Source organism: Gymnodraco acuticeps, unplaced genomic scaffold (assembly GCF_902827175.1).
Source record: "Gymnodraco acuticeps unplaced genomic scaffold, fGymAcu1.1, whole genome shotgun sequence".
Lineage (NCBI taxonomy): Eukaryota > Metazoa > Chordata > Actinopteri > Perciformes > Bathydraconidae > Gymnodraco > Gymnodraco acuticeps.
The window spans coordinates 1751170-1895348 of record NW_022989974.1 but is presented as its reverse complement, the minus strand read 5'-3'; the positions used below and the strand labels follow the sequence as shown (position 1 = coordinate 1895348).

Genomic DNA, 144179 nt, shown 5'->3' with positions numbered 1-144179 from the left:
AAACAGGCGTGGAACCAGCGGTGTTCAAGATATTTGCAAAGAAAAGCAAAGAAACGCAGACAGCATGCGAGATCAAAGAAGAGTTTGCACCGCTGCCCCTCAAGGTGGAGGAAGAAGAAGGAGATATTTCCCCGCCGCCAGAAGTGAGAAGAGTCCTGACAAGCACCGTCTGGGAAACTAAAAGCGGACCATCGGGGCGATGGTATTACCGCGCAAGCCGTATGGTGACGCTGGGGAAGGACCCCTCTGATGATTTTGTTTTGGAGTATTTCAACTCTACATGCGGGGTTTTTCAGACATCCTTGCGGGTGCCTCTGACTGCTTGGCTGAAAATGATTGATGGAAAAGCTACAAAGCTTAAAGAACTTTTTAAACAGAGTCAGACATCGATCGACATTATACTGGTGAAAAAGACTCTCACTTTTGCAGAGGACTCCGCCTCCCAATCAACATAACAAGTCACACCCTCCTCACCAGATCATTTAAAACTATGGACCCCCTCAAAGAAAAGCAGTGTGTTACCAATGTAAAAAGAGCGTCAGGGGTTGTCTTACGAAAATGTGTTATCTCTGTATCAAGATGATGTGTTTAAAAATGAATTTTGTGAAAAATACCAACGGTGTGAGAGACGTCATAAAGACACTCATTTTAACCACAGTGTTTGTTCTCTACAAATGTTTAAAGATTGTTACAAAATGTAAAAAATAAAAATAAAAGGTCTGGAGACTAAATGAATTCAGGTGTCTCTGTCTTTATTAGGAAAACAAAAATATAATACAAATGGTTTAGGGGGTAAATGTAACCATCTTGGACTTAATAGTCTAACAAAATACTTTATCTGAATACATTTTTTCTTTTTTAAGCGCACTTTTTGAAATTATTTATTTGTTATTTCAGTGGAACAGTCCAGTTTTTGTTAACATCAATGCTTGCGCTATGACTGACATTGATATGGCTGACATTGATATGTATCAACCTCCATCTACTCCATCCGAGTCTCCAGGGGAATCAACAACTTGGCGTTCATTCGGTTCAATACGGACATTCGGGACGCTCTACAACCGGGGCCTCATACGTCACATATGGTGACATAAGATATTTGCAGTAAAAAGCAAAGAAAACGCAGACAGCATGCGAGATCAAAGAATTAGACAACAAAGGCTATACATTGTGTTACTAAGATACTTTTAGACACACTTTGGCGTATGCAACACTTGTTCAGTTAAACAAGGTTTTTTCTTTTCTGATAACCTTACATATTTTAGTTATTTTCTGCTACCAAGATACTTTAAGATACACCTTGATGTACGCAACATTTAACAAAAGGGTATAATATGAAGTACTTGGTAAGGAAGGGGTTTTTCTTTAAGGGTTGCAAAAACTTTAGAACAGGGTAAAATATTTATTAATTTGTAATGAATTGAGTTTTCTTTCTTTTGATTTTCAACATACTATTTGTACACAATGACTTTTCCATATTTCTGACAAACTATACTTTTTTTGACTTTGTCCGTAAAATCTTGACAAACTATTACTTATTCTTAAATGTTGACCTATTGCTGCTTGGTTGGAGATGATAGATGAAAAAGCTACAATGCTTAAAGAACTTTTTTTTTTTTTTTTTAATTCTCAATTCTATAAATGACTCCCCCCATTCAACGCAATAAACCCCACCCTCCACTCAGCAAATCATCTAAAACGAAGGACCCCACTAAGACGACCGTTGTAAACTAGACATGGAGCTGAGAAAAACCAAGACTCCCCCCGCGATTTGCAGCCAGGAACAGACTCCTGGACTACCATCATCACCACCATTTTGGACACCCGCATCTTGCAATACTACTGCTGCTGATTTTGCTCCTTGGGCCAAAACGTCTCTGTTTATGGACACAGTGAAATCGGTGTTGGTTGATATTGTGGAGAGGGTGATACATCGGTACAGAGAAGAAATATGCAATGGGTGCCGAGTCAGTCACCCCGGCCAGAGGCAACACGATTTCCTGAATGACATGTCCGATTTTTACTTCAGAAACAATTACAACGCGTTAATGAAAAGACTCTGGCTCACCGACTTCATTACTGAGATCGACCAGACTCTTATTGATAAAGACATTTTCACGGATGATTGGAGGATCCAAGGCACTTCGGAGGCTTTTCTTCACAATCTCAAAAATTGCAGACGCCTCAAGGAGAGACTTGAAAAGATCCATGCCGAGTTGGAGGGAGAAGAAGAAAACTAATAACCAGCAGTTGACTGAAGCCAGGGACTTGTTCGATACATTGACTTTTTTCTTTAAAGTAAAATAAAAATGGGAAACTACTATGCAAAACGCTCTGTATATATTGATCAGAATGTAGTCAATACCCTTTTAATAAGTGTGGTGATGAGGACGATTGAAAACAGAACGAGTAGTGACCCCTGTGTAAACAGAATGGCTGAAGTTTGTAAACTGGAAGACATTTTGGATATCGTTCGTTCTGGCAGTACTATTCCGGGTCATTGGGAAACGATTGTAAACGAAACATTTAAAGTGGTCCTGGAATCTTCATTTTCCGAAACATTCTGTAACATTATCTCAGAAATGAAACAAACATCGAAAGTGTATCATGTGCTCTCATTGTATGCTCTGTTTGTAGATGTAATGCATCTTTGTGCAGAAAGCAGCATACACATGAATATTCTGACTGAAGTGAAAAAACTCCATCACGATATCTCCAGTCATATGGGGAATTCTAAGCTGGAGACGGTCCTGCGGATGTTGCAATCAGTATAACTATTTGATTTTTGTGTGTGAAAAAATTAAAAAGTGTTTTTTTACATTTAAAAACTGTTGTCTTCATTATAGCAAGGGGGACGTGTCTCATACATGTGTATTACAGTTCTTCTTTTTTGTGTTTTTCAGTGTTTTTCTGTGTGTCTGTACACACAAAACACAAATAATTTAAAACAAACCCTGAATCAAATTTAGAGAGGACCATTAAGAGTCAGAATCTTAACGAAATCTACGGACACAAAGTACTTCATTATCTACTTTTCAGCTTTTATACACAAAAGTGTATCTTTCAGTAACTTTCTCAGAGAATTTAAGCATAAATCTGTCAAATGTTCAAAACAGCCTTGCTTCACTGAAATAGCCTCAAAATCACAAACTGCCATTAAGAGTCAGATTCTTGACGAAATCTAATAAAACAGAGTATACTTTCATGGTAGTGGTCAGCTTTTTTTAAAAGAAAAGTGTATCTTTCGGTAACCTTTTTGAGAGAATTAAGCATAAATCTGTCAAATGTTCAAAACAGCCTTGTTTCACTGAAATAGCCTCAAAAATCACAAACTGCCATTAAGAGTCAGATGCTTTACGAAATCTAATAAAACAGAGTATTTTCTACAGATGACTCCTCCCACTCAGCAAATCATATGAAACTAAGGACCCCCACTAAGACGACCGTTGAAAAGTAGCCATGGATATGAGAAAAACCAAGTCTGATGTAGCCTCCCCTTATTATCACCAGGATAACGGATATGGGCTTAATGACTGGATGTTACAAAGTAGGGGAGAGGATGTACCCGAAGAAGAGCTCTCCTCTATATCATATCCATGTAAGGTCTTTAGGACAAAAGAGGACCATGATTACATGACATATGAAGAATATCTTTCTTTAAAAGATGGTATTATAGATAACCTTTATAGAAACAGTATATCTCATACCACTCGCCAAGATCGCAAACGACAATTAGCAGAAAAGAAAAGAAAAAGTAAAGAAAAACGAAGAAAAAGACAAATGAAAAGGAGAAGAACAATGAAAAGCAAACGCAGAATGCGAATGAAAAGAAAAGGGGCCATAGGACGGAAAACGAAAAAGACAAAACGAAGGAAGGTGAAAAGAAAAAGGAACAAAGTGAAGAAATTTAAACTAGAGGATGCTCATGGTGTTGTTGTTGAGTCATTACCGGATCATAATAATCTTATAGATCATCTACCGCTAACCGACTGCTGCGAATGTGTTGAACAAATACCAAAAGCAATGGCAGAGCTTTGCTTCAATATAATGAGAGAAAAAGCATGATACTATGGAATTGCCCAAATTGGTGACAGTGCCAGAACATGCATTAAAAGACTGTTGGAGGATCTCTATTCTAGTATCGGTTGTCATTACATCGAAGGATACGCCAAAACGTGTGACGACATAGACAAAGCTTTTGAAGACAATTATATGGTACCTGTCCTTACAGCTAAACAAATCCTACGCCAGGTATTCAACAAACCACAAGAAGCACAAGAAGCCCCAGAAAGGATTACATTCAGAGCTAATAATGGTGAAACCGAAGAAGAAGCAAAGCAGATTATAATCGTTGCGGGTGAAAGGATAGAGAATTTGCATGTGATGTTAATGCATTTATCTGATATAAAAAATGCATTCGTTTACTTCCAAGAGACCCCTAAACATCTACTTGGGCAATGTGATTTGAACGATAAACCGATCACTGTAGATGAAACGCGGAGAGAAGCAGCAGTGCAAATCGTTAAGTCTATTACCTTGTATGCACTACGACATTAACTTGGTAAAATGTAATGTGTTTTTATGAAAGTGTGTTGAATGTTGTGTTTTCAATTAAACAACCATTACAAAATGAAAATGTGTTTTATTTTTTTGCTTTCATATATAGTAATAGTATTGTAAACGAAACATTTAAAGTGTATCATATGCTCTCATTGTATGCTCTGTTGAGACCCCTAAACATCTACTTGGGCAATGTGAATTGAACGATAAACCGATCACTGTAAATGAAACGCGGAGAGAAGCAGCAGTGCAAATCGTTAAGTCTATTACCTTGTATGCACTACGACATTAACTTGGTAAAATGTAATGTGTTTTTTTTATGAAAATGTGTTGAATGTTGTGTTTTCAATTAAACAACCATTACAAAATGAAAATGTGTTTTATTTTTTGCTTTCATATATAGTAATAGTATTGTAAACGAAACATTTATAATAAATCTGTTGGTGTCTTCGACAGGCTGCCACACAGCCTGCAGTCCGTCACCCCGACCCTCAGTATGTGCACTAAAGAATGGGCAAAGATTACGGCTTTTTTCGGTTTTCTAACCTCCATTATGTGTCTAAAAAGAGTTGGTTTTACTGAGGCACCATTTTTGCACGTATTGGATGTCCTGTGGTGCTGGTCAGTCAGAGTGGAATAGGCCTGCGTCATGGGTTCACACTGTAGGTATGTAGGCCTTGAGACCTTTTGTTGGAAAGTGAGCCTGTTTGGTTTCCTGCTGGCCAGCGTTGCGTCGCCCAATGAGATGACCTGAAAAGATGACCAGCTGACCTAACCCTAACCCCTCCTTCTTGCTCTGGTATATCTCCGGTGGATCCCTGGCATTCGGTCTCTCTTCACATGCTGCCCCGAGCGAAAGGATCTCCGCAGCACGCGAACCAGGGCAGGAGTAAGCCGGCATTACTCCTTAACCATTACAATATAATTGTAATATATTATGTTGTATTGTAATGATTGTATTGCATTGTCATATTGCCATTAAAGTAGATTATTGTTAACGGTTACTTTGTAGATATGGATTCCTTCCTGTATTATAACCAGCTTGATAGGGACGCGCGGAGATTTGAAAAGCGGGCCAGTTTGCCCTCTAAATCTCTAACAAGTGGTGACCCAGACGTGTCAGATATAACGAAGCTGAGGAAGAATTCAGACGACCAGAATGGGTCGGGACCAGACGCTTTCAAACATCTCAGACAATCGGCAGGACCCTGCAACTCTGCAAATAAGGTACGCAGACGCCTGTTATGAAAACCGACTGTCTGTAATTGGATACGCTAAAACTTTAGGATTGTCTGTAGGCGTTTCACAGTGTTTTTAAAGTTTAAATGGAATATACAATGCATATTTTACTATGTTAGGAAAGTTATATACAAAACGTAAACGTTGATCGCCAGGTAAACGGAAAGTCCTGCGTGACGTAAATAGAGCAGTTTGGCGCGGATCTGCAGGTAGTTTATTCCTGAGTGGCGTGGAGACAGTGCAGTTTAGTTGGTTGCGAGGTTTGATTCCTGCACGACAAAAACCTGGAAACACGATATTTTAGATCGGGTCGCCGTTTATAACTGGGGTTAAATAACAGACCAAGGCTGAAAGCTAAAAGCCAGAGGTCTGTTATATGTTAAATCGAGGGAGAGCGTTTCCCTTTGTCTGTGAACTTCTGCTGCTGCCATCTAGTGGCTGAAAGGGGGTATCACACCCTTGAAACTTCTGCTGCTGCCATCTAGTGGCTGAAAGGGGGTATCACACCCTTGACATTTTTCGTTACATTGCTGGCCGGTATTGAATAGTAACAATGACAATAGCCCAGTATATTAATATTAATTAAGTCAGAGAAATAAAAGCAAAGTTAAAAAAGGAACATGTTGGCACCTTCTTACACATTGTGTAGCCGTACCGCCACCTTTCCAGAAACGGCACGGCAGTTAGAACTGATTTTGTAAAACTGGTACAAAACAATAAGGAATTGAACATTTTTTACAACGACAGCACCAAGAGATGAGTAAACTCAAGAATCTGTAGAGTGTAAATACATTGTGAAAAACACATTTTACACTCGAACTGTTTGCACATCATAGACAAGGAATTTAGACAATATAAATAAATGTTCAGAAAGTAGACATAGGCCTACACTTGATTCAAATTTCATTACTGTGATCCGATTGGTGTGCTCTGCAGGTTTACTATTGTTCGAAGTAACAGTGGGATTTAAAATGAGAGAAAATATGGGGATGTTTTTTTTCGTAGTGTGTGGAATATGTGATGCTGGAAACATGTAAGTATTTCAGAGTTGTGTTGGGTAAATATGTAACAATGGATGAAACAATTTTTGGAGTGAGTTTTTGTAATATCATTAGTAGACATTAATTATGTTGTTTAGATGGCATTTAACAACTAAGACAGATAGTATGATTAGAAAGAGACAGAGTGGAAAGGGTTGGATTTATTTAACATCAGTGTGCTAGACTTCTTATACTGTAGGTAAGGTGTCCCGAGACCTGGACTCCCCCTCTGAGTTAGAAAGGCTTCGATCCCGACCCTCCAAGCAGACAAAAGACCTAACCCAACAGGAGACTCCTCCTTCTCCATCGTACAGACAGAGAACCAGAGCTGAACCAACAACAACAACAAGACTACATCAAGACTGCAGCCAGAACTATCTCCACCTGTGGCATCCAGAACCAAACAGCATGCTGACATACAGAGAGATACTCTCATCAGCCCCTCAGACAGGACATGAGAGCAGAATCCGCCCTCCATAAAAACAGCAGAGAGACTGTGAAGGAGGAGTGCAACAACAGTGGCATGATGGGGCTGCAGAGGTAACTGGGCCAATGGCTGCCTAAAAAAGTTACAGCGGATGGATTCAACAGCTGATGGACTGAAGAGAAGACAGAATCAGAGGAGTTGGCATGGTCGATTAGAAGTGAGGAGGCCGGGGTCACGGCTTGAGAAAACCAGGGGAGGAGAAAAGGAGAACGGGAATGAGTGAGTTTACACATAAACACACTTATTCACAAAACGCACATTTAAATAACTTGAATTAACTTCATAAATACGTAAAGACAGAAAGATTTATTAATCAATTGGTAAATTAAAAATAGCAGTAAAGAGGAAACTATTAAAGTAAAATGATAATCATCCTAAAACACACTGACAGAGTAGAACCATATTCTTCAATATTTTCATCATGTTAACAAATCATTCTTTAAGAGATTTTTATTCACGTGTGAATAAAGTAGCGATCTCATTGGTTACAATATTGATCACCATTAAAAGGATAGTTTTAGGAACCACTCTATAGGACAAATCTTTATTTGTATTAATAATGTTAAAGGGAGAGCTGGTGCCAAGCCACATATAAAATTCCAATCTAAAGTGTTGATTTCACCATTGTGGCATAGTTATTACCATAGGTTTAAATCCTTGATAAAGGAGGGAGTAATTGTTGCATGTTCGGACACCCAAGGTTCCACACACTGCTAAAGAGTTTAACATTGTTTTTTAAGTAGACCAGAATTAAAGATAAATGAGTATGATGAGCTATGAAATGCAGAGCGACACAGATCCTAGTAATGTTTTGACTCAAGATAATAGTTATGTACACAAGTTTCTGAAATAGATCATTAGACATTTTAATACTAATTAGGTGTAAATGGATTGCAGTAGTAGTACTCGAAGGAAGTGAGTTTTGTACCAAGTTTCAGGAAAAGTGGGAGGCAGAAGGCCCAATGACAAGTGAGAAGCATCTTGAAAATCATAGTTGAAATCGTGACATATTTTTGTAGACAAAGGATACTGGCCTATGCTGAAATGTCAAAGTCTCTGCAGAGCACGACACATGGCCAAAAAAGACGGAGACCAACTGACCTTTGACCCTGACCGACAGTGTAACTTGACAAGGCACTGTGGATGACTGACTCTGGGGTGAAGCTGACCAAACTTGACATGACAACCAGACAGTGTGAGTGTGGATGAATGCCGGCATGTGATCAGTGTAACTGCATGATTCTAAAACAATAACTAACCAAGCATGTTTTTGGACTAACATATTATTTTGGAGCTCCAAGGGAAACGAGAGGTTTCCTAAAAATTCCACAAAAAGGGGCAACCGCACATGTGATATTTTCCTCTCACATGAGTTGGCGGTTTGCAAATGTAAAACTAAAATCTGAAGATTCTGTTTCTTTTAGGCCTGAAGGACGGAGAGGAACACTTCTTTTCACTGAAGTGTTTACTGTGGAAATAATGATAATGGATGTCAAATTGTATATAATGTTCGTTATGTCCCTAACCAATTACCTGACAGTTTTTGTTCCCCTCCCATTACAGGCTTTTGTTACACATTATTTCATGTGTAAAAGGGGGGAGTGAGTATAATGTATAAATGTCAACATGGCTGTAAAATTCACAATTTAAATTTTTCTTTTAAGGATTGACAGAAACTTTCCGCCCCAACCCAGATGTTCAAACTGAGCATTGAATGTAATTAACCTGCTCCATATCTGGGGATAAGATACTGTTTGATGAATGTTGAGATGTTTCTAAATATTGATTTGAATTATAACAGGTAACAAAGAAGCAGTGGCCAAGGGGCTACTGTGAAACCGAAGAAGTTGACCTGTGATAATGAAACAATTTTGTAATATTTTAACAGACATTAGAGCAACTGAGGTTTGAAATGTAGAAAGAACATATTACAGTTAAAGCTAAAACATAGTAGTGTATTGAGACATAATTTAATTTAGACAACATCATGTAACTAGCCTGGTAAAGAAGTAAAAGCCATAGACTTTATTGTTTAGGTCATTATGGGGATATACATTTCATCTAAATTTAGAATAGAAAGACATTTGATGACAGTTTGTTGGAATTCTGTATTCATTTTTTCAGCGTGATAATATCTAAGCACTGACAGGTAGAAGCAGTATCACCAGGAAATCATTCACTTTGTTAGCATCGTGATTTTGGTTGTTTTTGAATCCATAACATTAGTGTGTTTCTTTACCAGAAACATTAGCAGTTCATATTATATTTCGATTTTAAATAGGATTTCATTTAAAAATAAACACGGATGCTTGTCAGAAATTCAGAGCTATTGAAATATGTTATTTAGTTTACCTAAAGATGTGGGGGTTCTTATTTAGTTGGCACAATCCAAGTATTAAGATTCTGAAGCTGCACTGGCAGATAGGAGGTCTACAATTAATTTAGAAAACCTGTTCACAGACGGCTGTTGTTTCAAGACACCCCACCAACAGGCTCCAAGTGGGTCAAAACAGCTGAGCGTAGGCTTGAGGGAGTTGTATCAGATTTCTCCACACAGGTTGCTGGCGCCAAAAGGGGGACCCGAGAAGCACGAGGCCGACACAGCAGAGTTCGTCTGGCTGAAAGTCATCAGGACAAAGTGGCTCAACCCCAGGCTCTCCGACCCCGACCGAGTGACCCAGCGGACCTCTTATGCCGTCTGCCTGGGAGAAAAGGGGGACAGCTCGTACCACGGGAGCCAGTGTGCGGCGGGGAAACCACCTGCTAGGACCAGGGGACGACATCAGGACGGACGTGGCCCTGGCAGACGTGGACTACTCAGAAGCAGCGGACTGGAGAAGGAGGATCGGGAAGAGATCTCTACAGCATCGACCCGGAAGCCGCCATCAGCGGGCCGGAGGACGAGGAGGAGGAAGACATCTCTCTAGCAGGCAGCCCAGAAGCTGCTGTCAGCGGATCGGGGGGACAAAGACACGGCAAGCCAGGACGGCACAGGGGACTTGTCGAGGCAGCAGAGGAGTCTACTTCTCTGATCAGTTCCACCCGTGAAGGGGAAGCCGCATCTCCCCCTCCCTATTAGCTGTCCTTGTGGGCTATTCCTCCGAGGGGGGGGGGCTGATGATTCTAGCACTCAGCTGTGCCCCTTCATGGTTCCTTCACTGCCATGGAAAGTGGTGTTCTGTCTCCATGAAGGTTTCAAGTACTCTAAATACCAGCTTCGGATGGATTTATACAATGTTTGGGGGACGGAAACAGTAGAAAAGAATGACAGTGGGTATCTTTCAAAATGCCTTGTCTGAGTTTATCTCTGGAGAAGGAGATAAAAAGGGGGATTTGTAGTGTAATATTTGTATGTATTCATATTAGCAAACTATGGATAAGCTTAAAATGGGAATAATTTGGGTAAAACTGTGAGCTGGATATGGGGCCTGTTGACATGTGTTTTTGAGGACAAAGGAAGATGGGGGAAGGTGAGAGCATGTCTTGATTTGCATTCAACTTAGATCTAGCTAGAGTGTTTGTGATATTAAGAGAGGTCCCTTGGGTTTCTCTGGTGGTTATCAATAGTAGCAGTTAAGTGAATACTGTTCAAACAATACCTGTGTCTGTGTTTTATATTGATTTCTCTGTTTTATCCTTTCATAAATGTAAGGACTAAAAATGGCTATAAACATTCTGGGCTGGTTGGAGTAAACAGGGTTTTATTGCTCTGTGGGGGAGGTGTAGGTATGTAGGCCTTGAGACCTTTTGTTGGAAAGTGAGCCTGTTTGGTTTCCTGCTGGCCAGCGTTACGTCGCCCAATGAGATGACCTGAAAAGATGACCAGCTGACCTAACCCCTAACCCCTCCTTCTTGCTCTGGTATATCTCCGGTGGATCCCTGGCGTTCGGTCTCTCTTCACATGCTGCCCCGAGCGAAAGGATCTCTGCAGCACGCGAACCAGGGCAGGAGTGAGCCGGCATTACTCCTTAACCATTACAATATAATTGTAATATATTATGTTGTATTGTAATGATTGTATTGCATTGTCATATTGCCATTAAAGTAGATTATTGTTAACGGTTACTTTGTAGATATGGATTCCTTCCTGTATTATAACCAGCTTGATAGGGACGCGCAGAGATTTGAAAAGCGGGCCAGTTTGCCCTCTAAATCTCTAACAACACCAAAGCCATAAAGGAGTCTTTGTCACTGATGAGCGAGGTCATCTCTCTCCTCCACTGGCCAATAAACTTTCACATTCTCCACTTTTTTATGATTTTGTTTAGCTCACGGACCCCAAACAAAAGTGCAAAGAATTGAATTATTCACAGGGAAATGAATAAAGGATTAATTTGCATTGATTTTGCTCCACCACAAAAGGAGTCATTTTCTTGACCATAAGGACTTGAGAGCAAACCAACAAATTGAACAAAAAGATCAATGGTATCTTTTAATATGGCTATCAAGAAAGAAATCTCCAAATTGACGCTTTGTGTTTAAATAGTTTGAGAGATTTTCCACTTGGTCTGTTGGAATAGACTGACTGGGACTTTTGTGTGAAATTACGCTTTTGGTCACAAATTGAGAAAACATCAGTCTAAATTTGAATAATTTGGCCTGTGAAGTTTTGGAGAGGTTCTTTATAAACCGGAGGAGCCAGGCATAGGGGGAGGTGGCAGAGACAGTGGGTGAAACTGGTAGGTTTTCACCTGTTTGGGGAGTTTATATCCAGTGTACTTCGTTTGAATGGACAGCTAGCAAGCATAGACAGTATATTTAGCCAGCATGGAAGTAGCATGAATGCTTTGCTTTGTATGTCCGGGGCGGGACATTCATGTGATTGGTTGTTGGTCGCGTTGCTCGGGTTGACTCCCCAAGCTCAAGACACGCCCACCGCCAAGCGGCAACGCACGCCGCCGTGTGTAGGCGTGGACGCGCTCGCGCACGTTTGGCCTCCGGTCCTTCTGTACGCGTTCCCACCCCTGGCTCTGATACCCCCAACTCTGATCAGAGTGAGAGAACACCGCCACACACTGATCCTAATAGCTCCACACTGGCCTGCAATGTACTGGCTGGCGGAGATATATCAGCTGCTGTGCGGGCAGCCGTGGCAGCTCCCACTACGCAGGGACATACTGTCTCAGGCGGGGGGGACGATTTTTCACCCACACCCAGAGCGCTTGGCACTCTGGGCCTGGCCCGTGAGTGGTATAACCTGAATACAGTGGGACCAGGGGCGGATCTAGACAAATATTCATGGGGTGGCAAGAGGGTGGCAGGAGATTTTGAGGGGTGGCATCCCCTGACAGAAGTATATGCTGATTTAAATCGCAATCATATCAATCAATTAGGGGTGTAACGGTACTGTTATGGAAATCTAAAACCCCAATACTGTAGAGTACAAGTCAGAAAACAAATAAATGGTGAATCCAACAGAGTTGTCTTTCTGGTGATGTTTATTCGAGGCCTCAAACAAACATCAGATACAATAAAATATAGACACAGGTCTCACAGAGTATAGGATAGTCTGTGCGAGTGTGCGCAGTTGAATAATAGCAAAGCAATATAAAGGGAGAGTAAAAAGGTGGGGAGGAGAAGAAATCTTCACACGGTCACATTGTTATTAGACACCTGGCCTTGATCTGTAGAAGTTCTCGTGTGACTTTGTGTGAGTCAACTCAGTAGCCAAAACAGCTCTGTGGCCTTGAAGTAGAGAAGATAGAGGAAAACAGCACAGTAACCTAATGAGAAGCATTTGGTTACTTTGAACATATCAGGATATAATAAAATGTCCACTACATTCCCCACTTTTGATCATACTTGATCAATAAAAACAAATGACAGGATAGACTGATATAACACATCAATGAATACACTCCATCACTGGTTTAAGTAAACACATCACAAATATATCATAGAAAACTGGCTGTTTGTGTGGAGGACAGACTCCAATATAATGTAAGCATAAGAGGAGAGTACACTCGATTCACATGATTATATTGATTATATTGTAGTGTCGGAATCAGACTCTTCTGATAAGAGCTGGTCTATCTCACTGTGGCGCAAAGGATTGTCTTGTAATGGAATAGCAGTACACTGAACGAAAGCTGAGGATCCCATGCTGGAAACGCACTTCTTCAGTATTGGGATAATCAAACAGACATATAATATGACACAGGTCAAGAGCAAATTGGTGCTGCATGAGGATATTCTAGAGGCTATTATGAATGGGGCATGACCTGGAAGCCTTGCGTCGTCTCGTAAGTGAGGTTCTCTAGCCGAACGTGTAAGGTATCTATGTTATGGGCATTGTTTACTGTACCCCACCATGGAAACAAGCCACCAAAGAATTTAGCTCCAGTGGACGTCAGCTCTCTTTTTACCTTGTGGTGGTCCGGGTGTTGGAACTCTGGGTAATGATGTGTCGTGTACATTAAGGACATGAGGACTATGACTGCTGGATTCAAATCCACTAGAGTGCATGTACCTATCTAAAGGGGAGCCAGAACTTGATAGAGCTTGTCGCCGCACAACCAAACGTAATCTTGTGGCGAGCTAAACCCAGCATCACTGGGCCAGGCCAGTTGGAGGGAAATATGGTTAACATCAGGGAATGCTACGTTAGAAAGGATTCTTCCAGGGACACTGAATATGCAATACGAGATATTGTAAACATCGTAACTGCACTGTGCTATCTTCCCCATCCCTTAGAGTAATGTTACCAATCCCTGTCTTGACCAGCCCCTCTGCCCATGTGGTTCGCCCTGCTCTCCCCATGTACCTCTTAGATATCTCGATTTCGGCTGACATGCTGTGTGCTGACCATGGATACATAAAATATAGGACTAGTCCCAACACAACTATCATGGCAAATATGCAGAGGAACCATTTTATGATTGTCCAGGCTCTCCAGTTGTATTGCTCACGGTTGCGTTGTCGTTTTCCCAGGCGAGCCGTCATCACGAGGTGGGAATGCTCCATGGGGTGTGTGTGTATTCCCTCGGTCGATGTTGTGACACGGACAGTCAGACTCCGCACACCGGTAACACAAACGAGGAACTTGTTGTCATCTACTTTTGTTGGTGACTAGGACACGTCACTTGTTGTCTTCTGCTTCTACCGTTTCTCCTTTCCTGTGACTACGACCTTGCAGTGGCTGGCGTGGACCCACGTAGCTCTCTCTCGGCGACCTTGACCGCTGTCTGGTTGACCAGACGCAGGTAGGGGCCAACGATTGGATTTCCAGCTCTTTCTCCGGAAATCCTTGACCAGCACGAAGTCGCCGGGTTGGAGATGGTTAAGTGGACCAGTGGCAGTCGCTAAAGTGGATGACAGGTTAACATACAACATAGCAACATAGCATCCTCACACAAAGTTGTGGAGGGAAGAGGACATCCTGGAGCCTTGAGTCCAATCTGTGGAGGAGCCCCAAAAAGGATTTCAAATGGCTGAGTTGGCTCCATGTTCGTTCCCACATCCTCATGTACATCAGCACAATGGACAGAGCTTGTGTCCATGACAGACCTGTGTCTGCACAGCATTTTGATAGTTTGTTTTTGATTGTGCCGTTCTCTCTTTAGCAAAATGTGAACCGTTGTTCTAATTTAAGATGTTCTCTGATGGGCTAAACTCAATGAAATCCAGCATTAGGTGCTCAAATGAATTTTGCATAATGCAACTTAGGCATGCTTCACCCCCCTTGTGAACCACTCCTGATGTATAGCCTCTAACATCCCCCCTTTTTACACATTGTCCAACCCATGTGTCAAAAACAGCCCCAACAGCCTTCCACCGAGCCTTCTCAACTGGTGTAGCTAGCTGCTGAAGTCACGACATGTTGTCAGTGAAGGAGGAGACAGGCATTCTAACAAATGAGTGTAAGGTGCGTGAGGTGCGAGAGAAATCAGACTCTTCCTTTGCGGCTGAGTCAGCAGGTAAATTAGCAGACCCAATTTCTTAGGGAAACTGGGTCTGTACTGCTTGCAGAAATTGTCTACACTTCCAAATAGCCACAAAATCGTGCACTACCCCAAAAACATAGCGTGAGTCAGTGTAAATAGTCACGGTTTTGCCTTCTGCAAACGTGCAGGCTTCAGTTAGTGCGATGAGCTCTGCTGCTTGTGCTGAGACATGGGATTGGTCCGGAACGGAGTACAGCAGAATCTGAAACAACAGAAAAACACCCCACCCGATTAGTGCCCCCTTGGTCGCGAGAGGCAGACCCATCAACATACAAAATGAGGTCAGCGTTGGTCAGAGGAACGTCTTTTAAGTCCGGTCTAGGTGTGCACACAGTCGTGTTCGTCACCTTCAGGCAAAGGTCAATAAGAGGGTTCTTACACCTTTTCCAAAATCAAATTCAAGCACTTTTCAAGCATCTTACAGCTGTTGTAAATTACATATTTATATGCACATGAGTATTTCCCTACCTCACATTAACTCAGATGTTCTTTATGCTATAAACACCAAATGTGTGTTTCGTGATAGCATTCTACACGAGGATGAAAAATTGAAGAAAAGAAAACTAAGTTTAATATTAATATCAAAATGAGTGATCTGTACATCTAAAAACCCAATTCAAGCGACCTTTCACCTCCACTTAATTAAATGCACTGGTTGCAAGATAAAAATGTGAATTAATTGATTTTAGATAAACAGTTTAAGTTGCAACTTAATTGTGTCATTTGAACTCTGATTTCTGCGTTAATTGACTTCACCCTAAATTCAAGTTGAGGTATTGTAATGCAATTGTCTTGATAACTTAATTGTTCTACACCTTGAGTTAAGGATTTCAAGTCCACTCCCACTTAAGATGCCTGGACAAGTTTCCACAGTTAAGACAAATAGAAATATACAAAGGACATTTTAAGGTGAGCGTCATCTTTTGTCATTCAAATACAACTTGAAATTCAAACTCTCCTGATTGAAACATCATGTGTTGAAATAAACAACTGCAGTTCAAAAATAAAAAGTGAATTGCCTAATATTTTTGTTGTGGAATCAATTAATTTCTTTCTTTAAAGGCAAAACATGAACAAGCTAAGAGAAAAAAACTATTGAATACAATATTATTTGGAGCAACTTAATTTACAAATGGCTGTCCACTTAAAAACATCTGTTCATGTTCAACATGTGGTAATTAAGTATACACAACTTAAGATTACATTTAAATCATACGGTAAACCAAGTTGGAACGTTTGGAGTAATCAACTTAAAAACTTGTGTTTATGCTACCAATTATTAAGTAAGTGGTAATTGAAAACACCTGATTGTAGAGGAAACGCCTTTTCCCCTAACTCAAATAACTTTGTTGCTCTAACAAAATGTCATTAGAAGTTGTCTTAACTCAATAACCATCGATGCAACCTATTGCCTTGATTCTCTTTGTTAAGCCAAGCATTTGTTTTTAGAGTGTACGTAGACTGGGCCTCCCATATAACCTGGCTGAGCTGATATACAACAATCAGCCAAATAACTTTTCAATACATCATTGATTACTATTTTTTTTAAAAATACTTTTAGGTTGGCAGTGAACATAAGTCAGAGGTACACGGTGTACTTTTCCTTCACTTAATTATTTAATACCTTTAGTTACTTCACAGATGTGGATGAATGATGTGAAATATAATCAAGTGTTGAATCAGACTTTAGTTCCACCTGGAGTAAATCCACCAGCTACCCTGCAGTATACAAAGTCATTCAAACTAGCTGCACCTTTACCAGCTTTGAGAACACTTTCATGATCAATCATTATAAAACATACCATATATATTATTCTGAAATGGACCAATCTGCACAATGAATACTTTTACTGTCGCTACTTTCACTATATTTTGATAAGAATACTTTTCTACTTTTACTTGAGGAACATTTTGAATGCAGGACTTTTACTGTACCACTCTGGTACTTCTACTTTTATTCAAGTACAATATCTGAGTACTTTAGTCTGAATTTCTAGCTACAAAATCACGCAGCGCTGCATAAAAATAATCTCACAATGGTAATAAGTGGAAAATAATATTTACAAATGTGTACAATGATTTGTAGGTAATTTTGACTACTCAAAACACCTGACTTATACAAAGGAAGACTGTGTTCATTCTACAATTACATGGGATTAAAGTAACATGTAGTTTTACTTGTATAATATTTTCATTTTGTATAAAAGACCGTTCGTTTTCATCTGTTTTAGAATAAACAAAGTATTGGCTTCAGAATACCAACCTTGTTTCGGCAAATTCAGATGATAAATACAACTTTGAAGCTTGTAACGGCATAATTACAAGCAGAGAACGGACTAATGTAACATCACAACAAGCATAACAACAGCCGTGTGTTATGAACACTGCTGTGGGTGCGCAAATCATGAGGTCATCAAACTGGCCTTGTATGAGAGTGATGCCTTTAGAAACTTGGAGAGAGACCAACCTTGTACACAATGCCTGGTTGTACACAGTAGCCTTGACACAAACGTGTGAATCTGTAAGGTTTACCCTTATATTCAAATGTGAACAAAATTGACTGTCTTTGTGTACAGGAACATGGAAAAATGCATTTGAGAGATCTTATTACAGTAAAAAAATGCTGCAGAGGCTGGAACTTAGGAAGAAATCAGATAAGGACTTGGGACGAGCGTGCATAGCTGCATAGCATTTACAGCTGTAAATCCTGGACAAATCGCCACTCGTCAGGAGGTTTTGTCTCTGATCTTTTTGACAGGAAACACTGGAGTGCGTACCGGAATCGTTACACGGAATAATGACCCCTTGTTTAAACAGAGAGGTAAACACTGACCGAATGCCATCAACAACTTCACGTTTCAATGGGTACGGGGGGTTGATTTGTACGGAACGTGGATATTAAACATACGTCATATCTGTGAGCTGCCCAGAGTGAGTATGGCCCATCTGAAAGCGCGGCAGGAAGCTCAGAGATATGAGAATTACCCCATCATCCTCAACCAACAGCAATGTGCGTAGAACGGCTACGTTTGTGCACATTTTCATCTTATACATGTCACCTGACATATAGTACATAACATATTCTGTGTGTGTAGATGTCCAATCAGTGACTGACTCCAAATCTTTAACGATTGGATCCAAATCCCTCTATCTATCAGTGGGCCCCCTGGCTAGTGAAATGTGTGGACCGTCCCTGGGATTTGACACAGTTTGTATTGTGTGGGTGTGAGTGCAACAGGAACCAGCGCTACGCAGCCAAGCATAGTTTTAAGCATGAGCTCCTCATTCACACATTCTAACAGAAAACTCTCATCATTCCCGGGAACCACATTTACACAGATTAACAATATTAACAGTACAATGCAAATGAGAAGCCTCCATGAACACAGCAGGTGGAAAAACACGTTGATCAGTCAAACGCAACAACGCCTGAGAATCAGGATATGTCAGCAGCCATTTAATACACATTCACACAGTCTTTATCATCAAAATTTTTTGAACCATCGTAGGAGATGGCTGCCGGACTTTAAACCCCTCATTTGTGGAATAAATGAGGCCTAAGCCGAACCGGAGTTTCAGATCTCTGCCCAGTAAATGTATTAGGCAGACGGAGGATAAAAGAAACTGTTTTTTTACTGATGTGGGAAATGGATGACTATCATCACCGTTATCTCCACTCTGAAGTGATACAAAAACTTCTCCTTTACAGTCACCCCAGCCGCTCCCATTGAGTGCATTAGTTAATGAGTGCATACATCTACCACTAAATTTGCAATCAGGCAAATCTGCCCTTTTTACTATAGAACATCAACACCCATGATAGCTAAAGTTAGTGTGGGACATTTCTCAAATGCTGTTTCACTGTCATATTTCAAATATGTACCCTCTTTAACCACAGGCATGTCTTCTACATTTTCCAATTTTCAAAAGCATGATGTGTGTGTATGTATTCACTTCCCTGGTTCGATGATGCTGGCTGAATTTCCATCTCGCTCGATCGGGTCCCCTCCTCCCCATCTGGTGTAGGTCAGTCTGATTGTGAATGGCCCCGTCCTTGCTGTCACCCTCTCTGCCTCCACTCGCCAGTGTTCTGTGAGCAGTCCCATAATCCAATGTTCAACACTGCCACACTTGAAACATCTTTCTCAAATGAAGGTCTTGCTTCTCGTCTTCTGCCTCGGAAAACCTCTTCTGCCTCTCCCTCGGTATTGTGACCGGCCAGCATTCTGCGTAGCTTGCGCTGTGTCTGTGAGTCCGTTGAGAAAGGCATTACTGAGGTGTGTTACCCAAACACCTGCTTGGGCTTGGGTTTGTTTATCCCGCTGTTGTCCCCATCTACTTGGGGCTGATGGGGGTGGCGAGCTTGGAGTTGACGGACTGCATGGCTGGGGCTTGTGGTGGCGGTGGAGGTGGTTGAGGTGGTGGAGGTGGGCCAGCCGGATTGCCAGGGTTGTACCCCGGGGGAGGGAAAGGATACCCAGTCGAGGAGAGGTCATTCAGGCCTGCAATGGAAGAACACAGAGATGTCTGGGGTTTACATGGTTTTGGAAATAATTTATTTTCCTTCTTTTCTTCACATTCATCTTCAACCTTAATATTTTCTTTAATGCCCAATGCCAACTGCCTTCTTTCACGGCATTCTGCTTAATCCTCCCAGTATTTATTATAAACACTTTCTGTGAGTGTCCAGTTTTCTATATAAGTCTTTTACTTTAACTTTATTTGTATTTCTACTTCTTCTTGAAGAATAAATGTATTCTTTAGTTTCTTGATTTTTAATTTACTCAAAAACCTCCCTTTGGAAATCCGAACATTTCCGTCCATATATTTAATTTAGACAGACTGTTTTCACCATATTTTACTCTCATGACGTCTACAATCGGGCCCTCAGGAGGGTGTACAAGCCCCCTACTTTGCCTTGCTCCCATGACAAAATCACCATTTGTTTCACAGTACAAATCGTGCAAAAAACTAATCGTAAACCCACTTTCTACGACGGGATAAACCCTATGTGATGTTTGTTTCACAGTACAACTCACGTAAAAAACTAATCGTAAACCCACTATCTACGACGGGATAACCCCTATGTGATGTTTGTTTCACAGTACAACTCACGTAAAAAACTAATCGTAAACCCACTTTCTACGACGGGATAAACCCCTATGTGATGTTTGTTTCACAGTACAACTCACGTAAAAAACTAATCGTAAACCCACTTTCTACGACGGGATAAACCCTATGTGATGTTTGTTTCACAGTACAACTCACGTAAAAAACTAATCGTAAACCCACTATCTACGACGGGATAACCCCTTCTTCGAGCAGCCCCTTTCATAAACGTCATGGAGTTTTAATTACGTTTAACTTTAAACAATTTAGACATTGTACATCTCACCCAGTATTGGAAAGCCTTTCTAAGTCCGTTTGGTCTCGTGAAGTCAATCAGTTCCACCCCCGCCGCTGGTCCTCTCGTCCCGTACTGTTTTTGTCGCGGGGTAGAGGGAATCCGAGGATCATGTAGCTACCAACCAGCGTCCGGAGGTGTTCCCAATCGAACTTGCAGAGACCCTGCTCGCAGCGCCAATTGTTATGGAAATCTAAAAACCCCAATACTGTAGAGTACAAGTCAGAAAACAAATAAATGGTGAATCCAACAGAGTTGTTTTTCTGGTGATGTTTATTCGAGGCCTCAAACAAACATCAGATACAATAAAATATAGACACAGGTCTCACAGAGTATAGGATAGTCTGCGCGAGTGTGCGCAGTTGAATAATAGCAAAGCAATATAAAGGGAGAGTAAAAAGGTGGGGAGGAGAAGAAATCTTCACACGGTCACATTGTTATTAGACACCTGGCCTTGAGCTGTAGAAGTTCTCGTGTGACTTTGTGTGAGTCAACTCAGTAGTCAAAACAGCTCTGTGGCCTTGAAGTAGAGAAGATAGAGGAAAACAGCACAGTAACCTAATGAGAAGCATTTGGTTACTTTGAACATATCAGGATATAATAAAATGTCCACTACAGTACACGTACAGAAATTATTCGGTACGGGCCCTTCGGTTCGGTACACGTGTGTACCGAACGAATATAGCGTTAAACGTAAAAAATTGAGAACATGAACAACTTTCTGGAAGTCATCTATATCATAGAGCGACCAAGTCATTTCATTGGACGAGAGGCATACTATGAGAGCTGGTCACAGGGATGCGTTCAAATGTAGTCAGTCATTTGAGGAACTGGCGAAATGGCGAACGCAGATAAAGTTGAGCTGAAAATCCTCCAGCATCATTGAAGTCTCCGGTTTGGGAACATTTTGATTTCGCAGTTACGTACAAGGATGAAGGACAAAGACAGGTGGACCGAACCAAAGCTGTTTGTCGGCATTGTTCAACTAACATTGGTTACGCGGCTGGCAATACATCACACTCATTTGAAAAGGCATCACCCGAATGTGAATATCACCGTTACCAAAAGAAAAAAGACTGAAGTGCAAACCCAACTCCCACTAGCATTTAAGCCACCACTCGCAAAGAGTTCAGACCGAGCCAAAGCTATTACAAACGCCAAATATCCTTATGTTGCCATGTTAGCAAAGCGCTACCTGGCTGTGCTGCCACTGTCCCTAGAGAGGGTGTTCTCCACAGCAGGAGACATTGTTAGTGCCAGCAGATCTGCCCTTTCAGCAAGCAATGTGGACAAGTTCATCTTTCTTAAAACAACATGAAAATACAATGACAAGCAAGTCCTAATGTCAAACTGGCTGCTTAGGTACAGTACAGTTCAAATACAGATTATTTCAGTTCATCGAAATGCTGCACCTTAATGTTTATTTTACTATATTTTGTATTTATTTGAATACATTAGTCACAGTTTAATAATAATTTAAAAAATTGTTTTAATGTTTTGTGATAATTTTTTCTGCTGTACCGAAAACGTACCGAACCGAACCGTGACCTAAAAACTGAGGTACGTACCGAACCAAAATGTTTGTGAACCATTACACCCCTACAATCAATGTTAACTTGGATAGCCACAATATTAATATTTTAACTCAATCACATAGGTGATATTATTGTGGCACATCAGTAAAGCCTTACAAGGTGGCAGACGTAATTTAATGAATTTTAACTGAACAATAACTGAATGAGTTTGTTTCACTCTTAGACCAGCAGGGGTACCAAATAGATGCAGACTGCTGCAATAAGTACATTAATTAACTGTCTCATCGATGTTTGTCTGAATGAATATGATACTATTAACAATCATATTATTCCTATCAGCTGTCAATCACTGTTAATAAATAATAATACATTTAATTTGTTAGTGTTTTTACAGGTGCTCAAAGACGCTTTACAGATATAGTGAACAACTGTTATGATTCACATATTCATTTATTATTGAATAAACTATATTTTTTGGAGGAGTTAATGATGAATGTTCATCAAGATGCTTGCTCACCCTCCTTCAAATTTGAAAAACAAGTAATTATATCATTATTGATATACAGTTACAACCTTGACTTTACATCAGAAAGAACAAACATTAAAGAAGTGACTAACTGCATCAGTTAGGGTTAAACGTGTATTCAGCTAAAACATCGCTGCAGTTATGATCCAGTAGAAGGTCCTTACCTACTGGCCTAGTTAAATCAAAGTGGTTACTTTCTTTTGGCTGGGCAGTGTAGTTTTACACACCGTCTTATTTTACTTTCTCAGGACTTAAAACTGTTTTTTGGGGGCAGACCCCCTCAAAGAAAAACATATATACACGCATACAAGGTCATCATCTTAACAGTTTGTTATTCTCATCGACTCATCCGTGAGCAGAGCATCAAGTTGGCATGTCTATTACAGCTGAATGCGGCGATTACTATTTTGTTCAGCAAAACGCCTCACAAACTTATTAAGATCAACAGCTGTAGTGCGTTTTGATTCAATGCTGAGTACAGCCAAACTTGACATTCTCTTCTCTGTCATTGTAGACCGCAAATACCTCATTCCTTCTGTGCTTGGGTCCGAATGCTTCTCGTTTTGCGCCGTCCCCCCGTTCAAGTGAATTCGCCACCAATCATATTTCCACTCTCGCGCCAGGACCGGGGGAGGGGTTACATGACGTGCATATTGTGCTGCATTCACTTGCACAAAAGTACCACGGCACTGAATTCCTCTGTGAGGAAGTGGCAGATTTTCTCCGGTTGTATATTTTCAAATTCTAGCGATCTCGAGCCGGTTTCTCAAACTTACCTACCCCACCTTTAATACGCCAAAAATAGAAAACACAATGATTGTTCACGAGTCCCAAAACACGTGTCCGAAGACTTTTGAGCAGGACTCCAAGTCAAGTCTGAAGTCTCTGTGTGTGCGACTTAAGTGCGACTCGAGTCCGAGTCACAAACTCGAGTCCCCATCTCTGGCTGACAGACATGAAAACAGGGAAAAGAGACCAGACAATATACAGGGAGGAAACATGACAAGGAGAACGGAAAAACACCCACACCTAGACATAGAAACGTGACATGACAACATAATAGTGACAGAACCCCCCCCTCAAGAAGTGACTTCAGAGGGAACTCGAGAGGTGACTCGAGAGGGAACTCGAGAGGGGACCCGAGAGGAAACTCGAGAGGGAACTCGAGAGGGGACTCGGGTAGGAACTTGAGGAGACTGGACTTGAGAGGGAACTCGAGAGAGGGCTTGAGAAAGGAACTGGAGAGGAGACTTGAGAGGGAACTTGAGAGAGAGGGCTTGAGAGGAAACTGGAGAGGGGACTGGAGAGGGGACTGGAGAGGGGACCTGAGAGGGAACTCGAGAGGGGACCTGAGAGGGAACTCGAGAGGGAACTCGTGTCGGTCGGTACGTCGACAGGACACGGGGAGATGGCGTTGGCTGGAGAGCCAACAAGAGACGAGGTGCTGGAGTCGGCCGGTATGCCGACAGGACTCGGGGAGCTGGTGTTGGCTGGAGAGCCAACAGGAGACGAGGTGCTGGAGTCGGCCGGTACGCCGACAAGACTCGGGGAGCTGGCGTCGGCCGATGAGTCAACAGGTGACGAGGAGCTGGAGTCGGGACCATGACTGCTGGAGCCGGTACTTGAGCCGGAACCATGGCTGGAACTGGGGCCGGAACCATGGCTGCTGGGCCCGGTACTTGAGCCGGAATCATGGCTGGAACTGGGGCCGGAACCATGGCTGTATGGGCCAGCTCTGGTGCAGGGACCATGGCTGTAAGATCCAGTTCTGGAGCCGGAAACATGGCTGTAAGGTCCGGAGCTGAAGCCTGGATCATGGCTGTGTGGGCCGGTTTTGGAGCCGGAAACATGGCTGTAAGGTCCGGTTCTGGAGCAAGGACCATGGCTGCTGGGGCCGGCACTGGAGCCGGAATCATGGCTCTTGGGGCTCGGGCTGCTAGCCTGGACTTGCGACTCCTTCTCTTAGAAGACGCCTGAAGGCTCCGTGGACCTCCAAAAGCCAGACGAGTTCCAGAAAACGACTCCTGGACAGGAGCAGGAACTTGGGCAGAAGCATGGGTTGACCCCAGACAGAACACACCGAGACGTCTGCAGTCAGCAGGCTGGAAATCACACATCCAGAGGAAGTTCAACATCCAGCCAGGTACGAATTTCACCAAGTCTGGTTTCTCCATAGCCAACCGGTGCGCCTCTACCAGAACGGCCTCCCTCTGCCGAACACTGGACGCTCCACTCCACCAATCACAGCAGCAAGCCAAACAAAAGGAAAAATGCTGTAGCTCCACCTCAAATGGATCATCTGCTGGGTCCATTTCTGGTCAGTTCGTTCTATTACGATCTCAGGCACTTAGGATGTTGGACCCAATTGCAGACAGGGAGACCGAGGTAAAGTATTGGTAAGATACTTTATTTTTTCAAAAAAAACGATGAACAAAAAAAAGTCACTAACTAATCTCAGGATGAGATGACAAAAAATGAGACCAAAAGGAAAATCGCTCACGTAGTGAGGAACAAAACTATTCTTGAGCACAAAAGAGCATAGACCTGACCATGGCAAGAGACAATACGAACTGACACTGAACACTGGGAGACAGGGGAATTTAAACACAGGGTAACTAGACACAGGTGGGAACAATCAGGGGCGGGGCTGACACTGATGAGCACAGGAGACACACAAGGAGTGACAGGTGAAAACAATCAGGAAATTAGACACACCAGGGAAACTAACGACAGACATGAAAACACAGGGAAAAGAGACCAGACAATATACAGGGAGGAAACATGACAAGGAGAATGGAAAAACACCCACACCTAGACATAGAAACGTGACATGACAAAATAATCCTGACATGTACCCCCATTGACATTGAGGCATTTCCTCCGCCACTGTGTTCCTCTGAGGAACAGCGGCCGAATTTGCTGTGCCCAGTCCGTGCTTTACGCACCTATATGGACAGGTCAAAAATAGTTTTGATGCAATGACCAACTCTTTGTATCCTGGGCTAACCCTCATAAGGGCAAGCCCGTTACCAGGCAACAGCTCTCCCACTGGATTGTGGAATCGATTGCTCTGGCTTATACGAGTCAGGGTTTGCAGGCACCAACGGGCCTGCGTGCTCATTCTACTCGTGGACTGGCTACATCCTGGGCTTTGTTCAAGGGTGTTTCCATCCAAGACATTTGTGCAGCAGCGAGCTGGTCCTCACCGCTCACTTTTGTCCGCTTTTACAGGCTAGATGTCTCTGCTCCAAATGTGGCCCGCGTAGTGCTGGGTCCCGTGTTGAGACAGAGTTCTACCTGTTAAGTTCTGGTTGTTTTGGTGATTTTCGAGATAAGCATGTCTAGCAATACGGGAGTTTCAATATCCCATAGTGAGACATCGAACGGAGTGTTATTAATGAGAACTATAGGTTACTTACGTAACCCCAGTTCTCAGAGTAACATGAAGTGAGATGTCTCACCAGACGGCCTTGCTTGCTAAGGCGAAGCGAGAAGAGGTGCTTATTTTGAATGACGCTGCGACGTAGCGCAAGCTACTTAAAGGGTGGGTGGATTCCCTGACGTAGACGTCAAGATCACCAGCCAATCAGGATTGGCGTAATGAGATTGATGCTTCTGTTTGCATACGCGTTGAGGCGCATCCCATAGTGAGACATCTCACTTCATGTTACTCTGAGAACTGGGGTTACGTAAGTAACCTATAGTTTTCTTTCTGTACAGAAATGCCTGTTAAAGTTCAGCCGAAGCTAATAAGAGCCTTCTGCTGTCAGATCAAGTGATTACAACGGTCGAATAAGCACAGAGTTGTCTCTTTGTGTCAATATCTCTGCTGAAACAAAAGCAAACTCTGTCTATCTAAATCTATTATAGCCTAAAGACAAAGAGGGAATTTTTGTGACTCACACAAACTGCTATTTCCATTTTATGCAACTCCAGTACACAACATATTGTACTTCTATAACATTTGTTGGACAGCTTCAGTTACTTTCTTAGATTTTGCAAATAATACTAATACTTTAACTTGAGTAAGGTTTTTAAAGCAGCGCTTTAACTTGTACATTGTTGTTGTGTTTTCAATGCAGTAAATGATTTCATCCAACTCTGGATATAAATCGGACAACACAAATGTATTAAATGTTATTTATGTTTATTTGTTCCTCTTAGATATTCATTTGTTCCTCTTCATCATTATGGGAGCATCAGTGAGAGCAGGGGGGGAGTCATAATCAAGTCAGCGGTTTTATAAATGGCGTGTCAAAATGGTAAATGATAACACATCATGACCATGCAAAAATTGCACATTGTGTGTGTGATTAAGGAAATGTTGAAACTGATTTCACCAAGCTTTTGCAAACAAGACCACTCAGTCAACCGAGCTTTTAACAGCTTTACATTGAAACACTTCAACTAAAGGTTCCTCTTATCATTTAAAATACACTTTTAAAAGCTTACTTGGCTAAGCTTAAACTTATTTTTTGCACATACCTTTTTGTTTTCATTTAATGAGTTAGTTGAATGCCTTATCATTTTAAGCAAAGTTACTTTCACTGCTAAAAAAAAACTATATTATGAGTCAATCTATGAAGACATTTCCTCTTTTCAGTGTTTTCCTTCTTCCTCATACTGGTCAGGTGGAGTAAAAAAGCAACAACCTTCCATCCATTCTGAAAGCTTTTATAGCTGTTTCATCAAGCTTACTAATTTCTTCACTTTGTAAACCATATTTTCTGTCCGATTTAAAAAAATTAAATGATTTTCATAAAAAATCATTGTTTTCAACTATTTTTAAACATATAGGTTACAGTGGTTCATTGTCTGTCCCTTGCATGTTTGGCACTGTTGCAGATAATGCATCCTCTTAGATATTCTGTTGTTCTTAGAATACATTCTTTACCTTGTTTTGTTATGTATGTCATTACCTGGTTTTATTGTGCAGTATTTGTACTTATTTTGATTTGCCTTTTGTAATGTATTCTCTAGTTTCTTTACTCACCCACTACTGCTGTGAAATGTCATTATTAAGATTATTATTACCATTATTATTATTAATGTATTATTATCATTGTTGATGTTATTATTATAATTTGTTTGCAACAATTGTTATTATTGTTATTGGTATTACTGTAAATGAACACATAACTGAAATATTGAATTAAAAAAAAGTCTTACTTTGTGCCCTCATATTCACCCACAAGATTGAACTGCATGCTATGGAGCTAATTTCCTGCCATAACTCCACAAACAACATAAACAAGTTTTACACATGCCTTATTCACTAACAAACACAGTGTGGTTAGCAAATACAAAACACCATCTACAAACTAATGCATTTAGTTTTGCAAATAAAAAACGTATCAAACCAACACATTACATTTTTCTAATAAATCATGTTTCAGACACAAATTCAGCATAGGTTTTACAAGTACAACACTTTTTCTTCTAAAGTCACGGAACATTACTGCCAAGTCACGTGAGTCACGTGACTTTTTGGCAGTAATGTTCAGCCGTGGTTGTGCTCAGGATTTTTTTCACAAATGTACACATTTGTAAAACTTGTTTAATTTGTTTGTGGAGTTATGGCAGGAAATTAGCTCCATACATTTCCTCCTGTCAGAATATCATAATGGGGCAGTGTGTGCGTGAGGGTGCGTGTCATGTTAAGCCACGCCCACCGGCAGAGCCGACGACGTCACTGGATCCGACAGTGATGGGAACTCGAGCGAGCGCTGGTGAGTTTCACCCAAACCAATAAAAATCTTCAGTTTCCTCTTTGTCACTTCAACAGGGAAGTAGGCAGGACAAATGCGCTGCACAAAACACAGCCTCCTCGACTGTTGGTCGCCCTGACTGTGTGAGTGTATAAAGCCCTGCCTGTCGAAGGGTTTGGTTCAGAGTCTTAACGGCCAGGTTATCATCTCGTTAACGGACTTGTGAGTAGCAGTGGTTTACATTCTGTTGAGCTAACTTAGCCCTTGGTTACCGTGGCATGTGCTGTAAGCTAGGTGCTGTTTGCTAGCTTCAGTTTGGATCACTTGTGGAGGCATGTTGGCAGCACGTAAAGCTAAGGGCTGATGACAGGGCGGTTTGCACAGTATTAGTTAGCCCAGCAGCTTGTAAACAGCAATATAAAGCTATTATGTTAAAAAGCGACATATTCTGAGCTGTAGTGTTTAGCTGCTAACTTCCTGTCAGCCCTTGTTATCTTGATGTGTTAGCCAAAAGTATCCAGCTGTATCACTGTGTGCTGCTTTAACGTTTAGCCTTTTAAATACGGGATTTTGTGGAAGATTGACTAATATCATTATAGTTTTTTGTGTGTCAGGCCAAGTAGAGCCAGTGACCATCTGACAGAAATACACATGCTGTCCTTCTGAGTGTTGTTTAATGTAAGATGATATGCATGCCATGTATTATTATATACTTTCATGACTGTTGTTATGTTTGTTAATTTAGCTTCTATGAAATACGTTGCAGATTTGTATTGAAGCTTATTTCTGCCTGTAGGGAAAAAAAAATGAAATTTGACCCTTGCAATGAAAAGATAAATGATGCAAGTCATTATAATGAAACACTTGTTTGAAATACTGGCACAAAGGATTTTGTATCGTAAAATAATTATAAACTCTCTCTCCGTAATTAACTATCTGTTTTAAAATAATGAACTAGTATCCTTACATAATGGTTTAGTAACATAAAACACATGTCTTATAATAATGACATAGCATATCAAAAGGACGAGAAGCTTATTAAGAGATGCACTGTCATTATTTAGATATTCTCATAATGACTTGCACTTTCTTTTCATTGGCTGAGATGGGATTCTATATGTTTGTAACCATCACTGCAGCCTGCAGGTGTAGATGAGGGTGAGAATAAAGAGGTCAGTGATGAAGTTACTGAACAAAAATAAGTACAACTTAAAATCAGTCAAAAGGAATTCAAAGTTTCTTACTTCCTGGTTTTTGAATTGTGGATAATTAAGGAAGTAAAGGGCCAGTGCTGCCAGTGAGTCCATTTGATTAAAATCCAATATATTTGACCTCACAGCTGACTATTTTATTTATTTGTTTATTCCACACATTTAAAACAAAACATGTACACTTTACAAAACATGTACACTCATACTAGTTGTTTATTTTATTTTTTTATAGAGCATGGTGGAAAGGACCAGGGAGAAGAAAATCTTATTTTACCTGCCTCTCCTTTTTTTTCAAAACATATATCATTTATTTTCTGCTGTTTTAGGCGCTTATTGGTTTTCTATTGGAGGTCGGTTTGGGGATCGGCCAACATCTATTGTTTGCCTATCATTTTATTTGAGTTTTCTCCATTTAATTAGTATTTTAGTTTTTTACTCTTTTAAGGACAATTTTCTTTGTTGAATGTGTGTTTAACACCCTCTTTTTTAAAATTTGATTAACAACACAAGCTGCAGGACATCAAGACAGCATGACGAGCCAAGCAACAAGTCAACGAAACCGTGAGTAACGCTAATAACTTGAGAGATGCATGGGAATTGTCTGTATACTAGGTATTAAATAGGTTAATACAGCAGATAGCAAGAGAATGAAGCTGTGACAGTAGGGTGGCAATGAACACATATTGTTGTATTGATTTAACTGCCGATTAATTTCTTGAAAATAGCTGTGTACTCTCTAAAATGTAGGAAAAATATTAAAAGTATCAGTTTTCCCGAGCCAGGATTATGTATTCATTTATATTCCTCCCAACCCCGAATACATCAAACCGTCTGAGTTTAAGGAAATGTATTGTTCTCAATTGTTCCAGCATCATTTTGTTTGCAACACAGTAGCACCACCACCTAATGTTTCGTCGTTCTTGTGGCTTTATACGTACTCTATTTTATACATGGGTACAGTCGTTGGTTCATTTTTATTTACTGATTTTATCTTTGTTGACTTTTTAGAGAAAATTACCAAGATCCCCCTCTCTCGCTCCGAGGTGTTCGGGGAGCTGAGGAAGGAGCTGCATGAAGATGAAGAGTTCCACCAGTCTGACGCTCACATCTTCATCATCATGGGAGCATCGGTGAGAGCAGGGGAGGGGGGGGGTTATAATCAAATCAGTGGTTTTATAAATAGCATGCCAGAATGGGAAGTGATATGAAATGAATAGTCTGGATCACACAAATGTAGGCTACTGTGTGTCAAATTGTTGACCACACATTGTGTGTGTGTGATTTAAGGAAATGTTGAAACTGATTTCACCAAGCTTATGCAAACAAGACCACTCAGTCCACCAAGCTTTTAACAGCCTTACATTGAGACACTTCAACTCATGTTCCTCTTATCATTTAAAATACACTTTTAAAATAGCATAAACCTATTTCTTGCCTTTTTGTTTTCATTTAATTCTTCTCATACAAAGCAAAGTTACTTTTACTGCTAAAAAACCCCCTCAATTATGAGTCGATCTATGAAGACATTGCCTCTTTTCAGTGTTTTCCTTCTTCCTCATACTGGTCTAGGAAAAAAAAAAAGTAATGCATTCTGAAACCTTTTATACCTGTTTCCTCATGATTTCTTCACTGTGTAAACCATATGTTCTGTTAGAATTCTTTCAACAATCTTTTACATATACATTTTCTTGTTACAGAATCATTGTTTTTTCAGTTTTGTTTAACATATAGTCAGGTTACAGCAGTTCATTGTCTGTCCCTTGCATTGTTTGCCTTTGGGAAGGTGGCGCTGTTGCATATTTTTGCATTGTCACTGACTGTCAGCGTTTTCTTTCAATGTGAAACACAGACAGGTCAGGGGTTGGGCACACTCTGGTTGTACTTGTTTAACTGATATGTGTGTTGCTGAGTGTTTTTGTTACTGTGGCTTTACTGCAGGGAACCTTTTCATGTTTGCCACAAAGTGATAACATACAGTCACACCAGATTTATAATTATATACTTACTGATACCCATTCAATAATTGAGGACATGAAAGTTTTTTTTAAACAGGTTTGTTCTTTCCTTGTCTTGAAGCAAATGATACGTGTTAGTTCACAGAATTCTTAGCCTGAGTGTGACATTAAAAACATATCTCACGTTATGTCATCTCCTCTACAGTATTCTTAAACAAAGAAGCAGTGTTGCAAGATGAGTTGGTTTTCCAGCTGAGTGTTTTAGGAGAAGTCAGATTGTTATCTAGGCCAGCAGTATACTGTTATGCGAATAACTTTGACTAATTAAGTTGAATGTCCTGTCTTGTCATTGTATTGTTGTTCGCTTGAAAAGCAGGATATTCATTTTTTTCTTTTAATATTTAATATTTTCATAAGAACATCAGATTGATAAAAAAGAAGAGATGTCAAGAGAGCCGAAGAGCGAACAGGCTTGCACATTAGAACTTCCTTTAACTTAAGGAGAAAAATAAGCAATAACAAATCAAGCTAAACTTTTTAGAAAAATACAACTAAAATATAAATGACACAATAAGCACAGAACAAAAGGCTGATGTAGAAGAATTCAACAAAAATAAAGAAATACATAAAACAATTCTGGGTGGTAAAGAAGAAGAAAAAACAGTATAATATAAACATGTCAAATCAAGTGTAATAAACACGTCTGCTTGCTCTCTGTGGGATTACCAAAGTTGCACAATTCCTAAATAAGCCAAAGCAGCCTACTTACCTGTCGCCAGATGGTTTAAGCTGTTGTGCTGCTGCAGCATCTTGAGACTTTTGTGTCATGGAAAATAATTACCGCTCTGGCAAAGTGCACTTCTTAAATAAGCTGCATGCTGACTCCAAAGCACAGCATTACCACCTAATGACTGTTCGTGACCTACAAATCCTATTTCTGATTGTTTGTTTGCACCTGCAGGGGGATCTGGCTAAGAAGAAAATCTACCCAACTCTATGGTGAGTGAACCTCCATTGACCCCAGGGAAATACTTAGTAGAACTGCAACGTCTAAGGAAAGATAATATGAGGTATCTTCTGAAGTTGTGAGCATAATGTTCTCTGCTCTCTCCCAGGTGGCTGTTCAGAGACGGCCTCCTCCCTGAGCAGACATATTTCGTGGGCTTTGCTCGCTCGGACTTGACCGTTGATGCCATTCGAGCTTCTTGCCTGCAGTACCTGAAGGTAAACTAAACCTTCGAGATGCAACTCTTTGAAGTCTATTCATAGTTTACTGCAGACCTTAACCTTAGACCTCAGATCTACTTCATATAGTAAACAAATCTCTTCAGTCAGGTATTTTTCCACAGGCCCTGAAAACTGCAGTCATTAAACCGCTCTTAAAAAAGAATAATCTAGATGCTTCAGTAATGAACAATTACAGGCCCATATCAAACCTCCCATTTCTAGGTAAAATCATTGAAAAAGTTGTTTTTCAACAGTTGAGTAATTTCTTGCATTTAAATAACTGTTTCGATGTGTTCCAGTCAGGCTTTCGTCCAAACCACAGCACTGAGACTGCTCTTGTAAAGGTCTTTAATGACATCCACTTAAACACAGACAGTGGCAGAACTTCAGTGTTCGTATTATTAGATCTCAGTGCTGCGTTTGACACTGTTGACCACAGCATATTACTAGACCGACTGGAAAACTGGGTAGGACTTTCGGAAACAGTTCTGAATTGGTTTGAATCCTACTTAAAGGACAGAAACAACTTTGTTTCTATAGGTAAATACACATCTGAGTTGACAAATATGACATGTGGGGTACCTCAAGGCTCCATCTTGGGGCCTCTTCTCTTTAACGTCTACATACTACCACTGGCTCAGATAATAAAACAAAATAAGTTACCATAGCTATGCAGATGACACACAAATCTACGTAACAATTTCACCAGGAGACTATGCTCCAATTCAAACACTGAGTAAGTGCATTGAACAAATCAATGACTGGATGTGTCAGAACTTTCTCCAATTAAACATTGCCTTGCCTTGCCTTGCCTAAAGAACATATCTAGGATTAAAAGACTAATGTCACAGCAGGATTTGGAAAAACTTGTCCATGCTTTTATCTTCAGTAGACTGGACTACTGCAATGGTGTCTTCACAGGTCTCACTAAAAAATCTATTAGAAAGCTGCAGCTGATTCAGAACGCCGCTGCTCGAGTCCTCACTAACACTAAGAAAGTGGATCACATCACTCCTGTTCTGAAGTCTTTACACTGGCTTCCTGTGTGTCAAAGAATAGATTTCAAAATACTGCTGCTGGTTTATAAAGCACTGAATGGTTTAGGCCCAAAATACATTTCTGACCTCCTGCTAAATTATGAACCATCCAGATCTCTCAAGTTTTCAGGGACTGGTCAGCTTTCTGTCCCCAGAGTCAGAACTAAACATGGTAAAGCAGCGTTCAGTTATTATGCTCCAAATATCTGGAACAAACTCCCAGAAACCTGCAGGTCCGCTGCAACTCTGACTACTTTTAAATCCAGGCTGAAGACTTTTCTTTTTGTCGCTGCTTTTAATTGAACTATTCATATCTTAAACTGCACTGTAACCTTTATCCATGTATTTTTTCTTTTAATGTTTATTTTATTATCTTTTCTTTTTAATGACTGATTTTAAATGCCATTTTCTCAATGTTTTTCATTTTTTGTGTTGAAAGGTGCTATATAAATAAACTTGCCTTGCCTTAACGAAACCACAAATACTACCTAACTAAAAACCTTCTTTAGGGAAAGCAGATACTGTGTTCAGAGTTGCAGTCGAATAGTCCAAAAATCAGCTCCTAACGTCTAACCCTATCTCCTATTCCTTAACCTCTGAGTGAAACGTTAAGGGATAGTGGATAGGAGAATGCAAAAGGACTTAGGAGAAGAGACTGCGGTACTTTAGAGAATCCGACTGCACTTTCACTATCCGACGTGTTTATGATGTGCCAGCGTCTGCTGCTGTGGGGAAACTATGGAAACTACAGTTTTCTATACAGCGGACTACAACATGGATGTTTAATAAGAACCACGGACTACTGTAAACTCATCTAGAGACTCTGCACCGTGCTCTGATGCTGTTGTTTTATGCTTTATGAACGTGGACAACAGAGAAACATATTCTTCAGGACCAAAGTTGGAATTGAAATAAAAAAGGAAAGTGAAACTTCTGCTCGTCACCCTCTCCCTCCGGTCCACATTAATACAAATGATCCCAATACGTATGATTGTATGAAAAGATCTTAAAATCAATACAAATGTATTTATTATAAACGTAAGTCCTTAACATCTATCAGTGTGTATATCACCATTCAAACATCTTTTTAAAAGTTGAACAAACCCCACACAGCTCAGTAAAGACTGTGAAATGTTGACTTTATTTGATCATTTCAGTAAAAACTAACGTTCATATTTCTCTTTGATTATAATACTGATGAACGTTCAAAACAAAGCACTTTGGCAACTTACCACATACGTTTTAAAATGCTTAATAAGCACCGCAACTTTCATGACATAATTTCTCGGTCATAATCGGTTGTTTCCGTGAACGGCCGACTGTTGTGTGACGGCAAACGCTGCGGCTGCAAGGCATTGTGGGGCAGCATTTTCTCCTCCTTTCGTCAAGGGAGGTCCAGTGGTTCCTAAGCTAAAGGAGGTTATAAAGGAAGTTTGAAACCTCCTTTCCTATCATCTAGACTAGAGAATTCGAACGACACTCATGGCTGCCACTGAGGGACTTCCGGGTCATTTGACTCCGTTAGGAAGGTTCCTAAGCTAAATGGACTATTCGACTGCAACCCCGGTCTTCTATCCCTCCCTCCACTCTTCCTTCCTCATTTGGCTTGATCGTTAAAGCGATAATGAACCTGTAGAGAATTATCAACTTAAGCTGCAGCTCCTCTCGGCTTTACAGAGATTTATAGGGAGTTTCAGCTCCTTGTTTAGCTGCCCGGCTCGACACTTCACTGATTTGGTCGGCTCCCAGTAGTGAAATATAAACAGTCCATTTATACTACAAGTATATTCAGAAACAGAATAAAACGCTTTCACTGTAAGTTCTTGATGCCTCCTTTTTTTTTTTTTTTTGCACAACTACAATTTTAAACATTCTTCCAAAAGGAATACTTCACCAACAAATAATAATTTGTATATCATCCTGCTCACATAGCATTTTTTATTTAAAACCATTCCCCATAAACTGTTTTCAAGAATTCTGTGTTACACAGGATATGTTATAGATATACAAGTGGTCATTTTGTGAATGAATTATTTCTTATAATCTATTCATGTGTAAATGTCCCCCCCTCCTCCCAGGTGACGGATAAAGACACAGAGCGGTTGTCAGCCTTCTTCAGCAGGAACACATACATCAGTGGGAAATATGCCGATGAGGATTCCTTCTCCAAACTCGACACACACATCCAGTCTCTGCCCGGAGGAACCGAGGCCAACCGGCTCTTCTACCTGGCGCTGCCCCCCACCGTCTACCACGACGTCAGCAAGAACATCAGGACCTGCTGTATGAGCACAAAGTCAGTTCACTTCTCCTGCCAGCTGCTGCTCTGTCACACTGTTAACTCGTTTCACAGATCGATGCACAGTCTCCCAAACCCTCGCCCTTTGTCATGTCCGTTAAAGTTGTTTTACTGCATTTAAGATTTCCCTCCAACAAAATGTGATTTATAGATTTGACATTACATAAGCAGCACTAGTACCATAGTTCAGAGGTGTCTGAAGATAACTTTAAGTGCTGAGTGTTACATGGGTGCAGCCATCCAATTAGTTCCTATTATTTAGTCCATCCTCCATAATAATCATACAGTTGAATCCACACTACTTTAAAATAGTTTAAACAAAAACTGAACACTATAAAGATCTAAGTGTATCTAATGTATCTTGGCAACTGAGTGTGAAGCCTGAGAGAATTAAACGTTTCCTTCATTAGTAGGTCTGAGGCGATTTGATTCTAAATAGCTTCCATCATTAATTATCTTTGCCTCACTTACTGATACTTTAGATTTAAGTTGAAACACAGTTTAAACCCAATGGTGCCTGAGTAAGCTATCATTTTGGTGACGATCACAGTATTAATCGTGTGTGTGTGTGTGTGTGTGTGTGTGTGTGTGTGTGTGTGTGTGTGTGTGTGTGTGTGTGGTGTGTGTGTGTGTGTGTGTGTGTGTGTGTGTGTGTGTGTGTGTGTGTGTGTGTGTGTGTGTGTGTGTGTGTTGTGTGTGTGTGTGTGTGTGTGTTGTGTGTGTTGTGTGTTGTGTGTGTGTGTGTGTGTGTCGCCGAACCAACACTTTGGAGTATCAATGTGGCTAATATAACTCAAATTTGAAAAGACCCCTGTAGTGAAAATATAATGGCATTGTGTGTGTAGGGGCTGGAACAGGGTGATCGTGGAGAAGCCGTTTGGACACGACCTGCAGAGCTCTGAGGAGCTGTCCGCTCACCTCTCCTCCCTCTTCACTGAAGATCAAATCTACCGTATCGATCACTACCTGGGCAAAGAGATGGTGCAGAACCTCATGGTGCTCAGGTAGGAGAACATATTTGCACTGAGGAGCTTTTCACGTGCATCTATTTGTTTAATTGGACATATTCAAATGCAGTAAACTGGAAAAAGGTTGGCTGGTGTACACTATATTTTAAATCATTTTACCACTTTACCTTGCAGTCAGACAACTCTTTCCAACAGGGACTAACTGTTTGTCAATGGAGTCTGGTTGCTTTAAAGGGGACCTATCATGCAAAATGCACTTTTGTACGTCTTTTTTACATGAATATGTGTCCCCGGTGTGTCGGGGAACTCACCAAGTGTCAGAAAATACAACCCTCTCTCTTTTCCTCCATACCCAAATCTCTAAAAACGGGGCTGCAACGGAGCTGATACAGATTTGAATTTTTCTGACGTCAGAAAAGGGGTGCTCCGCCTATATGGGCAACTCTCCACCTATCAGGGGAATGAGAGACCGCTCGAAAGCGTAGTACATATACCAGGCCTGTAAGGGGCGCTGTAGTCTGCCACAAATGCAGAATCAGCCCTTGCAAAAACAGGGCTGGAAAAGAGCAAATAGAGCGAAATGAGGCATGGCTAAAATGCATGATCTGTTTGGTATTTTGAAAAAAAAACTTCACAGACATGTTTTATATAGGTATGGCCCTACAATATATGTTTCAAATATAGCATGATAGGTCCACTTTAAAGAGAGCAAAGATACAGATCCAGTTATTAATGATGTACCCTTAATGGTTCGGACAGGTCTAGTTATTGGGATTTTGTTTTGTTTTTTGGGAGGTAGTAGTACATAAACCTTATACAAACAAATATATCACTGATATATCCCTATTGCACCCTAATGATTTTCAAACTGAAAATATAGATTACTACCAGCGTATCTCTCTTCTTAGAGTTGAGTATGTCAAATTACATTTCTCCCTGAGCTTTGTTTCTTTTTAGATTTTAAGGTAACTTAAATTATGCAACACCTCAGTTTCAGCTGGCTTGTAGTTAAGAAAAGCCTTTCTGACTATCAAAGAAAACATACATTGGCCCCTGACCAAGAACACCGTAGAAGAAAATTGTTTATTCATGTTGTCAAAAACAGTCTCTTCACGCTGTGTGCGTGTGTGTCTGTCTGACTGACTGTCTGTCTGTCTGTCTGTCTGACGATAATTTGATGCTCATTGCAGGTTTGGAAACCGAATCTTCGGGCCGATCTGGAACAGGGACAGCATAGCCTGTGTTGTTCTCAGCTTTAAAGAACCGTTTGGCACTCAGGGACGAGGAGGCTACTTTGATGATTTTGGCATCATCCGGTGAGTAGAGTGGTAAATATTATAAACTCCTAAAGTTTGTCTTTGCTTTATAATGTTAAAGTGTAACGTTTTGTACAAAGGTCGGGTGTAAAGATATATACCTCCTTGGGCAGCAAGCAGTGAAAGTAGCTCCTATATTTAAAGAAATGAACACATGCATGCAGTTTTAGTACTTTCTTTGCAAACACACCCTCAAAGGGGGGAAAATTACAAAATGCTATATTGGAGAAGACATGAAACTGGCGATAGAGATCGTAAATGAATCAGGAAAATGTTGAAAACAAGTATGAAGCTGGGAGAACTTCAGATTTCTGGTCTGTTTTTCAAGCCGTGGAGTTGAAAATATTAGAGGGAATTCAAGTTTAAGGCACTTTCACATTGGTTTGAGTCAGGGGGTGTTTCTCAATGTCGAGGAAGGCTGCTCCAGAGCATACTACGTCATCGAGTGCCGCCGAAGGACTGTTCCAATGTCCAGCGGTCTTAAAATCCCTACAATGCTTTGCGCACGGACCAATTTCCAAATCTTTGGCGGAAATCGCGCTCCATTTAAAACGGGGCCTCTCATATGACGCACACCTTCTTCGTTTTCCGAGGCTAGGAAGGATTCTTGCCTCGCTTCTGAAGCAAGTGACTCGGAAGACATGTGCTACCAAGCAAGCGTCCTCGACATTGAGAAACACCCAGAATACTCCCTTGTCCATAGAATCCCATTGCAGTGTAACTAGTTTGCAATTCCAGCAAGCATTGCCGTTCCTTTTAAACCTCAGGGTTCGTACGGTCATTGAAAACCTGGAAAAGTCATGGAAAACAATATTTTTCCCAAAGTTTTGGAAAAGTAATGGAAATGTAACTAAAGTTGCGTCAAATTTAATTTACATTTGATCTAATCGCCGAAATAATCTGCGGTCGCGAGCTGTTATGTGTCATCATGACGCGCATGGTGTTATTTTTTAATATATGAAGCGCGAGCTGTGTGCTCGTGTCTTCCTGCCTGTCGGCTGAACTCTGCTGCTCCCGGATGAGGGTCAGCTACATTATCTACGGTGCGTTCGTTAACTGTGCGGAGTAGTCACTGTGGCACAGACTGTACCGCTGGTGAACAGCTGTTAGAGCAGGTCGTTTAGGGCAGAGCGTGATGTGAACTGAAACGTTTTTCTGTCGCAATATTATTTAAGGAATCGTTGAGCGAGCTAGCTAGCTAGCTAGCTAGCATACATTGTCACTACCTGCTAACGTTAGCTTTAGCCTTCGTTTTCTAATAGTTTTTTTCATAGGCTATAAACAGAGGTGGTATACATATAGATCTTGTGCTAGAGTAAAAGTAGAAGTACCAGAGTGTAGGAATACTCTATCACAGTAAAAGTCCTGCATTCAAAATGTTCCTCAAGTGAAAGTAGAAAGTATTCTCATCAAAATATAGTGAAAGTAGCGACAGTAGTGAGCAGATGTGGGCAGATTGATCCATTTCAGAATAATATATATATGTTTTATAATGATTGATCATGAAAGTGTTCTCAAAGCTGGTAAAGGTGCAGCTAGTTTGAAGGACTTTGTATACTGCAGGGTAGCTCGTGAATTTACTCCAGGTGGAACTAAAGTCCGATTTAACACTAGATTAGATTTACTATCATTCATCCACATCTGTAAAGTAACTAAAGGGATTAAATACATGTAGTGGAGGAAAAGTACACCATGTACCTCTGAACTGTAGAGGAGTAGAAGTACACCATGTACCTCTGAACTGTAGAGGAGTAGAAGTACACCATGTACCTCTGAACTGTAGAGGAGTAGAAGTACACCATGTACCTCTGAACTGTAGAGGAGTAGAAGTACACCATGTACCTCTGAACTGTAGAGGAGTAGAAGTACACCATGTACCTCTGTAGAGGAGTAGAAGTACACAGTAGCAAAACATTGAAATACTTAAATAAAGTACAAGTATCTCAAAATTGTACCCACGTATAGTACTTGTTGAGTTTATGAACTTAGTTACTTTACACCAGTGGCTATATAGATAGAAAGACTAAACCTTGCACAGAGGCATGAAAATACATTTTCAAAATGCTCAACAGCCAGAATTATAAACTGACTGCTACACAATTAAAATAAATGCTTTTATATATTTCTATTAGATGTGACTCTTTGGCATTTCTGTTATTATTAACTGCTGCTTTAGTTGTTCTGACTGCTAAAATCCTCTGTTCCTCATTTTAAAGCCGATATTCCGTGGGGTCGGGGGGCTCGGATCACCTTTTTCATACCTGATGAGTTTGCCTCCCTGACTACAGTTGCTTTAGCGTGTAGAAGCTAGTAAGCCTACTATTTGTTTTGTTTTAGATAGGCACAACATGTTTCATATGCAGACCTTATTTCCTGTTCCATGTTCAAATAAACCATTTTCAGTGGTAAAAATGTTTTGGTCATGGAAAATGAGGTAAAGGTAATTGAGAAGTCATTGAAAATCATTGGTGAAAAAGTGTATGAACCCTGAAACCTGCATCTAGAGAACAGATTATGGTTTACCGAAAAGAAGAAACAGGATATGGAATGTGAAACAGCCTGCATTTTGTCACTCAAGTGAAATGCCACTGCTGGGTGCTGGAGGAACAACAGGTTGTGCAGCAGCAAACCAATCTCTCAGACAATTTGCCATGCATTGAGGGATGTATTGAATCAACCACATTGCAAATTTCCCCTCTGTGGGACTAATAAAGGTATTCTGATTTACCTTCAACACTAATTGGACATCCAATTATGTCCTATCGGTGTACAACTACAAAAGAGTGTTATAAACCATTTTTAAATTGTTCCTAAATGCTAAATGAGGGCGTTGAAAGTAGGCCTCATGCCTGTTGCATCAGTACATAGTACATACTCTCAGTAGCTCCCTGCGAGGCCGATGACCCTTTAGATGAGTGATCACTCCTCTCATTCTCCTTCCTATCTTTTGTGTGACCACCTGTTTCCTGTGTGCCTATCAGCGACGTCATGCAGAACCATTTGCTGCAGATGCTCTGCCTGGTTGCCATGGAGAAACCAGCCTCCACCAGCTCTGATGACGTCAGGGATGAAAAGGTAAGGAGTTGTCCCCCAGGAACCCGGCCCTCAGCAACCCCTCCTCAAACTCTACAGACATGGAGCGCTGTCTGGTGGTTTATGTTGCTAACGGAAGCTATGTGTTTGTAGGTGAAGGTGCTGAAGTGCATCGCTCCAGTGACCCTGTCAGACGTGGTGCTGGGTCAGTATGTGGGGGATCCAGAGGGGGAGGGAGACTCCAAACTGGGTTACCTCGATGATCCAACTGTTCCCAAAGGATCCACTCAGGCCACCTTCACCACCGCTGTGCTCTATGTGCACAACGAGCGCTGGGATGGTAAACACGCCGCACGCTTTACGAAACAAACCATGCCGATATCACATCCTCCCTTTCATAATGCATTCAAATGTTTCACTCCTCAGGTGTTCCTTTCATCCTGCGCTGCGGAAAAGCTCTGAATGAGAGGAAAGCCGAGGTGCGGCTGCAGTTCACAGATGTGCCGGGGGATATCTTTGGAAATCAGTGCCGCAGGAATGAGCTTGTGGTGCGTGTGCAGCCCAACGAGGCCGTCTACGCCAAGATGATGAGCAAGAAGCCCGGCGTGTACTTTAGCCCTGAGGAAACTGAGCTGGACCTCACCTACAAGAGCAGATACAAGGCAGGTGCAAGCTTATTCATCTGTGCACAGAATCATTGTAAACACAGGAACCAAAAAGTATTCTTACTTGAGCCAGACATGACAAAGTTAAAGATAACAGAGCAATCACATCTTTAAATTCTGAAGCGTAACTGTCAGATTTGTCTTGTTTTCAGGATGTGAAGCTTCCCGACGCCTATGAACGTCTCATCCTGGACGTCTTCTGTGGGAGTCAGATGCACTTTGTACGCAGGTCTGTCCCCGTTTTTCACTGCTGATGTCTCCTGTTACATTATGTAAACCTAACTTATTAGTAAACCTACCAGTTCTTCACACTAGATGGCGACAAAGTGCATAATTTCTTTGCCTCAGCATGACGGAAACATTGTTAAACTTTATATATAGCTGTTCCTTTGGCAGTATCGATCAGTCAACTGGTCCATTAGTATTCAAAGACCAGCAATATGAATGTTGGTATCAGATTTGTTTTCTATGACTTTTGAGCATCCTGTTACTAAGCTCGTCCAGCGCCAAGGATTGCACCTTCTCTGATCTTGGATAAAAAAAATGCACACTTCTTCCATCCACAGTTTTGTAATTCCTTCTGAACATGAGCTACCTGTCGTTCCCACATTACCCCTGATCTTGCTTCCTTCCATTGGCCTCCGTTACAATTCAGATTAAACTGATAAAGGTCTGCAAAACCTTGACCCCAGTTAGAATCCTGATCTCCTCGTACCTCATTTGATGTGCTGTTTACACGAGAACGCAAACGGTTGTATCCGCTACTTTTCTCTTTCGTATAGCCCGTTCGTTCACATGAGGCCGTAACGGAAACGAGGAAACGGACCCCGCAAACGATAACGGGTCCCAAGGTGGATAGATCTGCAACCAGAACGCTCTGGGGTGCCCAACGGCTCCGTGTGTACGCCCTATACGATCATTTCCTGATAATGATGAAGCCATAGCCCCACCTCTGCTGCTCACTGCTGTAGCATGGTCAGTAGCTACTGCTACTGACCATGCTACTGATGTTAGTGCAAAATCTACAGCTCCTCACAACCATCAGCAACAAGTGGACATGGAGAACTACATGTTGCTAAATCCACCGCGGGGCATAAACAGAAGGGCAACCATGGCATCCATGCTGGGGGGTCTTCTTCGCTGCTTTTGGTGTATTTTGTGGCGAAAGTACAGCGCCACTTACAGGCCCGGCATATGTACTACAGCGTCTCCAGCGCTCCCGAGCGGTCTCATGTGAACGGAATACTTTTTTGATATTGTATTCGGTCCGTTTGCATTTCGTATGCGTTTGCGTGTAAATGGGGTCGAGTTCTCAACCACTGCACACATATTGGCCTTTTATCAATTCCCTGCTCGTAGAACATAAGGTTAATACGCCTCAGCTGTTTTCGCCCAATCCCTCTTCAATCATCTCCCCTAATCTCTCAGATTTGATTCATCTTTGGACTGTTTTAAAACATCTGTTAAAAAGCCATCCTTATAATGGATCTCCTTCCCTGTCTTGTGTTCTGGTTGGTTTTATCGTTACTATTTTTAATTAGGGTTAGGATGCACTGAAATGTGCTATATGAATAAAGGTTGAATTGTCTGTCTCTCCAGTGATGAACTAAGGGAAGCATGGAGGATCTTCACACCTCTTCTTCATCGGATAGACAAAGAGAAGCCCAAACCTATTCCTTACAAATACGGAAGGTAGGAAAAGTGATTTACTATTCCCTCGGGTAGAAGGAGTTAAATACTGAGTGTTGATTGTTTCTCTTTTTTTCAGCCGGGGCCCGACGGAAGCAGACGACCTTTCAAAGAAAGTTGGATTTCGTTATGAAGGCACCTACAAATGGGTGAACCCTCACAGACTGTGAGCTGAGAGGAGGGTGGGAGTAGAGGTAGGGTAGTAGGAGGGGTGCAGCAGGGGTAGGTGAGTTGGTTTGTACTGGAGTGTCTTTTGAGGAAAGAGGCGTGTCCTATGTGCATCCATCACAGCAGAAAGGAGCTTTTATTTCTCAGGTATGACCATTGTTCCCTGGAGTGAGTTCATCAGACATCAAAAGGAGATACATGAATGTATGCTGTAATCATGAGCTTATACCACACTTGGTGTTAGATTTGTTTATTTTTGTCATACAACGATTTACATGTTTTATTTTAGAGGTGGGATCAAGTCAGTTGGAGAGAGAGCAAATTAGATCGTATAATTTGGTGAAGAAAATAACGGTCTGATGAACTAGACATGGATGTCTCTGTCTCTATTAATTAGGTCTTATTTGTCAGGATGGTAAATGGAATAGCTGAGCAGAACAACACACTCAGCTGAGTCATGCTCTCAGATTGAAGCACTGTACCAAAGAGGTAACTGAACAACGCAGAACAACCAATCGCTGTTCACCAGCTGTCCCTAATCATCGTGATTGTAATACCATTTTGCTTTGACTGCAATTCATAATCACTCTTTCTGGAATTTCTTTTCTCCACTTGCATACTCTCTTTTCGCTTCCTCTTTAGGATAAATAGACTGGTTTACAAAAGGCAATGTAGGCCGTTTCTGTTCAAAGCACTCATTTTGGAATAGTCTTAAGTGTCCTTACGGACAAACGATACAAGCTCTCTGTCTGAGCTTCATTCCCTTTTGTTTACATTTTGTTCAGGTTTATTTAAGTTTCTGATGTTCATTCCATATTTCTGAAGGTTCAGACAGCAGCGGTGTCCACCACAGGTCACCAGTGAATGTCTTTGTAATGATGTCCTGAATACAGCTGCACACACATGTAATGCTAGCTACATTTTCACTACTTGTAATAAACTTGCTTCTCTGTTCACTTGTTTTTTTTATCGCTTCATGTTAGGAAATCTCATTTGTTACGATTGGTGTATCTGCAGTTTAAAAAACAAAGAAATGTTTTTTACTTTTTGGGAAATGTGTATGTTTATAAAAGAGAGAATAGTATTATTCAAAATTAAATCTCGTAAAAAAGGCAGTATGTCGAAAAAGTAATGTTTTAGTATGTTGAAATAAGACAAAGCATAGTATTCGAAAAGATCATATTGAAATATCTAAGTCATAGTATGTTGAAAACAGTACAGTATGTTAAAGTCAAATTTTAGGATGTTGAAAAACAAAGTATAGTATTATTCGAACTTTGAAAAAAAGTCATAGTATAGTTTGAACATTTGAAAACATAAGGTGAAAAAAAAGTCATACCATCTTCAAATTTACAAAAAAAAAAATGTTGAAAGAGGTTAAAAGTATGTCAAAATGTATCTGAACAAGTCATGGAGAGGCGAAGTCCCTCCCCTTCCGAAAGCCTCCATGGGACCCCGGAAGCGGAAAATTATACATTGAAGTCAATGGAGAGAGAAAGTTTATCTTTTGATCCCGTTTGAATTGTGCCACGAATGACACATATGATGTTTGTCAATTTAAAAGAACATTTTGCAAGTCAAAAAAATAAAAACGTGTCGTAAAACTGAAGTTACACATTTTTTCGTGTGAAACCGCTCAGTGAACTACAGGTCTCTCGTCTCGCACAATACGCGTCACCAACATAAAGATGGCCGTCACGTTAGCACATTTCACCACATTCTTTCAGAATGAGAATAAAAGTATTTTACGAGGTGAAAATCACTACAAGTCTGGGCACGTTGAGAACTGTACCTATATATGAAAGGGGAGTTAGTCGGTTCTGTAAGAGCCAGCATGCGGGACCGGCTTTACAAGGTTTCGGTGAGTAATATGAGTGCAATGTGTAACGTTAATGTCAGCTAGCTAACATTAGCTAACAAGGTACACTAACGTGTTTTGTTTTAGCAACTAGTTTTCTCCTTAAGAACTTCGTGGTCTCTGTGTATGCTGTGGATAACATTAGTGTTCACAAGAACAAGGTATACTCCCGTGTTTTGTTTTAGTTGCTCTTCAGATTGAAGCGGCCAGTTTTATATCGACTATACCAGGGGTGGCCAACCAGTCAGAGGTTAAGAGCCACATTTGTTCTATGTTACTGCAAAGAGCCACATCAAACACACAGGCACTGATACCGCTTGTTTCCGTTTTTTTCTCCAAAACAATGGTAGGGGAAACACTGGATAGTGTTTAATCAACGATAGGTTTCCCCCCCTCAAAGGTGATTGGTTCACTGCATCACAGGTATTATTGTGATTGGGCCACATCAAAATTAGACTTGCTGTCATCCTCTCATACTGACACCTGACACCACACATACACACCGGGAGCCGGGACGAAAGTAACACGGGACGAAAGTAACGGAGCGATTTTATCCGAGCCCAAACAACTTTGACCGGCCAAATTACGTTAATACTTAACAGACCTACTAAATATCAGGTTTAACTGTCAGGAGTAGCTAGTGTTGTCACGATACCAACATTTTGGTTTCGATACCAAGTCAAGAATTGCGATTCCGATTATTTTTCGATACTTTTCTTAAAAAACAGTCTTAAATGTAATTATTGTGCTTTATTTCACACCAGAACCATAACCATAACACAAACTTTTAAACAATGAGAACAATAAATTAAATAAATGACAAGATATCCTATTAAATAAAATTAATACATTTCTTACAGACAGGCCTCGTGGTGTCCGTAGGCTTGCCCTCACTGTCAGAGATATAGCTCAAATACTTCCAAATTTCGCTTCTGGCGTCTTTGTTGTCAACAAGCCGAGGCGCAGCGGCAGTTGCACTCCCACTTGCAGCCATGCTTCTCGTTTTCTCACATGCTCTGGCAGCTAGCGCGTGCACGAGAGAGGGGAGGGACTTAGAGCGTGCTTGAGAGGGGAGGGACTTAGAGCGTGCTTGAGAGGGGCGGGACTGCAGGCACGGCTGCAGTGCAGGGAGTGGAAGCAGAGCGCTGAACACACACGGCTCTTATTAAAACGGCGCTTTCTCACCGGAGTACTTTCCCCCGTCATTCTTAAAGTACCGATACTAATGAAACGGAGGAATCGTAACGTTTTTAACGGCAGGGTATCGCGGTACCTTTCAAGTATCGGTACACCGTGCAACACTAGTCAGGAGTCAGTGTCTCTCCCCCAAACTCACACATATACAATTCGATATGAACTGAAGAGCCGCATGAAACTAGGCAAAGAGCCGCATGCGGCTCGAGAGCCGCGGGTTGGCCACCCCTGGACTATACTGTATGTGTGATCTCCTTTTTCTCGTTGTGTCATTTGAGTTTATTTGCTGTGTGTAGATTCAAGGATTTTGGTTATCTAGGCACAGCTGTGTGTGACTCCCTCTGGTACACTGGTATGTGTTTTCCTAATGTAGAGAGCATTGATTAATTAATAAACTACACACTGAGTCTAGATCCTGACCAAATCCTTTTTTTATTGTTGATCAAATGTTTTTCAAAAATGTATTCATACACATTTAGAAAAATACAATGTACAATCACAACCAATACAACACAAATTACAAACAATACAGAAAAAACAAACAATAACAACAGACAAGAGGACAAAACTATGGAAAAATAAACCCTCCCACCCCCAGATCTGGACCATCCTTGTATTATTGCTCATTCAATCTATTATAGCATGCTAACAAATGGTACTTACTTTATTTTTACAGATCTGCATGGGAGACGATGGCACGATGCAGAGCGCTGTCTGTGATTGTGCACAGGAGATGTACAAATGCAGCCACGCTGCAGCATTGGCAATATTTGCCATGTGGCAGATCAGCTCCACAGATGTTGAGTGCCAGTGGAGGAAGCCTGGCACTTCCAAAGTAGTCCAGCCGGTGTCTCAACTTTACCAACAGCGAGAGGAGACATACAACCCACTGGCCAGAGACATCGCCAACTGTCAACTGGGGGGTTGTAAACGAGGCCGAAGGGGTGAAGGCTTTTGTGGAGGCTTTTGTGGAGGCCTATCAAGTGACAGTGTTAGAATCGAGTCTGGTCTCTTTGTGAGTGAGTCGGGTGTTTTGGGAGCATCACCCGATGGACTTGTGCAGCCATCTGCCCTGCTGGAGGTGAAGTGTCCACACAGCCAGAGGAACATGACCATCGCGGAGGCAGTCCAGTTACCATCCTTCTGTCTCCGTGAGGAGGGTGGGTCATATATTCTCAAGGAGAATCACCCATACTGGCACCAGGTCCAAGGGCAGCTGCACATCACAGACCGGAGTCTCTGCTACTTTGTTGTGTGGACCACGAAGGAGGCGATCATCATCCCCATCCCCAAAGACCCTGCATGGCATGGAAATCTCCTCCTCCTGGAACAATTCTACACCCAGCATATGCTCCCTGTGTTGGCCAGTAGAGAGGAGGACATTTCAATAAACATACTCTTAACACCCTCGGACTCTGCGTTGTGTTTCGTATGTGTGATGGGGTGTTATGCAGAGGGGAGGAAAACAGGACACAGCAGATTGGGATTGTGGTGGAGATGCTGAGCAGTTATTTAATTGTTGCATGTAATTATTATTATTATTCTGCGTGCTTCTTAGTTATTCCATCTTTTGCTGTAACATGGATCTGTATGTAACTCTATATTTACTTGTTATCTACCACACTTCCTTCTACATCATACACCATCATTATGATGGTGTATATAGGATATATATATTTGTATACATATCTGTAAATTGTATAATTTTATTTAAACGTCTTTTTGATCTCTCAAACTGAGTAAGATTGACAATAAAGTTGACTTTGAAAAATATATATATTCTTTATGAAAATAGTTGACTGTTGTCAAATGAATCCAAATGAAACGTTGGACTGAACTACAACTACGCCTTTAAATCTCTACGGACTGTTTTTCAGTGGGATGGCAAGTTCCTATCTTTAAACATTTATTAGTTTTTTCTCAGAACAGATTTGATTTTCTGAAGTTAATTTAACTTTGCTGACCATGTAAGGTCATCATTAAAAGGTACAATCAATTTGTTTAGGGTTGACTAAAATAATGAAAAACATTCATTTGGATAATTTACTGACCGAATAAGAAACTCAATGATGCTCTACTCACCTGTTCCTTTTTTATAAAGTGAAACAGTTGAAACGATAGATTTTAGTAAACTTAAAAACAACCTTCTCCAAAAGCTATCAAGGAATATACCGAATACTTGTTTTAGAACTTTATTACATATTTTTATATTAATAGTTTGAATGATCCATAATTGACAGAAGCTTGTGTTTACACTGACCTGTTACTCATATATTAATGTCTTTGTAACTTCAGTAAACCACTACCTCACTAATTTCTTTCATTCATCACGGTTCAGTAAACTAAGTGATACATGAACCAGTTTAATCATTATAATAACGTAGGATTGCAACTCTTTGAAAATGTAGGTGGCTCTTAAAAGAGCTGTTGTGTTTGGGTGTGCTGGTCTCAGGTCAGTCTAAGCCCTCTCTCCGCGGATGCGGCGGGCCAGCTGGATGTCCTTGGGCATGATGGTGACCCTCTTTGCTTGGTTCATCTTACTGGGGGGCAGCTACATGGATGTCGGTGCAGTCCACAATCATTGCGCAGTTGAAGGCAGAATTAATTTATTATTGACTCCGAATGAAGCACAACTTCATGTCATACAATACAATGACTTTATTTGTAATTGTGTAAAAAAATATGAGCATTGATTAGCAAGCAGGACCTGCAGGAACAGAGAATGGTGATGGATGGAGCTGGGAAGAGAGAAGAATAAAGAAAACATCAACTTTATTATCGGATATTAAAAATTCAATTTCAAAACAAGTTGCCGCTCCTACAGTTTTCTAGTATGTAAAGATGATTTCACATGACCTATGCAAAATATCACACTCAATACATGTGTGTCTCTGGGGGGTGCATTGTGCCTTTGATGTATATAAATAATATACCATAACCAAATACTATTACGTACAGTGGAAATCAGGTTGCCAGAGCAGGTCAGTGTGCATGTTCCTCAACGTCTCAGCAGTTACAGGTGAGGTAAAGAAAATAAAAGAGAAAAAGGTCAGTAACAACACTTTAAAGTAACAACACTTTGAATAATTATCTCTTCTAACAATTTTCTCTCAATAAGCACACAACGACTGTCTTTCCAACAAACAGATTGTCATCACAATGAAACACGTCCAGAAGAATGTCATGCAAAGCTCCCTGCCTGCCTTCGACTCTCCCTGAACTGCTTCCTTAGCACCCGGTGGAGGGCGCAGTAGGCTACTCTTCAAAAGTTTCACGAAATACTTACCATCATGTTTGGTTACTGTTTAACATTTTGGTTTACTTCATGTAATCAAATAATAACTTCATGGTAAGGCTACTAAAAATGACAAGGCTAAGTAATGTAATGCTAACTAACGTGCTCGCTACTCGTCGCTACTAGCTAGGTAGCTAACTTGACTATGCACATGAACATGCACAACATGTATATTACCTATGATATTACCTGATATGTCTGATCCAGCGACTCCTGGTCCTTTCATCAGACGGGAATCGATAGAAGGAGCAAGTGGTATGATCACTTTTATGACTACAACCTGGTACAAAGCACACAGGCATCTTGTAAAAGTGAATTTATTTTTAGCGATCTATAATTTATTGGAGGGAATAAATCAGTTATGAGATCTTCTTCTTCTTCGCTTTAATTACGAGTCTTATTATAAATCACCGAGCATGCCTGTGACATCACTTACGCGACCCAGAATGGGATTTGGGATTTGTAGTCTTTGTAGTAGCGTATTTTTCATAGTCTTATATTTGAGCAGTTTTACGACAAAATGTGACTTTTTTGACATGGAAATGATTGTTTAAGACTGACAAACCTCATATGTGTAGTTCGTGGCACAATTCAAACGGGATAAAAAGTTACGTGTTCTCTCTCCATTGAATTCAATGTACATGTTTCACTTCCGGGGTCCCATGGTCCGGAAGTAGATGGGCGTGACTTCGCCTCTCCATAGTGTAGAATGTGGAAAACACGTCGGAGTACAATATAAAAAAAAGTCATGTTGAAACATTTGCAAAAAAGTTATAGTATGTTGAAAAAAGTTCATAGTACATTATTTGGAAGGAATGTTATGCAAATTAATTCAAACCACCTTCACCTCGGGCCTTCAAAGTGAGGGCCTTGGGGGTGGGGCCCGAGGGAAACATCCCACAGCCTCGACCTGCAGAGCTGAGTTTATTTGCTGAACAGCCTCCCACACATTGTTTAGAGAAAATACACTTTTTTGGGTCTCCAGTGTCAAATAGATAGTACATTTCACTGTAAGGTTTTATTTATTTTTGGCTTCAAAGTGGGATTTGTCCTTCAGTACACCCTAGCTCACATGTGTCAAACTCAAGGCCCGGGGGCCAAATCAGGCCCTCAGGATAATGTTTAATTCCTATTAGACCTGGCCCGGTATATTGCACGCACACCTTCACTCAACCCTGAGGATTTCCTCAGCTCAGAGCCTGAGCCCAAACATTGAAGAACTTGCCCCCAAGATGAGATGCCAAGTATCTGGCTTGAACTAGCATCCCAGAGCAGCACACTGAGTTCAAATGGATGTTTCCTTCTGCACTTTTTTTCTTGAGACAACAGGGCATGTTTGGTTTTTTCGTTGAGGGAAATTGTTTTTTTTAAGCTGTTGTTGGTCTGTGGAAAAATGTAATCATAAAAAATGAATGCAACTGATTGTTTAATGTTTTTATAGGCAATAATTTAAGATTTGTTAGTTCCAGGTTTAATATGTGCAATAAGTTATTTTCAATAACTTTGGCATTGAACCAGTCCGGCCCTCGACTAGTGCCGATTTTTTGATTTTGGCCCACTGTATTTGAGTTTGAGACCCCTACCCTAGTTGTTTTAACTGAATTTAAATAAAAGGTCAATGATTGCCTTTCTAATGCGAGCATGACAAATGATTCCAGCGATGATTTAACAACATAATTAGTTTATTCACAGACAAACGTTGACATATTGCAACACACAGTAGCTGTTACTGAGTGAAACCGGGTCAGGCAGGTTACAATAACACATGGGATACTGGATGGACAATAAGTAGTTAAGTCTTTGGTTTGACCAAAAAAAGACAACGGCCTAGACTTCGCAACCGTGCATTCAAAAGGCACTTGCATTTTTATGTTAAAAACAGTTGCTGTGCGATCGACAGTATGGTTATATACAGTACAAGACATTATAGTGATTTATGTAAGACACTTTAGAGCAAACAAAAACACAGCGAGGTATTCCATCTATATTATATAACTTGAGATGATTGACAGGCGTTCACAGATCAGCTAAATTAATGTTACATAAAGATAATTCCCTCTTAAAAAGGCTGTCAACAGGTCTTTTCCCCGAGTGTCAGCCCAGCCAAAATCTGAATGCATGATGCAGTGCCATATAAATGTTTATGACTGAATGGCAGTGAATGGTTCCCTAAACAGGAGTCATTAAATGTTTAAAAAATTCATATTGAATTATGATCGTTTTGATATCCAGTAATGTCTGCGTTTCTTTATAAGTGTTTTTAATTTGGCTGTTGTCTAGGAGACTGACTCCATGCATTCAGATCTTTTCTGGCTCGACTGAAGAATGGAAAACAATCTCAGGAAACAAGAGCTATCTGACAATCACATGCGGAAATTAAAAACATCCTTCAAGATTCACATAAATGTCAGGGAAGGAAAGAAAGCACTTCATGGAAACTGAGTGTTAAGGACAAATTGGTAAAACTTAGAGAACACAGATGTGATGCGACCTCTGAACACACACTGATCTGCAGTCAGTGGTTGCATGACAGCTGTGGAGTGACTGCTCGTCGGATGAGAAATGGTAATGTTCTCCGTTGAGAAGGCACTTGGTCAGTTTGTTGCTTTCTACATGTGCTCGGGGTGGTTCTGCAAACAGCTTATGAACTCTGTGACGGGGTGGCCCTGATAGCAGATCTGATACACGGCATTGAACAGGGGGAACCTGGGAGGAAGGAGGAGGAACAGTGAATTCAAACATCATGCTGGACTGAGTGTTTTCCACCCAGCTGTGAGATTGTGTGTGCTGCAGCTTCACTTACTTGTCGACAAGGTCTTTGTGCTTGAGGATCAGGTAAACCTCCGCTGCCGTGGCCGGGCCCTGCAGCTTCTGACCGTTCAGCATCTCCTTCTCCAGCTCCTCGATGGTCTGACACAAACATGGAGAGCAGGCAGAATGTGAGCTCTTGTTAAATAGACAACTAAGAGCTTGTCCATACATTACATTTTTTATAAAAAGATATCAAATGATCTGTATAGTATGTGGAAGACAGTTAACATACTTAACTATAGACTAACATTTTTTTATTCATTCAGTATTATATACAAAAATAATCTCCAAAATCTTCATTTAAAACAATAAACTTTATCACACACACACACACACACACACTGGCTGTCTGTGACAACATTCCAGGGCAAAGCAGCCAATCTCTGGGAAGCCAGATCTAAAAACACATCGGCAATGTTCTGCTTATCACAAAACACACTACATAAGAGAATGAAACAAAGTAGTAACTTTAAGGCGGAGTTATTATTGTCCCTTGATGACATAAATCTTATATTTTTGAAAGAGTCATCCCAGTTTAACCGAGGAACCTCACAATAAAAGTGTCTTCAAAACGTAAGACATTTTTCTTTAACTTATTTAGTGCCTGGCCAATAAGGGAACAATGTTTGTCAGTCATTTATTCATATTGTATCAAGGCAAGGCAAGTTTATTTATATAGCACCTTTCAACACAAGGCAATTCAAAGTGCTTTACAAAAATAAGTTAAATAACTTTAACTTGAGTTAATTTTACTGAGCTTGAGAAGTACAAGGTCATATATACAATAATGCAATAGAAGACTAATTCACTGCAATTGCTTTTGAGAAGCAGTAACCATTACATGTTTAAGATATGTTAAAGCTGCATTTCATACAGTATGTTACGTTGTCAGTGAGGACACAGTTATCACTATACACAAACATTACTAGCAACAAATCAACAGCAGTCCCCAGCTTTGGCTGCCGGATCTCACATTTCTTAAAACCTAAATTCACCTTCCCAGTCTTCACGAAAGCCTCGGCCACCTTGCGGTTGCGGCCCCCGTAGCAGGTGGTGATGAGGTCGGCCACGCCGCAGCTCTCCAGGAAGGTGGCGGAGGACACGGGGCCCGCGGTGCAGAAGATCCGGGCGAAGGCGATCATCTCCATCAGACCCAACCGGATCACTGCTGCCTTCGTGTTGTCCCCGAAACCCAGACCGTCACAGAAACCGGCTCCGACCGCAACGATGTTCTGAGGACCAGAGAAAGTGTTAGGAAAGAGATGGAGACACACCTAGATACAATGGACAGGATACAGTAACAGCATTCACATATTGTGTAATCAACTAAAGAACTTTCTATTTGTATCCTGAGCAATAACCATCAGTTCCTATAAGTGTTTTGGAAGTATATACATTCCACAATTAAAACGTTGCCAAGTCCAATATTAAGTGTTAAACTTAAACATGTTCATAAAAAAAACAACCAAGAGCATAATTTTAGAGAAGCTGAAATTAAAGTATTTTTGTGCATTTCTGGCTAAAATGTGATTAACTAATTCACCAAAATTATTTCTGATCATCTTTCTGTCGAGCTTCAATTTATTAATCCACTATGTAAAAATCTGCAAATACAATACATCTATTTAGGAGTTAAGGAAAAACACTATCTTTCAAACATTTACAAAACAAATTGAAACCAGTTTTTATGTGTGAGCTTTGTACGTGTGTTTAACATTTGAAGATTACACATTTACACATGGTTTGGCGATCTGTTAATTGATAATATTGAGACAAATGTATCTCCATAGTTCTGTAATAAACCACCTTCAGGGCTCCGCAGATCTCCACCACGTCAGACTCCTCCACCACCGTGACCCTGAAGTTGCTGGTCTGCATGAGCTCCTTCAGGAGGGCCCCGTGGTTCTTGTTCTTACACCCTGCAAGCAGAAAGAAGCACCTGCTTATCTTTTGGCATTTCTCCAAGATGACCAGAGTACTTTTATTAGCAGTCATGATTCAAACAGTGACTCTGCATATTTTAGAGTACAGCTGTAATACTCCATTACGTTACACTGATCCGATACTAATCCTTTCACACACACACACACACACACACACACTCAAAGGAAATCCCATTAACCATGGGGTCATGCGGTGCCTTCAAAGACGTGTAGGAAAGAAATGTGAAACTAAGGCAGCCCTCTGTCATTTACACAACAACTACAGAGCAGAATAAACGTTCACCCTCATGCTGACGGAGCAGAAACACAGAGCACCTCCTGCTTCATTATTATAATCTAAATCTTGATTAAAGTGAAACTTTGTCCCAACGTAACAACAACCCTTTAATAAGCAATTGAAAAACAATAGGTCAGAGTGAGAAATAAAGGCCATGTAATCACACTCACCAATGGTGGTCTCACAGAACTTCTCATCAGCCACCTCATTAGCGATGTTGGCACCCATCAGCACGCTCATGTTGATGCCCAGCTTCTCCTGGATCACATCGGAGATGAGTTTGAGTCCATCAGGCCCCTCGTCTACGCCCTGGAGGACAAAACACACAAGCAGCGTATTTACATTGAGCCATAGCACACTGTGATCTGGGTCAAAGGTCGCGCTGCACAACTGGTTAGGGCAGTCTTACAGAAAGTTGGTTCGCATAGGTTTGGTACATTTCATTTACATTTGTTCAGAGGATCTACAAGCACACATTAAAAAGCAATACTATATCCGGTTAAATAGAAACCATACACTGTAATCTTTCAACGCATTTACAGATCATTAGCCAGATATAATAGTCATTTAGGAAAGTAGCCTGAAGAAACATTATCATGCGGGATATTTACTGATCAATCATGCTTAATGAGGAGTTTTAAATGTATATTTTTCTATTAATTTCTTAGAAATCTGTTTTCCCTTTAAACCTTATGTTTGCACACAGTCCACATTGTCGACTAACATTTTCAAAAGTTACTTTTCCACATTCGTTATCTCACAACAGGACACAATTGTGTATGTATTTGATAAATGAATAGATTTATTTGGCAAATTAATAATTTGCGCTTTTTATTATCTGCTAAAGGGCTTAGTTAATATCTGCAACCCTAATCAAACAACATGAAGAAGCATCACCTCAACATTCAGAGACAAATGGATAAGAATTCAAAGAGCAAAGTCGAACCTTGATAAGTGACATGCCCAGAGCCTCGGTCTTTATCTTCCCCTTTATGGAGTCGCACACTTTTGCGACAAACTGGTGCGGGATCACAAACACCAAAATGTCTGCATCACAGGACGCATCCACCAGGTCTGGGACGGCCAGCTGAGGAGGAAGAGGAGCGTGAGGAGGATGTTCAAATGTGATGCACCCTACATAAGAGCTGGTGCAACAAAGCACTTTAGGAGAACATTCAGATATAATATCTACAATTACAATCTATTATGCAAGCTGAGATGGAAGAAGCCTTTTAAAGCAACAAGAACAAACGCAGATACAAAGCATGTGTACACATTATGCCTCAAGGACCTAAAATAAGAAACATTTCTGTAACTGTAGTGCAGGGGTTCCCAACCTTTATTGTGCCAAGGACCGGCAGATACATAAAAAAAAAAAATCGCGGACCGGTTGTCAATTTTAACTGATTTTAATATTTACTCACCACCAGCAGGTAGCAACAGAGGCTAAATGTATGTAACAGCCTGAACAAATACTAGAACAATATTCATCCAAAACATATTAACAACGTTTAAAAATGAACCGGTGTCGTTTTTTGGTTTTTCGGAAAAACGGAAAACCAAAAAACCGACGTTATTCAGTTTTTCAACCAAAACGGGAAAACAGATAAATCAACGTTTTGGTTTTGTTTGTATGATTTACGGATAATCCAGTGAATGCTGGGAAAACGAGGAGAATGCGCATTATGAAGGAGGTGTGTGTATGTGTGTGTGTGTGTGTGTGTGTGTGTGTGTGTGTGTGTGTGACACTGGCATTTGTTTTCAGAAGATATTATGATAGTGACGTTCGTTCCGGTGCACGTCCGACAGCATTTAGCACTAGCCTACATCGAGATTAAGATTAAACTAATTTATTTTGGGAACACCCGCATATAGGCTACCTATGGAGTTAGCCAGATGTGTGTAAATTACTGTTCATGGTCATTTGAAAACAAATGCCGGTGTCGGACAGACACAAACACAGAGCTGAGCAGAGCACAGCACAGCACACACATCATGCGCCTTGGTGACTGGACATCTCCTTCATAAAACTAATAAAAGGGGGAGTAATCGGGCAGTTCGATGTGTGTAGAGATGTGTGTGGTTAACACGTAGCAGCCTGCAGTCACTCGCTGTTCTGATGAAGGTAAACACAGCGAAGGCGGTGCGTAAAAAGGCACAGCTCTCGGCGCTGCACTTCTCAGAGGCGGAGTTACACGTCCCGCTGCTGCAGCCATTTCATGAAGTGAAGGAGGTTTTCCTTCTATAAACAGCTGTGGCAGCAGATACCGTGAGAGTCCCGGACATGAATTCATAGATCAAGGCAGACTGGTTTACTCTCCTGTTTTGCCAATCCGGTGCTTAAACAAAGGCAAGGCAAGTTTATTTATATAGCACTTTTCAACACAAGGCAATTCAAAGTGCTTTACAAAAAAATGAAAGACATTAAGAAAATGGCATTTAAAATCAGTCATTAAAAAGAAAAGCTATAAAATAAACATATAGCTCTACACCCCTGGCCGACATGTCCTTAAAATGAAGTCCGAGTTTGAAATATATCTCAAATAATGTATGCACTGCCATTTCCCCACATCAACATAACAGTCTGCAATTAAACGGTTGTCTCCTGTGCGCTCCTCGATACTTGGTGCACCGGTAACTTTCTCGTGCGCACAAGAGGCTGAGACCAGGCTGAGCCGCCGAATCCCTCGGAACATCATAAAAGCCATTTTCAACGGTTATCTGGTGAAAGATTAACTAGGCTACTGGATGAAATAATATAACTGGTATAGGTGCGAACATTAAACACTTTTTGAAAAAAATATTATGATAAAATATTTTTATATATTTATAATTCTGCAAATATTACGATAAACTCACAGCTATTTCGCAGCCCGGCAGTAACACCTCAGGTTGGGAACCCCTGCTGTAGTGCATGCATGTTGTAAACAGACAGCAAAGCAACAGGCTGGACAAAGAATATATGTTTTAATGGTGAAAAACAAACTGTCCTTACCACATTAGCTGGCAGCTTGTGACCAGGAAGGTACTTCACATTTTCATGGTCAGTGTTGATTATCTCAGTCAGTTTGCGCCCATTCACCGTCTCCTCGAACACCCACATCTTCACTGTGGTGTCAAAATTTGAATTCTGAGCAGCATTGGCACCCACTATCTTGGCAATGGCAGAACCCCTGTATTGTTAATAAGGTACAGGTTAGTAGTTGATCTACATAAGAAAGCATGTCACATTGCATTTAAAATCATTGTTAATTAACAAAACAAGGACACAGCGAGTGTGGAATCCCACATCTAGTGATTTTGCATTTTATGTCTTAATGTCAGAGTTCAAAGACTTGTTAATATAATAAGATTGCTGGTGTGAGCATTACCTCAATAATATTCATGGTTCCTGTGTTTCCTGCTGATTTACTCAAGAGTTGGTGCCCTTTGATCAGGAGCAGAATGACCTGGCAAACTACACTGAAGATAAGCTGAAATGTGTGACCATCTAGCCCTCGGTTCATGTGTGGAAACAACCAAGCACCAAACTCCTTTTTAAGAAATCTGTTGATTTTATATTTATGCAGTTATTTTACTTAATGGCTAAAACAGGATTTTGAGATATTCTTCTATTAATGTTGGACCAATTAATTTAAATTCAGCATGACAACAACAGCACATAAGGCAACAATTATCTTTGAAGTGACATTTATTTCCAACAATAGCTTTAATCTTGAAAAGAATACCAAGTTTTAATCAGATGTTTCAGCTAATGAAAAACAAATGTTTGTTTCGATTAAGCTAAGCTCTATGCCGAGTTTAATATAATCATTAATACATTATTTAATGGCTAACAATTGTGTTTACTACTCTGTGGTTTTAAAGTCTACATGTTTATGTTAAATTACGACACTTATGAATGAGGTTTGGTGAGAACACCATCCACTGTAGTTCTGTGGCACATTGTAGACAGCCAATTATATAATGGTTGTACAATACCATTAACATATATTGCTAATAAGAAGAGTGAACTCAAATATAGTAAGGTTAACTTTCATGTTGCTAAAGCAGTAAGGTAATCGCTAACATGACCGCAACATTAACATTAATCGTGACTCACATGTGGTCAGTTTTATGAACACTCAGCAGGTTTCATAGCAACCGAACCAAGGCTACAGTCAGCGTTTACTCAAACTAACTAACTGTCAAATAGCCGTCAAAGGTATACATTAAAACTACCTTTCCCATAGGACATGTTGTTAACGGCTAGTTAACGTTAGCTGGGTGGTTGCCCGGTGATGCTAAGTTGGCTAGCAACGGTTCAAAGGGTTATCAAGCAATATGTGATACGCAAAGATTGCAACGCATTCTAATGTTAGCATTTCAACACGTAAACCGATATTAACACAGCAACTTGCCAGTTTCCAGAGCCAATAATGCAGACTTTCTTCGGAGCTGCCATCGTGGAGAGGTAAACCGATGAATAGGGGTTGAGTCAACACAGACTGTGGACCTGCAGTGTGGTTATGCAACACGCTGAGCAGCATCTTATTGGCCTTCCGGGGGGAGACTCTGCACCGCCCTTTAAAATTAGGGCCAAGTCCGGTCACTCATTCATCCACAGCCCCTGGGCTCAAAGTAAAGCGGGCAAAAGTGAAGTCTGCAGGCATTCCACGTGTTATGACCTTTATATATACACAGTCTATGGTTATGACCCAATACCTCTGGTTAATGATGTGATAAGTGTGTGTGCAAACAGTCTTTTAAGCAGACACAGTGGTACAGGGTTCTGTACTTAATCCTTCTGTCCTACTACTTGATCTAAATCCACCTCAATTCAGGTATATTGTGCTGCATGATAGCTTTAGTTATTTGACGAATAGTTTTGCAATACAATTATAATAAATAATAGATCGATTTAAAGTATTTTTCTTTAGATACTTACTTTAGTGCTTTTGTTTTTTAAGTTGAACTTTAAATGCATGGATTTTTACTTACTTTTAAGTATTTCTACCCTGTGGTTACTTCTTTTACTTGAGTAGAAGTTTCAAGTACTTTTTCAACCACTGTTTGCCAGAAGGTACACCCAGTGGTGGACAGTATTGTGGGCTACATAGGTAGGCCTACTAGTTTGATGTACTTTACTGAAGTAATTCATGAATTGCACTGCTGTACTGCTGCTGTACTACATTTCACAGGATATACTTTTGTAATAGTATTTTTACATTAAAGTATTGATACTTTGATTTTGTGTAAGATGAAAACACACTTTTCATGATCAAACACTCATAAACTGAAGACTGATTATATGAAACATGATGCATTGCTATAGATTAAACTACCTTATGTTATATAATGTAGATAAAAAACCTCCATCACCACCAAATTAAAATGCTGAATACTGAGAAAAGTTTTTCATTTAGGGCTTTTGATTCTAGTCCTCTCCCTGCTTCCACCACAGTCAAAAATATAGCCGGTGTGAGGGAAACTTCTGAGGCAATTGGAAACAGGACTCAGAGAGGCACGTGGAGAGCTGGAGCTTTGATGGCAAACACTGATGGTTTATTTGGAGCTTCGGCCGGATAATTCACATGACATGTCATGAGCCACGAGTTGACACAGGTTGAGATGCCAAATCAATTCTGAATAACTCTTCTGTAGTTCGAGGTTTTCACTAGTTCGAAGTGTAATAATCAACATTCTTTATCAGCGAGACTAATCAAATATGGGCCCTGAATCTAACAGCTGTCGTCCATAGAAAAGAATGTGCGCCAGGGAACCTAGGTTCCAGAAAAGAAGGGCCTCTAGATGTCCCTGAACAATAAACTATCTCATGTCAGCTTGTGCTCGGTCATAAACTGGCAGCAACAATGCGCCCAAGCTGCCCCTCCTTAAGAGAGATAGCAGCAATTCCCAAGGCCGCCAGGGGTGTCAAACTAAAACACACAGTGGGCCAAAATAAAAACATCTGTACTAGTCGAGGGCCGGACTGGTTCCATTTTTATTGCAAAACGTATTGAAATGAACTTATTGCACATATTAAACCTGGAACTGACAAAGCTTAAGCCTTAAATGATTGCCTATAAAAAATCAGTTGCATTCATTTCTTATGGCTCTATCTGCAGCTTTTCCGGAGTCATTTCTTATGATTACATTTTTCCACAAGCCAACAGCAGCTTCAAAAAAACAATTTCCCTGAAAGAAAACAAACAAACATGCCCTGTTGTCGCAAGAAAATCAGTTTGCTGCTCTGTGATGCTAGTTCAAGCCAGATACTTGGCATCTCATCTTGGGTGCAAGTTCATCAATGTTTGGGGTCAGGCTCTGAGCTGAGGAAACCCTCAGGGTTGAGTGAAGGTGTGCGTGCAATATACCGGCGGGCCAGATCTAATAGTAATTAGAAATTATCCTGCGGGCCGAAATTAAATCCACCACGGGCCTGATTTGGCCCCCGGGCCTTGAGTTTGACACATGTGCCGTAGACCTATGCCATGGGAAAAGAGACAGTGAAAGGAGAAAAGTTTAACTGTGTCAGTGGTTGAATACCTAAGCAAATATTCCCTAATAGCCGGCACATTACAAATCATGAGAGCGATCATAGAAAGTGTACTGTCTGAGGAATTATTTGGTCTGGAGGACTCAAACAAAAGGGGAACTTGTTGCATAAGAGTTGGAAGAAAAGACAAACAGGAAGAAACAAAACTCCAGATTCAGCAGTCTGGTTTCCACAAGCAAAATCCTGCATATTTAGTGGAAGTGGGCTTACAGCCTTAGACACATGAAGTAATTCACTCTCATACGGCAACAGTCGCTATGCCATGGGAATATCTTAAAAGTATTTGTTCTGGACAAATATAAGTTTTGATTTGATAATAGTGCAAAATAAAAAGCAAAGGGATCATCAGGGTTATTATAATTCAACCTGAAATTGTCAAAAGTCAATGTCATGGTGGCGATAGAAGAAGTCAGAGGACCACCAAAGTATTCAGGGATATTGTCTGGAAATCATGAATTTCTTTGGGTAAAGTTGGGTAAAAAAGTGAATATGATTCAGTTGTGACACAAGTGTTATAGCGACCACATTTCCCAGAGCCATGACTCTTGCCATGCTGCAAATGATAAAGAAGTGGAAATCTGTATGATATCCCCTAAAATTAAAGATATTTCTAGGATAATTCTCATGAGAGAAACAAGGCCTGGGCAAAGGCTAGGAAATCAGGCTCAGAGGTAGAATGGCTGCGTTTTAGGCAGCTAAGGAATAGCTTCACATCGCAAATCAAAAGTGCTAAATCAAAGTACTATCTGTCAGTAACCACAAAGAATCTGAATAATCCTGGAAAATGTTGGAAAGCCATTAAATCGTTATCCACCGGCGATATCCGTAATGAGCTACCTCCGTGCATTACCACAGCAGCTGGCACTATATCAGACAGGGCTACTATGCTAAATTGCTTTAATGAGCATTTTGTGTCCTGTGGCTCTCTGTTTGAATCTGTCACTAACTCTGCTTCTGTGAACACTACAGTATGGGACTCTGAAAAACGTGTGTTGGAAAACCCTTTTAGTTTTACCCCTTTTACTGTTGATGTTGTTCGTGAAGCTTTAACCAAGTTAGATCCTAAGAAACCGGCTGGCCCGGACAACGTAGAACCTTTCTTTTTAAAGATAGCTGCAGATTTTATTGCTCCACCTCTCACTACTCTTTTTAACCTCTCCCTCAGCACTAACACAATTCCAAAATTGTGGAAGTCAGCGTATGTCCTACCTTTGCTAAAAGGAGGGGAGGCCACCTTATTAAATAACTATAGGCCAATCTCTAAGTTGTCAGTTCTGGCTAAGGTTCTTGAACGCTTAGTGAGTGAACAGGTAAAGGTGTTTTTATGTAACAATGATATCCTGTCTAAACATCAGTCAGGCTTCAGAAAGCAACATTGCACCATCACTGCCACAATGAAAGTGGTGAATGATTTGGCGAGTATTTTAGATAATAAGCAGAGTTGTGCAGCTCTATTTATTGACCTTTCAAAAGCGTTTGATACCGTCGATCATCGCATGTCCAGCCATGCAGTAGGGTGGTTTGTGAACTACCTCTCTGAAAGATCCCAATGTGTTCACTTTGATGGGCTGTCTTCTGAGTGGTTAAACATTGCTAATGGTGTTCCTCAAGGTTCTGTTTTAGGTCCACTTTTATTCTCCATATATATCAATAGTTTAGGTGAAAATGTCGAAGGAGCAACCTTACATTTTTATGCGGATGATACCGTGATGTACTGTGCAGGTCCCTCCATTAAGGAGGCTGGTGTTAAATTACAGGCTGTTTTTAACATTATTCAGACTCAGCTCTCTGAACTAAAGCTTCTTTTAAATGTTGAGAAAACCAAGGTAATGCTCTTTTCAAAAGCTAAAAAGACACCTGAGCCTCTTTTAGATATTGTAACTACGCAAGGAATAACACTTGAAGTGGTTACCTGTTACAAATACCTAAGTATCTGGCTTGATGATTGTCTCACTTTTAAACTTCATGTCAATAACCTGCTTAAAAAGCTGAGGGTTAGGCTAGGTTTCTTCTACAGGAACAAGTCCTGTTTCTCGCTTGAGGCCAGGAAAAGGCTAGTCACTGTGACCTTTTTACCTGTGCTGGACTATGGTGATCTGATCTATATGAATGCACCTGCTAATTGCCTGGTCAAGTTAGATGCTGCGTATCACAGTGCACTGAGATTTGTGACAAACTGTAAAGCATTAACGCATCACTGCACCCTGTATGCAAGGGCTGGTTTGCTTTCACTAACTGTACGGAGGCTCAGTCACTGGTACATTTTTATATACAAAGCCATGTTAGGGAAACTTCCATCTTATATCTGCTCCCTGATCTCACGGAAAATTGTAAGTGGCTACTGCCTGTGATCGAATGCTGTGGTTTTATTAAATGTGCCAACTGCTAGGACTGTCTTAGGGAAGACAGCTTTTAGATGCGCAGCTCCTCTGTCTTGGAATAGTCTGCAAATTAAATGGAAACTGAACAATCTGGTGCCACTAAATGTTTTTAAAGCTCGGTTGGATGCTACTCAATCGGAAGCTATAGGTACCTGTTTATGTGGATAATTATGTAAATGATGCTTTATGATGTCCTTTTGTTGTTCTATTTATGTTTTTATGTTTCATGTGGAACTACTTGAGCAGGTCTCCCTTGAAAAAGAGATCAATGATCTCATTGGGATTTATCTGTATAAATAAAGGTTTGAAATGAAATGAAATGAATATAAACGATCACACGGAACACCCTAAGTGAATAAAAGAAACGTAACGTTAGCATTTTATCTTTAATATAACTGCTTCAAGTCCATTATTTATTTTTACAACACCAGACTGAAATATTAAATTCATACCTCAAGATAAAAAATGGAGGCAAAATATAAAACAAAACCTAAAAGAAGGACAGCCTGTGGACTTATACTGAGATGCATGACCTCATGCAGCAGACGCTAGAAAACAACCACTCAACACAGAAGAAGCCGCTGTTGCAACACAAACAAAAAAGGAGTAATACATATATATTGATACACATACTTTTCATAATCAAACCTACAATCATATGTAAAGGAAAAGAGACACACAGCTAGTCTATATTAAAGAAATAAAACAAGTACAATATTTCATAGATCAGACTAATACAATTATATTATTATCCAGTATTTACAATATAGTTAATGGCATGGTTGTGCTTAATAATTACACTACACTGGTAAACACTTCCAATTTCCTGTTAAGAATAACATTGAGCTCAATGGGAATGAGTGTATGTCGATTAACTGCAACAGAATGTTGTCTGACCTTTGTAAACAGAGTCAGAATAAAGATAGATTTAAACATGCAACGACATGTTTACAGCCCAACTGATATACAGTGGTTTGAATAGCAATTCCTATTTTTCCGCTTCTAAATCAGGCAACTTTGTTCACACACACACACACACACACACACACACACACACACACACACACACACACACACACACACACACACACACACACACACACACACACACACACACACACACACACACACACGATTATGTTGTCAGTTTAAGACCCATACTGTACAATGCTACGTGCAATGTAGAGCCCTAAAAGATAGCAAAACACATTCAACATAATATACTCAGTACTTTTATCTTGCCATATGACAAACAGCCTCTATGTGTAAAACTCATAGACTGTATATAGAATATATATAAAATGTCCGACACCCCCTTAAATTAATGTCTGTTTTGCACTTTAGCCAGGAAATATTTTTACAGTGATTGTCATTTAATGGAAATTTGAAGGCAGATCTTTCAGTTTGTAGCACCACATGGAGAAGAGCTTTAGACATTTGTTCATAATATGGTTTGTGTACTTTTATTTTGTATCTGCATACACACCCATCTCTTTTTCATGTTAAATGTCTTGTTTTAGCTAAATAGTTTTAAAGCAGAAGTTCAACATTTTGGGAATGAAGCGCCTGTTGGATGAAATTATTGATACCACTCTCACAGTCAGGAGCCAGTTAGCTTAGCTTAGCAAAAAGACTGACAACAGATGAAAACAGCTAGCCTGGCTCTACAATTTTATTAAAGGGTAAAAGAAAATGTGTTTAACTGAATTTGTAAAGAAATGTTCTAAAATATATTAATTTGTGAGCTTGAGAAGTGCTGTAGGCAGATTGTGTTATCACTTAAAGCGGTTTTCTCTCTTTGTGCTAAGCTAGCCAGGTACTGGCAAACAAGTCGTATCAATCATCAAACTCTAAGCAAAAAAGCAATCAAGCATATTTCCCAAATATTCCTTATCTAGTTTAGTACACTATGACATGGGTTTTGTTGCTACAGCTTTATTTGACCAGGTATAACCATTAGCTTATGGTGGCTAAGTTAGCAGACTAAGATACCGCTGCATCACACTACATGCTAGCATTTTCTTTTATCTTGTAATCGTCCCTTAATTTTGTCACAACAGACATTTTGACTTGTCATTGCAGGTAGAACAGAGCTGTTATTATTATCAAACTATTACCAATGGCTCTGTTCTGTTCAAGTGCCACATTTAGCCATGACAGTTTGATAGCGAGCCGACTCGCACATAACAGGACGCTGAAACTGAAGCAGCTTAATGGAAATCACCCATCATTAATTTCATTATTTTTACCTTTTATTTTTCCTAATGTGACAAAATGTTTTTTGATAAAAAGACCTATGACTGCTGCTCAGCTATGGTTGTGTGGGCTCACTGTATGGCCAGATGTATTGTTTTTTCAACCTGCTCATTTCTAAACATGGAAACAACCTTTTTTATTATTAATTAGCTTGGCTTGTCAATTCTTAAAGGCGCTGTCACACCCTGCAAGATGAGGTAGTACAGTATACAGGCAAAACGCTCAGATTTTAACAAGGGAAGACGTCGGTTATAAGATGAGGTTGGGTGAAAGGAATATAAAAATGGAAAGTTGGTTGGAGAGTCTAGAACAAAAGCGATAATTGAACATTTGAAGGTAAAAAGTGAAAAGAATGTGAAGCCCTCACATGCAAATCCCATAAAAACTGAAATAATAACATTTTGTGAGCCTGTCACCTGTCACATCTATTATTTCACAAAAAGTCCTTCAAATCCACAAACAGCGCCACACAGCTGGGATATCTAATGATTCACTGAACACATATGAGCTCAGTTCATGCCCCCATGTACTGTATCTGTTACTATGTCTTGAGAAGCTGTTTACAGATGACCATGCAACATGTCTGCTTTCTGCTGTCCTGCTGTCTCTGTGGCTTCTCCTTTCTTCAGCCTTTATCCCCTTCATAAACAAACCAGGCACAGTTAAGACACTTCCCTCCGTTTGATCCTGCAGTCTGGAAAACTGCAACAAACAAAGTCCAACAAAACCGCTCCGAGACGAGAGTGCAGGGGCTCCGCCTAATGAAAGTTACTGACGTGACACTTGACGTCGTCTAAGCTCAGCACCGTCCCCTGGTCGTTGTTGTTGTTGTTGTGCTTGTGCTTCTTATCAGAGCAGCGACACAACTTGTACTTTATCACCTGCAAGGGTCAAAAACAGAGCAGGTCACCTACAGTATTTAGGGGCTCAACAAAGGTTGTAGGAAAAGAAAGATATGACAAATGCTGAGGTAATTTATCAACAATGCACATTGAAAGGTTTCTCATTTTTTGTTAACCTTGCAATTATATATATTACAAAAAACCTTTTTAATTGTAGTTTCGCAATGAAATTATGAAAAAGGCCTTTTCCACTTTCATTGAGTATTTGTTCATTTTCAGAATTGTAACCCTTTAAATGCCAATTTCTTTCATATCAAAAAGCTCTAAAACTAGTAGAATCTGCTCATAAATTACAACCACATGTACTTGTATTAGCTCCCTGAAAGCTGCTATAACACAGAACAAATATATACAAGACCTTTGCGTCCTAGCTACAGCTCTGCATCTTGTAAATACTAACATGCATCAGGATATATTTAAATGTAATATATTTCCTGAAGAAGCCTCACCTCATAAAGGTAGTCAAATATCTCCAGAATAGTGAGTATGCTTGCTCCGATGAAAAGTCCCATCTGACCGCCGATATCACCTGGAATAACAGGATGCAAGCGGATGAAAAACATCCTCTACATCAACATCAGAAAGAGAATCTGTCTTCAGTGTATAAAGAAACAAATGTACCTAACAGTCCGGCCACTTCATAAGCTTTCTTCTGTTCAATGGTTTCATAGTTGAGGGCTTCAAAAAAGATGTCCAAAACCATAATATTCTCTCTGTGAAGAAAAGCAAAAAAAAGGGTTATACTTGAGAGCATTGTTTGCATTTCACACACAAAATGCAGGTTGTTGATGCTCACTTAATGTACTGCTCAGATTTGTTGTATTTCTTTGCCAGATATTTAGCGGAGGCCTTGCTGGGGATCTTGACGAAGGACAGCTCTTTGCTGTATCTGGTCATGTTGCACGGCGTCTCACACACACAGAAGTCGTTGTCTCTCTCCACCAGGAAGTCTGAAGAGAAAAAAAATAGAGCTCAGTTTGACCTTTTGAACAGACCTCCCTATTTAATAAGCACTTCATTTATCAGATGTACTTTTGTTAACAATGACATCACCAGTAAAAGAAAGTCTAACCAGGGACAGGGGTTGCAAATTAGCCCTGGCTAGAAACCCGCAGCACATTTTGTCGAGTTTGTTATTGTAAAATGCAAAATGTCATGGGATGTGTGTGTGTTTTTGATTGGTTCCTTAAAATATTCACATTAAACGTGGACAAAGCCTTTTTCTTACCGAGAGCTGGGTCAGCACATTCTTTGTACAGCTCGGGGGTGCAGTAGGGAGCGTCACCTGCAGCCAAACGGAAAAAACACATTAGTGACATGTCCTTTCTTTGAAGTACATGCAGTATTTTTGTATTATTATTAGGCAGGTTCCTACCAGGCATGTGCACCATGCGGCAGTTGCAGTTGTCCACCAGGTATCGTGTCTCACAGTCGATGCGACAGGCTGTGATGCTGTAACTGTCGAAGAAGTCTGAATCCATCGCAGACACTTTACAGTCTCCCCAGGGAGGAGGGAGGTATATCAGCTGCAACACACACACACACACACACACACACACACACACACACACACACACACACACACACACACACACACACACACACACACACACACACACACACACACACACACACACACACACACACACACACACACACACACACACACACACACACACAACTCTAATTATACACATAATCATTTTCTACACTTTATATTAAAATAAATAGTATTAATGATACTCTTTTATGTATATCTGTTGTTTTAAAACCCTGATATGAAGGGGTGGAAGAGTAAATTAAAGCAAATAAGAAAAAAACAGTTTGCTGCCATTTAATTGGAATGAATCAAGCAAGTAAAATAAAACTAAATCTAATCAATGCTTTGAAATGACTTTAAAGGATAATTCTGGTTGATCAAACATTCATGAATCAAAGAAGGGACGCTGTAACTTATAGAACAACGTGTCGTACAATTAAAAACATAAAACTGCTAAATAAAATAAAATAAATACATTTCCCTCTTTAAAGTTAACAAAGCTATACTGGGAACAAAATTACGAGAGAGGTCAGGAGCTCACCCTGGTTTTCAGACAAACCTGGTGTTGGGCAGAGCTATTAAACAAATCCCACTTGTAAAGAAGTTTTAAGTTTGTACCCTCTGTTCCTGGCAGGACACAAACGTCTGAAACCCGGGTGCCACTCCAAACCCGAGCTGGTCGATGAAGGACGGCTCGTCCTGGCTGTGGATCTGAACTTTGACCCCGGCTTCAAATGAAGTCTCATCTGCAGGAAATCAAACAATGTTTGGGGAGAATTAGTCACTGATGAATCCAGACACTTAGCAGAGTTAGAGTGGATAAATGTAACTTCATGTAAGTCAGTAAGTGTAATATTCTTGTCCTGTACTTGAGTATTTTCCCATTAGATGCAATTAGTTACTTGTCTACTTCATCTCAAGTATTATATTTGCTTACTCCCCTACATTAAGAGTTTTAATTACTTTTCATTTGACTGCTTATAGCCTTTCGGTCCAGTGATAACCATTTCTCTCCAATTTAATGATTTTGAATTGAATATGTTCTGATTAACTTAAGTATAAGCAAGTGTTCCTTTATGGGAAAAGAAAATGCTCCTACTTCTTTAGCATAACACGATTTACTATCAAAATGCTACTAAATAAAACATATCTTTTTAAACTGCCTTGAATTATTAGGAAAATGCATGGTCACAAAGCTAAAAAAAGGTAGTTTTTCATGAATTTCAGAGTTATGTGTTTTGCACAGGACAGCAACGATACTAACATATGATCAACTTATAAAATATGATGCATTGCTGTAGATTTATCAATCCAATAAATGATAAAGGAGTTAAAATCATTTGCAGAATGACTTCTTCTCATTTGATAGTCTAGTGTTTAACTTCGCTAAATACTCACATACTTTACACAAGGTTTGAATGTAGGAATTGTAATTGTAGTGGGGTGCTCAAAGTGTTTTATTACTACTTTTACTAAAGTCAAGGATCTGAATACTTCATCTACCACTAATGAGTTCACACTCTTGGGTATAAACATCTGCCCGAACACTTACAGATCTCACAGATCTACCAGCCCTCACCTGTTTCACCCCAGATAGGCAGGTATTCATCCTGCTGGATGTCCAGCATGAGCTCGAGTCCATTACCCATACCCCCCTTGGTGGTGAAGAGGGGAGTGCGTCCATCACCGCCGGCATTGAAGGTGTAGCACTTCCCGTAGCGAGTGAAAACCTGAGAGACACATGAGGAACATTATTTTTATAAGCTCTGCAAAATGTTTCTTAGCAAGGCTTTTCCACTGGGTGTCAGTGTTTGACTCCATTTCTGATATGTGTGTGTACGGGAGAGATAGTGTAAGAGGATCAGAGGATGTGTGACAGGAGTGAGAGAAGGAGTGTGACCAAAATGAAAAAGGAAGAAGGGGGAAAGAGGAGGACTCCCTGTGAGGTCTGTGAGTTACACAATGAACCCTGTGAGGTGATGGAGACTGTCAGCCCGGTGATTTAACAATCCCTCGCATGCTTCATGTCACTTTATAATGGACCTGATGTTACCATGGAGGCCTCACATCCCGATCGGGAAGAATGTAGCGTTAATTTTTAAGGAAAGCCAAGACATTCATGTTAGATTGAAAGCTGTGTGAGATATCAGCAAAAGCAGGACACCTTTAAACAGCATTTAAAACGTGATGCTGATTGACTGTAAATAGACTGATGCATATGCAGCTTTCTTTAGTGAGGAGTACATCTTGCATTAAAAGCGTTTAGTGTCGTGAGAGTCATATAACCAATGCAGGGAGAATAAGGGGGAGAGCAGGGAGCTCCAGAGAGTAGGGACGTAAAGTGAAAGAGACAGAAAGAGAGAGAGGGAGAGAACAATTGAGAGTTTAGTTTCCATCGCTCGAAGCAGGCTATTGTTCAGCGTTATGGCACAGAATGACATATCTATGATTAGCAACAACAAACCAACCAAGTAATTGTTGAGAATGAGTTTGGTCCTGCCAGGGGAAATTTCAACACTTCGGCCATATATCATGTACAGTCAGCGAGAGACTGCTGGTAGTAAGAGCAACACATCAATAGGAGGAGGGGAAAAAAACATCCATCAAGAAGAGCAAATAAAATGCACGGCAATCGGGAAACAATATGTGTTCACACATTTAGAGTCATTCTGACAAACCTGTAGGTGTTAGTCAGTCTTTGAGAGGACATTTTTGTATCACGTTAACAAGTGAGTTTACCCTGAGGAACCAGTATACTAAACCCCCCCATCCTCCCTTCTCCTTTGTGGTGACTGACCATTTCTGTAACTTTCCCACCAACAACCAAACGTTCACACCCACTTCACACTGTGATTAGCCAGCTGTGTGGATGTGAGAAAGCCTCAGCACTGCTCTCTCCAGATCTCCAAAAGGAAACTATTTCTGTTATTTTCGATGTGAACAATGGAGTACAACACTATGAATTCCCTCAAGGAGAGATAGTCTGAAAATGTTAATGTGACCAACTTTTTACGGAAAATCTAATCTTCTATCTCTTATGATGTTTGGTTTACTCCGTCTGAGATATGACTGCCTTCTCTTGAACAGAATGGAACGACATGGAACCCAGCTTGTGGTGCTCAAATCACCAAAATAAAATTATCTCCAGACATGATATTTGTAAAGATACATTACGGCAGAGTTTTCAAATGTCATTTTTGGGCGCTATGAGCAAGTGCCATCTATTTTTATTATATCTTAGGGAAGACATCTCCACAGTCAATGGGTGTTTCTCAATGTCGAGGAAGGCTGCTCCAGAGCCACTATTTCAAGCATACTACGTCATCGAGTGCCGCCGAAGGACTGTTCCAATGTCCAGCATACTTAGAATTCTACCGAGGCCGGTGTCAGTACCAGATATGTTCGGCCTACCAAATATGTTCGGGTGTATTTCCGTCGCATCCGTCATCCGTCATATCCGTCATATACTCACCTCCCTCTGCTCCCAGCGCTATGCTGCCACACACCGGCCGTCTGCGGAACTGCAGCCGGAGGAACTCGGTACAGCTTGTTATGTGTGAACGATCTAGATCCCTCCGCTTCCCCATAATTACCGCGACCATTTTAACTTTCATGACAGAAATGGAGAGCTTTTATGCTGAGATAAAGCAGTACGTGCTCAATGGTGGTTACCACAATCTCACCATCGCCGCTGAAAAGCATGATAAAAGGAAGGCGTTAATTCGGAGGGCATCCAAACAATACCTGATCAAAGGTAAGTAACAGAATAAGACCATGGTTAAGTCACGAACATACGTTTTTATTATGAGGTATAAACCCCCTGTACATGTGACATCATCACATCCCTTTACTTATAGGGATCAATAAAGTATATATCTATCTATCTATTTATCTAATGGTGTTTTTTGGTGCAAAAGTGATCATACCTCTAATGGTTTATCATATTGCAATTCCAACATTTTTCAGTAAATCGCAAGGACTCCACAGCTTGTTTCTCCTTTTTCTTTTTATACACACTTTACATTACTGTAGTTGTTACGTCTAAACCACATTTGCCACTGGATTTCTTGAACAGCTTTTAGTCATAATGTCATCTCTACACATGTCTAAATGATTGTTTTGTTGTTCCTGTTGTGCCAGCTGGAGATTTGTACTACACATACAAGGACAATGAGAGGATGGTTGTGTGCACCAAGGACCAAATTATCAATGTCCTGAAGGAGTGCCATGATAACCTGGGTTCCGGAGGTCATGCAGGGAGAAGGCGCACCACCGAGAAGGTTTTGGCAACGTACCACTGGTCCACTATGCGGGAGGACGTGAAGAAATGGGTGGGAGTTTTTGACTGACTGACTGATTATTGATCTACAGAAATGTGTTGTATGTGTACATTGAAACAGAGTGAGACATGTGTGGATCTCATTGGCCCACTTCCCTCCACTGCTAAGGGCAAAAGGTACTATCATGATGGGCTGAAGCATGTGTAACCTCCTTTAAAGGTTCTAAACGTGAAGAATCTGGTTTCAAAAGAAAGGAAATCATTTACAGTGATTCTGTATGTATTTACAACATTCTGCATTTTATATTGCAGATACATTCTAACAGCGACTGATCTGTTCACGAAGTGGGTGGTAGCAAAAACGCTCTACCACAAAACAGCTGTTGAGGTCTCAAAAAAGATTGTAAATATTCTTCTCGATTTCGGTCTTGTCGAGAAGATCATTACCGACCAAGGACGGGAATTTGTCAATGAGGTACAATAATCTATCTAATACAGTGTAAGTGTTATGTGTAACAATGTAATACGATTTTTCAGGTAATTTGGTAATCGGTGTACACTAAACCATCTGCAGGTCAACCGTGGTGTTTTCGATGCACTGGGTGTAAAACACTGCATCACTTCAGCGTACCATCCCCAGTGCAATGGCCAAGATGAGCGTACAAACCAAAACATAAAAAAAGCACTTGCAAAGTACTGTGGAGAGGACCAGAATTTACATCTGAGGGGCATTGTGGCGAGCATTAACACCTCAAAGCAGGTACAATGTTGTAACAAATGCAGATGGAAACAATACTCAACAGAGATACTAAAAGGAATTTGTATGCTTTCAGAGGTCAACCAAGTGCACGCCCTATTTTGCCCAGTTTGGGAGGCACCCTCGCGTCCCGGGTGTTATAAATGCTACAGTCAATGACAGGGATGATACCTCTGTTTTGGTGCCTGCTGATGAGGCAGAACAGCAGCTTGAGGCAAAGGCTGCAACCATTGCAGATTTGCACTCGAAGGTGAGAATAAAATGGCAATATTTAAAACATAATAACTCCTAAAAAATGCAAGCGTATGTTAAGGACTGTAAATGATAACTGTTACATATCTTTCTCAGATTTACCAGAACATCCAAATAGCACAACAGAGACAGAAAATCTCTTTTGAAAAACGCAAGGGAAAGAATGTGAAATCTTTCCTGATTAACGTTGGAGATGAGGTCCTAAGAGCGAATAAGAGGAAGGAGGGCCGAAAAGGTGGAAAACTGGAGTGCAACTGGTTTGGCCCTTATGTGGTTTCCTCAATCACCAACAAGGGTGTGGCAACCCTGTTGAGCTCAACAGGAGCTCAGCTGAGACGGAGTGTGAATGTGTCTCAGCTGAAGCCCTTTAGCAGGCCTATGTTGAGAGGTATTTTGATTATCAATACAAGGACACATTTTAGGTATACTTCATGTGTGGTACTTCAATAATACTGTTTATTTTGTGTCTATCTAATAACAGCTGAACCGAAGTTGGATTCGGAGGGGTCTGTTGCTGACCACCAGTATGCCCTCTCTGGTGCGAAATACGCAAAGGATCTACATCCGATTCAAGACAAGCTGGTAGATATATGTTTACTTCATGCACAGTGATGGAGGTGCATTGTTTTGATTTTAATTTTTCTATGTTTTCTATTGGCTTGAAGTATGTTTTGCAATCTGTTATTTGCAGCTCAGCTATGTGCTAGACCACAATAGGCCTGGAGCAGAGGTCATTGTGAAGGAGGGTGATGTGTGCCTGACCAGAGAGGACTTTTGGAGCCTGGGTCTTCCTCAGTGCATGGAGTCAAATGTAGGTATACTTGAGCTTTCCTCCCAACTTCATCTTGTCTCAAATAAATGGCACAGGTAACTTACTGTTGTTACTGTTTCAGATTGGAAACACGTGCCTGAAGATGGTACAAGAAGCCACCCAAAGACATGTACGGTTTTCAACAGACATCATTGGCCTGCTTTTTTCTTTTGAATAACACATATTTTCTAAATAGCTGTTTAGTGGTGAAACTCCAATCTCGTGAAGTGTGGTTGTCTCTTGTTGTTGAACATACTTCTATGAAGATTTCATTTTTTTTGAAAAACTATCAATATAGGGCAAAGATATATACATCGTGGATATGTATGTGGTTCCTACCTGGAAGTCCAAAACAGCTGACGCGTTGGCCAGTTTTCCAGTAAGTTCCTGTTGCTTGAGACCTATGTTTCTTGAAATTGATATACAGCAACTTAAAATCCCTTGTTTAAAATACTAGGCTGACCAATTGGCCACCAAGGACATGGTTTTCATCCCTGCCTGGAGTCGGCAGCAAGGAAAGGCAGATCACTATTTGCTTTGCGTGAGTCTGTTCCAAATGATCTCACCAGCATGTACAAAATGAACATAAGTTGTGCTGTGTGGTTTTCTTCTGGTGTTTGATTATGTCTAATTTCAGCTATTTTGTCAATGGTTGACAGGTGATCAAGCCAGCAAAGAGAGAGTTATATTTGCTCGACCCTCTTAAGCCAGATGGCTTTGGGGACAATTCCTACAAGGACATATTTAGGTTTTTGTAACATGATTACCCCCACCGTTCTGTGGCTTGTATGGGAGTTCTAAATAGTTTATAGTATTCTAATACTGCAGTAACCATCTTGTAGACCAGGGGTCTGAATCTGATCAAATTCATTTATAATATATCTCCATTTCCACAAAGTCTGGAGTGTCCTTAGTGGAACCAAAAGAAAAAGAGTCTGCAACAGGATGCTATGAATTATAATGTTCATTTTGTTATAAGCCTTGTTCAAAGGTTGTTTTCAAGTTCAGCTTTGTTCAGAGGCTGGTAAACGTATTTTTGTTTGTTTTATTTTAGCCCCGTTCAGTGGCTTTCATAACTTTCCTCTTTTAAGGCATGCAATAGTTCAATGTAAGGAAATCCAAAAACATGAATTATATTGAGTATAGCGTTCCTTCACCAAATCAATTCCCATGTCTTGTCATTTCTTTTGACAGTGACCTAGCGCACCGCATTGCTCCAGGTCAGTGGACAGTAAAGTTCGGCAGAGACGTCAAGGTACATTTCTCCACCATCTCATACACCTGCTTTCACATGTCTTTATTTTCCATTTGACCATGAACATCACTGTTATATTCCAAATTCTTACAGGGTTTGCCTCACCAAACCACGGGCAATGACTGTGGTGTCTTCATACTGATGGTAAATTCCTCCCTTGACACTTTTTTTTAAGGGGTTTTGTTAGTTTTTGAAACTCATAACTTAACAGATCTTTATCCTTTCACAGTATGCACTCAACTTCAGCACAGATGCTCCACTTTGGTTTACCGAGGTCAGTATTTATCCTCTGAGTTAGTATTTCAGGGGGAAGAGGGGGCTAACATTGAGTAGACAAATGATGAGGTTCCATTCATTTTCAACTTTATTATTGTTACATTTTCTTTTAGCGGGACATAGCACAGATCCGGAAATGGTGGTGCATTATGCTCATGGAACGGTACCAGATTGAAGGGTAAATCATACATTTTAAATGTTACTTTATAGACAACAGTTTCTTTGACACTGATTTACATTTTCATCCTGATATTATGTGATTTTTATAGCCACGGACAGATCCAGATTATTTAACACATGCATACATATTGATAATTGTATACACATGTAATTAAACAATCACATGACCCACACCTTATATTTTCCTTCAAAGGTCCAGTTTCAAAAGTCCGACATGTGCTTCATATTGGAGGTAATATCTTTTCAGTGAAGCAGTAACTGTTTTTTGTTTAAAAACGACCTGTGATCACGGCAGAATTTCCAACTATTATGTCTCACTGCTTTTTTTAACTTTATTGATAGCTGTTTTTTACCTCAAGGAGAAGAATAACAAAACATAAGAAAAATGTGTGTGATATATTCAACATTAATATTAAAAATGTGTCTTTTTGCTACCTGAAGCCCAAAGAATCTTGGTATTTCGATTGTGCTGGCAACAGTCTAGTCAATGTGTTGTTAAATATGTTTGATCTAGTCTGACCAATACTTCACAGCTGCCAAACTGTCTTCTCTCGGACCTTCTGATGGAAGTGGTTCTCCAGGAAGGTGACAAAGCGTACTCATCACTCACTCTAGTGTGTACCACCTTCAGAGACACAATGTCCACTGTGTCTTTCAGAAGAGGGGCCCACTTTCGCTGGCTTGAGAGTAAGTGATTCAGTGAAGGTGCAGCAGTATACGACAGCTGTGGTGTCTATGCATATTTTTAATGGCTCTATTGAAATGCTTGTTTTACACAGGTGTTGCTACATGGAGTTTGTTCTCTGCTTCATACAAGCAGGATTTCAACGTCATGTACACCATTGACACCTGCCGTGGATGCTTGGAGCCTTACAAAAACTGCAAACCAGGTAGACTTCTTATTCTGGATAATAATGTTTATGTGTCATTACATATTTAGTGTGTTGTGGTCCTAGTGTGATTCAATTACAATATTTTCTTTTTCTATTCATAGGATATGTTGGGAAAGGTAAAAGAGGAGAATTGCAGGGCATCTACTCTGATGACCAACATCCAGGCTATTGCAGTCCCTTCTGCAACCAGATATCATAGGTAAAGATTAACTCACACAAACAAATGTCAGAATAGACTAAATTGTCACTGCAATTAATGAAGATCATCATTTGATATCTTACCTTCAAGTTTGGTTTTCCCGGACGCTGCCCGTCGTGGACTTCGGGTCGTGGACTTCGGGTCGTGGCTGAACCTGTCTCTGCAGTCCTGCCTTGGGTCATGCTGCTTCCCTGATGGCTTCCTCATATATTCTGAACAATCTGTGCTGTTTTCCTATCCACATGTAAAAGGAACTAGAAGGATTTCTTGATACTAAGGGCTGTAGAGAAAAGTTTGGAGCTTTTTCCATTAACGTTGAAGTTCAAATTCTCAATAAACACTTGAATGCTGTGCTGTCTTTCTATTTACTTGAATGTGTGAATTCATTCAGTTGGGTAGGTAAGCTTGGGATGGATATATGAAATATATACATACAAAAAATTAGAGACTCTTTCCAATGAAAGTAGCTAGCCGCAATAGCTCCAAGATTGCTATATCTAGTTTGTAGGTCGCCAAGTTGGCATCATTGACAGTTCGTCTCTTAAAGCCTCTAAAGCTCTGCAACAAAAAAGGATCATTATGAATGTAAATACTATACATGGTAATGCAGCAGGGCATAGTGCGATGAGGCAGGCAGGACCAGATTTATTTCTAAATATTTGTCGATCAATATTAGGCTACACTAATATAAGGCTACTAGTATTATGATATTACTGCAATAATATTCCAGTGGTGGCTGCTTAAGGTTGTTTCTGGCTCGTTTGATCCAAACATTGTCCAAAGCTCAAAATGTATTGTAATAGATGTAAGAATTCTCAAAATGTACAATATGTTTTGATCCAACACAATATTCTGATTCAATCCATATATGTTAGGGGTTGTTTTTTCACCAAAATAAATAGACTGCCTTCTCTCCAGCTCACCGCACACAAAGGGGGGGGGGGGGGGGGGGGGCATCTGTATTAACGGGTCAGTCTATAAGCACTCTAATAGCACCATAAATTACATTTAAATAACCACAAAAAGACAATTATTGTTTCCGATATTGATTTAACGAGATGCTGTTATAACATGGAAACGGCTTAATTTAAAAAAAATAAGCTTCAAAAATGTTTTATGAAGCACACTGGGTACAGCCCTGTAATACATGTGTTCCGTGTGTATATAGTCTTACGCAAGAAACACATAGCATGAACAGACTGCAACAAAACCAGTCTTACAAAACAGACTTCTGCTAAACTGGTGCAGAAGCAAAGCATCTACCTTAGATGAAGTTCACACAGAACTGTGGAAAAGGGAGAACATCTGTACTTGCTTTCAACGACATGATCAGGCTTATATATTATAAAAGTGTTGGCTAAAGTAACGCAGAATATATATATTTTTTAATTGTAAATAATTAAGTACACACACATAACAAGCTGTACCGAGTTCCTCCGGCTGCAGTTCCGCAGACGGCCGGTGTGTGGCAGCATAGCGCTGGGAGCAGAGGGAGGTGAGTATATGACGGATATGACGGATGACGGATGCGACGGAAATACACCCGAACATATTTGGTAGGCCGAACATATCTGGTACTGACACCGGCGTACTTCGTAGCGAGAAATTTGGAGGCTACACATGTGTAGACTCCGCGGTCTTAAAATCCCCACAATGCTTTGCGCACGGACCAATTTCCAAATCTTTGGCGGAAATCGCGCTCCATTTAAGGCGGGGCCTCTCATATGACGCACACCTGCACACCTGTTAGCCTGTTCCACAATTCTTCGTTTTCCAAGGCTAGGATGGGTTCTTGCCTTGCTTCTGAAGCAAGTGACTCGGAAGACATGTGCTACCAAGCAAGCGTCCTCGACATTGAGAAACACCCCAGATCTCCAATGCTTGGCAACTCACATCAAAAGCAATTTTAGATAAATCAATTACCTAAAATCTGGTGAAGTGTTTAAGTGTTGGACAAATTGAGATGACCTGATTCTGTTGGAAGATGCCAGCCAGGAGTCATTATGAGTCATCCTCTGAGGACCACAGATGTCGGCACAAAATGTCATGACAATCCATTTCAGTCATTGAGATTTTTCAGTCTCAGCCAAGCGGTGCCTCTACTGTCATAGACACAGACCAACATCACCAAGAGTTAAGCAGCTAGCATGGCTAACAATCATCCAGTAAACACCATAGTTAGCTTATCTTCTCTCCTCCGCCTGCTGCAGGTGGCCAGCACGGCTCATTCATTCACTTATTGATCTGTGAAGCCGTTAAACATCTGTAGGAACTAACCAGAGAGGCTCGGCCCTTTCCCCACAAATGAAAGCATAAATGTGTCAGATCATACGGTGGCTGCACTCCCTTTACTTCATAAATAAATAAATCATGACATAAATGTAAAATCCATGTGTACATGATGTTCACCAGCATCTTGATCGATACACAGAAGTGAGGGGATGTCAGGTGACACTGACTCTCTGTCTCTTGTTCGAGAGTGGATGTGACAGAGGTGGTAAGAAAGAAAACACAAGACATGTATAATGCACAAACTTCACACAGCGTGCATACTGCAGCTGCTTGTTCTGCTTGTTATGAGGAATTAATAAATGATTGGCCATGTATGAAAAAGCTTTTGTGCAGCAGACATCATATGGAACATGAGGAATAACATGAGTTGAAACAAAGAGAAAATCTGACTTCTGTAGTTTACTGGTGGTGACATGTGTATGCTTTTAAAAATCTTTTAGTAATAATACATGTATTTCAAAAAACTTAACTAGCCTTTATTTCCACAGGATTTCATAGATTACCGTCTGCAGTTTACACACAGGCTTGAAGCTTCAAATGTCTGGGCTCAATAAAGTTGCCACTCACACACAATTTCCCATGTATTGTAAAGCACTCACCAAAACTCTGCACAATTTAATCATTTGCACATTTCTGTATTTCGGAGCCAAATCAGATTTTAAAAGAATCTCTTCTTCAAAAAATCCATGCACTTTCCCATCCATTTGGTGGAGTCTGCCATCTGTGAGCTGCTAAATGAAGCCTCAGCAGGCTAAATCCAATCCATTAGAGCTCTGTTGTTTTATGGGAATGTTTTCAAGACTTTAAAGCTGTCTCCGATAAGTGCCAACACTTTCACTGTTATTATGCCGTACACTTAAACAGGCATCACTGGAAAATGCTATTTAAATGCAACAGCTAGCAGACAGCAGCCCAAGGTGAACAGCACTAAAAACGTCCCCTTTTATTGCATCCCACTGTGTTTGTGTAATTTAAGACTCCTAATCTCACAAGGATTTCAGTTGACCTGGAAAAACTATAGTGGGCGCCTTCAGACATCAATTAACTTTATGAAAGTAAATAAAGAGATTCATTTCAATAACACAAATAGGCAATATCAGTGAATATGTGGGACTGGAATACAAAGAGAAACATCACCATGCTAACATAAAGATTTAAATGTTGACCTGATAATGACAAATTATACATTCCCAAGGGGTTAAAATCTGTCTCTGTTTAATAGTTCATTCATCTCTTATTTCCTAAAATGTGTCAAAAAGTCATTTACATTTTTATACCAAAATCTCCCTTTCTTTCTTCTTCAAAACATTAAATATAATGATCATTCATTTTAAAGTCAGGGGAGGTTATTTAACTATTAGGATATAATCACTGTTGTGTATCATCATCATAGAGAAACATAATAGTTGTCGTTTTTGGAATTCCAATAAGAAACCATTTTGTTTACATTTTTGAAAATATGGTCAAGGTTATATTTATTCACTTTAACCCTTATTTCAATTTTTGGAATAGCCTTGACAAGTTTTAAGACAATCCGATCTGACAGAGGTTTTTTAGTTACTGTAAAATGTCAGTCTAATGATGCTACTAACATTCAAGGGGATCACCAAATGAAGGGGGACAGACCACCTGGGAACCATTAACGTTTGGTCAATTAATGGCAATTCATCCAACACAATACCAAAGTGTAGTAGGGATGGTTATTCAGACAGGCTGCTGCTGTGTGTGTTTCATCCATAGACTGTTTCAACCCGAGGAAAGCTACACACCAACAAAGCTATGGTGGACTCCACTCCTACGTGACTTATTATAACAGTTTACACTCTTTGTAATGGATGATCTTGGAGTCAAATCACCAGCGTTTGAAACCAAAGGATACGAAATTCAAGGAATAAAAGCCTCAGAGCCAAACCGCCCCCTCCTCTGTTTGTTTCTGATTTAATTGCCGTCTGACCACGCTAATCATCAGTACAACTCAAAGAGAAACAACACTATAGGAAGTGAGGAAAGGAAAGCCAGAGGTCCAGAGGAGCTTTTGTGTCTGTGTGCGTGTAATAATGATGCCTCGAGTCACTGGTTGTCAAAATAAAGGATTCAAGACGAAAGGAAAACAAGAATAAGTAGAGGCAAACCACTCGGCTCGCGGGGAGAACGGATAACTCAAATGTTTAACTTTCTCTTAGTGAGAAGAGGAAGAGGAGCAAAGGTCTAAAAACACAACAGGGATACAAGCTGCCAGATATATCATGCCATAATGCTTTCAAAATGGACAGAGAATGGAAAACAAGCGACTACTTTACATTCTATCTACATCTTATCTGCATTTTTTAGTCCATCACTTTTTTAATTGATATTCTTGGTTCCCAGAGGATAAAGCTCAGAGACTTCTGTGACCGCCATACTTTCTCTTCAAGTCCGGAGTTTTACACTTTTGTTTTTTATTCAAATGTTTATTCATACAACTATTAGATGGATTGCTCTGACCTTTGATACATACATTCATGTTCCCCTCAGGATGGATTTAAACGACCCTGCTGATGTTCTTTACTGTTTACCTCCATGTCAACCTCATTGTGGTGCCAGGAAATTATGGGATTAGGATACATCCTCTGGTGAACATGATGAAGCTCTGTAAGAAATGATGGCATGTCCATCTTAATAACTGCAGCTCAAGCCAACTAAAGAATCTGGGACCATTAGTAGTAGTAGTAGTAGAAGTAGTTTTTAAACATCCAAACAAACAACATACCTGAACAGGATTAAATGGGTTAGGGATTAGTTTCAGGAGCGAGCTGTCTCAGGCTTTCTTCACAAACCCAATTGATCCAATTGACTTTTTGACCAGTATTCTGCAGAACTGTAAAGAGGCTGAACCATTGTTTTGATTTTGAAGGTCAAAGCTAGAATAATGATTGGGAATTGATCATGCAAATCGAGACCGTCTTGTCCAGAGCATTGACTGTTGGATGACTCCTGGGTCAGGCTGCAGGGCAGGGCTGTGTTATGATCACCTAATCAGTTATCGACAACAGAGGAGACAACAGGGGACACAAGCTTAGCTGCTTTGCTAATCCTTTCCAGTGCTTCATGAATCAGAAATCTTTTAGAATAAATATTTACAGGGTAACTATCATCAGTCTCTGTCTGATTTAACCTCCTGCTTTAAGATGAAATATTATAAGAGCCTCCTCCATTGTGTGAGGGGGTATTTTATCATATTTTGGATTTAACCACAAGCACTCAGAGACTTGAAATATTTCTTTCCCTCCTACATCTCCTCCCTCCTTTCCCCCCGGCCTGCATCGCTCTTCCCTCCCTTGTGTCTCCTGGACTATGATGTTCTTTCCCCTGTGGACTCCTCTCCATCTCCTGCCGCACCCCCCCACCCGCTCCTGCTTCATTTGATGAATATTTCACTGGCCAGTGGAGACAGTCCTCATCCTCGCTCATCCTATTCTCAGACACCGTCCGGGCTCTCAGTACCTATCACCTTCAGAGACGATCGCATCGTGCCGCCAGGTTAGGGGCACCTCAGGAGACCGCAGGAGAGCGAGGAGCATATCATATGTAGTGTGTATCCACTTCAGTCATATATGCCTCTATCAAATAAACAGGGCTGTACTGACCTGCACTATCCGATCAAGATAGCAGAAGCGGATTAGGGTTAAATCGGGCAGGTGTTCAAATAAAAGACTTGTAAAATACCTTTTCCTCCAAGGATTTGTAAATTATTTACCGACCAAGTCATGAGTTTCAACTTAAACCCTGTTACTTGGTAAATCAGCCAATATTTATTCTCAACAATACGTTTTTAGGTTATTTTTCTAAGCAAAAATACGCAAACCCTCCAGTTCCAGCCACTAAAATGTCATTTTCTATGATCGTAAATTCACCATAAATGTATTTACTATTTAGACTGATTGGGATCTTTTTCTGGAATTTCAAACCCCAAATGATCAATTAATAAATCCATTAAAATAAATCAGATTAATCAGCTTACTATAATTGGCGCCGTGGTTTCACATAATTTAGATTGATGTGGGTGTGGCACACTTGGATCCATATCAGCAGGGAATTAAAACACAGAGAAAATATACAACATAAAAGCAGATGAAGAGGAGGCAGCGGAGCCTGAAGGGCAACTATATGTCCCTGAGGAAAACTAATTGTTGGTGTAATGCAGTTCCTGGTCCCTACAGTGGATGGACTTGCAGTGGCACCACACACTGTGAGGAAGTAAGTAACGCCCTGAGGGGAGTTTCTATGTCATTGCTGCTGCTATTCAGCAAAAGAACAAAAATTAACTACTGAAAAATGACACTTTCATATTCCTGTAGTGCAGGAGGCTCTTGGTGAATAATGGAAATGGTCTTGTGAATTTGGATGGGGGATATAAATGTCTTAAGAGTTGTCGGTTCACATTCATTCAAAGCTGTTCAATTTTCTAGAGGCTCTTGAAAGTTAGAAGCCTCCGTTTTACACCCCCCCCCCCAAGTGACAGTATAGGAGCGCAAGATGGTAAATGGCTGCATTGGAAGGGCAGAGACATTCATTATCAGCCAGTTATGTGCTGTGGTTTTACAGTACAATTTTAATGATGTAATTATATAAAATTAAATAGCTTAGTTTAAAAGAGCTTGCAAATTGTGACATGTAATATTAATGTCAGCATCATCGCCCCCTCCTCTTCCTCTCGCTCTCTCTGTCCCTTGTGATGAACCTTGATGTGCAGCAGATCCTTATGGGATGTTAAAACCTCCTCTGCATGTCTCAATCACCACCGTCGCCTACAAATCTCCTGCTTGCCTGCTTGTGCCAGTCGTATGCAGAACCCACGCTCTGCAGGCAGGCAGAGATAGATAGAGAGGCCAACAGAGCAGCGGCTACAGTAGCTGCCCTGTAACTCCAGCGCTCACCGCCCTCTCATCAGGCACGGCTGAGTAAACATCAAGAGATCAACTTACAGCCCGGGGCCGCGTCAGAGGGACAGAGGCTCTACTACAGCTGAGGGCACTTTAAGTAGCCGACAGCGGGGTTAACTCGGATAAAAAAATGTGTCTAGTACAATATGTCAGTGTGCAATGCAAACAAAAGAAACACTATCATGTACAGTATGAGATAGAGAGTTGAATTGCCGTAGCACTAATGAAGAATGAATATGGGATATGGTAAACTTGAATATGAGACTGAACTGGATCGTATGATGAGAATGAGTGGACAAAAACATTATATTAAATGAAACGTGATATTGTGAGTGAACATACAGTCTCTAAGAAAGTCCCATAAGGTGTCTGATAGTCTGCCTTCAGGTTCTGCAGAGTGCTGCTCTCAAACTAATGTTCCCTGTCAGGATGCTCTCAATGGCAGTGCTGATGAAAATATGATGACAAATCTTGGTTGATTTATTTTTCATGATGAGACAGAGCATACAATTAGATAAAAAGTCATACAAACTTGTTCGGATGAAGAAATGATTGGTAAAGTCTTATTTATCACCTGCATCTGAAATCACCCACTTTCAATGGTAAATGGACGGTATTTATAGAGCGCTTTATCCAGTCTTTATGACTCCTCAAAGCGCTTATTTTGCACTCATTCACACCTCATTCATACAGAGCAAGGTACCACCTGCTCATGGAAGCTAACATTCACACACACTCACGCCGTTAGCCATGCCATCGGGAGCAATTAGGGGTTAATGTCTTGCCCAAGGAAACATCGACATGTTGACTGCAAGGGCTGGGCTCGAACCCAGAACCTTCAGATTCAAGTACTACCAGTTCTACCTCACAGTATTATATATTTATATAAATACTGTAAAGCTACTTTTAATAACTAAAACCTTAGCTGCTAGAGAGGAGCTCTGGGCCAACCATCATGTTTTCTAGGACCTATTATTCGGTTTCAAGCCAACAATTCAAATTATATTATCAGTGTGTATGAAGAATGAAAATGATGTTAAGAACCTCATCCCACTGAAAGGTCAGTGTCAGTACTCTTATCATGTTTCACTATAGTGTCAACTTGAATTCACCAAGTGCTGCAAGCTAGTTAAAGCAGAACAGTTTATTCGTCATTATATATTTTTTAAGACCACAAATATGTTGACGTTTGTTTGCAACTTTAATTAATGCAAAGCAGGCTGTGTGAACGGATCGTGGACGAGACCTTTGAATTGTATTTACAGTATTAACTGGATTTTCATGACAAAACCGGCTCAACAAGTTCAATTAAACCATTACCATTGTAAAATATAATAACAATTATCATACAATGTATATTTCATGTTATCATTAGACATCTGTTGCTTTAGTCTAAGCAAACTAAATGTGCTCCACAATCCAGATGGGTCTCTATGAGGCTGATAACGACTGGTTATCTCAGGTGAGTTTATATTAGTCTCCAGTCCCGGATGATTGTGCGTCCGTCTGGCTGCCGAGACAGAAAAGGTTATCTGTGAATTAAATATTGTTAGCTGTTATAGAGTTGATGATATGTTTCTGATGTGTATATTTGTGTACGATGTGAGGGTCTAAGGATAGAGGGTGTCGTTTTTCTCATACTGATATTCTGAACAATCTGTGCTGTTGTATTTGCTGTAAAGTGTCTCTACTGTAGGCTATTTTTATTATATGTACAGCACTTTGGCTCCACCAAAAATCGTTTATAAATGTGCTATATAAATAAAACTTGATTTGATATGTCAGTCAGTCTCTGTATTTTTGATCATTTCAATATTTAAATTTGTCTGGGTGTCTCCTCGTGCATGTCTAATAATATGCCTTGTATAATAATGAGGCGTAATCGCCTTCCAGCAGGATGGAGAAAAATTCATTTTAGGAAAGCTAAAAGGCTGCCACTGAGCATTTCACCTGACACCGACATGAACCCTCTAATGCCCCCTGAAGGCTCATGAAATTGCATGTTTCACTTTGCACATTCATCCTGACTTTTTCATAATTTACGAGGACTTAAATCGATACCGTCTTCACCTGCTTGATTAAATTGTGTACCATGCTAAAAGTTACTTTTAAATTACTTTTTTCCAGGTCGTCTGAAGCAGACATCATTTAAACCAAAATCCGCTCTACACCTGGTCCAAGAGCGCTCTCCTCTCAGTGTTGCTGAGGTGCAGAGAGGCCATTGTGCTCCTAATGTGGGCTGTGAGAGCTCGACAAAATGGACACTTCCCTTTAGAGAAATGCTGTGCAACAGTCTGACGGTTTCCCAGGAAAAAGCCACATGAATAAGTCAAACACAGTATGTTCTATGTTGAGATGTAGACTGTAGATAAGAATGTGGACATATGGTTGTGTGTCAGGGGTTAACAGAATACATACATGCAGAAATGCTACGCTGATGGATGATGCATGACATCTATGCATCTTCATTCCCTTTGTACACTGCTTCTTTAAAAACGCATACATTTAGTTGCACAATGGAGTACTCGTGGATTTATTTTAGGAGCAGCTCCATGACTCAACATCTGAGTGGCTATAGAAGTAGTGGAGTTCCTCAGGGGGGTGAGCGGGGACCGGCTCATACAGTAGATCAGCCACGAGGTGAAACTGAACAACAGGAGTCACTGCAGCCCCCAGCTTTTGTATAACGCCAATTTCCTCCCCGGGGACTGCATCCCAACAGACGAGAGGTAGGAAGCCATCACCCTCATTAGTTAGAAAAACATCAAAAGACAGATAGAGGCGCTGCTGGAGAGGAGCACCTTTCCGCTTCTCGGCAGCTAACAAACCCCTCTTTCATCAACTGTCTTTCATTTAGCTATTCCCAAAATACCAGCCAGCAAAGGTGGGTTGAACCTCAATTAATGAATGCCTTCATTACGGGACTCCTGTCACTTTTTGGTGCAGTTTGGAGGGTTTGATGTTGTCAGGAGGGAAAAAAGGCCCCGAGGCTCTTTCCCCTGGAGTGAACCTCCTCCATGTGACACATTTCACACTCTGCTGAGAGAAATCCGCTGAGGCTTTAGATTTCTCAGCCTGTCACATGCCGGTGCTGAATACCAAGAGATTAATTCATTTCGCAGATGGTGCATGTAAGCAAATCTGACTACCTGCATCTCAAACTCAACAAATAAAGATTCAAGCTGGAAAGCCAGATAACAAATAGCCATCACAAAGGTCAACATGCCCAACAGAATCCAATAAGTCCTGTATGATTTACAGTAGATTGTATCGTCACAATGTGCTTGTCAAACAAATGGCCAACTTCAGGGTATAATTCAATTAATAAAAAATGAAGCGGCTACGACCAATATTATTATAATCATGTATCGATGATGATGTGAAATACTGTGACAATGTGAAAGGGGTCGCCTATAGATGACCTTATAGAGTTGTATCATCAGACTCTGCAGCTCCCTTTGGTTTTGCAGATGCTTATAGTAGGAGGCTTGTTTATTTATTTATTTTTACTTTCAGGCTCTAAAACCCACTGCCCACTATTTGCTCAGACAGACAAAGTTAGCGACTAGCTGGTGAACATAGAGGCGCATTTAGATATTTCCCTCAGGACGTGACGGACACCAAAACCAGAGCTATATAAGGAGAGTGAATATTTAAGAGAAATTTAGGAATGAAGTATAAGCCACTTAATTAAACAGTTAAATTGAAACATAACTCCAAAGTATTGACAATATTGCTCCCTAATTGCTGGGTTTTTAAATAAGTAACAGTTGCTGACAACTTAAGAGGTCACAACTTGTTTCAGCTGCCCTCAAGTGGAAATCAAACCATTTTTATATGTATTGCCGTAACGGCGCCCATTAAGCAGTAAAACGGTTTAACTTGAAGTCTTCTATTGAATCGCAGAGCCTTGGAGAGTTTAATTAAAGACATCATTAGGCTTCTCACAGAAGCAGAGCTCAGAAGGCGGGTATTATTAGAAGACAAGTTTCAAAAGACTTTGATCAACATTTTTTAAAGAATAACATCTAGTCTTAATGTCCAAACCCTTTGGCTAGATAACTTCTATTTTAGAGAAACTGAAACATGTTTCACTTTCAAGAGGAATGAGCACCGCTTCTGCCATTCAATTTTTTTGTTGTGCACAGACTTTCAAATAATCAATCCTTTTTTATTTGGATCATGCTGTTTTTTCTTTGGTTGGTTAGATTGCTCAGACAAACAAACACTTGGAGAGGTGGAACAGGACACCCACTGTGTCCACTCAGAGAGAAAGGGACAGCAGGCAATATGACACAGCGGTAAACATACACACTTTCACACAACTGAAAGCACATCTATACTTACCTTTTAAAAGTTGAATACAATACCTTCATGTTGTTGTATTGTATTGTTAAAAGCCTTTTATTTTTTTTAAATAAGTAAAAGAAAAGGTTGTTGGTTAAATAAATGTAAACATTTTTTCAGTTGTTTGGAAGGGCGTGTCTGTGTTTGATTGACAGCAGCTGGCAGGGTAGCACAGGAATAAGACAAGGAACTCGTGATTTAAGATTAAAGATGACATCAGATTCTAAATGGACCAAAGGGACAATTTGCAAATCATGTCATGTAGCAGGATGCTGTCTGTTTGATTGTCTAGTTTGCCCTTTCTGCTTTATGCAAAGATTTGATTGTCTGTATGGAAACAACACGGACAACTGACAGTTGAACAAATACAAATGGATTAATGAATGGAGCCATCATAAAACCAAATCTTTCTCAAAGTAGAACACAGGACAAGTGATGTACAGAGCAGTTATGCTACTGTAGCAAATTAAAAACCTGTAATTTAATTTGGGCTTAAAAAGCACATCCAGTTTTTGTAATATGCAATCATTCCCGCAATCATAACTTTACAGTTATTAAAGCTGCAAATGAACCAAGGAGAAAGCCCATGACATGATGTGAATGTGGGCGTACAAAACGAAGTGCAAACCTTAATGGCAGAACAATTTGAAGCCATTTGCAATAATAGTTGTAATTTGAAAATGAGGAAAACAACTTTAAACGATATTTCACAAAACCAGTAATTGATAGAGGAGAAACTTTATAAACAGCGACATACCAAACTGAGACAAATGAAATTGATTTGCATCTGTAAATGATTGTCTCTTATAAATCATTCCATTATGGATTTCAATTATTTTTCTTATCAGTTAAATGGTGGATGGAGAAATGCTTTCGGCTGCATTGCATTTCATTTCTGCTGCATTGCATTTCATTTCTGCTGGGAACTGAATCATTCTAGAGATCCCACTGAGTTTACAGCGAGTGAGTATAGTGTCGGGGAAAGTTAAGGGTCAGGTCTGTGCAGCCTCTTAACAGGATGAGGTTGCCATGGTGACCTTAAAAATTGGCTTTTTGGAAGCTTACTGCTCGTTTAGACAGAGCCTGACTGTATTCATAAACACAGATCCTACAACAACAGGTGATTATTGTGAGAGTGTGTGTGTGTGTGTTCATTTCTGTGAGTGAAGGTATTTTCAAGGTATTCTGCGGGGGAAAACAATCAAATAAATACTGCAGTCATCTTCCTCGTCTGAGTCGCAGCTAATGAGAAGCATCATTCAAGGCGATGGCATCTTTTTTATCGAAGTACACAACGCAATCAAATGACTTGATGAGCGCCTCGCTGCTGCACAAACTAAAGAGATAGCAGGAACACACGCACTCTCTGGAGCCACATCTACATATTGAAAATTGGCGACTGCGTGTAAAACTGAGGCATGTTTGAACTAGAGGGGAAGTTTGAAATCAACTCTTACTGACAACATCATGCCAGCAGCCTGAGAACTAGCTCAGTACTGCTAAGGATTGGAGAAATTATCTTCTGGGGAAAAGGAGAAAGAAACGAGAAACATGGCAACGTATTAGTTGTTTCCCATCAGGGATTTTATAGGCCTGGCTGCATATCAACTACTGACTTTGGCACAAGTGGATGCTTAACTGTTGTTCCCTCTCCCACACCCAAATGTTGTGACCTTTCTAAAACAAGATGAAAAGTCCTGCTCCTGCTTTTTACTTTTGAACATGCTTAGATGTTTCTTTGAAGCCCCACTGTATTTCTTTGTGCAGTACGGTGGCCCACAGCAAGAAGGTCCTGAGGGTTTTCCAATGCATGCTGGGATAAAAGCGTTGTCCCTTTTGTGACCATGAATAAGGTATTATTCAGGGCTTAAAAGGGATACAAAGGATTTTACAGGTGTTGTTAATCTTTAGTTTAATCCTCTTTTTTACCTTGAACTCCTACACCTCTTCTCCCGCCTGTGATAAGAGCAACAGACTCCATGTTGGCGTTGCTAAGCCGGATGTTTGGTGCCTCCAATTCTGGAAGTCCCCTTCACTTCCTACAGTGTTTGGTGACTCATAGGGAATCAGAAATAGAGAAGATGAAAACGAAAAGTATATATTTCTGTGTACCAAAAGATGTAAGGTTACGACCGCCAAGGTGCTTTTTGATCAAATCAAATCAAGTTTTATTTATAAAGCACATTTATAAACGATTTTTGGTCGAGCCAAAGTGCTGTACGTATAATAAAAATAGCAGAAACATACGATGACGAAGCCTCTTTAGGTGTCCCTGTGTGGAATCCAAAGATAAACGTGTGATGAAATCCGCAACGATGGCGTAATGCAACAAAGAAGACATATTTAAAAGAGAAAAGTCGGAATGAGAACACAGTTAAATGGGCCCTATATTGCTCATTTTAGATTCAAGCCTTTGCAGACCATTTACATGCACAACAACCTATATAACACACTACAGGAAAGGTACAACCCCAAAACGCATTATAGGGCCTCTTAAAGACAAGCACTTCTGAAACCAACCCCTACGGTGCAGTCAGCTCTGATATTCACTTTCCATTCACTTTATGAGGAAAGTGGAGGGACACAGCCACAACCTGTCACTACTTCTTTTCTTTCGCTTCATACTCAGCTTGATCTGATTCTGCCATGAACTGTGAAATCATACTGTAGAGCTCGCAGACGTCTAGTTTGTGAGAAAGGGTGTGGATGTAACAGGATGAACAGTTGTTGAGAAATGTAGAGGAAATACATATACGGACAGTCTCCATTTAGATACTGTTTATTATAAATGCGTGAAGTGAAATAATATAATCAATAGAAAGTAAGGATGTTGCTCCTAGTTTTGATAAGAAGCTGTTAAAAGACAGCTCTAAATGTGCCAGTGTGTTCTTTCACAAATCTGAGAGAAAATGTCCTATTATATAGATTATCATAAAGGAAAAACTGCATATTACAGAAGTCCCATCAGACCTTTTCTCTCCCGTCACCTCTCTCTTCCAAAGTCATCCTCTGCTATTTATTATGCTATCCTTTCTCCCTCTTCCTATCTGAACCTGCGCCGTTCACAGAGGGGAACTCATTTGTCTTCAAATGCTAATAGAACACATAATGAACGCCACTCAAAATAATCTCCACTCGCTGATATCAATGTATAATTAAAACAACAGTGTCCTTAATAAGGTGTCAGAGGTGATAACGTAGGGCACTGATGAGTCTTAAAAGACACACAAGAAGACACACGCACGCATCCAATCACTTCCTAGTTTCCAAGCAACAATAGAGTTATAATGAGAGGGACCATCAGCGCAAAATTCATTTCCAAGTGTCAGGACTAATGCTCTGATTGCTCAGTGGCCTTCCATAAGTAGGTTATTATTGCCTTTAGTTATTTACTGTTTTAATTAACCTTTTACCCCCCACTCACATAGTTACTCTTAAGCATACTTCACATTTGCACTGGCTAAATTAAAATAATGATAATCTTTAAGCTATTTCCTAAGCTGTGCATAAAGCGCTATGATCAATATTGTTATATTAATTGAAGGATCTTGTGATAACTCGTATGAGGAAGAGGTTGCTCGTAATGACAAACCCACAGACACATTATCAGCGACCCTGCCACTTAGTGTATTTCTGCTAATTCTTTTTTTGCCAACAACTTTTTGTGGTTTGGTTTTCTCCTAATACACTCGTAACATTGCAGCTGTTTTCAGCAAAAAGGCCTCAAAACTACACCATCTGCTCCAGGTGCACCATACAGCTTTTGATCCAAATGATCTCCATGTGAACAGAGAATTGAATTAAAATACATGTTCATTAACCGCTGGATATGTGATACAGGGAAATGTGCACTATTTACTGACTTTTTGTATCTTTTTCCCGTAGTAAGAAAAACCTTATCCCCCCTTATATTCAAAGTCCTGGTAACATTTGTGATGCCATTTATACCTACAAGTTCAGGCTTAGAGCAGGACATTAGTCAACAGTGTGTTGTTATTGATTCTATGTCTTTAGCTGAAGTTTTCTAATCTAAAATGGTCTTTTATGCAATGATTCCGTTTTTAGTGGCCATTATTGAACAGCATTTCCCATAAGCCCTACAAGTCACTAGACCTCATCATAAAAGCTCAAGAGCAGAGACAAACGAGCAAGAGCAAAGAAAGGTCTGAAGGCTGTAGAAGATTTTAGCCAACCGATATTACAGCTCAAAATGTGGAAATTGGCTTTAGAAGCAAGCGTTGGTACATTTTAATGGGTTAATACCAAACTCAGTTTCAATGGTTCAAGTACTTGCTTTGCAAACTAGTGAAGTTAAAATACAGCACAAACATATTTAACAAAAGCTTTTATTTTCTGAAAGCAACTGCAGTGGATACACATTTCTATTAGAATATTGAACGTTTAGGAACTATCTCGAATGACTTGGCTGACAAACACTGACGGTGCTTTGAAGGCTTCTCACTTGATTAAAAAAGGCAGAAGCTCTGTCAGAGGTTAAAGACAAAATGACAACCTGAGGCTGTCTAAGAAGTGAGACGCTCCGCTCCATCAACTTGTTTTCTGCTCTGACTGGAAACATGTTGCCCGATCCCTTAATTATGCCCTGAAGAGTCATTGAGAGGATCTGGACCTGCGAGCATAACAAGTGTCTGCTTCTCATTTAAACAGGTGTGTCCCTGCCAACCGGAGGACAAAGAGAAGGAGAGACAGCAAGCCTGACAACACCGGCCTCCACTTCAACTCCAGCCCCACTTATCAGAGCAGCAGAGAAACAACGACCAGCCGAGAGTAAACAACAAGCCCAAAGCTAATTTGCCTTTTTGCAGATATCTCTGTCATTCCCACAGCGCGCACCGCAGTGACTGATGTCCTCTATTCTGGTGGTTTGTCTGAACATCACTCACAAAGTGGTAATGCCTGTTTTACCTACTGACAATGCATTGTGACATGATAAATGTGTCTAATTTAATTGTATTATACAAAGAGAACAGATGCATCATATTTACTGTGAGTGTGTGGGAGGTAAACGGATTTTTTTTTTCTTTCATCTCAATGAATTGTTTGATGTTCAGAGATGAATAGAACAAATTATGTATTCACCGTGTTTGAATGTCACCTTTGTGGAAGAAGCTTTCTCTGATGAATACTTGCAATGATCAGAAATCAATAGAAAACAAATAGGAGCTTCTCTTGCAGCAAGCAGACTTACTGATGAAATTGTCACACATTCTCTGTCTGGGAGCTTTACAGTACGATCACCATATGAAGTTTATATTCTCGTTATATACAGTATACCTGAAATACTTCATATACAAAATATAAACAAGAAACTGACATTTTAACACATAAAAAAGGTGTGTTTGGCCGACAGTTTTTACACATCCAGACACAAAGCAACATTAGCATCATTTGCATCCTTTATGTTTCCAGCTGATGAATGCAAGTCTAATATTCACTCTTTTTCTCTCCTGAGGGAAATATCTTGATCTTTATCTGCTAAATGCTCCATTACGCTCTCATCCTCTCTAGCTCTGCCTACGTGCTGTTGATGCTGGACATACTGTAGTATACAGTCAGGGGAAGAAAATGCATATAGCTCCATGCATTGAAAATCATTTTGCATATCATAGTGAGTATTATGACAAATCATATATCACAATCCTCAGTACAGACATGCCCACTTTATGAAATGTGCATGCAGAATTTGTCAAGGAGAGACTCTGAGGCATGAACTCAATTGCACGACTCAGATAGTGTTCTCAAAAAATAAAGACTTTACTGGAATTTAGCACAGTAATCAAAACAAGGAAAACAAATATACTCTTTCGAGGAAAACTAGCAAGTGATCAATGAGGTAGATCCGTGGGAAGTCCGTGAGGTAATCAGGAACGTGGGTCATAGTAAGACAACGAACTGACAATGAACAGGAGGAAGCTACCACAATATATACACAGGTAAAGGGGACACAGGTGGAAACAATCAAGGACGCAGGAGACAGAAGGGGGCGGGGAGCGTGGAGGCCTGAAATGAGAGGGATGATTAATTAAGGGAATAAACAAAGCACAGGACAAAGGGACATGACAAAACTAACATAAAGAATAAACTTTCACTATTAGTTTCCTAGACATGACAGAATTCATGCAATACTGCATTAAGAATAAATGGGTATTTTTGCCTATTCTCAAAAGGCTGTATTTGAATACCACTGCATGCTTATGTCCCAGAACATTCTTGAAATTGCTTTAGGTATGACTGGAAATGTGAGACTCTTGGCACGATCGTTTTTATGTGTGAGGAGGCGAGTCCCCAAAAGCCATTTCATTGAAGTGAAACCATTTTTTTGAACCTGACCTTATACTGTATACGATGACCCGTTGTCACCTATACAATTAAGATAAAATACTGCAATCATGTTCCTCGTCTGGAGGCGCAGCCCAGGTCTGAGGCACAGCTAATGAGAGGCATCATTCAAGGCGATGGCATCTTTTATCGAAATACACGATGCAATCAAATGATGACTTGATGAGCGCCTCGCTGCTGCACACATTAAAGAGATGGCAGGAACACATGACACTCTTTCTGGAGAAACATTATTGAGAAATTGCGAGTGCGTGTAAAACTGAGGCATGTTTGAAATAGATGGAAAGTTCAAATTGAAGTCGGAAAACATCACGCCAAACTAGCTCAGGACTGCTGAGGATTGGATGAGTTCTCTTGAGGGGAAAGGTTGAAGACAGAAGAGAAACATGGAAAACGTATTAGTTGTCCATCAGTGATTTTATAGGACTGGCTGCATATAAACTACTCACTTCAGCTAAAGTCACATCTGGCACAACTGGCTTGTTCATCTCCTTAATTTCACTTTACCACACTGACATTCTGTGAGCGTTAGAGAGCAGCCGTGCACAGTAAGTGTGCATCATACACTTCCTGTCCAGTTTGTAACTCGCTGGTCTTTTTTTATACTACTGTAAGGTGTTTCTTTGAAGCTACACATTCATGTTTTTGTAATACATGACTGTGCTGTGCAGTATGGTGGCTCCCAGCAAGAAAGTCCTGAGGCTACTCCAATGCATGCTGGGATATAAGTCATATTCCATTTGGGACCCTGATAAGGAACAAGTCGGTAAGAACATACAACACAGACATGCCTACTTTATGATAATACCATTCAGTTTTTGCATGCAGGATAAATATATTTTCTCCGCTTATTATAACAAATGGTGTATTTGAATATTTCTGCATATTGAGTATCAAAGGAGGCGTGTGGCGCAGTGGATAGAGCCTTGGTATGTCGTTGTGTCCCTGGGCAAGACACTTCACCCCAAATTGCTCCTGTGGGGTTATTGAGTATGTAAGTCGCTTTAGATAAAAGCGTCTAACAAGTAACATGTAATGTAATCTCAACAGACTCGGAGTTGCATAAATTGGGTTTGACTGGAAAGCTGAAACTGTTGAGGAGCCAATTGTATTCATGTGTGATGATGTAAGTCTCAAAGCAGCAGTTTTAGTGTAGTGAGACCATGTTATAACTAGACCTCACTGTATGAATAAAGACTTTGTGACTCGTAGGATAATAAGAGCCTCATGAAACGTCATAACCGCAAACAATAGACTGAGGCATTTCAGGGACTGTTTGGCTGTCCTTGTTGTTTCTACAATATGGGGGTTTCTGAGCAGTTTCCAGATGTGTTTCAAGTGAAGAACAGTTTTTACTGGTAATATAATGACGACCTTAAGCTGTCCATGGTGATGAAAAGGTTGTTTGTTGCTGAAATTGCTCACATCCTTACTGTCAATATACCTACAACATTGATGAGAGCGGTGAGAGTGAACAAAAACAAGTTATAGGCCGTACAATCAAATAAATGAGCTGAAAGATGTAAAAACACTCCTGAAGCTGAATGCAGAATGTAATGATAACACATTGTGGTTTGTCTGAACAAGCTGCCCCGTTTACGTAATACATATTTGGTCAAAATTTAAAGTAGAAATACTGCAACTTTAAGCAAAATGAAGTCTCATTAAATCACGAATAAGATCCGGCCAAGTGTGCAGCACTAAAACATTACAACAATAAATCCAATACACACCAAGACAAAGGTTACGCACAACAAAATACAATTCCTTCTCAAATCGCCTCTGTTAAAATAACGTCAGTGACTTTGAGTCAGAAGTCTGCAGCACTTTATGAAAAAGAAATGTAATTTTCTCGGGAGATACATTTTAATTGAGCCAATATGTGAACTTCAGACATTATTAATGGTTATTGAGCAGTCTTCCTGGCCATTTTGTCTTTTCTTTTTCCATTTTCCTCCTCGCTGTCAGAATGTAAATGCCTTTCTATCTGTCTCTCAACACTGCATTTATTCTGACACACACACACACACCTGCCCTACAACTCTGGCTTGTCAAAGTGCCGTTATTTTCCGCAGACACATTAAAAAGGAGGAACAACGGGAAGAAGTGTTGCCCAAACTCAGGCTGCAGGCCAGCGCTGGTTGACTGATTAGCTCAGTAATTGCGGTGGAAATGCCAGTCTGAGGTTGATATAAAGGTGCAAAAGCACATCCAGGAAATACTAATCAGTCTCCCGGCTGTTCTCCCTGGAGAGTGCTGTTGTCGTTGAGAATGCCACCGCCTGCTGCAACAGAACTGTATATCTCTCTGTGTGTGTGTGTGTGTGTGTGTGTGTGTGTGTGTGTGTGTGTGTGTGTGTGTGTGTGTGTGTGTGTGTATGTGTGTGTGTGTGTGTGTGTGTGTGTGTGTGTGTGTGTGTGTGTGTGTGTGTGTGTTGTATGTTTGCCCCTGTATCTGATTCTACTAGCAAAGAAATGTATATCTCCTCCTTTCCCTCAGACAATAATACAAACTTTTAATATGAGCAGAGTACATTTGGGCAGGATCTTTGCTGCACATTAAAATAAATTACTCATTATAGCAGTGTCAGGGTAAGACTCGCAGAGAGAGCCCTCCTAGTTCTCCACTTGTTCCCATCTCCCGTTGCTTTCTCCTTCCATTCAAAAACCTTCTCATTATAACACCCGTTTTTTTGTTCTGAAATCACAACCCTCCAGCTCCTTTCCTTTTTTGTTCTCTCCCCTTTCTTTCATCCATTTGTCCTTGGATGGTTCAGTTCATTTAGTTTCTGCCTGTGTTTCACACCTACAGTCACTACAGCCTATCCTCACCTGTCACTACAACTGCTCCCATCTGTCTTTTCTCACTCGTTCTGCCCTGCATCCATTTCTCCGACCTCGTCACACACTGAGCTCCCGTCTGTCTACACACTTTTTTGTGTCGTTTACACACACATATAAGACGAACATAAAAGCAGGTTTATTCTGCAGCTGCCTCCCTCCCTTCTTCTTCTCTGTGTGTTTGTCTCTGTCAGAGCTGTTTGTACTGTAGCAGGATTATTTAATTGTTTACAGGTTTAGTGCTGTCTGCTATCCTTCTGCTGTTTACAGTTCACACGCTCCGAAAGAAGAACGGGATTATTAGAAACTGCTGTGTGTGGTGCATTCCTGTGCTTCCTACGGATAACCTATGCCCAGAATATTCATAATGTCACTCCCACATTTCTGTTACGTAGCTTCATTTTTTCCACTCTGTTGTCCACAATATATCATTATATTCTGCATCTGCATGTTAATGCTCTTCATTAAAGCAATATCCCATTCATACTGTAGGAAATACTAAAATCCATTATTTAAAGGGATAGCGGAAATGGAACCTCAAATAGTTTCGTTTTAACTTATATATACAAGCATAATTACGTACCAAAACAATCACACCTGATTAAAAAAATATAATAATTGCCTTACGCATGTTAGAAGCACTTTATTGCAGCTTCCCCGAAGTTTTTTAGAAACGAAATGTTCGACTCAGCCAAACCGGAAGTGACGAAAACTCAGGAAGACGATACGATAACAAACTATGGCGTCTATGCAGAATGAATGTGGAAGGGCAAATATACCAGACAAAGAAGAAGGATTGTACGAGGTATCCAGTGATGATAGCGAGTCAGAAACATCCTCTCGGCTTTCCTACGAAAATGTCGTTTTAGGAACTGAATCTGAATCCGGTTCATTAAGCGACGATGGTGAGAATATTGAGCCAGACGATGGACCATTACGTCCTTATTTGTTCGAGCCCGAGCCCGAGGTGATGGTTCACGGTTGTGTCTTCCTGGTCGAATGTACTTATTGTAAGTCGCTTTGGATAAAAGCGTCAGCTAAATGCAATGTAATGTAATAATGTAATGTTCACGGCATGGGCAATGGCGAGGATGACCAGGACCAGGCGCCAGATGATGCACCCCTGCACAAATAATCTTGACTGGTAGGTCCCTAAGCATAGCTCACGCATCTTAAGATCACCTGTAGCCTTTACAAATATTAATCATTGTTAACCAGTTAAGCCCAAAGGTCCCCCCAGTGGACCCCTCCCACAGTTTTTTTCCTCTCACATGTCTCAGGGCTTCTTAACATTTATGAAACTATTAATGTTTCATACCCTTTTAAAGGTAAGAAACTCCGCTAACTGACAATAAGAACAATTGTTAGCTAGAAAAAACACAAGAGTAATACCAAGCCTTTGAATTAGCATTGAGCGAAACAATGCTAACGCTTTTTTACACACAACACACGGTGGAAATGCCCTTATTACTATCTTAACTGCACAAACAAGATATACGATTTAAAGCTGAGACTCCACACATGTAATGTCATCACTGTAAGACCTCGAATTCCTGGAGCTATCAGCCAGAAAAGAGAAAGTAAACAACATCCGGTTCCAACAATATTACAATAATTACGTCTTACCTTTTTTGATTTGTGATCAAAAGTTGTGTTCAACGGAATAAAAACGCATCTCAAGGTTAATCCAATGTCGTTGTGTCACGTAGAATTTTTGACTGATAATCAATCATCATATTTATGGCAATATACTCGGTATAAAGTATTGCCGTCTTACAGTCTTATAGTATTACCTATAGTGAACATTTCTGAACAAATTTCACCCACTGACGACGAATGGCTGGGTTTCTTGGAAACGCATGAGTCGATACGCCATTCTCTGCATTTGCTGTCGCACTACAGCCATACAACACACATCTATTCACCATAATAAAGGTCGGCTATTCACATGCAAATGCTATTGAATGTCCGCCATTGTTTGTGCCCGTCTTCCTCTGCTCTCGTCATCACCCGAAGATTCCCGACGATTCCCGAAGTATTTCGTTTCATTGAGAGGGCGCAGTAAAATTGAAAATAAAATGAAACTAGGCGCATGAAATTAAAAAAAATTGTTTATTATGCTTATTTTTAATACAAATACATAAGTTAAACCCAAAATTCGCGGATTTCCACTATCCCTTTAATGTGTTCATGGCAGCGCCGTTAAATCAAATCAAAAGTCTTGATTGAGATTGAGTCTGACATAGTAGCCATGGAAACATTCAATCAAGTCTTAAACAATACATTCCTGCACATCACGTCAAACATTTGAACCTTCCTGATCTACATACACACTGTAAACACAGTGTAAAATCACTCAATGCATTTTAAGTGCTGCATTCAGATTCTATAAGTATTATTTTGCAATTAAGTAGCAAAAGTAAAAAAACAAACAAACTCGGAGCCCAAACTATAACCCTTTTTTTGGAAAGCCAAAACGATTAGAAAGCACTGGTTCAATTTTGAGTAAGGCCTTTTATTTGATAAGCGTATGTCTTTTTTGAATGTAAAATCTAAATTTGAAAGCTAACTAGCAACACATAATGTCAGATTAATTCAGTGGACTTGAAAATAAATGCGAATGTACTTAGTTACTTTCCAGATCTGAGCATCCCTCCTCTCTGTCACATCCATCAGATGTCCTTGTCTCTGGCAGTTAGCCTCTGGAAACACACTAATGGACTGATTTAGGGTCAGGTGAGTACAGAGGAGCTCAGCGTCTGAATTGTGTCATCCTTCCTCCCCTGTCTCCCCCTTCTTCATCCCCATCCAGGAGTCTGACTCACAGCTAGCCCTCTGCAGGCCTGCCTTCAGAGCCCAGCCCTCAAGTCACCTGCACTAATCCTCAGGATAAATAAAACATGCGCAGAGCAGTGCAGTCCACCCGGTCTATTTTCAGACCTGCTGTGCTTTTCCCCCCCTTATCTATCTCCTTCCTCCCTAGTCTGAAATGTCTCCATAAAAAAGTGTTTCCTCCTCTCAGGCTCGGGCAAGTAGAGCATGCTTGAGCAGCATTAGTAATCCGTCTAGAAACCAGCTGGAGTGATGGAGACGCTGTGTGGTTATCCACCCTTTGAAAACACGGGATAAGATACCTCAGGGGTTTAAGATGAGCACTTTTGTAAGGGGTTATTTAAATGGGAGGTACATTTAAAGGATGTTTGGGCTATTAAGTATCCTAAAACAACTGGTGTTGATTATGTAGTTCAGTGAATGCAGATCAATCTGGCATCCCTCTCCCTGAAAGCTCATTTCGCCTTTTAGGACAAAGCTGCACACCTCCTGTGTTTTAGTTTTCTTCTTTTACATGCACTAAGTGGTACTCTAAGTCCGCCTACTAGTCCTTCAAATAACCAGTTACTCTAAGAGGCTAGCATTCCCTAATGACATAAAACAAAACTGTTTTTGGTAATACAGGGACACAGAGTAACTGATTAACAGCAAAAAGACAGTCAGTTAGTGAAATTCCATCCACTTGTTTGTCTGTACAATTTAACATTTGAAAATAAAAGTCTAGATGTACTAGATATTTGAATAAAGAAGATAATACTTCTGATTTTACACATTGCTGAGGTGGAAAGGTTAGTGTATAATTAGGTTCTATGGAAACAATAAATTGAGACACAAGCATATGACTTAATTGTCTATCATCAGATATAAAGATGGATGAATCAAAAAACATCTGCGAGGGCCAATGACTGCAACCTTCCTCAATTTAATATGCAAATCAAACAGAACATGCTTTGGTAATCCACCATTGAAAGTATCCGGCTCTCTTTTGACAACGTACTCTTGTTACATCCTCTTCTTCATGTCAACCCAAACACCAAACTCCTAATATTGGCTATAACGATGGTGAAAGACAATGCGAATAAATCCACATTTAGGTTCATTTTTGGGCAAACCTAGTTTAAAATGTAAGCTGCCTTTGGAAGGAAATTGAATACAGAGTTTGAGGTTTCACATAATAACTGAAGTGACACGAGGGAAACAGGCGGATAGTTATTTGACATGCCTTTAACAGGTGTATGATTGGTTTCATCAGCAGGGACGTAGTGGAGGTGAACGTTTATTAAAGTTCCTGTTTTGAAATACGCTCCATAAAGTTGCACCTGTGCTCTCCTGCTGCTTTTGGCAGTTTTACTGCTGACTGTCAGCTTTTCGTGAATAGGATTACGCTCCGTTATGAGCGCTGAGTATTCACCTGCTGATGTGGGTAATGTGGTTAGTCTGCCCCTAAATCAGTCTTTGGAGGTGGTCAGCACTTAATACCCCCGTTCAGCACTGTGGGGTGAATATTCATTTAATCCTCTCTAAGTGTGTTCATTTTATCACAGTGGGAATACCTTTAAGAGGCTTGTTAAGTGATTTCCTGTGCACTTAGAATCTCCACATATACCCCCTCTTCATCAAGATTTCTTGTTTTTCAAAGCTCAGGGCAAGTTGAGGAGGGAAAGGGGGATGTCATGGGAGCATGGAGAACAAAGCAAAGGGCATACGAGTGAGGAAGGGAGATAGAGAGAGAGGAGAGAGCATGACATGAAAACATAATGAGGATTGTCATGCCCATGGGAGCTGATGTGAGGGATGTACTGCACAGTGTTTGAGACAAAGGAAGAATGCAGAAAAAAGGAAGGAGGGAGAGTGATGAAATGATGATAAACAATGCGACCGAGAGGTGACATAACTTTGCTGGCTCAGCGTGTGATGATGCGACAGGTTCAGGATGTGGAGCGCAGCTGTGCTGACCCACACACCGCCGGGCAGTGTGGGTGGCGCCTGGGCTTCACATCTGTCGCTTCAGGCCACAAAACCCAGAGGAAATGCAAGCTCGAGTTTATTCCTGCCAATGGAATTAAACGCTGTTTCTCCCCCTCAGGAGTCTGGTTCTTTTCCAGTTTCTAACACTGTCAGAGATGTCAGAGGAAACTGAGCATCGTCACCCTCTGAGTAGGTTTCAGAGACTTCAGGTTGGGCGTAAAGACCATCAAGATGAACAGCAGTTTAAGTGGAAACCAGACATGACAATACATACACTAACCGTGCACTCAAGCAGCTCCAATGACAACATCACTGTGCAGAAATTAAACTGCATTTGGGATTTTAATGAAGCAAAGTGGGGTTTCTTTATGTTTTCGTTCCATCCCTATTGGTCAATATTTTACATTACTGCTGACTATAGTTCCAAAGCAAACCATTTGAATAATTTCATTTCATTACAGTTTGAAAAACGACTCACTAAAACTACAGGAACATATTGCATTAGGCACCTCTGAGCAGAGAGGCAATTCTTTGGGAAATGGTTCTTAGTCAATCAATCAATGTATATTTATATAGCCCAATATCACAATGTTACATTTGTCTCAGTGGTCTTCACAGTTTGTACAAAATATCAGTATGACAATACGACACCCTCTGTCCTTAGACCCTCACATCGTACAAGGAAAAAAAAAACACAGTTTAAGGGGAAAAATGGGAGAAACCTCAGGGAGAGCAACAGAGGAGGGATCCCTCTCCCAGGACGGACAGACGTGCAATAGATGCCGTGTGTAAATTGAAAAGATAATACATTTGCAACATAGGTAGTCCAAATGTTTGGAAATGCATGTATCTATAATAATAGGATGAATCCACGAGGATGTCTTAGTAATGTACTGTAATTATGCACAGGATTTATAGGAATCTAAAAGAAGCAGAATTATTTTACGGATTATAAATCCATTTCTTAAAGAGAAGACTTTGTAAATGTACAGCAGCACAGCTTGCAAATAATAAAAAGTACATGCAGTGATTCGCAATGTCTCTTCTCCCAGGTACAGCAGGTCTCCCATTTTGTCAACAAAATCTACAATTGCTTGTTGCCTTTTTGAGACATGACAGCAGCGATCGGGGCACAGAAATGATAACACAAGTGTCCCGAGAGCAGTGTGCTGGGAGCGCACAGACACACATGATCTATTCCCGGGGTGAAGCTGTCAAAGCCTGAGTTTGACAAACAAAAAACAAAAAAGGGGCAAGCATCAGACCGAGGGAAGCGCACGTCGTGTTCTACTTTAGTGCAGTTCACTGCTGAGTGAGTTTTTAAAGAAGCACAGTGAGCCGTCTACTTCGGAAATACCTCCGAGTCCAATTAGCAGCGATGATTCTCTGCACAGTTGAGGAGCAGAAGGGGAGCGCCGGGTGATTTCTATAACTTCGTAATGACTGCCGGAGCCATTTAACCGTTTCTCTCTGCCTCTCTGAGTGAAAGAACACAATAACTGTTCACATTAGTCTTTTTACTGTCTTATGAAATTAAATCAATCAAAAGAGAATTATCATGGGAGACATTTAAAAAGGATATATCAACAAGTAGAGCAAAACAACTGCCTTTCTTGCTTTGAAGTAAGGGGTCTTTAACATTTCAGGGATTTTATTTTCTGAGTCAAATGAAACAACACCCTCATGTGTCAGTATATCATTTTTTTTTTCATCCAACTCCTATTTCTGCAATGATCTGACACTAAAAATCACTTCAGTGTTACCATTAGGCTAAAAGGTTGCTGCACCTCGCTGTTTACAATCTACAAGCAGAGAGTTCTTGACCAAAGCCGTGTCCTCACACAGACAGGCGACCTTCAGGACCTGGTTCACAATGCTGGATCCACAAGAGAAGTGGAAAATGGTACAATGGGATAAAATGATTTTACTCATAGAAGGAAGAATTGGTTTACATTTCTACTTATTTTTTCAGGATTGGAGAGTGACTTGTCTTCCATGTTGCTCCTCGTGCCACGGTCAACTTAGGGTCACAAGAGACCAGGAAAGCTCTTAGCCAGACAAGCCAGTGACCATCGTGTGAAGTCTCTCAAGGTGAGGTTACACTTCCATGAAATAAAATGAAAGATTTATGTTGATACCTTATCCTAATAAAGTTCATAGTCAAATCATGGTAAGATAAGGTATGTCTGTAATGTATGTACAGCACTTTGGCTCGACCAAAAATCGTTTATAAATGTGCTATATAAATAAAACTTGATTTGATTTGAATGTAAAAGCATCGTCTCAAACCCAAACCCTTTTTTTGGGCCACTGTCGATCACACTGGTATATTATTAAATAATACCTCAGAAGATAATTAAATATTAGCTATGAAGATGCGAAAAAATGAACTGGCACATTAGTACTTCTGTGACAGGAGATGACAATGTGTCGTCAACTTTCTGTTGTTATCATTTTGAAAAGTCTCCATCTTACACGTGCACAATCACTGTTTTGTTTCTTCCAAATGATATGGTATTAAACTATTGTGATCATGCTGAATCTGTATTCCTATCACAAGCGACTAGAAATAGTTACTTTACTTATCAACTTCTTCTTTTCCCCTTTTGATCTTTTCACAAAGAACAGTCAGTTGAGACATACCTCGTTCCTTATTCATCAAGCACTTTGCAATGAAACAATGAAAAGATTAACAATGCAATGCATCAAAGACGATCTTCAAAGGAAGTGTATTTTCCAGTTATCGGCAGCTGTGTGGTGATGTAGATAACAAAGGGAAGTTGAGAGGCCTTAAAACTCTCCAGGGGGAACACCTCTCTGCTGCCACTGTGCCCCGGCCAGATGCAATTTCCTGAACGCCGCTCTGCTCTTCAAAGAGAAGAGAAATTGCTCCATCACTGTAGAGAGCTGAGGGGGAGGAGTGTGGGGGGGGGGGAGAGCGTCTCACAAACAGTTTTGGACTTGAGCTATATAAATTAACGATCACATAAATTATCCATCCCCTCAAAGTACAAAAAAACGCTGAAAGGTCAATAAGATGCTTGAGTGGGTGTAAGGACACACACACTCAAACACACACACACACACACACACACACACACACACACACACACACACACACACACACACACACACACACACACACACACATACACAACTATTTACATGCTTAATATGTGTGCATTTCATACTCCACTGCTGAAATGAATTATTGAGGCAGCACTAACCGGATGTTGGGGAGCATGTGCTCAGAACCAGAAGGCCGTTCCAATCCTATCAGGGAAAAGTCATGATGTAATGTTTGGGCTTAGGAGAAGACCACGACCAACAGCTACTGCATCATTAAAGGGACAGTTCAGATTTTTTAAAGTGGGGTTGTAGGAGGTACATATCCATAGTCAGTGGGGAGTCAGACTCTAAATCTGTCAAAATGTACCAAAATGGTGTTTGATAAATCCTTTTTAAATAAACATATTACTATTCAAATATCAATTTTTGGGGATTATGTCCAAACAGTAAGATCCAAACCAATACAGTGAGAGGTTTGTTTTGTTGCATATAGGATGCTCCTACCAGATGTCAGTAGTAAAATACATAGTTGAAGGACTCAGCTGTTGTGTTGGAAGCCTTCAGGGCACAACCGGCTTGCACATGTCAGCTATTTCAGGAAGAGAGTCACCTTTGATCCCTTTTGCAGGTTTTACAATTCTCTGCAGGGACCTGTGGCTGAGACGTTTCAGCACAGGCTGTTTGTGAAGATGCTCTTGAGGATGCCTCTGTAATTGTAAGTGTTCAGTTCAGTACTAAACCGAGACTTCAGGCAAATAACTGGAATAACCACAATGTGATACATGTCACCATTAGCCTTTTTGATCATTTTGAAAAGAGAGGGAAGGGGTAGAACAGATATTTTGCTTCTATTTTCTCTTATTCCCGAACACCCCCAACCTTCAAGACGAACATGGCTCAGGGGGTTAACTCCTGGGCTCAGTTAATGGGCAACAAGCCCATGTACTGTGGCTTAGTCCCCAAATGGAGGACGGTTTCAAACTGGCCTAGAACCATTGATGCATGTCGTCTTTTCTGTTTCCCCCTTGAAACACTCTCACTTCAATAAAAGGCACTGCCCAAAACATCTTAAAATTCAAATTAAATAATTGCACCCCAGTACGTTCGTTTTTTTGGATATAAGCAACAGCTAAATAACATGGAATGTAATGTGATGTACAAAACTAATAGCAGGACGGGCCCTAAAGGAACAATACATAAATACAAATCCGTCTGCTTCAGAACATGTAGCTAATAATATTTCAGAGCCATGTTTGGGGTCATTGATTCTAACAAGCACAACCAAAACAACCTTTCTGCCCTTTCACTTTGTCTACTATAAGATAATGGAGAGGAAGAGTGGGCAGGTTAACAAGTAGCATGCATTTTTGGGATTTTGCAAAAAATGTTGCATCATCTTCATAACTAACTTTCCTAGTCTTTCAACACACTTTAAATGAGTAGTCCACTGTGAATCATAGCTGAGCTGAGAACTGCTAAACGCTGCTGATTCTTCAGTGACAACAATGATTCAGTGTAGTAATCTCACTTCGAGGTTCATACTGTAGGCTACACCTCACTGCAGCTCAACTTTGCAGGGCTTTTTGAGGCAGAACTGTGACTCATTAAGAGCCAAACTGAAGTTGGACTTATAAGATAACAGTTTTAAACTGTGCCTGTGTTAAACCTGCAATCGGATCATTAAGAAAGTCCTTAATTCAATACATTTTAGAGAAGAGGTGTTGAAAATAAATCAAAAGGCATCAGTTCGCCTTTAATTAAGTGTATCCAGACAAACAAAACTACTTCAAACTGCATCCAGAGACATAAATAAGGCTTCCAGTATGTTTCCTTCACTGTGCTAGTGAGAAAAATAGTAAAATTGCCCATAAGCAGAAAATATCACTTCAAAGCTACTTCACTGCAGCTGCTTCACCTCATTCACACCAACGCAACTCCGGTTCAAGCTCCGTGCTTTTCAGGTTCAGAACCGGTTCTTCGGTTTAGCTCCGGCTCTTTTCACATCGCCCAGAGTCCGACTGATGCTGCGCCATTGCGTCATCGTTTGCGTCATGACGTAACCGTTTGCTTGCCTGCTTCATAAAGCCAAACTGCGCGGAAACCCCTCACAGTTGACACCGACAACAACAACAATGGCCGATTGTGCTCCAGCTTCCTCTGTACCTCTTCAGACCAGATTCCCAGTAGGTAGCTGGTCTCTTCAATGGACCACTGCTGCTTGTTAAGTTTCTCCATCGTTGTGTACAAACTGGATAAAACGCGGGCTTTTTGTTGTTGTTCAGGAGTTGATCCCGCCCCTGCCCCCGCCTCGACGTAAGCGTGACGTATGTGGTGCGTTTGCTCCAGCCGGACAATTTTTTGGTGCTTGAAACGAACCGGATTCCGGAGCTAATACCTCATTCACACCAACGGTGTTTCAGGGCCGGTTCGGAGCTGGAGCTTGAAAAGCACCGGGTTTTCCTCTTCACACCGCAGCGGAGCAGCCTCTTAGCTCCGGAATCCGGTTCGTTTCAAGCACCAAAAAATTGTCCGGCCAGAACAAAAGCACCGCATACGTCACGCTTACATCGAGGCGGGGGCAGGGGCAGAGACACATCCATGGCAGAGACAGATCAACTCCTGAACAACAACAAAAAGCCTGCGTTGTATCCAGTTTGTACACAACGATGGAGAAACTTAACAAGAGTTTCAGTGTTTCTGCCATAGACTGTAGATATAAAGGTTTCTGCTCATGGTGAAGCAACGTGTCTGCGTGTTAAGGTGGAACCTGAGCATTCACGTTGATCACCTCATTATAACTCATTATAAATCTATAAAACTATAAATATTCAACTTTACTTCACGTGTTCATTTGAGAACAGCTGTTACAAACCTGGGTGAAGGTTACAGTTCATTTAAATGAAAGATACAACGTTACTCCACACTCATGGTTCAGTCCACCTTAAGAAATAAGACCGACCTCGGAAGCAGTTGTGTTTTTAAAAAACCTTTATTGACACGAGTACACTTTTTTATAAGAATATAACTAAACCACAGAAATGACTCCGGAAAAGCTGCAGATAGAGCCATAAGAAATGAATGCAACTGATTTCATCCGCGCGGTTTGGCTTTATGAAGCAGGCACGCAAATGGTTACGTCATGACGCAAACGATGACGCAACGACGCATTACCAGTCGGACTCTGGGCGGTGTGCAAAGAGCCAGAGCTAAACCGAAGAACTGGTTCTGAACCTGAAAAGCTCTAGCACGGAGCATGAACCGGAGTTGCGTTGGTGTGAATGAGGTATGAGAGGCTGCTGCGCTGCGGTGTGAACAGGAAAACCCGGTGTTTTTCAAGCTCCGAACCGACCGTGAAACACCGTTGGTGTGAATGAGGTATTAAGTGGCAGCGGGTAGAGCTCCTCTTCGGTGTCATTGTGTATGAATGAATGTTTGCCAGACACAAATAAATCTCTAAGGCCAGCCTTCAAGTCTACTCTGCTGGTTGAATGAAGGTAACAACCATTTGGTGCTATAATATATGGGAGGATCAAAAACCAAATAAGTCTACCGTCGATAAAGGTGAATCTTCTTGGGGGAAAGATAAACTAGCATTTAACGTAATCCAATCTCAATATTCAGTGAGCCTGCTGTGAGGAATGATCGATGAACAGCTCCAAATGAAAAACCACGTCTGATGCCAGTGTCCGTTGGCCACAGAGTCGGGGTGCGCCGGCAGCTGCAGGCTTTAATGGCCAGACTTTACAGGCTCTACTTTCTGCCGCAGGGAAAACTTATGAGCATCAGTCACTCACACACAATGTCAGTGTTTCTTTGATCAGCTCCACTGCATGAATCCACATCTCTTCTCCTCATGTGTTTAATCTCAAGGGCTGTGCGGTGCTAACCCTTACCTTGTTTTGCAAAAAGAAAATGATAAGTAAAAGACGAAAAGGTAGATTTAAACCTTGACTCAGAGCAGTGGGGATTTAAATACGTAATGAAAAAGCTCAAAAAATTGTTTCATCATACATTTTAACAAGGACTTGTCGGCACAGATTCAAAACATATTTTGGTACGCATACTGATATGAACACACACCAACGTTATCATGAAAAACAAGAGAAAGGAAGACTAAATCCTAAAAGTGCATGTCTGCTTTTGTATTATAAATGGTCTGGGAATAAGAGACATACATGTTCACAAAGACAACATGTACAGTGACAGATTAACAACAGAGAGGGCTTCGATTCAACCCAGCAGCATCCGGACATAAACACACCGCAGGACTCCGAGGTCGAAAAACAACATGTCAGGTTTGCTATTTATTTAGCCGTGGGGGGTTTATCGTTCTTTAACCCTCTATAAATAGATAATCCTATATGTTATACATTGTGTGTGTTGCTGCACTCTACTATCCAAACTAAACTAAAAGAATATTCGAACAAGGCTGCGATCATTCATATCTTTCTTTCCCATGAAAAGACTAACGATGTGTTAGTCCAGCTCACGATACTTTTGCACATACCGGTCTGTAGTGCTCAACTCCAAGCTTATTTGTTCCTACTGAGGACATACATATTTAAAATCAGTTCACAACATTTTCGTAAGTGAAATAGGATTTAAATTGTGTATTTGTTGGGGACTACTATCTCCAACAAAATTAACTGCAAAAGTGCAATATTTCTAATAGCATTTTAATTTCCAACACTTTTATACAAAGGATTTTGATGTTAAACTGCTATGTGAATTTTGAGCGCTGCCCTAAAATAGTAAAAAGAAGATTTTTCCTTTCTGAAAAATGTGCACAATTGCTCCACTATCATTAAAGTTTGTATTTCTTTCACCAAAGTCTGCAGTATTAACATTTTAATTTGACTTTAACAAGCTTTATCAGGCTTTGGCTACACAGTCAATAATTGTTAGCATTATGAACTCATTTGGGGTTTTGGCTTTTAACAGTATTTGTAGACAACCACCAGACTTATCCCTTTTAATTATGATTGGATAAAAATCCTTTCGGGATAAAACTCACCACTTTGAAGTCTTCCGCCCTGCACTCGGTGCCATGAAAGCGGCAGGCGAGCATCATGTCGTTGATATCGTGGCCGGTGCGGTCGTAGAATTCACGCATGTTGAAGGGTCGCGGCTTAAAATGAAGGAAATCGGCTTTTGCCTTCAGGCTCTCCAGGACACTCTCCTCCACGAGATGTATGTCCCTGATCTCATACCTGGAAAAATAGATAGACAGAGAGAGAGGTCAAAGAAGTATTTCACACATTTCAAGTGCACATTTTATGCCCCGTAGGTTGGTATGGAAGGAGGAATTTCCTTGACTGGGACGTCTTGACTATGAATAATCACGACCCGGTGATAAAGTAGACTTAATATAAAGTCCATTTCAGCCTTGAATTTCATTTCTGCACACTTCCAGAAGGTTTATGAGTCTTTATCTGTGAACTTGTGTTCCTCTCAACCAAAGCTAAACATAATAGAATCCAGAATGAATCACAGGAGACAGAAAACAGACAGTTCAATTCTATAAGTGGGTTTTCTCTGGCCTTTTCTGGCTCTGAACTGATGGCACTACCAGAGTGTAACACTTTATTGTACAGTACATACAAATGTTAAGACAAGAGCTGTAAGGGCCCATAAAGCTAGTCATCCATTCACTGTCGAGATCTGTTAGAGATAATGTGCATTGGTCCAAAGAGGGCAGACAAATAGGCAACTACCTGATGGTTAGACAATGATGATGAACCCTAGAGACTTTGGAAATCTCTCTGCTTTTATTCTACCGCCACTAGCAGTCTTTTTAACTTATCCAGTGGAAAACCAATAATGGATTCCCACACACTTTAATGTTTCCCAGACAATGTTTTCTAATTAGTTTTGTAATGCTTTGACTTTACCTCCAGTGCCGCCATTATTGGATCGTTTGTCTTGAACTTTGGTTCAGACACTTGTGTCCCCCTCAGGAAGTTGTAATCACTTTGGTGATCCCAGAATGTTTTCCTCTAGTGCATTATTGTCCAATACTTTGGTTCAGCCTCTGCTGTATTTTGTTTTCAGACCTGCAATAAACCCACTACTTTCTTTCACGCTCAACTTTGAAGAAATCCTCACTTATTTAGGTCAATAAGGTAGATTTGTTAGCAACCAGGTGCCTTTTGACTACTGTAGCAGTTTAAGAGCAACATGTCATTCATCATGTTTCTGATCGCCTGGTAAATAAAGTTTATGCACTTTCTTCGAGCTCTGATTTTTTGGGGATTTTCAATCCTACCAACACCTGAGAAAAACATATAACTCTTCAGCTGCTAAATGATCCAGTATGTTTACCATCTAATCTCTAATGCATCCGTGGTTTGGTGAAGAACAGGTACTGTAGTGTCCAGTGAAGCAATGCCAGAAGGTTTGTTTTTTATATAAAATATACTTTTAATGAATATGCATATATCGATTGTAATACTAAAAATGCTTTCTCCTGGTTAGTTAATTCTGTATTACAGTGAAGTGATTGTTTTGAATGTATTTGATTATTAAATAAATGAAAATGGACTGTCTCCTCGCTTCATCATATATTCATCCCTAATAATACACTCCGAATGGTTTTCTGTAACAGCTAAGCCTCAAATATCATTACATTATTGATAGCATGGTATTCAGTTCCACTGCTGTGATATTTCATTATGTCCAGACGTAGCCTTTTCTTTTCACTACATTAAGGATAAAAGCCCTGTGAGCATGTGAGCGGGGAGCCAGGCAACCCACATAACACCCAGCATTATCAGTGGACATTTTCTTTTCATTTAATGGAGCTCGCAAGAATCTGACCACGCTGCCTCGTAAGAGAGCAGAATAGCCATACATGTGCCCAGCCTCCACCCTCGCTGCGATCTCCCTCTGTGCTATTATTAAAAATGTCACCATTTTAATGGACTAACCAAAGATCAAATTGGGGGAGGTTTTTTTTCAGAGCACTGCCTCGAATGAAAATGTCTCATGTGAATGAGGCCACTCTTGTAGGAAAATAGTCTTTTATTGATGTTGTGAAAAACACTATTACTGCAACCTGTGTGTTTGTGTGCAATACAGTAATAAGAATGAGATGAACTTGTATGTAAAATATGAAATTATACTATTACATCTGTTGCAAAACATATAAGTAACCCTTTTCATTTTCACAAGGGCAAAGGAACATTTAACACCAAATGAAATATTGTAAGCATTACATAAACGCTGCTAGTCTCATTAAAGTTTGGAAATTAGTCCATAGATTATTTTTGTGACATTAAGATGAAGCTAAACCTCCCTCGTCAACACACTCTCACTCCCTAAGTGTCCAATAACGACGTTTGGTCAGTGTCCGTGGCGTCCAGTTCCTAGGCTCCTTCAGCGTCATAAAGTGACGCAAATAGCTTTCAACTGATTGCAATGTATTCCCATCTGCGGAGGGATTTGACGCTCATGGAAGCACGGCATTCGTTTGTGTCGGCTGCCCTTAAAGGCAATGTGAGCGTCCATTCCCATTGGATAACGGAGAATTGTACACCCGGAAATAAGTATTCCCCTTACTGTCGATTGATTTTACAGTGATATCTGCACTACTCATCGACTAAAAAACACCAGATTATCCTTGTTAATTACACAACATTGATTGGTTTAAATTGTGTGCAATGCTTTTGTATTTTTCCCCTTCGATTCGGAGAAACAAATATTTTTTCGGAGTAAAGGATGGCAGAAGACACTACACTACCCAGAATCCCCAGCTATCGTTTGGACTACACCATGTGCTCTGTTTGACAAACCCGTTTTTTTTTCACCATTCATTCCAATGGCTGGCGTCTATGTCACGTGATCTTCAAATTTCTCCCTGCAGAAAAAGAAAACATGGCCGAACTTCGTTTTATTCTCAGTGGAAAATGCCTATTTTAAAGTTAGTTTGGCCATTAAAATACGTTTTGATGTCATTTGATGCGAGAAATATGAGTTGTTATTTCAGATTATGTGTGCAGTGGATGTACATGATCTTTAGTTTGCTAGTTATTACGAAGATTACTTCAGGAAATCGCGACGTTTTCATTGTTACCAAGGTGGTTGCTAGGGACGCTGTTATCGATATGATTTCTGTTATGTTGTGTAACTGTTTAATGGTGTTATCTGTATTGCTACCCCCTTCCCCGTCAATGTATAGTGTTGATCCACAGCGCAAACATATTAGTTTAACAAAATCCGCATCTAAAGATACGTTATTTTCCCCTGTGCAATTTCAGTCTCACATCTCACAGCACATCGTCATTAACAAATACCGGAAACAGACCGAAAACATTTAAAAAAAATAAAATAATACTTTATTCCGAGTGTGCTTGATTTTCTCTTTGAAAGTCATCACATAACGGCATTGTAATACACGGTTCGGCTGCATTAAATATTACATATCTGCCGTAGTTCTGTATTTATAGAGCCCTGATGAGAAGACTTCTAGACAAACATGAGGAACTGAAAACGTGACGTGGGTCATAAATATATCAGCAATTAAACAACATCTTACATTTCTTTTAACACAATACGTCTCCTTGCAGTATCAACACTAATTCGGCTGACTTTTATATTTGATCCAATTGGTAGATAGGCTGTATTTACACCATAAAGTTGCACAGCTGATATAAAGGGACACCTAGTGGTTAAAGCATGTTATTGAATTTCATTATTTTTATTATTAGATATTAATAGGATCCCTATAAAGTATATTCATTACTCGTTATTCTCTACTAATAGTTCACTAAAGACTGTATATAATTATTATTTTGCACATCCCTTTCAAGATTTCAAGATTTTCTAAGGTTTATTGACATATCATATAGGCCTACACAACTATGGTGTAGTTCTGCATTGAATGAAAAACTTGGGTCGCAGGTTCCTCAAGACATCTATCAATATTTGTGCATACCTCCAGCAATGTTAACTATGTTGAAGCACTTATTTTAACTGATATTATACATCATGTATTATACTCTTATAAGATGTATGTAGATATTTCATCTCCGGCCTTGTCAGGTATTGAACAATCAATACATAAAGAACACAGAATTGTTCAATATAAAACACAGAATTTGTGTGATTATACTAAATGATTTACAAATAATGATCGATGGCTACTGCCATATTTGCAAAATTTGCCTCTGAACCTTGACAAGTGCATGTTTCAGGCTTATCAATTAATGTAATGTAATGTAATGTTATCTATTAACAACAGGAGGGGTCAAAAACATAAGACCAGCTGTTAAATAAAGCTCTTCTGACCTTAGCTGGCATGTGTGTATATATATATTAATGCTGCCCATTATGGGCACAAGCAATTTTCACCCATTTATTAATTATATGTTTTACATTTGAGTGTTTCCTATCCCCTAAACCTCCAGGGATGTACACAGTTTAATACTGGCAACTTCTTATTATGGGAAATACGAAAACGTCTTTTAAAACTACAACTCCCAGTAGAGACGTGCCATAGATAGAGAGCATGTTGCGAAACAGAATAGCCAGCATGTGTAGTTCTGGGGACGGGGTGGGGGAGGGGGGACGCGGTGGACCTGTTCAAATCCAGTTTTGGACAGTCTGACGTGGTTCCATCCCATTTCAAGTGCTGTTCGAGAATCGGCGTAACCCTCGGAGCACACTCACCAATCACAGAGCTTGAGGACTATCACGGGGTTTGTCAAACAGAGCACATGGTGTAGTCCAAACGATAGCTGGGGATTCTGGGTAGTGTAGTGTTTTCTGCCATCCTTTACTCAGAAAAAATATTTGTTTCTCCGAATCGAAGGGGAAAAATACAAAAGCATTGCACACAATTTAAACCAATCAATGTTGTGTAATTAACAAGGATAATCTGGTGTTTTTTAGTCGATGAGTAGTGCAGATATCACTGTAAAATCAATCGACAGTAAGAGGAATACTTACTTCCGGGTGTACAATTCTCCGTTATCCAATGGGAATGGACGCTCACATTGCCTTTAAGGGCAGCCGACACAAACGAATGCCGTGCTTCCCTGAGCGTCAAATACCGAAGCAGATGGGAATACATTGCAATCAGTTGAACGCTATTTGCGTCCCTTTATGACGCTGAAGGAGCCTAGGAGCGTCACAACTGGACGCCACGGACACTGACCAAACGTCGTTATTGGACGCTTAGGGAGTGAGAGTGTGTTGCCCTCGTGCAGAGGCAGAGAAGATTTTTGTTTGATTGAAAGAGAACTTAATTGAGGAGAGGGACTTGCTCCCCTTTGTTTGTGTAATGGACAAACCTGCCAAGAAGGCACTTATGAGATACAATCCCATAAGAACGAGCCGACGGGATCGGCAAAGGCTGACACTTCGGGATGTGTGCAGCTTAAATATCATGCCACAAGACATTTCCCAGACCACTGACTTTAAACATGGGGAGTGGGTGGGGAATAGTCTTAAATGGATTTCATGCCACAAGCACTTTCATTTCCGGCCGTGGGTATAACAGCTAAGTGTGCCGTTGCATTGCCTACCTTGCCAAGGGAGGCAGGATAATGAGCACTAAACCTATTTCAGCGTGTGAGAGTTGAGATGAGTACACGGAGAAGGAAACTCAGCCCTATCTTTCTATATCCTATCTCTTTGGTCTCCAACTTTGAAAATTCTTCCTTGCCAACCGCTGCCTGGAAATGTGAGTTTAGGAGATGTATTCATTAAAAAACCCATCCAGATGGCAAGTGTTGATTATCAATCACACCAGCACCACAGTAAACAATCTAATTTTAGTGTTCAGTCTGGGATCTTCATTAAAGATTTAGGATAGAAGTTGGCTCATAAAAGTGCCATCAGAGGCCTTCGTCACTGCGCTGTCCTTCATCTCTTTAACTGACAGCCTGCCAGAGGTTCACATCATTTGAGAAGAGTTTTTGAGCTCTCAGATGACAGGCACTGGTCTAAATGCAACAAAGAACACCAGATTGATGATTGGTTTCATTGTAAGAGCCTCTGTTGACACTAAGACATGTATTATAACAACACAAGGAGAGCAACAGGTTAATCAAGCAGCTTTTAAGTCATGTTTAGTAATAGCCTCTTTCTCTATCCGTCAGTTCTTTCCCCTGTCTCCTCTGCCCCTATAGGACAGCCATCTGCATGATGTAAATCAACTTTAACCAGGGAGGTCAACTATTTGACAGCTCAGTGGATTCAACATGCATTAGGGGAGTTTCCTGCAGCTCTGTTAAAGTTACAGAAAACAAACAAAAGCCCAACTGACAAAGATACGCAGAGCACCTGCCATTTCAGTTAAGATCAAAGGAAGCATCTTTTTCCTCCTGAGCATACAGAACATGCAGCTCTGGCATCCAGAGCCCTCAGCTGCACCCGCGACGGCTGCCATTCTCCGATTATAGTGCCTCAGTTAGTTCATGACAAGCCTGCTCCCCAAGCCCTGAATGACTCAACAAGGTAGAACCTATTGGAGCTTGTTGAATAAGTGAGACACAGCTGTCAGTGGATGAAGTATTCAGATCAGAGATAAAAGTAAAACTACAACATTAAAGTAAATGCCCTGTATTGAAGATACTCAAAAGCATGTAGTATGGTTGCTGTATGATCAAAATGCATACAATTGATGCAGTAATGTGTAAGGAGACTTTTTTGGTTAATCTAGTCGACGTGTTGCTTATTTTAACATTTACATTTTAGGTCAAGTTGATTCTGTAACATAATTTACAACACATTTACAGATTTTGTGTTGACTCTTTTAATATGCTGAATATCTAAGAAGCTGTCAAGAAACAATACAAAAGTATACATATTTCCCTCTTAAGTATTATTAATTGGAAGTATAAAGTGGCATAACATGGAAATACTAAACAACATTACATGTAACTAAAGTTTGTACTACAGCACAGTTGATTAGATGTGTTTATAAACCACTGATATTGGCAATATTACACTTTTTGATGTAGGCCCATCTATGAAGGGGGCAAGTTTAGAAGGACATGTTTGATATAACGAGAGAATGCATTTCAAGAAGGCTTTCCACATCAATTATGGTATTCATTTTTGCAACATTTTAACAGTTGTGTGTTACCTCTGGTTGAGCAGGGCCAACAGCTCCCCCGCGTGGTACAGGTCATTTTGCGTCACGCGGCTGAAGCGGAATGCGTTCAGGTTGCAGAAGGTGACCGCGGGGAACGTCATGATCGGGGTCGTGATTTCATCCAGTTTGGTGACGTGCGGGTACTCTAGGTAAAAGCGAATCCGGTCCACGCACACAAACAGAAAGAAGGTCAGAGACCCCAAGAAGCACACGACCCACAGGCAGCGTTTGATGCAGAACCGCTCGTATGTGAAAATGTGAGAGATTCCGTGCAGGGTCGAGCTGTTCGCAAAAACTTCTATGGGTGGAGGTTGATTTGTGTCCATTTCTTCGGTTTCTACTTTGAGATCCATTATCACTGATCAACAAGCTCGATCTGAACGGTCAGAAAACCGCTTCAACACACTCGCTGTCAGGAGAAACAGAGCCGATATTCATTCACCTGTAGCATAAACTGTCATTATCCATCCGAACAGGTGTGAACGTGTAGACACGCACTCTTGGACTTGGAGCAGTTTGGTCGCCATGCCTCATTCAGACAGATGGGGAAACATTGTGAGCATCCGCCGCTCTTTATAAAGTCAGACGATCAGGAACTGTGAGCAGGAGTGATGCATTCACGGAAGCATGCAGGCATGCAAAAGCTTGTATAACCCAAATGTTGAAGGTCCATCACCAATGCACTACACTCTGATGTTTTGCAGGTTTCTCACTGGGTTGCAGTAAAGCAAATACAAAGGAATGACAAAGTGTTTAATCAGCCTGCGAATATGCTGCTCGAGTCCAGTGAAGCACGCAACATCACTGCACGCCAACAAGAAGAAACCCGGAGACCGAGAAGAGAAAGAAATCCTTTGGACACTTCAGCTCATTTATTAAGAGTTCCTCTGTAGCTGCGCAAGTCCTTTTTTAATCCGTAGGTTTTCAGGTCAAGACAGGAGATTTTCTCTACTCATGAATGAGAAAACGTCTGTGGGATCAGACGGTTGGTTATTCTGGTCGGTGGAGAGGAGTCGTGAGCTTTTTCTCTGCTCGCGTTTGTTTCTGCCTGGCAGCATCGGCAGTGGACAGGAGGAGAGGAGAGGAGGGGAGGGGAGAGGAAGGTGACTGACGCCCTGCTGTGAGTGACTTACTGTAGTTTCACAGCTTCACTACACAAAACCGCAGCCCGAGTGAAAACACGGAGAGAAAGACAGAGACAGAATCAGAGAGTGTGTGCCATGTGGTGGACAGTGCTATCATTTCTGTCGTTTTGATTTATTGGAAAGCACCATACAAAATGTCTTGGTGAAATGGAAAACACTGGATTGACCAATAAAAGAAAGAAATTGCCGCAAGAAGAAGGAAATAAAACACCACTAGGGGAAAAACAACTCCAACACCATCTGGATCTTAACAGACAATACCAAGAGAAAGACAATTGAGCAATACATCAAAGGGGTAAAACTGCAATTTAGAATTGCACTTCCATAAAGCTGGGGTCTCATGAGGGAGGGATTTGAGAATGAAAGGTCAAAACTCATTAGCAGAGGGCAAGATATCCTGATTTGAGTCCTCCTATGAGGCAAGCTCCAAAAACAATGGATCCAAAATGTCACTAATGCAGCATGACATCTTTCAAATGGGCATTTCGTCACGACCAGGCAAGCATCTGCTCCACTAGCGTCTTTAACTCAACACAATCTCTCATTTAGCAATTATTTCACCCTTGTTACTCAGAAAATTAAGCTTGCACCTGAATTCTTTTTTCTGGTTGCAAAAAAACATTCTACAGCTGCTTCAAAGGACTGAGTAGTTATCCTGTCGACGAGTAAAACTGACTTCAAGTGCAACAATGAGTGGAGTATTCATCCCTTTAGCCAAATACACACTGCTGAGACCGGTGGACTGCAGATAAATCTGGCAACCCGGAGCAAACAGACTGTGTCAACATATGCCAACAATAAGACAGAGCAGCACTTCCTGCAGACAAAATAATACTCTACCAAGAATTCAACAGACTGTCAGACCAAAACATATTTATTTTTGGAAAAAATTGCCATCGTTTTAAATATTTCAGAGAATGTCAAAGCCCGAGTGAGTACGACAAATGAACCCGAGCGCCTTCAGAGTTTGCCTCCTCGATTTCATATTATCCATTTTCTTAATGGTTCTTATCATTAGCATTGCATTATTAAACCATATATCTTCTTTTAAAGTTTCATTACAACTAATATGAATATCTTCCGGCATGATTCATGGTTTAATTTTTTGGTCTATAAAATTGCTTAATAAAACCTAGGAAATCCGGTCCATGAAATGTCTACAAAGTTAATAGAGGGAGAGCCCAGAGCCAAAGTTAACACATGTGCACGGGTTGTTTTGGTTTTGTGCAACCACCAGTCAAAAACTAAAAGATAACCCGTCAACTATTAAAAACACAAGACACTATTTACATTTGAGAAGTTGAGGCGGACATTTTTGGACTCTGTTTGAACAATGTACAGCTAATTGGTTGTTTTTTCTTTTACTCATATAAATAGTAAGGGGCAGGGTCACCTACCCTTGCAGAAGTGTGACAGAGCTACTCTCCAAAACAAAGTCATCATCAGGCACAGCAAAGAAAAAGAACATGTGCCACTTTTAGATTGTCCCATGAATAAACAATGACATTCAGTCCCCAGCGGGATACTGGCGAGAAGAATGGATCTGGCTGTGCAACAAGGCAAGCTTTGTTAATAAAACAAAAATATTGACTTCATGTCATGAAAGATGCATCACCTATCTTTAATGCATCAGCATGAAATACAACTTATTACCTGCATGTGAAATAAATAATGTTACTACATATTAGCCTATAGCTGTAACTAAATCATTTCCTCAAGTTATGTTTTTTTCCGTCTTTCTTAGGAAAACGTCTCACTACACTGCTGTAGAGTGACAGACTGATGTAATAATATTGCAGAGACAAAACAACGATCTAAATAGATTGCAGAAGAGGCAGACACATACATAAGTGGCTGGAGGAAATGTTCAGTGAAAGGATAAGGAATACATTTAATTTCAAACCTCGTCATAATCTATTAAAAAAGGAGACATATTTTGCACATCCAGCCCCAGTCTATGAGAGAACATTACATACTCCCGGTCGTTTTGCATGTCGTCCTACATTTGGCATCTCCTCGAGAATTTTAAATAAAGTTGTATGTGCAGAGTTTAGCCCGATTCAATGGGCTTTAAGAAGAAGACTAAATAAGGTTGCAAACTTCTGTCTGGTGCTGACGTGTCTCATTGGTCTGGGTTTGGATATCAGTAAAATAAATAAGTGACTGGTAAAAATGTTCCGTGACATACTTAATTTCAAACCCTGTCGTAATCTACTAAAAAAGGAGACACATTTTGAACATCCTTATGAATGTCACACCCCGGGTCTATGATATAACATACATACTCCCAATCATGTTGCATAAAGTGGTATGGATGGGAGCAGTGTCTAGCTTTTAAATTTAAAAGAAGACTAAAATAAGGTTGCAATTTTTCAGTTTTGACCATAGGTTTTGACCATGGTTTTGACAGGCTGTCTACTGTCCTTGGTGCTGATGTGTTTCATTAGTCTGGGTTGGATGTTCCTCTCCAGGCCTGCAGGGGGCGGAAGAGCGCCATGCTGCTACATTTTGATAAACAGAAAGAACCAAAACATGTGAGTACAGTACAGTACTAAGAGCAGCAGCGAAAAACATGGCGATCCCCCTTAAAGCAGCCCGTCTCTCTCGCCTGGCAGGACGGACTGTCACCTCTCTCTCAGCCTCACAAACTGCCAGCCTGCCAGAGAGGAGATGCTACATCTCCACCTCGACGGGGAATAGTGAGTGACATTTTTGTAAAAGATAAGAAGAGAGCTTCTCCTATGCAGCTCAGAGGTCAATGTCCTATCGGGTGCTGCTAATGACAGCTAATGACAAATGTTTGTTATTGGTCTGGACCTAGTTTGGTTAAAACCTTCTCTTGTTGCCACGACACCAACATTCGTTAAATATGCGGTATCTATGGGGACGTAGTGCACGTTAACACATCGTCCAGGCATAACAAACAATACAACAAAAGTCGAGAAGAGTCGAAAAAACGTTCAGAAAGTTTCATAGGATGCACCTACTTCAGTTAGATACTTATACTGCGACCCTTAGTGGGCTTGTTGTTTTGAGTGCAAATGTTTCTTCGCTAAAACTTGACGACGAGTTAGTAACAATGGCGTAGAAATGATTGGACGAAAACTATGTTTGGCCAGAAAAAGTACACAATGTGACATGTGCTATGTCACATTCCCCCAACAGTTTAACAAAGGTGACAATCAAAAAGAGCACGTATACCTGTTCTCTCAAGTAGCTTTCCATACAGCATCTGCACCGCTTCTTGTGTAGCTGTGTTTGATACATTTTACAGTGTTTTCCTACTGCTTTCATGTTTAATTATCCTCTCTGTAAGATGCAAGTCTGTTCTTGAACAGGCAGGTACCAACTTCACGGTAAACAAATACAACGTGCACCCTGAGAAGCTAACAGTTAGTCATTTTGTTCTTGGAAAACTACTTTAAAATATTATTGTTTTTACCAGAAGTTTTGGTTATATATCTCGCCGCTGTGTTCAATCTCAAGTTTTTCTCCAAGGGACAGATATTAGTTAACCTTAATCCACTTGTTCATGGTGACCACAGTTACTTAACTTGTTTAAACTGATACGAACTTCTACAAACTACGAGCAAAAGATGACCAATCAAATGACAGAGGGGCAACAGGTAAATCACCTTGGCGCATGCGCATTGTTGTCTTCGCAGTCGTAGCGCTTGACATTGCTAAAGCCCAGCCTAACACCATGTTATATAATATAATAATGTAATATAACAGCAACAAGCAATGATATTTTAAATGCCGTGCATTAATCCAGAAATGTATTAATGTCCAAATTACTAGTTTAGTTTAGTACCACTAAAACCACACTTCTTTTTAATGCCAGCAGCTGGTGCTTTACCTGACTTGGCCTCGAAGTAATATCTTTACACACTTGTGATGAGTGTTTGGTTTTCTTTTAGACTTGTATCTAATATGCTAACACTATTAGTTAGCTTGCCAAAATAGGTTGGTTTACATTATTTTATGACGGGACTGATCAGAAAAATCATTTTAAATCATGTAAGCGCCCTTAAAAGCGACATTTGTATAGCACATGCCTCATCATCTTAAACAAATCAGTACTAATAAAGACCACAATTACTTTTCCATTATCAACTATCAAACAAAAAACGTTTTCCTTTTTTTTCTGTAGATTTACAGTTCAAGCTGAATGCGCTAACGGCTCACAGCAGTCTGGACCTCTTCAAGAAAGAAACTGGCATCATCTACCGCATGCTGGGCCTCGACCCCAGCCGCCTGCCAGACAACCCAGAGCGTTTCCGAGACTGGTCCGTCGTGTTTGGTGATGAGAAGGTCAGCAGTGGACGACACTACTTTGAGGTGACGGTCAAAAAGTCTCAAGAGTTTCGTGTGGGCGTTGCCGATGCGGCGATGTCCAGAGAGGATTGTGTGGGAACGAACAGCTCCTCCTGGGTCTTCGGCTACGCTCAACGCAAGTGGTTTGCTATGACCAACAACAAGATAATTCCTGTGACGCTAGTGGGCAAGCCAGACCGCATTGGCATCCTTCTCGACTACGAAGCTGGCGTTCTGGGGCTGGTAGACGTTATACAACCCACAATCATTCACACTATCAAAGCCCAGTTCAAAGATCCACTCTGCCCCGCGTTTGGACTCTGGGACGGGGAGATGCTCACACACTCTGGTCTGGAGGAGCCCGAAGGCCTGAAGTGAATCAGTACGAACTATGATGGCTGTAGGAAATCATCAAATCATTTAACGCTTAAGTACAGGTGATGGTCAAGTTGGATCATTAGAATGACTCTTTACAAAGCAGGTTCATACTTTATGTATGCCATCCAGCCTCAGGCAATCATATCACAGAAGCTTTTTTGTGTGTACCTCATGTATTACCTCGCATACTAAATGATGTGAAAATTGTGTGTTGTTAATGTTTTGTTCTCTTTACCCTGGTATTACCATCACAGTTACAAAGCTGAAATTGTCACAAAACCTTTTTCAGTCTCATGTTCATACTGTACACTGTTTAATAAAATAACTTCACAGAAACTGCTTTTACATTTCTTTTATTTACAGCAGGATGATGCATATTTACAGTAACGCGATAGTGGAGCCTCGCAGTGGCGAAACTGTGGCGCGCTTACACTGAAACATCATATTAAATGCACATTTACACTACAACAGACAGCAAACTTGAACACCAACATGTGGACAGTTCACAGACGAAATGCAGCATGTTTCTTTCTAATCAGAAGACGATTAATTGTTGATTGAGACGCAGCAATAACAACTTTATAGCGCATAACAATAACATAAGCAGAGTTAACAGAGATTAAACAGATTAAAACGGAATAGGCCTACATGAATAATCATAGGTTTCTAACAGTGACTATTAACACATTTTACACAATTGCACATTTTTGTGAATTCGGCAGTGGAATCACACACACACACACACACACACACACACACACACACACTCTCTCTCTCTCTCTCTCTCTCTCTCTCTCTCTCTCTCTCTCTCTCTCTCTTCGCGCACACACACACTACAGAACATCGAATGTGGTGGAAATAAACTCCCTCATGAGAACATGAATGTCCAGTGAGTCCAGAATCTCCTGCTGTATATGCAGCAAGGCCAGGTGAGTGAGTCTCTTCTGGGTAACTGTTACGCAGCCAGGTTTTCAGGCGACGGAGCGCCGAGAAGGATCTCTCTGACGAGGCCACAGAGATGGGCATGGAAAGACACAGCTGGAGGAGATTTTCCACGTATTTGATGAGTCCTCTTGTTTGCATGTGCAGGCTGGACATATACACAGCCAGTTCGTGAACAGTGCAAAAGTCCTCATCCTTCGTAAGGTCTCCCAGCATCCTCGTTTGCATGTGAAGACCAGAGACATCTATGTTTCCTGGCAGCTGGAGAGATCTCAGGTCTTCCTCTGTGCCAACTGACCCCTTAGCAGCAGCAAGCAATGTTTCCTCCCTGCGTGAGGCAGTTTCCATGCCACTCTGGTCAAAACGGCGCTTGATTTCACTCTGCACAAGATCAAGAGCCTCGAAAAACTCTCTCCATGATGCCACTCCTTTTGTTGGTAGAACAACATCAGCCTCTGTTGTGCTGTGGAATCGGAACAGTGTCTTGCTTACCCGGCTGCCAGCTGGGTCAGGCATCTTGTGTACGTACACAGAAAATATCATAACAAAAACCGCTGGCCATGAAAAATCACAGTTGAGGAGGTTGAATTGACCAGTACTGCTACTTATTAATGATATTTTCTATATGTCAACCATTTGAAAAATAACCATGTTTTATAGACTGCTTACACTAAAATGCTAACTCAAAATAAAACTTTTTTATTGATTTGTTTAGTGAACCTTTTGGCGTTGCAGTTACAACTCTCCGCCAACAGATGGGGCCAGCCCCCTCGGCACCCCCCCTTCCCGCGTCCCTGTGTTTAAGATACTCATTCATTCATCACGTCTCAATGATTCAGTCCTCTCATAATAACATTAATTAATTTCCATACCTAAACCCTTATGATCCCTTGTGGATTAGAGATTAGACCATCAGATTCCTTTCCCTTCTCAAACACCCCCCCCCTATTATTTTTAGACTTTATGACATCATCCCCCTTTGTGAATCACTGTCTGCTCTTGCATATGTGTTTCTTATTTCTAGCGCCAATGCTTTTCTTTTCACTTTATCGTTTCACTTTTTAAAACCTTTTATCACTAGCCTCTTGGTGTTTTATTGATCTGTGTTTAATTGTGTTGCTGCTGTTTGCTAGCTTTTCGCTATAGATCATTCCAGCCAGCAAAAATAAGGTCACTCTTGGGATATAGCCTTATTCTTTATTTTCTATAATGATTTATCAGCACTTTTATTCTCCGAAATGTTGGATGAATTCTAAAATAGTCATTATCTGATCGCATAAAAAAAAAGGGTAAACTGCTAACTAGCTCACCTGATGAAAATGGTTTAGAGCGCTCTCCACAAAGTTGCGGCCTACTACGAAGCCTACTATTCTTTAGGGGACAAAAACGTTAACTATTTGTATATACATTACACACTTTCATATAAATGATCCAGTAAGTGTGTTATTATGATTGTACATGTGCAAATAGAGTTGGACTTAGAACGGACAACATGGCCCACCCCTGTGATCTTTGACGCCCCCAAAAGGAGGCCTGACCCCTGGATGTGAAACCACCAGGTTAGACGATGCCCTTCAAAATATCCGGCGTGATCTTCTGCTCCTCTGTGTCACAGGGTGCGTCGACGTCGCTGTCAGTGTACCCACGCTGGTACTCCTGCAGGACTGAAACAACGACATCGTGGCCAAACTGCATGGCGTCATCTATCGCCGTGTTCCCCCATCTGATAGATAGATAACAGAGTGTAATGTGGAGATGGGTGAATTGTTATGATGGAGATGGAAAAGGACATTATTACTATGTTTTTTAATTGACAATGAAGATGAGTAACTCTATATTAAAGCCCCTACCTGTCTTTCATGTGAGGATTCACTTTACATACTTCAGTTAGGAAGACAACTGCTTCCACATGACCTGAAAGACAAAGGTGACCAGCGCCATGTTTCATCTACTCTCTTTTGAATATCAAAGGGATTATTAAATAATGAACTTTTGCTAATAGAGTGTCACCTTCTGCAGCAGCAACGTGGAGCGCTGTGCGAGAGTCGTAGTCTCTCTGCTCCATGTTCAAAGCTGAAAGGGCAAACCTGGAGGGATAACAAAGGAACAGAGGAGAGCCATCACATGTGGAAAGGATGACACGCATGGCAAAACGTCAGAAGCCAAGTATAGTTAAAACCCTACAAATACATAAGTAAGAAACTGGGTAGTTTGAAAGGCAATTCTTCTGATTTGACTTACCTCCTGAGAGCCGTGAGGTCTCCACTGTAGGCTGCAAACATCAGGTTTACCACCGACTTGTTCTTATGGATCAAAAGGAAACATTACTATATGATAACAGACTTTTTCTTAAACATTTCACAAAAAGCTATATCTATGGTTCTCACTAGCCTCGTAGAAAATTGCAGATACACTTGTTAGCCTGAACTTACTGGATCTTCATCTGATCTTCTCCGGGGGTCGTGTTTCTTGGTGAAGTGTCTCAGGTTGTCGTAATTGTGGAAGTTGAAATGAGACAACAGATCCTAGTGAATTAAGAGTTGATTAATATTTGACAGACCAATATGAGAAGGGATGACTTAACAGGGTCTGTGAGCATATCATTATTAGTAAAAATACTCATAATGTACCTTTTATCAATTAATACAAATATACATTGACACTATGATTTCCATCACTTTTTTAATGCTATTTTGATTTGTTGATTATTTTATTTTATAATAGTTTTAACTGTATTTTATGTTGTTGTGTATGCCCTGCAACAATATAATATCTTCAAATGAAAAAAGAAAAGAAAAAAACACAAAACTATAAATGGGGACATGCCTTCATACCTGACAGAAGTGAATGCCACGAACACTGTTTCCCAGCCGATCCAAAGGTGGAGACCAACACATCATACCCATGACGTTGGGGACAACCAGCAGAACAGCACCTGAAATGCCAGATTTAGCAGGCAAGCCCACCTGAAGATGAGAAGAAAACAAAAAGTGTCAACCTGGATTCAACATCTCGTGCTACCATTTTCAGCAACAAAAGTAGCAATGTTTTGAAACAGATGCTTATTTTCCAGGTGACTCACATGGAAGGCAAACTGTCCGGAGAAGTCGTACATGCCGCAAGAATGCATGAGGCTCAGGGTGTTGCGAACGGCTTCAGCGCTCAGCACACGCTCGCCTGTGATTGGACAAATACCCCCGTTGGCCAGTGTGGCCGCCATAACACTTCCTGAATCACAGTTCACCTCAATAGAGCACAACTGGAAAAACAGTCAGAGGAATCATTTGAAAACTTTGGAAATACACTTTATTGCTGAGGGTAAAGGCCGATTCTAAAAGCATTAACTACATTTTTATCCAGTGGTGGAATGTTACCAAATGCATTTACTCAAGTACGGTACTTTCTATATTTTATGCTAGTTATTACTTTTTCTCATACAGAGAGTGATATACATTTTCTTATTTAACTCAAAATATAAAATACACTTATTTTCAAACTGACAAACCTTTCTTAGAAAATGTTTTCCACAGAGTACTGCAATGTTACCTGAAAGTAGAAGTCAAGTGCAGCCATCATGTCTGCATTTTCAGGAAAGCACTGCAACCGTTCAAATCAGAGTGAGTACATACTGAGCAAATACTTTTTGTTGTTGTTGCACTAAACAAGCATTGAGGTGATTGCAATTCAACAAATGAAAGAAAAAAAAACTCACTCTTTTCTCCTTGAGGTAGTAACCAATTGCATAATTCCTATCACCGGTCTCCCTCTCTGACTGGAAACTTTAGAAGATGACAGCTATTTAGAAAGTTGCATTGTCTGGATACATGCCAATGAGGTGGCATTTTCTGAAGCACAGTACTCACGTTGCATTGCTGAAGCCCACATACTCTGTACCAGCCAAGCTTTTCAAGAAGTCCATCACCTGCAAGGAGATTATATGTGCACGTGGTTCAGTAGGAAGGCCAAACATATGTGTAATCAAAAAAAAGTCTTTAAAAGGGTAAAGCATTTACTCACATAGTCGAACCTCTCTGCCTTATTTGAATGAGGCTGTCAACAGAGGGAGAAAAAAGTCACTTTCTGATGCCAACAGTCAGTGAATCCCTATAGATGGCAGTGTTTCAGTACTTTGACACCAAAGCATATATTTGTTTCCAGTAATGGGTAGGCTGCGAGCTGTGATGTGTACATGATGTCTCCGAGCCCTCAGTCCATGTGGCAATGAGCACACAGTGACCTGGGGGCTTTTATGGCTGTGCTTAAATTTCACCGACCGGTAAGGGAGAATTACCAAGTTGTTAAATTAACAAATACGGACCGTAAGCACATTCATATTTAATGACTCTACCTATAAAGGATGGTATCTAATATAACTAATATAATAATATGAGTTGGAGGGCAGACTGGAGAATTCACCTCATGCCCAATAAAGGAGTTTATTTTATTTATTTCCAGGTGGCTTCTCTCTGGTGCTCTGACAAATATTTGTTTTAAACTAAATATATACATTTCTGGCATTTTTTAACTTATTTTTCTGACCAACTTTGTATAAATCTTTCAAGCCATCGTCACAATATGGCACTAACATACAGATACAATCAAACAAATGTAAAACCAAAAAAAAATTGTCCAATTAAAATGTTAAAGTGATAATTGTTTCCAGTGGTGTATATAAAAAAGCTATTTTCTGCTGCCTGAGTGTAACCTACTTTTAAGTGTATCACCTCCTCAGTATGTGTATACAAACAATGTCCCCTTAACACACACAGGAGCGAGGTTCGCTAACACACCTTCTGTTCAGGGGGCTGTAATTGGACAGAAGCACACACACACCCCTGCTGTCAGGCCCACACACACACAGTACCTCCCTCGCTGCTGAACCTGACCTACATATGATAAAAAAGTCCAGAGTATGTCCTCATTCAGCTGGAATACGTCAGGGGAAAAATACACAACCATATAAGGCTAAACTCCACCTCTCCATGTGTTACAATAAGGCCAAGGCTCACAGATAAGTGTGATGGTCAGTCGCATGGTGATGACCAGAGTCCAGATGCTACAGGACCCAAGTGACCAGACATTACATGAGAGAGTGCAACATCACTAACAGCTTCAGCGTAAAATACATAGCATTACTTGGCTTCTCATCGTTGGATGCAATCATTCAGGCCTTTAAAATCCAATAAATATACAATATCATTTTCAGAGCCATACAGATAATGTTTCATAGCACAATAGGAACGCTTGCAAACACTTCTGTCACACAGATTGTAAAGAAATTCCCATTTTACAATGATTTCTGTATGCACATTTCTAGTGTACTTGTGAGTGGCTCAGGAATAACAAGGGCCCATGCATGGACTATAAGAACAGGATGTGTTCTTTAGTGAAATGGTGTAAAGGTTAAAACAAGAGGACAAGATTTCATGTTGCACACTACAGCCTTCATTTTGCAAATGTTTCTGTCTCTACTGAAGATGTAGCTGAGGGGAGAGTTTTAAAAGACCTGAATTAGAGCATAATTTGTGAACCCCTTTTATTTGGGAAACATGGAAAAATGTCTAATTATCCGGTTTAGTTTTGGGTTGATAAACAGTGGGCCTATTTCTGGGCATGAATGGATACAGGACATCCGACTGTGTGCTGTGTTTTGTGGGTATATTCTGAGTTGTAAAACCTCTGCTTCTACTCACAATCAATGTATTCATTGCAGACAATCCTTTCAATTTACCTTAAGTAAAGAACTGATGACGATAGCTCCGGCGTTCACCATCGGGTTGTGTGGTTTATCTGCACAAGAAACAAGAGTGTGTTTTCACTTATTAGCCCTAACCATGAGAGCAAGAAACTGCTGAGATTAGAGGAGATATTTCATCTGGGGAACAGAGAGTAACATCCGCTAATAAACTCAAAACATAATATACAATTCTCTTTTCTCCAGAGAGGAGAATAAAATGGCAAATTGCTGTAAAATTGCAATAAAGTGGTATATACATTATTTAAAAAAAGAAATTCCATCTGGACAACATTTTTCCAGTAAAATCTGTCTGCTTTTTGCCCTATCTTTGCTCTGCCAACAACCAGTCTGGTGAAATGACTGATGACCTGATTTGATAAGAGTCAAATACCATACTAAGGGAAAGAGGTTTTGTATAGTTTTGTTTTTTACAAAACAAGGTTCATATGTTCACTCAGTATTATTGTTAGCTCTTGTTATTGTTTACAGAGGTAAACGGGAGCTAACGTTTTGATTACGCTTATCACTTACTTTCGTCATTTAGTGACAGTTTGTTGAACTTGAATCCACTTGGCTCTTTGCCCACAAAGCGGTGAACATGCTCGGTGCCGAACTCGTGCACGGCGATGGCATACTCCAGAGGCTTCACACACGACTGTAGACAAAAGGGAACCTTGGTGTCACCCACAGAGTGTCTGCATGACATGAGGATGTGATGGAGAAGAATGGAAATTAAATGGAGGAGTGTTAGTGCGGGAATACACACGGTGGAGGTTTTCAGAATGGAGCACACATTAAAGTGAAGATGTTACTGTACCTCTGTCCATCGATTGTGCACAGAGATACGCCCCAGAGATCGGGACTGAACTTAGCCAGCTGAGGAATGTAATCAGCTACCTACATGAACACACACATGAGTGTTACTGTAACGATCGAGCTGATAATGATTCATTATTGAGAGTTAGTAACGTACCTGTCCTGCCTCCTGCTGTTGTGCACTGTCATACATCCTGTCGATCTGCTGGGTCAACTCATCAAAGTTTGGTATGACGAATTTTTTTCTAAAAGCCTTTGTCAGCAGAATGATGTTGTTTCCCGCACACCTGCAGGAGAACTCATCATTAAACAGACATCATAGGAAAACATTTGAAGACATTTCAAAAACTCAATCTTGCAAAAATACCACAAACAAAACAAAAATAACCACCTCATGGCTTTAGACCTCCGCCAACCAACACAGTTGCAGTTAATACACATTTCTGTCCAAACAGCGTAAGGGCCTTTCAGAGGAACAGGGTTAAAAGAAAAGTTGTAGCCATGACAGTGGACAAGGCTTCAAATATGCATGTTTGTGCAAACATTAAAACATGGATGCTTCAGGTAAGTCCACACACACACACACACACACACACACACACACACACACACACACACACACACACACACACACACACACACACACACACACACACACACACACACACACACACACACACACACACACACACACACTCCCCATCTGATTCTGAGTCTGAGATGTTGTAAGAAATGTGATTATTATGATGTCATAGTACATTTTCACACCTTTTAGACATTTTCTGTGAAATGTTCTCATAATTATTTTTCTGATTTTTATTTTTGGTGCTTTGTTCTGCAAAGCTACATAATTAGCATCACAAAAAGTTATGAGACAAAATAAATAACAGTAAACATCAACACAAGTCCGGGCTTTGAAATGACTTTTCCTTTGATAGGAGTTAAATAAACTCATTTGCTGGCGTACGTCCACTTTTTCAAGGCCAGTTTATGTTGAATGCTGCAATGTTTGGAAAATAAACCTTGATGTGGACATTTGAACTTTTCCCCATCCCCTTTTACCTCATCTAACCCTTGTGTGGTGTTCATATTTGTGTTATTCAGCCAGTGTTCGTGGTTCTGGTGGACCCGCTGCCTTTCTGGGTTTCAATTCAACACAATCAAACTATTTTATGTTAAAATACTCAACAGATGTTTACTGTTCCCAATTACAAGCAATAAAAACAGCATATATGGTTATATATATATATTGCCCTTTTACATTTTTTAGATCACATTAATGAATTAAAGTGCTACTGACCGGCTGGTCCCGTGGCTCATCTTTTTTTTGTAACTAGCTGATGCTCAATCTCATCCTCTTCTTCAAAGTCACTGTCAGACTCAGAATTCTCAGAAATGTGATCCTCACATTCTGAAACCTCTTCCTCTTCTAGATCATCATCAAATGGTTCTCTCTCTTCCAAAATCATTTGCAAGGCCCTCTGAGCAGAGAATCTTTTGGCCATGTTGATCAGCTGTGATAAGGACCCAAACTGGCAAAGCTTTATTTATTGTGTCTCGCCCCAAATGTACAGCTGGGAGTGTGAACAAAATTAAGATTGGTTCCCACAAAACATAATGCGGGAATGTGAGAGCAGACAGGTGTCGGTGCTTGAATTCATCAACAATGTTGCAACCTTGTGCGGGAATGGCAGGGGCGGAAACACAAAAGTCTCACACACACACACACACACACACACACACACACACACACACACACACACACACACCACACACACACACACACACACACACACACACACACACACACACACACACACACACACACACACACACACACACACACACACACACTCCATCTGATTCTGAGTTATGATGTTGAAAGAAATGTGATTATTATGATGTCATAGTACATTTCACTTTAGACCTTTTGATGTCAATGTATACCATTGTAAGGGGCTGAGAGGCAGGGTAGTGGGAGGCACCTACATTCCCAACAGGTGGCTCCACCCTCTTCCAATTAGCAGTATTGGGAGCAGGGGTGGAGACCTCACACCTGGTGCTAATCACTCCCTCAAGGGAGACAAAGCACTTTGCTCAGTTGTGGGTGGCACATGGAGGGAGCAGGAGGCTCCCAGCGTGATGAAACATTTTGGTAAGCTGGTAAGTCGGTTAGCGGCCCGGCTACGTTAGCCTTTCTTTAAGGGAAGCTATTTTTGAGTTTAATAGCAATAAAGCCTTTTTTGGATTTGAACACTGCCTCTGTCGTGATTGCTGCACTACCACTTTTGCTCTTTATCTGCCCAGTCCTGTTACACCATTTAGAAATGTTCTGTGAAATGTTGTCATAATTGGTGCAGTGATTCTTGAGTTGTGGCCAACACTTTTTCTCTGGGATATTATCCAAACATTTGTCAAAAGTTTTCTTTCTTGGACTGAAAAACTGCAGCCTTAAACACGGAGACTGGTTCTGCCTGAAAAATGATTGTATAACTGAAACTCCAATCAATTGTATCTAATTGAAATGCTCCACTCCTCACTGGGCTTTCATTATTTTCTTTTTCATCACAATGGATTCAAAGTGACCTGCTTTAGACCAATAGATACCCAGCTAAAATAGTAAGCACCCTCTCCTGCCTATATCAGCAGAGCCTCATAGTTATTAGAGATTTTCACATCTACTGTATACATTGTCAACAATTTTGAGCGCTTTCAAGGAAAGGCATTTACAATCTGACCCGCTGGACTCACTAATCCAGGGTGATGTTTGCGTGAGGCCACCGGGAGAGGAGAATAGAGAGAGCTTGCATTATTCACATGGGTCAATTCCTAAAAAAAGAAGGACATAGCTCTCTCTATTTCTAGTAGCCTATTTATATAGTGAGTTCTTGAATGTTCTTCAGAACAGGATAACCTTACAAATCAAAGAAAACAAGCAGAGAAAGAAAGACACAGCCAATTAAGTTTGACAAAGACTACCAGGCTGTGTTACCCTCTGCTGTTCCAAGCCAAAGGATGAGACGGAGTGTATTACACTTACAAATAACACCATTTGGCAACAGACTGCATGGAGCTTACAGATCTGTTAAGTGTACTAATGAAATAGCCACAGCATGGGGCTCAACCAGAATGATGCCCCCTTCTTTCTGCTCCCTTTACTGCTTTGGCTGCCCAGTGTGTGCGAGAATTTGGTTAGTACTGTAGCAGCTGTCAGCCGTAAAACGCCTGTCTCTGTCAGTCTCTTGGACTCAAATAGCGCTGACCACTGAATACTCCTCCTGTTACTCTTGTACTTCAAGGAGTACAAGAGTAACAGGATATAATTACTTTATATTACGAGCGGCTACACTTCCACGGACCCAAACTGACATAGTGGCATAACCTGTGAATTTACAACTTCCAAGTCTGTCACATGATGCCATTAGGCCAACAAAAAAAGTTTCCCATAGACCTAGGACATTGGTGAAGAAATGTCAGTTAATCAATTTTTTCGAGTTAATGAACTTCAAACACTAGTTAGCTTTTCTTTTTAGGTACTTGAAAATATCACCTGGCTACCTATCTACTTGGGTTTCATGTGCCACTGTGCTATTTTCCTATGAATGAATGACCACATCTCACACTCAGTATTCAGTTCTCTTTACACTTCCAGGAATCTGCCTTTCTGCACTGTGATGTTTATACAGAACAGAGTAACCACACATTGGCTCTAGAAGTGGGCTTTCACATTTTTTGGGTTACCTGAAGGAGAGGCAATCAGTTTGTTGCGACCCGCAAATTGCTAGATGCACACTGCTCCTTTAATCGCAACAAAGTAAACAACCTTTATCTTACCCAAACTTGCACCCTTTCTTCCTTTTTTTGCGTGCATATTCTCAGATTCATATGCAGGTTTGATAAACCAATTGGAATAAATAATATATTATACTGGTTATGCAGCAGTGACAGAGTGTTTTATTAAAGCAAATATAGAGAGTGCTCTGTGTACTTTTGACATGGAGGTAAAAGTTATTCACTCCCCCTGTGAATAACCGTGTGCATAACTGCGTTTACATAAATACACAAAACTTTTCTCACCTTCTGAAGAGCTTCTTGTCCATCATGACCGGCCCGACAGAGTCACGTGAGGATTGTCGCATTTGACGGACACAGTCACGTAGGCGAGGGTCAGAGGTTAACAAACCTGTTTTTCTTAAAGCCTAGAGAAGAGGGAGAAGAGATGGTTTTGAGCGACAAGGGATACAAACATTGGAATCGTTTATGCATTCATCAAACACTTTGGATCAGGCACAATAGTGGTCATTGAATGGCTATTAGCAGTGTGTTGAACATGTGTACATAGGGTAAGTGGAGGTACACTGTTGGAGGGACCTGTGACCTGAGATTTTCCTCGTCATAACTACACTGTAGCTATGTACGTATGACTAATAAAAGCCTTGAACCTTGAACTTGAATAGTGAGGGATAGTAACTTCAAATGATTGTGGGTGCCCACCTGGGTATAAGAAGTAAATACAGACGTAGACTGAATCACTTGAAACCTTCTCGTAAGTCACACGTCAGGCTGCCTGCCACTGTCTCAACCATGTGCATCTATTTTGGGGACGCCATGTGCACGACCCGCTGATTCATTGAGCTAACGGCAGACAAGCACATGGCTGCTTTTGCTGTGTGTCATTTTTAGCTAAAGGACAGGAAATTCTAAAGTTAGTGCTGCCCTCATAGTTTTGTATGCATACATTCGCCTGCACGTGTAAGAACATATTACGTTTTCCACACACAACAGACACAGACAGGCCTTTCAAATTACAGCTTGGTTGGCATGATGAAATAACTAAGTACCTCATATGCTTAAATCTGTATATTAACTCTTCATACACAGTCATTTAAAGCTGAAACTAAATGTATTGAAACTGTCAATTAATATATGAGTCAATCGACAGAAATGTCATCAGATACAAGGTTGATAAACGGTTAATTATATATAAATAAAAAAACAATTATTTGTTAAATATGTTGCAGTTATTGGTCCTGGACTATTTTTTCTGGGTTGTCAGATAGAACAGGCAATTTAACCAAGTAGGACCAAACAATTACTTGATAAATAAAGACAATAATGATTCAGCAGTTACATTTTTAATCATAGTTTGTCAGGGTACTATATTTAAATAATATAAAACTTACATTTTATATTTTATCTAAGCTCACTAAAAGGGCTTACCATTCAATTCACTTTCATGTGTATCAGGCAGGATTGGAAAATACATTTTGTCTTGCTTTGTAAGTTTGAAAATATATGAATGGAAGATACAAAAAATTGCAATCTCAATACAAATCAGCTTGTTTCCAAAATGTTCTGATATTTCAGAGTCATTCTCTTGATACTAGACCACTGATTTATGTTATATCTCCATTTCTACATCAATGGAGAGAACAAACCCAAACTCTGCCTTTAAGAACAAGTATTGGAGATTGAATATTAAGTGATAGTATTTATTATATACTCCACTAACATGGAACAGTCTGCAAAAAGAATGGAAAATTACCAAGCTAGTACCACTACATGTTTTTAAAGCTCGGTTGGATGCTACAAAATCAGATGCTGTTGGTACCTGTACTTGTGGTTAAATATGTAAATTGTAATCCCTGTACATTTTGCTGTATGATGTCCTTTTGTTGTTCTGTTGTTTATGTCTTCTTGTGGAACCTACTGCTGCAGGTCTCCCTTGAAAAAGAGATCATTGATCTCAATGGGATTTTACCTGGATAAATAAAGGTGTTGAATTGAATTGAATTGAATATAGCATCTGTTTTAACAGGACACATATAAACTTTCAAGGCAGACTATAACGCTAAGTGACTTGTAAGGATGAAGGGTTTTGCAGTTCTTCTAACATTGATGTTGACTTACACTCTCACCATTAAGTCCTCTCCCAGTCACCTCTACAAACACATCAGGTCATCCGTTGCATGACAACAAGCCACACCTCTCTTCTCCTGAATGCATGTTCCATTTTAAAATTCCTGAGTTGTCATAACACCCAGGTCAGCAGATGTCCATGTCTGCGTTTTTTTAATGTGACGGTCTTAAAGGTCATGCCACATGAAACTAAATGAGGTATGCATTAGCACGTTATCAGAGTGCACAAAAAAAACCTTGCAGTCTCTGTCTTAGTTATCTTCCGAAATATGTTTGTATATAAGATATAGGAAAGAATAAACTTTTAATGGGTTCACAAAGCATTACATAACTTCAATACATTGTGTGTACAGGAGATACTGGCACCAAATCAGGGTTAATGAACAGTGTTTGTTAAGTGAACAATGTTATGGTGGTTACTTCATTTTTTAATCCAGATGGTAGTGGGTATTTGCGTTTTATTTTGTTCAGTGGGAAAGCCTTAACTAAGCTCTTTGGTTCTGTTGTTTAAGTGAAATGCCCTTGATCTAATGAGCCATCTTATCACATCAGCAGGTACAAAATGTTAAGATAGTGTTGTAATGAAACCCCCATTATAAAAAGGATAATTACAAAATGCATGGTATTCTCTAATGGTGATTACATCAGTCTTACACCACCTATAATTAGTCCTATTACATGACAAAGTCCCTAAATACCTTCTTGACTTGAACATGCATTCAGATGGAGATGCTCTGGATTCCTGTTTCCAGCTCCTATATCACTCCCCAAGGTTGATTTAACCAAAGTCATAGGTGCTTTTCGGAAATACAATACTGAGGCAGTGCCACATATGTCATGGAAAGTCATAACAGTCCATGGCGTGACTGAGAAAGTGTGAGTGTGTTGTTGACTCACAGAAATGAACTGGGACAGCGGGATTGTCTCCTTGCCTTCAGTTATGGTGTAGAAAAGCAGGTCCTCCATACTGGACATGAACCTAATTCTGCCAACACAAAAAACACATAAACATGTTTGCACCTTTTGTTATGTTTGAATTTGCATTGGCTCCAATGTTTTCAGACAAAACCCTGAGATGTGTGTCAACGTTTACGTCAATAACATGGCCAGTAGTGAAAATACTGGCATCATGACAGAGGCTGTGGCCTCTATGCCATGTCTAAATATGTTTACAAAAAACAATCATAAGAAAAATTCATTTTGTCATAGTGCAGAAGGCCTATATACAAATGTGGGCTTCCATATTGTTTGGGTCTAGTATAGCTAATATACACACGTAACCTACTTTGAAATACTATTCACAATTTGTATGTTAATAATTGTACTTATTATAGCAAGAGTTGGAGGAAAAAAGAAAGAAAAATACAATTACAAAAGTAAACTGCTAACTGAAAATAGCATAACAATCCTATGGTGTACCATGATAATCAAAAAATGGGGAAATGGTTGTTTGCTTATTTACCAATAATACATAACAAGTTTGAAGACACACTCTGGTGTTTGAGTTATGTAACGCTAGCTAGAGACACAATATAGTTAGCTAGCATAAAGCCTGGAAGCCATTGGGAATAGCCTTCTTCTGGCTAAATATTTAACAAATATAGCCAGCTATATCAAACCCAATAAACCAAACACAGACTTGTTATTAACAATGTTTTTTAAACTTTAGTTTGTGAATGAATAAACAATCAATACTATAGAAGGCTAATTTGTAAGTTTCAGAAGAGCAGTTGGCGTTTCCTTTTTTCATGCCATTGGACATGCTAACTGTTTTGGCCTTGTTGCTAAGCTAAGCTAACTTTCGTCTGACTGTATCTTCATGTTTAGAAACGAGTGGAATCGATCTTCTACAATCCTAGCAAGAAAGTGAATATTGGTAAGAGAATTTTCCAAAATATATCTTACATAAAAAGTCTAACTTATAATTAATGCTGCACAATTTATCTAAAAATATTCATTTTGGAATATTTCAGTCTACAATTATTTTATAAGTGTGATGTTATGGTAGAAATTACTAAAAGCTTGACATATGGGATTGCCAGACATGTGAGTAGGCCTTGACCAGACAGTTCACTCATGAATACTTGATCCTTCTCAGATTTATTGTTTGTTTGTTTGGATGCTCATTAGCTACTTCTTCAATAATAGGTAATGGTATTATTACACTACCATGATATTCTTACTTACAGTGGGACCTAATACATAACATAACCACTAACTTCTAAATAAATCACTTAACAACTCATCCAATAGGATAAATAAGTCATCCATATCACATCACAACAGAACTAACACAAAACAGAAAGTCATATATTGTTCTGATCTTAGCTAAAACATGTTGTATTTCTTATATTTCATTATGTAAATGTTGTGGGGAATTATTAAATATATATGTTGGCTAATTATTGGTGATTTATTCATTTAGACACAGCATTATGTGACCTACTTGGGGTGTCCTGGGTCCGCATCAGGGCCCTTCTGGTGGAAGGCTCTGTGGGTGTGGTGTGATGCTGCAGCCCAGCAGGGGAGAGGCACAGGTTGCTGGGTCCGGGACAAAACAATGTTGTCAGCTCCACCTCTGCTGGAGATCCCTGCATTTTTAAATAGCTGCAAGATTCCCGGGTTAGCTGTCCTCAGACTTTTCAGGCAGTGCATTGTGTGATAAGTAGGGCTTAGTCTTTAATAATTCAGAGGATGTGTTTTTTCCTCTTCCCAGTAGCTTATCCAGAGAGATATTTGTGACCAATGGCCCTCTGTCCTTTGCTTTAATAGCAGCTGCTGTCCTACACACTGGCTCAAGTACAGGCTGTGACTCGGGGGCGGGGCTCTGACACATGCAGCATGGTGGGGTCAATAACCTGCAGTTACTCAAGTCCAACTGGTGTTTGATTATAGGCAGAGACGGTTTAGAAAGTTATGGAGCATATTTGACTTAGGTAAGACTTATTACGTTAGCTTAGGAAGGAAAATAATATGTATAAACATTTGTTATGTTATATTCCTACTTGTGTTTGGTCTGGTCTTTAGTTTAGGCCTAGAGGTACACAGCTTTATGTCACTTTCAAAAAACTTGCTGACTATTTTGTTCCAAATTCAAATCAAAAGGTCAGATGAATAATGTCACTCATGGCAGTTTCAACATAAACCTTTTTGATCATTGTGGCCAAAATTCAGATGTATGAGTTTAACCCTTGTATGGTGTCTGTGGGACCCGTTTTCATTATTTAGCTAAAGAAAAATGACATGATAAATTATTTTTACAAACTCACACTCAATGGCCTTGGCTCATTTTCTGTGAAGAACATATATCAGAACACATTTTCAATGACCACCCACTGTACACCCCCCCTACACATTTACATTACATACAGGATGTTCGGGTCCACTGCACGGCTAAAAAAAGTGTGAAAATTGTAGGTCCAGTGCACCTGTCTGGTCCTTCTGTGTGTGTGTGTGTGTGTGTGTGTGTGTGTGTGTGTGTGTGTGTGTGTGTGTGTGTGTGTGTGTGTGTGTGTGTGTGTGTGTGTGTGTGTGTGTGTGTGTGTGTGTGTGTGTGTGTGTATATGTGTGTGTGTGTGTGTGTGTGAGACTTTTGTGTTTCCGCCCCTGCCATTCCCACACACATTGTTGATACATTCAAGCACCGACACCTGTCTGCTCTCACATTCCCGCATTATGTTTTTTAATCTTTATTTTGTTCACACTCCCAGCTGTACATTTGGGGCGAGACACAATAGATAAAGCTTCGCCAGTTTGGGTCCTTATCACAGCTGATCAACATGGCCAAAAGATTCTCTGCTCAGAGGGCCTTGCAAATGATTTTGGAAGAGAGAGAACCATTTGATGATGATCTAGAGGAAGAGGTTTCAGAATGTGAGGATCACATTTCTGAGAATTCTGAGTCTGACAGTGACTTTGAAGAAGAGGATGAGATATGCTGTTTTTATTGCTTGTAATTGGGAACAGTAAACATCTGTTGAGTATTTTAACATAAAATAGTTTGATTGTGTTGAATTGAAACCCAGAAAGGCAGCGGGTCTACCAGAACCACGAACACTGGCTGAATAACACAAATATGAACACCACACAAGGGTTAGATGAGGTAAAAGGGGATGGGAAAAGTTCAAATGTCCACATCAAGGTTTATTTTCCAAACATTGCAGCATTCAACATAAACTGGCCTTGAAAAAGTGGACGTACGCCAGCAAATGAGTTTATTTAACTCCTATCAAAGGAAAAGTCATTTCAAAGCCCGGACTTGTGTTGATGTTTACTGTTATTTATTTTGTCTCATAACTTTTTGTGATGCTAATTATGTAGCTTTGCAGAACAAAGCACCAAAAATAAAAATCAGAAAAATAATGAATATTTCACAAGTTTTTGTCAATGTCTGAGTCATTTGTTGGTGTCATACCTTTTTTCTTTGATTGTAAAATACTTTATGATAAAGTGTGTCAGCTTAATCTGACATTAACTTAAGGTCGGGTTATTTTTATTTCAACATGGACTGGGGAAACCTGTTTGTTGTCTTGTAAATAATGTAATATAGGTAAAAATCATGTTCACACTAGAGAGTCATTTCTAATGCTGTTATGTGGCGACACCCCATGGTGAGTTTCCCAAACTGACACACTGAAACTTTACTATTTTGTCCTCTAGGTGTCGTACTCACTCCAGCGGGACCCGATGCTCAGGTCAGTCTCTATTCCCTGACTGTTGTTTTGTTGAGAGTCCTGTGTCTGAGATCCTTCCTCTCCATAGAGGTTTTTGGCAGGTTTCCTGGTTCTTCAAACACAACTGTTTGTATCATATGAGATCTCTTGAGACAGAGGCCTGACTTCCTGTCTTTGATGTCAGTCCGCTGCTGTGTGAGAAGCTCCTCAGTAAGACAGTGGCAGACTGTGATGGAGCATTGTTAACACAAGATAAACAGGTTATAGGGTATCACTTCCCAAAAACAGAGGATCAAGAAATGTAAACTGAGGCAAGAATCCGACAGTAGATCGGCACTCTATATTAAAAGCTCTTAGCTATTTGAATTGTGCCTATTTATGATCTAATATTTGTCAGTCATTGTCAAATATTGTCTTGCTCTTTAAATAGTGGTTCTCAACCTCTGGGTCAAGCAGGTGCATGGCTTAGATTTAAGGTTAGCACTAAAACATCTATAGATGTATGTGCAGGGAAATTGTTGTTGCAAACACCAGCCAGATTATTATTCAGGGTCTCGGCTCTAAAAAGTAGAGATCCATTACTTTAGATGCGATTTTTGCTATTTATCTAACTTAAAATAGATATTTGAAATATAAAACTATTTGAATTGTCGTCCTACTGTTTTCGAGGCTGTTCTAATGAAGGCAATCTATCACCAGATGAAGGTGATATCCCAGTATGTTTAGGTTTAAAGCACACCTGCTAAACATTCACATTCTACCTTTCAAATTCCTGCTGACTGCAGGATTAATTTCCAATCTGACTTTAGAGGCTGACATGATATTATCTCAATTACCAAATAAACGAGGCCTCGTAGGCTCTGGTGGTCTCTCTGCATTTCTAGGCGTGTGACTTCTCCAAAGGGGTCCATGCTAACCCATGGCCTCTCTACCTCTGCCGGTTGTAGCTTCTCTGTTTTCAGACGAAAATGTTTTCCATTCCTGGGCCAATGAATGCCACCTTTGTACCTTCATCCTCCATCTTGTGTGAGAAAGCCCCCCTCGCTGCACTCACCAAGCCTGCACAAACTTAACCTCTTCCCCCCTCCACCTCACACAGGAAAAGAAACATACCGGGTCTGGCGCTTTGATTCAGGCTCAGTAATCTGGAGGTCTGGATAAAGCACTGGCTTAGAGAGCACTTTGGACAGCCAGTTTTGTGGAAAGAAAGGTGTAGTAGTTGCTGAAATGGGATTGAAACAGCATTTGGATTGAATCTGATACAAATCTGCTGAATCCATGTACCAGACTGGTAAGGGCCTTCAAAAGAGATGGCCAAATAAGTTAATTTAGACCAGTTTATGCTACAAAATATATGGTAATAAACATTTTAAGAGATATTTATTAGTTCTTCAGCAACTCAAGCCACTTGGACCTTTTTCTTATCCACATGACACCAATTACCCTGCCATTTTCATAGGATTGTTGCTTATTTTTTCAACTTCCCAAAGCCCCTCTGGGCCTTGAAACACTACTCAGGCTACCACACACATCTCATGTTGGACTGAATGGTTTAAAACCACATAGACAGTAGACAGTAATGGCATACAACACCTAAATCCAATCCATTTTTAGTTAG

At 40.4% G+C, this 144179-nt stretch overlaps 5 protein-coding genes and 1 long non-coding RNA gene across 11 annotated transcripts; 3 read left to right on the top strand and 3 right to left on the bottom strand.

Moving 5' to 3' along the window:
• The first annotated feature begins 28405 nt into the window (after window positions 1-28405).
• On the top strand, window positions 28406-44966 carry g6pd (glucose-6-phosphate dehydrogenase). Of its 4 annotated transcripts, none has more exons than XM_034211097.1 (14): window positions 28406-28463; window positions 30164-30214; window positions 30662-30783; window positions 32570-32607; window positions 32724-32832; window positions 35951-36168; window positions 37017-37175; window positions 38330-38455; window positions 41437-41530; window positions 41642-41828; window positions 41915-42150; window positions 42306-42382; window positions 43753-43845; window positions 43922-44966. In XM_034211097.1, the coding sequence occupies exons 1-14, from the start codon at window positions 28442-28444 to the stop codon at window positions 44010-44012; spliced, it is 1623 nt and encodes a 540-aa protein (XP_034066988.1). In that variant the 5' UTR covers window positions 28406-28441; the 3' UTR covers window positions 44013-44966. The 4 variants fall into 4 exon arrangements, with proteins under 4 accessions (XP_034066988.1, XP_034066989.1, XP_034066992.1 ...); XM_034211098.1 differs by having other exon boundaries at window positions 28409-28664; XM_034211101.1 differs by having other exon boundaries at window positions 28448-28585.
• A 7052-nt stretch (window positions 44967-52018) lies between these two features.
• On the bottom strand, window positions 52019-60012 carry LOC117543009 (glycerol-3-phosphate dehydrogenase [NAD(+)], cytoplasmic). Of its 2 annotated transcripts, none has more exons than XM_034210985.1 (8): window positions 59789-60012; window positions 58384-58561; window positions 56335-56475; window positions 55559-55697; window positions 54975-55087; window positions 54164-54400; window positions 53161-53267; window positions 52019-53063 (listed from the first exon to the last, which is right to left on the bottom strand). In XM_034210985.1, exons 1-8 carry the CDS (start codon window positions 59830-59832, stop codon window positions 52967-52969), a joined length of 1056 nt encoding a protein of 351 aa, XP_034066876.1. In that variant the 5' UTR covers window positions 59833-60012; the 3' UTR covers window positions 52019-52966. The 2 variants fall into 2 exon arrangements, with proteins under 2 accessions (XP_034066876.1, XP_034066877.1); XM_034210986.1 differs by lacking the exon at window positions 59789-60012 and adding an exon at window positions 58760-58866.
• Window positions 60013-64719: 4707 nt separating this feature from the next.
• On the bottom strand, window positions 64720-119692 carry LOC117543007 (acid-sensing ion channel 1-like). The gene is made up of 10 exons (XM_034210983.1): window positions 118626-119692; window positions 111552-111747; window positions 70585-70735; window positions 69624-69751; window positions 68841-68991; window positions 68694-68750; window positions 68262-68415; window positions 68087-68178; window positions 67915-67994; window positions 64720-67444 (listed from the first exon to the last, which is right to left on the bottom strand). Exons 1-10 carry the CDS (start codon window positions 118985-118987, stop codon window positions 67322-67324), a joined length of 1494 nt encoding a protein of 497 aa, XP_034066874.1. The 5' UTR covers window positions 118988-119692; the 3' UTR covers window positions 64720-67321.
• LOC117543008 lies at window positions 73257-74138 on the top strand. Of its 2 annotated transcripts, none has more exons than XR_004568517.1 (3): window positions 73257-73336; window positions 73597-73759; window positions 74118-74138. It is a non-coding gene; the product is annotated as an uncharacterized LOC117543008 (long non-coding RNA). The 2 variants fall into 2 exon arrangements; XR_004568516.1 differs by lacking the exon at window positions 74118-74138 and adding an exon at window positions 73859-73878 and having other exon boundaries at window positions 73276-73336.
• A 2607-nt stretch (window positions 119693-122299) lies between the features above and the next one.
• spryd4 (SPRY domain containing 4) lies at window positions 122300-124810 on the top strand. The gene is made up of 2 exons (XM_034211086.1): window positions 122300-122478; window positions 123933-124810. The coding sequence occupies exons 1-2, from the start codon at window positions 122352-122354 to the stop codon at window positions 124472-124474; spliced, it is 669 nt and encodes a 222-aa protein (XP_034066977.1). The 5' UTR covers window positions 122300-122351; the 3' UTR covers window positions 124475-124810.
• Window position 124811: 1 nt separating this feature from the next.
• On the bottom strand, window positions 124812-140638 carry LOC117543055 (glutaminase liver isoform, mitochondrial-like). The gene is made up of 18 exons (XM_034211085.1): window positions 140335-140638; window positions 138786-138873; window positions 136047-136168; window positions 132127-132256; window positions 131971-132050; window positions 131685-131848; window positions 131148-131206; window positions 129434-129466; window positions 129280-129338; window positions 129129-129195; window positions 128963-129013; window positions 128499-128675; window positions 128251-128382; window positions 127849-127941; window positions 127658-127719; window positions 127427-127503; window positions 127267-127330; window positions 124812-127139 (listed from the first exon to the last, which is right to left on the bottom strand). The coding sequence occupies exons 1-18, from the start codon at window positions 140541-140543 to the stop codon at window positions 126977-126979; spliced, it is 1830 nt and encodes a 609-aa protein (XP_034066976.1). The 5' UTR covers window positions 140544-140638; the 3' UTR covers window positions 124812-126976.
• Window positions 140639-144179: the final 3541 nt, after the last annotated feature.

Bases quoted from the DNA above. Each gene is read 5' to 3' on its own strand.
- g6pd (XM_034211097.1), top strand. From the start codon at position 28,442: ATGGGAACTCGAGCGAGCGCTG. The intron at 41,829-41,914 runs GTAAACACGCCG...TTCACTCCTCAG, and splicing joins GCACAACGAGCGCTGGGATG to GTGTTCCTTTCATCCTGCGC. The intron at 42,151-42,305 runs GCAGGTGCAAGC...TCTTGTTTTCAG, and splicing joins CCTACAAGAGCAGATACAAG to GATGTGAAGCTTCCCGACGC.
- LOC117543009 (XM_034210985.1), bottom strand. From the start codon at position 59,832: ATGGCAGCTCCGAAGAAAGTCTGCATTATTGGCTCTGGAAACTG. The intron at 56,476-58,383 runs GTAAGGACAGTT...CTTCCTCCTCAG, and splicing joins ACAAGCTGCCAGCTAATGTG to CTGGCCGTCCCAGACCTGGT. The intron at 55,088-55,558 runs GTGAGTGTGATT...TTCTGCTTGCAG, and splicing joins GTTCTGTGAGACCACCATTG to GGTGTAAGAACAAGAACCAC.
- LOC117543007 (XM_034210983.1), bottom strand. From the start codon at position 118,987: ATGGATCTCAAAGTAGAAACCGAAGAAATGGACACAAATCAACCTCCA. The intron at 70,736-111,551 runs GTGAGTTTTATC...TGTGTCTCTCAG, and splicing joins GGGCGGAAGACTTCAAAGTG to GTTTTCACTCGCTACGGGAA. The intron at 68,751-68,840 runs GTAGGAACCTGC...GTTTGGCTGCAG, and splicing joins CCGCATGGTGCACATGCCTG to GTGACGCTCCCTACTGCACC.
- spryd4 (XM_034211086.1), top strand. From the start codon at position 122,352: ATGGCGATCCCCCTTAAAGCAGCCCGTCTCTCTCGCCTGGCAGGACGG. The intron at 122,479-123,932 runs GTGAGTGACATT...TTTTTTCTGTAG, and splicing joins CTCCACCTCGACGGGGAATA to ATTTACAGTTCAAGCTGAAT.
- LOC117543055 (XM_034211085.1), bottom strand. From the start codon at position 140,543: ATGCACTGCCTGAAAAGTCTGAGGACAGCTAACCCGGGAATCTTGCAG. The intron at 129,339-129,433 runs GTGAGTAAATGC...ATCTCCTTGCAG, and splicing joins AGGCAGAGAGGTTCGACTAT to GTGATGGACTTCTTGAAAAG. The intron at 128,383-128,498 runs GTGAGTCACCTG...TCTCATCTTCAG, and splicing joins CCGGACAGTTTGCCTTCCAT to GTGGGCTTGCCTGCTAAATC.